The sequence below is a fragment of the Lemur catta genome, chromosome 22 (genome assembly GCF_020740605.2).
Source record: "Lemur catta isolate mLemCat1 chromosome 22, mLemCat1.pri, whole genome shotgun sequence".
Lineage (NCBI taxonomy): Eukaryota > Metazoa > Chordata > Mammalia > Primates > Lemuridae > Lemur > Lemur catta.
This window is the reverse complement of record NC_059149.1, coordinates 27,617,509-27,758,679: the sequence shown is the minus strand read 5'-3', so window position 1 is coordinate 27,758,679 and position 141,171 is coordinate 27,617,509. Positions and strand designations below refer to the sequence as shown.

The 141,171-nt window shown below is 49.6% G+C and overlaps 4 protein-coding genes across 8 annotated transcripts; 1 reads left to right on the top strand and 3 right to left on the bottom strand.

Annotated features, from left to right (window-relative positions):
- The first annotated feature begins 31,356 nt into the window (after positions 1-31,356).
- On the top strand, positions 31,357-48,777 carry CTSB (cathepsin B). 2 transcript variants are annotated; one of them, XM_045535607.1, is made up of 10 exons: positions 31,357-31,464; positions 41,653-41,803; positions 42,366-42,451; positions 43,090-43,204; positions 43,913-44,031; positions 45,197-45,282; positions 45,509-45,652; positions 46,146-46,262; positions 47,411-47,539; positions 47,890-48,777. In XM_045535607.1, exons 2-10 carry the CDS (start codon positions 41,678-41,680, stop codon positions 47,985-47,987), a joined length of 1,020 nt encoding a protein of 339 aa, XP_045391563.1. In that variant the 5' UTR covers positions 31,357-31,464; positions 41,653-41,677; the 3' UTR covers positions 47,988-48,777. The 2 variants fall into 2 exon arrangements, with proteins under 2 accessions (XP_045391563.1, XP_045391565.1); XM_045535609.1 differs by lacking the exon at positions 31,357-31,464 and adding an exon at positions 32,182-32,202.
- Positions 48,778-52,260: 3,483 nt separating this feature from the next.
- On the bottom strand, positions 52,261-73,528 carry FDFT1 (farnesyl-diphosphate farnesyltransferase 1). 2 transcript variants are annotated; one of them, XM_045535606.1, is made up of 8 exons: positions 73,275-73,528; positions 66,959-67,056; positions 65,903-66,086; positions 63,296-63,424; positions 62,749-62,940; positions 61,540-61,716; positions 60,128-60,280; positions 52,261-52,834 (listed from the first exon to the last, which is right to left on the bottom strand). In XM_045535606.1, the coding sequence occupies exons 1-8, from the start codon at positions 73,371-73,373 to the stop codon at positions 52,613-52,615; spliced, it is 1,254 nt and encodes a 417-aa protein (XP_045391562.1). In that variant the 5' UTR covers positions 73,374-73,528; the 3' UTR covers positions 52,261-52,612. The 2 variants fall into 2 exon arrangements, with proteins under 2 accessions (XP_045391562.1, XP_045391561.1); XM_045535605.1 differs by lacking the exon at positions 73,275-73,528 and having other exon boundaries at positions 66,959-67,429.
- A 3,136-nt stretch (positions 73,529-76,664) lies between these two features.
- Positions 76,665-85,372, bottom strand: NEIL2 (nei like DNA glycosylase 2). Of its 3 annotated transcripts, none has more exons than XM_045535602.1 (5): positions 85,262-85,372; positions 83,308-83,447; positions 81,707-82,065; positions 79,666-79,862; positions 76,665-77,710 (listed from the first exon to the last, which is right to left on the bottom strand). In XM_045535602.1, exons 2-5 carry the CDS (start codon positions 83,443-83,445, stop codon positions 77,409-77,411), a joined length of 996 nt encoding a protein of 331 aa, XP_045391558.1. In that variant the 5' UTR covers positions 83,446-83,447; positions 85,262-85,372; the 3' UTR covers positions 76,665-77,408. The 3 variants fall into 3 exon arrangements, with proteins under 3 accessions (XP_045391558.1, XP_045391559.1, XP_045391560.1); XM_045535603.1 differs by having other exon boundaries at positions 83,308-83,382; XM_045535604.1 differs by lacking the exon at positions 83,308-83,447.
- Positions 85,373-90,648: 5,276 nt separating this feature from the next.
- Positions 90,649-134,395, bottom strand: GATA4 (GATA binding protein 4). Its single transcript, XM_045535601.1, has 7 exons — positions 134,248-134,395; positions 129,626-130,752; positions 98,960-99,129; positions 97,484-97,609; positions 94,493-94,580; positions 93,499-93,650; positions 90,649-92,434 (listed from the first exon to the last, which is right to left on the bottom strand). The coding sequence occupies exons 2-7, from the start codon at positions 130,239-130,241 to the stop codon at positions 92,252-92,254; spliced, it is 1,335 nt and encodes a 444-aa protein (XP_045391557.1). The 5' UTR covers positions 130,242-130,752; positions 134,248-134,395; the 3' UTR covers positions 90,649-92,251.
- Positions 134,396-141,171: the final 6,776 nt, after the last annotated feature.

Here is a 141,171-nt window from a genome sequence, read left to right as displayed (position 1 = left end):
CTTGGGACCAATTTTGTCTATTATAGTAAAATATACGTAACATAAAATTTACTATTTTAAACATCTTTAAGTGTGCAGTTCATTTGTAATAAGTAATTTGCATTTTTGTATAACCATCACCACCATCCACCTCCATAACTCTTTCATCCCAAACTGAAACTCTGTATCCGTTAGACAATAGCCCCCTGTCCCACTCTTCTCTAGCCCCGGGTAACCACTACTCTACTTTCCGTCTGTGTAGATTTAACCACTTTATGTACTTCATATAAGTGAAATCATACAGTGTTTGCCCTTTTGTATCTAGCTTCTTTCACTTACCACAATGTCTTTAAGGTTCACCTATGTTGTAACAGGTATCAGAATTTCCTTCCTTTTTTGAGGCAGGATGATATTCCACTGTACGTATATGCCACATTGAGTCTGTCCATTCATCCACGGGTGGGCGTTTCGGTTGTTTGGGACCAACCGTTAACTGAATTTCCCAGCTGGGGGTTTGGTTTGTCACATGGGAGATATTTTTCCCACCTGGAGCCCCAGGCAAACAAAGTCCCTCTCCCCAGTGAGAGGCGGTTCCCATTCACTGAGCAGGCAGCTTCTCAAGGGCTCTGACTTATGCAGGGACCTCAGGCTCAGCTGCCCTCTCCTACAGAGCTAAGGCCTCATCACCTGTCCCTGTGAGTCTCGGGGTAGTAGAGCCACCCTCCCGGTCCTGTGGCCATTGCTCGGGATCTGCCCCACCTGGACTCCAGGGTGCACGGCATTGATGCTCCCACTACCGCCCGGCTATCAATTCCCACTTCATCCCTGGCACCCCAGGATTCCCCCTTCTTGGTTTGAAGATGTGGTTTTCAACCTTGGCTCATATTAGCATCAACTGGGGACTTCTGTTAAAATCCCAGGACACAATCCAGACCAATTACATTCAAGCCTCTGGCATAAAAAATGAGTTTATTTGTTTTAAAATATATTATGTATGAGGTACCTGGATATGTAAAAAATCATGAATGTGTAATCCAAATTGTCAAAATATGGTGACCCTTGTTCTAGCACTGCCACCTTTGTTAGGTGGCTTCTAGACAGTGGTCCTCTTAGGACCTTAGTGGAAGGTTGTGGTTTACAATCTTAAGGCTGCAGCCTTAATATAGAAATAGCATTGCCATTTTAGCTGCCTCCTCCAGCCTCCTGCCTGGGATCTTCCTTGCAAAGCCCAAACTCGGTGCTGTTAACATTCTGACATTCCATGCCGCGTCTTCCCACGGAGAAGGGACCATTTTTCAACAACAGCAAATAAATGGGTCTGCTCCGTGCATCTGCATCTTGCCACCTCTGTCGAAGTGTCATTGTTCTTTAGCCCACGCATGAGTCTTTGGATGCTGGACCAACTCCAGGAACCCTATTAATGATAACAGCAGCCAACGAGTATTAAGAACTTTTGCTGTTAAACTCTCCAGTATCTAAAGAGTGAAATGAAAAGAAAAAAATGAATAAACTGCCCTCCTGCCATCGGGGCCAAGAATCTGGACCACAGATTTTCCATTTTTGTTTTTTATTGCCCTTACATAAAGTATACAACATATAATGAATATAAAATGTATATGATATATTAAATATATCGTATAATAAATATGTACTACATAATTATTATATTATTATAAATTATTTTAAACAGTTTAAAAACACCAAAACAGACCCCAATATGACCACCTGAAAGATTCTACAGATGTTGGTAACACTTTGCTCCACTGGCTTCAGTTTTTCTTGAAAGAAAAACCAAGTCCTCACAGATACAGCTAAAACCCTTACCACACCCCCCATCCCTACCCAACCCAGAGGTAACTACTATCTTGAAATTATTATATTTATTATTTATAAGCATATTTTGTACTTTCTACACGTGCGTGTGTCCATTAGTAGCCCATAGGCTTGCATGCGTTTAAATGTTTTGCGTCAGTTAGACTGTGTGGGAAGGAAGGGAATGACGGAAGGGTGGCGGCGCTCTGCAGCGCCCGCGCGCTCCGGCGGATGTCACTAGAGTCCCAGCCGGCGACAGTGCGGTTTTCCCTTCCCAGACACCAATCTGGGATTCCCTCTGCGCCAGCGTGAAGGCTGCTTTGCAGTTTGACACTGTCTACCTGCGAGATACAGGAGCTTTATTTTTCAAAACTTAAAGCAACACTGGAAACAGTGATACCGCAAATGACATCCCCCTGCTCTGGGGACGCGGGCGCGGGCCGGTGAGACGTGAGAGGGTGGCAAATCCCCGCATCTCACACTCCGGCTCCCTGGAGGCTGCTCTGGGCAGAGAAAGAAAAGGGGGGATCATGGACACGCGGGAAAGGCCAGCCGGGGAGACCCGCGCCCCCCGCTAGCGCCTCCCGCAGCAAATGCGCCTCCCGCCCGTCCCCTGCGCCGCACAGGCCCCGGGCCACCTGCTTGGTTACACACAGGTGCAAAGTGTGGAGGTTTTGACAGTGGGTGTGGCTTGTTTTAAGGCCCAGGAAGGCTTTGGAGGCGTCACCTGTCAGCGCAGGGCGCTGTCTGTACCGGGAGGGGCTTCGGCTCTTCCTGCTGAAGTCGCCAAGCAGATGCCCCCCCGCCCCCGCCGGGCCCCAGAGCCACAGCAGGGCCTCAGCAGGCGTCCACTGCTTCCCCGCTCGCTAACACCTGCCGACAGACACGCGCATCGGAGGAAACAGGAGGCCAGCGAAGGCAGTGCTGCCAGTTTGACCTGGCTCCAGGCCTCAGCGGGGCCAGCGTCTTGTCCTGGTGACTGTGTGGCCTGGAGCCCCGCAGAGGCCCAGGCAAACCGCAGAGGGCCCTGGCAGCCCGGCCACAGGGCTCCTCCCCGCGGCGCCTCCCTGACCCGCCCTCTCTCCGGCCTCAGGCCCCGGGGAGCCCCGAAGAGGCCGTGGGAGTTTGGCTACCATTATCCGGCCCTTATCGCCGCCAACGCCGAGGCTGACACTGAGCCCGCTTAGTTCAACGACGAGGAGCCGACCCGGGGGTCACGCCTGTCTCCAGAGAGCCGGCGCTATCTCGGTGACCTGCGGAAACCTTGGCATGAGCTCATGTTTTCTGACGACAGAGAGGACCCCTGCCATATCTCTGCCCCGCACCCCTACCCCAGCGTCTGGCATGAGCCGGGCGAAGGCTCCACCATTACTCACTGAAATAGCAACACTGATAACTGCTGCAGACAGAATACATTGATGAATTTCCATTCAGAAAAGCTCCTCCCGCCCTCCCCTCTGCCTGCATGCGTCCCCGCTCAGAGGGGCACTCGGGCACAGGGCAGGGCCTTGCTCAGACACAGCCCAAACTGTCCCCACCCACCACCCCAGCCCCCATCTGTCTATAAGCCCTTGGAGGGTGTTATGCTACCACGTACTGTCTCCTCATTCCTCATTCTGTCTTGGGGACAGAAACTTTGTTTTATTCATGTGTATGTTACAAAATCTGACATGCCTGACCAGCAACAGGTTGCTCAATATAAATGGGCTGGGTTGAGAGTTTGAGCTATGACACCACTGGACTCCAGCCCAGGCGACAAAGCAAGACTGTTTCTAAGAAAAGAAAAAGAAAGAAAGAAAGAGAGAGAGAGAGAAAAGAAAGAAAACAAAACAAAACAAAACGAAAGAAAAAAGAAAAAGTGCTGGGTAGGTTGACAGAACACAGGACTAGGAAGCAGGTCACCTGGGTTGCTGGCCCTGACATGACTTTTGAGGGACCTTGGGCAGGTTAGGTTTCTCTCTCTGGTCCACTTACAGTTACTTTATACAGTCTTTTTTTTTTTTTTTTTAACTTTAGAAAAGTTTTTATACTTTATTATTTCTTTTTTCTTCTTTCCATATATATCAACCACCTGGTAACCTTATACAGTCTTAAAATCTTTGTCTGTTAACAGGAACATTCAGTGCATTTGCATTTAATGTCATTACTGACAGGTTTGAGTTTAAATCTACCCCTTCTTTTGTGATTTTCTATTTGTCCTGGCTGTTCTATGTTTGTTTTTCTCTCTCCTCTTGCCATTACTTGATTCAATTAATTTTATCATTCCATTTTTTCCCTCTACTAATCTGGAAATTATATGCCCTATTTTTATCACAATCACCCTAGAAAGTAAACATGCAGAGCTAACTTCTTATCAAAGTCTGAAGTTGAACACTATGTTCATCCCACTCCCAATCTAACAATCTTACAACACTTTCACTTCACTTCCCCTCTGGCTTATGAGCTATTGCTTGTATTCCAATTTTTCCCACTCTTGTTTTAAACCCCACAAAATATTTTTTTTATTATTATTGTTTTGAACAGTGTGTGTTCATTTAAACTTACGCATATATTCACCCACTTTTTAAAATCTTTATTCTTGTATCTCAGTCTTCCTTTCTGGAATTGTTTTTCTGTCTGTCTATAAAATTCCTCTATAAAGACTAATATAGGAAAATTCCTTCTGGCTTTATTTATCTGAAGATATCTTTATTTTTTTCTTATTCCTAAAAAAGAAATCTTCAATATACAGAATTTAAGTTGGCAGTTATTTTCTTTCAGCACATTAAAAGTATTTGATTACCTTCTAAATTCCATTATTACCTCTTTTTTCCTCTGGCTACTCTTAAGATTCTTTCCTTCTTTTGGGGTTTCTATAGTTTTACTAACATGTGGATGTATGTTTTATTTATTCAGGGAGGCATTTATTCTAGTAGACTTGAAACTGTGGGTCAAAATCTTTTCTCAGTTCTAGAAAGTACTTAGCTATTATTCCTTAAAATATTGCCTCTGTTCTATTCTCACCTGTCTCCTTCTGGGACTACAACTAAACTTCTTCCATCTTCTATATTTCTTATCCTTTCCTCTCCATTTTCCATTGTTTTGTCTCTTCATGTTTCATTCTGGATAATTTCTTCTGGCTAATTTCCTATTCACTAGTTCTCTCTTTAGTTGTGCCTAATTTGCTAGTGTGTTCATTCATTGAACTTCTAGTTTTTGGTTTTTGTATTTTTCATTTGTAAAAGTTTTATTTGCTCCCTTTTAAAATCTACTATGTCACTTTTGAAAGTTTCCTGCAGATATTTTCTAGCTTCTCTCTTATGTCTTTGAGCATACCAATGATGCTTTTTGTGGGTTTTATGTTTGAGGGGTGAATCTCTGTCTGATTACTCCAGTAGTCAAAGTATTTGTCGATCTGCTTCTTTTGTCTGTTCTTTCTTCTGGTTCTCCTCACGGTACTTTTGTGTTTGTGTGTGTGTGCGCGCACATCACGTTATCTTTTATCTTTCATTATGTGCTGCTCATTGTACTTGAAAAATTATTTATAGCAATAATTTCAGACTCAGAATGATACTACCTTTCTCCAAGGAGGATTTTGCTTACCTCTGTTAGGTGCCTGGGGGGTTCTCCCCCTCCAGAGCTACCTTGACCCAAGTTCAAAGCTAAATGTTCCCTGGACCACCCAGGTATTGAGAACTCTACTTGCTAACCCCCAGAAAGACTCGTGTACATCTGGTTTCCCCTTACTCTAGAGCTGGAGCCCTTTGAGACCCCAGCATATTGTGGGAGAAATTTTCTGGACTTGGGACCAGGAGTGATGGCTCACACCTGTAATCCCAGCACTCTGGGAGGCTGAGGAGGAAGGATCGCTTGAGGTCAGCAGTTCAAGACCAGCCTGAGCAAGCACAAGACCTCGTCTCTACTAAAAACAGAAAAATTAGCCAGCATGGTGGTGCATGCCTGTAGTCCCAGCTACTTGGGAGGCTGAGGCAGGAGGATTGCTGGAGCCCAGGAGTTTGAGGTTGCTGTGAGTTAGGCTGATGCCATGGCATTCTAGCCCAAGCAACAGAGTGAGACTGTCTTTAAAAAAAGAAAAAAAGAAAGAAATTTTCTGGACTTGGACTTTTATTTCTGTCCTCCATCATCCACAAGGCTGTCAAAGGTCAAGAGGCTGGCCCTGCTTGGAATACGTGAGCAACTGGGGCAGGTCAAGTCCCCTCTGTTAGCCTCAGTTTCTCCATCTGTAAATGGACAGAACGTCCTTGTCCTGCCTACCTCACAAGTGGACTGAATCTCCTACTAGACAGCAAACCTGCAACGCTTTGTCTCTAAAGCATTTTACAAACTCGAGTCTGATCCTGCCCCTCCCGCCCCTCCCTGCCAGCCACAGCAGCAGCCGCAGACCCTTCCTGGCTCCGGAGACTGGAAAATGCTGCCCAAACCAGGATCCTGCCGCAGTTTTCACCCCAGTTAGTGTCGCCTCTCACACAGCCCACTTCACCCTAGATGCAGCCACGAACATACTAAATCTTTCGGGGAGCCTTTTTTGGGGTTCACGTCCATTCATTTGTTACACTGGCAGTCTGAACCCTTCCTGTACACATCTGCCCCACGCTGGCCCCTGGGGACACGGCCTCTGCCACCGAGGGAAGAAACCCAGCTCAGCAGGGCCAGGAGGGATCAGGACAGCAAATCAGTAGAGCAGGGGGAGGGTGCCCAGAGCGGGGGACACCTGTGCCAAGTCGTAAGGATGGCCAGGGTCTGCCCGGCACAGGAGGGCAGGAAGGACACATGAGGGGAGCAGCCTGTGCCAAGGGCACAGGGGAGAGGGGAGACTCGAGCGGCTGAGCTGTCTCCAGTTCACAAAACGGAGCCACCCCTCACCCTCCCTCCCGGGGAGCCCTTCTGTCTCCAGGGACTCGGACAGAAGGTCCTCAGAACTGTGACAGAGAAGCCGAAAATCTGAGACCAGGCTCCATGTCAGGTCAAAACCTCACGACTTGTTTCCCAAAATAGGGCTTCGTTTCTTCTTATCTGTGTAAATGCCCCAACATCTTCCCGTTGGCTGAGACCTACCAGGTCAAGCCTCCAACCTCTGAATCTTTCCTTCCTCCAGCCTGAGCTTGCTGCCACCCCCCCTCCCCATCCGCCCACAGCCAGGGGCTGCAGCTGCCCCCCTAGCTGCCCCCTCTCAGCTCCGTGTCTGCAGCCACGTCCGGCCCCGGGGGTCCCTGAGGAGCTCCCAGGCCAGGGCCACCGGGGGTGCAGGCAGCCTCGTGGGGAGACCACAGGGAGCCTGAGGGTGCCGGGGAGAGGAAAACAGGAAGGTGGAGGTGATAAGGAGAGAGTCTCAAGGGAACTGGAATGTATTTTTAAAAATAGCAAGGTTTGGGGAAATCCTGGCCCGAAGAATACAGTGCCTGGTGTTCAGGATCAGAGCCCAGCTGGCCCAGAAACACCCTCGGCACAGGGCCGGGGAGCACAAGGCATCCGGGTGCCGCTGGGAGGAGCTGGCCCATTTGATCATTCGGTAAGACATGTATCGAGGGCCTGTTCCTCCTATGTTTTGCACAAACAAATCTGTCAGGTCTTCATGGGCTAAGGCACTGGGGAGCCTCCAGGTTTACTTTTCCTGAACAGGCTGGGCACAAGCTGCCTCAGGGCCTTTGCACGTGGCTCCCTCCTTGCCTGGAGTGCCTTTCCACAGATACCCATGCACATCACTCCTTTCCTTTTCCTACGCCCCCCAGTAAAATGCCACCCTCCCTGACCAGTCTATTTAAAATTGCAGTGACGTGCATCCCACCCCACCCCCAGAGTCCCTACCCTGTCTGCCCAGGACTGTCCCTCACATCTGTAGAGCCTGGAGCAAGAGTAAAAATGGTGGTCGGCCCCCAATCTCTCCTCACCTCCATTTCACGCTGCACCTGGACCCACGTGAATATCCCAGCTACATCCCCAGCAGACAGGCGCCTCCTGACCGTACCTTAGGCTTACAGGTACGTGCACCTGGTTCCATTCCACCCTGTCATTGTCAGGCGTATGGGAACCCACACAAGCCCAGACAGGGGCTCACCACCACTCAAGCAGGAACATTTGAGGTCCTGGGAAAGCAGAGTGAAGTCTAGAAACAGGTTTGGGGCTCCCAGGGGCTGCATCCCCTTGGCCTGGCAGACTCCTGGCCCTGGCGGAGCCTAGGGCAGTGTGGGGCCTAGGCAAGGGGTCCTGCCTGCCCAGGTCTAAGGATGGGATGGTCCTCTATTTTTCTCCACAGCACTTAACACCAACTAACAAACTATGTATTTTGCTTAGTTATATTGTTTACTGCCTGAATCCCTCCAGTAAAATGTAAGCCCCCCCAAAAGGCAAGACTTTTGTGTTTTATTCACTGTTACATCCTTATATTCTCTGTACTTATAACAGTATCTGGGCAAGGCACAGTGGCTCATACCTGTAATCCCAGCACTTTGGGAGACTGAGGCAGGAGGATCACTTGAGGAGTTCAAGACCAGCCTGGGAAACTAGCAAGACCTGTCTCTATATAAATTGTTTTAAAAATTAGCCAGGTGTAATGACACATGCCCATAGTTGCAGCGACTCAGCAGGCTTAGGCAAGAGGGTCACTTGAACCCAGGAGTTTGAGGCTGCAGTGAGCTGTAATCCTGCCATTGCATTCCAGCCTGGGTGACAGAGCAAGAACCTATCTAAAAAAATAAATAAATAAATAAGAAATAAAAGTATCTGGCATCTAGTAGGTGCTCAATAAATTTTTGTTGAATAAATAATGGCTTGGGGATTTGAGAGCCCAGGAGAAAAGCCAGTCTAGGGGTCCCTTATCTTCATAAAACTTCCTTGTTCTGCAGAGGGCTTCTAGCAAGAAGAATGACAAGGTCCATGTCACAAAACTTCTTTTCAGATCTACAAACCCTAGAGAGGAAACTCTAAGTCTTGCTCTTTTAGAAGAAAGCTAAATTTGGTGCTGATAGCACTCCCACAAACATGGTGAACATGTGACTTTGTTAGGAGGTGTGGCCAGCACCAACCCCACAGAGTGACACAGCAGAGGAGCTGGGATTCTCTGATGTCCCGGGGAAGCAGTGTTAGGACAGGAAGCACAGTGGCTATGGTGGGCAGACCAAGCTGGTTTTCCGGAAAAAGGCTGAAACTGCAAAGAAGATTGTCTGAGGCTTGCCTGTGTTGAGCCCAACTGCACATCTGAGCGAACCCTGGCTACCAAGGGACCCAGGCATTGGAACTGGGAGGAGACAGGAAGAGAAAGGGACAACTGATCCAGGTCTAAGCTTCATCTTTTGTTTTAGTACGAAGACAATAAACCCTTCAGGTTATGTTAAAAAAATAGAGAAGATAGTTAGAAAGATGTAGCAGTGTATTTTAATGTTCACGGTTATTTCAATGCACACACACTTCCCGAATGTTGCGTTGTGACAAAAATGCTCTCCTTGACCAAACTTCAGCCAGCCTGCCCTGAGCCCTCCCCCAGCTAGGCCTCAGCCTCGCCCCCCAGCCCCCACCCTGCTGTGTCTCTGGCCAGCCCAGCCCTGTCCTAGCACAGAACACTGTCAGTTTATGGAGCATTCCCAGCCCTTGCCTCTGCCCACCCTCCGTAGCTCATCAAGTTCATCATCCCCACCCTTGGCGTCTCACACCTGGGCCTGCCTCCAACAAGCTCGGCCCCCCACCCCCCGCCCCCGCCCTGATTATCTCCTCTTAGTACTTTTTTATCCCCTGACTCCTTCTCCCTGCTCCTGCGGGGACAGGAGGGCACCAAGACAGACCTCGCAAGGGGACTTGCCGTCCACCAGTCACAGCCCTGTCCACGTGGACGAAAAGAGGGACACGTAAGTCTTAACAGAAGTCACGGAGGCAGCCTCGGAGTGCTCCCGGGGCCTGTGTGTCCCCGTCCGGGTGGGGAGAAGGCGCCTGCCCCCACCTTGCCGCGGGTAGTCGGCCGTCGGCTCCCGGGCGGTCGCCTGGTGGCGCTGTGGGCACGCGGGCAGCCCTCGGGCCGCGCAGGTGGAAGGACCGTCCTGAGAGCCCCGCGGGGCCGCGGTGACGTGGAGCGGCCCAGCCCACCTGGGGGCCTGGGTTAGACACAAACACGACCTGGGGACCTCAACAGGAAACTGGGGGGTCCAAGCTGTCCCCAACAGGATTAGGACAAGAAAAAAGAAAAAAAGATAGACCTGAACCACGATTTCGAAGCTGGAAAACCGTGGGTGGTCGCGACCATGGGACGCTGGAGACAGCCTGGGAGGGCGCCACCTGGGTCCGCGCCCGCGGGACAGTCAAGGCCACGGACGAGTCCTGGCGCCCCGCCCCCCCCAGCCTCTCAGAGCCCGGCTTAGTGTAACTGTGAGACGCAGACACTGGCCAATGCCCGTCCCAGCTCAGAGGGGGAAAAGTATAAAATTATTGCATGCTCAGCAAAGGCAAGGATTGTTAATATCCTCATCCTAGTCGTCACGGTTGGTAAAAGACCTCTCATCCGGTGCCCCGGGGTCTACCGCACCCCTCTGAAATAGCAAAATCACCAAACCCGCACTTCCGGCCGCTGCTGTTTTACGTGGGCACCAATGTGGAGACTGGGCCTGGAGACCGAGGGGAAGGAGGGGGAGGGGAGGATTAACAAGGGCTGGAGAAAGTTTGAGGAGGTGACAAGTGTGTTCAGTGTCTTGATTGTAGAGACAGTTTCAGTGAATATACATGGGTGGAAACGTGTGGAAGTGTACACTTTAGATACCTGCAGCGTATTATATGTCAATTATACCTCAGTAAAAGCTGTTAGTTTTTTTTTATTTTTAAAAAGAAACAAACTATTGATTTTGATTGTAGTTGCTCAAAGCACAATAAATCAATGAAAATTCACAAGTCCACAATGATACTCAAAGAAGAGAAATATAAGCTATTACAAATTATCGATTGTGTTGCTATGTGAGAGGACTATAAAACCAACTCCTTACTTTGAAAATTAGTCATTTAAAGGGAAGGAATTTGAATTTATTCTACTTTTCCAATAGGAACTATATTTATGTCAATAAGGAAAAGCTGTACTTTACAGGAAAAATATACCAGCTAAATAAACATTAAAAAATTGGACACACAAGCAGCTCTAAGCAAAAAGCTTAGATGATATTAAGGAATTGTTCGTTTTTTAAGTGTGATGATGTTAGTTTGACTATACTGGGAAATGTTCTCTTTTTTAACATACACTGAATGCTTAAAATTTTTAATTCATCTCATACCCCCAAACCAAAATCCTATCTACGGTTATGTTAATATTTTCCAATGTTCGCATTATTGATGGACAAAAATCCTTAAGTCTGATTTTTATGATTAAATCAAAGAAACCTAAAAGCTTCATGCTGTCAGATCCTGGGACCCAGCGAACACTATGAAATGCTATGTCTGTGTTGAGCATTTTCAGCAAGCAACACTGACATTCCACATTGCTAGGCCACATGGGTAGGATCCCCCCAGGGCCCAGGACAGCCCGGTCATGCCGCCTCCTGGTTTCCACACCCCCGTGCAGCAACTCCCCATAGGGCGCAGGGCTGTCCTGTGCAACCAGTGGGATACTGCAGAGATGACCATGTGGCTTCTGAGACAAGGTCATAAAAGACATTGCAGCTTCTGCCTTGCTCTCTTTAGGTCACTCACTCTGGGGGAAGCCAGCGCCATGTGATGAGGACATGCAAGCAGCTCAGATGGAGAGAAACCGAGGCCTCCTGCCAGCCACGTGAGTGAGCCACGTGGGACGCAGATCACCAGCCTCAGTCACACCTTCAGTGAACCGCAGCCCCCCACAGCCGTCTTGACGGAGTCCCTGAGGGACCCTGAGCCAGAACAGCCCAGCTACGTGGCTCCCGGATCCCTGAGCCACAGAAACTGTGAGGTCTTAAGTGGTCATTGTTGTTGTACTAAACCACGAAGCTTTGCCATAAACTGTTGCTCAGCAGAAGATAACGGATGTAAGTAGTGATGGGCAAAAGCACTGAGCAGGGGACAGAAGAGCCACATTTCGGTTCCTGCCCCTCCAGTGACTCCTGGAGCCTTAGTGATCTCCTCTGAAAGAGAAAACTGAGCATGAAAATACCAGTGGCCTCACAAGTTTGTTGAAAGGATCAAACATATACAAAGCCGCTCGCACAGTGTTAGGCCCAGGGAAGATGCTTAATAAATACTTGTTCTCTTCTCTAGCCGCACCTCCCACCCCACACTCTCCCTCTCGGTGGTAGATCTTCTCAGATGGGCTTGGGGTTGCTGCGGGGGCCAGGGGAAGCCTGTCTTTGGAGACGCTCTGTGGACTCTAGAGTACTAAGCATCTGCTGCTGTTAGCATTGGAGGGCCTGTCCCAGGAGAATGTGCTTCCTCTGTTGGAGGTTAAAGTCGGGGCTGCCAGGCTCCGTTTTGGTATCGGTGTCACGTGGACGTGGCTGGAAACTGCAGAAAGACTGTTCCCTGCTGCTGACGTCAGCCCCACATGCCCTCTGTTGCCAAAGAGCTGGGCTTCAAAAAGCTCAAACTCCAAAGTAGATAAGGCATGTGATTCTACGTCAGGAGATGCTGAGGTCATCGTGAGGGCCGGGGTTCAGAGAGGAAGCAAAAATGCAAACATGAAAGATCTTTTGTAAGGACTTCTAAAGAAACAGCGGAGTTCTGCTGCGCTGCCCAGTCCCTGCCCTCCCCCTGGGTGATGGCCACGGTTCAGCAGCTGCTCCCTTCTCCATCCGTACCTGCCCTCACGGCCTCCCGGGATGGGGACTGGCTTGTGGGGCCTCAGCTGGGGCTAAGCAAGCAACCCTCTTAAATCACGCCTTGAGGCAGGCCAGGAACTAGGCAGACTGAGTTTCAGAGAAAAGAAAACAACCACCGTGACTTCGCCAAATTGTGCCTGAAAGTCCCTGTTAACAAAAGGTTTTGCTCTCTGACATGTTGCCTCGAAATCTGGATTTCTTTTGTCCCGTTTTTCCTATCATATTTTTCCATAGATGTGAATGTAAACACATTAAAAATGTTTTGGAAAATAACATGGGAGAAAATCCTTCTGAGTTCTACCATCCCATGTGGATTTTAGCTCACATGTTCCTCTTTTTCCCTAGGCAGGGGTGGTTTTTATTTATTTATTTTTAATTTTTTTTTTAATTTTTAAAATCTAATTTTTAAATTTTTCTAGAGTCGGGTCTCAAAGCCTTCCTCGAGTCTGAGAAATGCCGGCCAGCATTAGTGGGCTCGGGCCATCATAATGAAATACAGACTGAGTGGCCTCAACAGCAGGCATTTATTTTCTCACAGTTCTGGAGGCCGGAAGTCCAAGATCAAGGTGTTGGCAGAGGTGGCTTCTCCTGAGGACTCTCTCCCTGGCCTGCAGATGGTTGCTGACACTCTAGGCACAGCCCACCAGCTGCAAGAGCTCCTGGTGCACCTGCCCCACTCACGTGCCCTGGGCACTCGCCTCCCGGCTGTCCTCCTTCCTCACTGCTCCTCCTCGGTTTCCTGGTTCCTCCTTGCATGGCCAACTTTTTAACCTTGGAGCATTTGGGGCTCGCTTCCAGGATGTGTGGGCTTGAGGTTTGGTTTGGCTTGAGCTGTTCTCGCTACATTGATGAACTCTCCATCTCATGGCATTAAATGCCACTTACACCCTGGTTGGTTGCAAACCTGCATCTCTAGTTCATCTCTCCGGAAGCTCCACATTTAGCTCTGTTCCTCCTCTGGGCTTGACTGTTTAGGAAGGCGTCTTATTCTTGACATGTGCCAAACTGAGCTCCTGGTCTTCCCCTTACAAAACTTCCTTCTCTGAAGTCTTCCCCTCCTACGTTTATGGCAGCTCTATTCTTCCTGTTGCTCAGGCCAAAAAAAAAACTTGGAATCATCCTTGAATTTTCTTATTCTCTCACAGCCCACGTCCAATCCATCAGGAAGGCTTGTTGGCTCTGCCTTCAGAGCATTCCCACGTCTCACCACCTCCCTGCACCCTCCGTGGTCCCAGTCACCACCTTCTCTCCTAGCCCAGGGCAGCAGCCTCCTGAAGCCAGCCTGCCTCCGCCCCTCCCTGCCGCCGGCTCTACCCAGCACCCAGGGCTGCTCTTAGAACCTACGGCAGGACAATGACGGGAAATGTTTTATGGCAAAGAAAAAAACACAGCCTGAGTCAAATCATAGCCCTTCTCTGTTCAAAACCCACCCATGGCTCCATATATATTCAAGTAAAAGCCAAAGCCCAGGAAGTAGAGTCGGGGGGCTGGGGGCTGGGGGACTGGGAGCTGGTGTTCAATGGGTGCAAGTTTCAGCTGGGAGGATGAGAAAGTTCTGGAGATGGATGGCAGAGATGGCTGCACCACAGGGGGAGTGTACTTAATGCCACTTATACTTCAAAAACAGTGAAAAAGGTAAATTTTATGTTATGTGTATTTTACCACAATTTTTGTTAAAAGGCCCCTCATGCTCTGTTCCCTTGTATTTTCCCAGCTGTCTTCTGCCATCCCTGGTCTCAGGCACTCCACTCAGGCACGCAGGCCTCTTCACTGTTCTTCAGACACACCAGGCATTTGGGGCTTTTGCACTTGTTAAACCTTCATCCTAAACCCCCCTAAAATACCTGGATGGCTCAGCTCCTCCACGCGTCCCCACCCCACCCTGTCCAAAACTGCAAACCACCACCTCCACCCCCTCGGTACTCCCACCCACCTTCCCTGCTTTAATTCTCTCCATAGCTTATCATCATCTGACACAACATATTATTGTTTATTTGTCTCTGTTTATTGTCTGCCTTCCACCAGCTCGAGCTCCGTGGAGTGGAGATTTCTGCCTGCCCCGTGTACGGCTGCGTCCCAGCTCCTAGAAGAGTGCCCGGAACATTGCAAGTGCTCACTAAACGTCCAGATGAGTATTTATTGCAACATTGGCAATATTTTTTTACAAAAACTAAAAATATCATAAATGCATGACAAAATTATGGTCTTTCTGCACAAAATCTTCTGCCATCAGTAAAAAAAGTGGGTCATGAAAACTATTATATAGAGAAAGGGAAAGGTTTCTGAGCAGCGTGCAGGTGGTATGCGCATGACCAGGACATAAAATATGTCTTCAGCTGGTCGAGAACTTGCAGGAAAGCTACGAAATGAGAAGAGTTGTTGGGGTAGTGTGATACTTTCTTTTTCAAAACAAAATTGACATTATTATTGATTATAAATGATTAGCTATTATTACAGTTTGAATATCCGTTTCCGAAATGCTTGGGACCAGAAGTGTTTGGGATTTTGGATGTTTTTGGATTTTGGTATAATGCATAATGAGATATCTTGGGATGGGATCCAACTCTAAACACAAAATTCATTTATGTCCCAAATACGCCTTATATATATAGCCTGAAAGTAATTTTATGCAAGATTTTAAATAATTTTGTGCATGAAACAAAGTTTTGGTTTTGCGGGTTTTTTTTAGAGACACATTCTCCCTATGTTGCCCAGGCTGGTCCATCCACTCGGTGCAACCCGGAGGTGCAGGAAAGATGCAGGTGTGGCCCAGACCGGGAGAGGAGGGGGGGACAGGCTTCGGCCAGCGGAAGAAGCCCTTCCAGCTTTACTGGAGGAACGAAGAAAAGGGAGGAGGCCGTGGGGTGATTGTGGGGGCAGACCACAGAAGAAAGTACATGTGTTTGACACCTCCCTGTGTGTGACCCTCAAAGCAGAGAGCGCAAAGCGAATATCTGAGGGCGCTGAAGGCTGCGGGTCTGGAGTTGCCCCTGCCCGTCAGTACTGGCCGAGGAGCTGGGGCTCCCGGAAGCCTCCAGGGTCAGGGCATGACTGTCCCGCTGTACTTGGTCTGGTCTTGACGCTTCCGTCAGGGCAAAGAGGAAGTTCTGGACACCAAGAGCAGAGACCACACAAAATGCTTTTGCAGTCTTGCTGGTCCTTGTCCAGCATGCTGTGATCCCACGCAGTACGGGGAGCTCCCGTGCTGAGGGGCCTCTTCACCGCCCGGCTGCACAGGGTCCTTCCCACCGGCCCGCCCTAGCCGAGGGTGCACGTGTGACCGGCTGCCTGGCCCCTGCCGCCAAGCCCTGGGGGAGCCACCACACAGCGGCTTTGAGTTCCTTTTCTTCCTTCCTCTGGTACAGAAAGGGGCTCATGAAGACAGCCTGTCATACTTCTCTTGCCTCATTTGCAGGAACGAGGGGCTAGGTTTTTATTTTTTAACTGATTAATTGAAACAGGAAAAAGCAAGCATAATTTGTAGACCCAGGGGGCTTGTGCGAGGGGTTCTGCAGGCATGAGGCCTCCTGCTTTCTCTGCCTGGCATGTTTTCTGGGACAGGGGAATACAAATCTTGGTTAGGCATCTCCAGACCAGACAATAGTCCCAGTCTGGTTCCATCTGCTTCCCAGAGAATACTAAATTTATTGCATAGTGAGTGCCAAGGTATTTTGGGCCTATCGGGGGATTGGCCGAGGGGCTCCGTGGACTAATTTAGCAGGAGGGTGCTGGGGAAGGCCAGGACTGAGGTGGAGGTGGGGATGAGTGTTCAGATGCCCACATGCAGGGCCAGGAACTGGACCCGAGCCAGGCAGAGATGCACAGGGCGCCATCTCTCCCTCCCAGAGCTTTCCAGGGCAGCAGCACTTATGCCCAAGGACCAAGAAGGCTGCTGGCAAGGTGACCCCCGAGAATCAATTCTGGCAGGCTTGGGAGAGGGAGAACTCACGTCCCACCTCCGAGATCAATATCGCTGCGGGGGGCAGATGCATTTATTCTCAGCCAAGTGCCCAGGCAGAACGGAGTGAGGAGAGGGCATTTGAAGTGCAGGGAGCAGCAAAAACAAAGTCAAAGGCGTGGCTATGAGACAATGATCTTCAAACAAGAACACCACACCACATCTACTGTGGCTGGCATTCCTTCCCGGTGCTAAACCTCCCTGGCCACATCTAGCGCTCTTCCAGGCCAGGTTCTATGGTCAGAAGCTTCAGAGACAGAAATTCCTCTGTCTTTCCATCTAACTCAGAGGTCACTTTGGTAAAGCCTTCCTGATTCTCCCAGTTGGAGTTCCAATCTCTCTCCTCTCCCTCCCTAACGTAGCATTGGTGAGCGCCTGTGCGTGCATGTGCATGCGTGTGCATGTGTACATGTGTGCATGCATGTGTGTGTTCAAGCACTAACTCATCCAGCGTCCCCCGACTAGAATTCCAGCTCCTTGGGGACAGCCTCTGGAGCTCACTTTCTGCCCCACCCCTTCTTGTCCCAGCACCGGGCTCGTGAGGGGACCTGGGTCTCCCCGTTCCTGCTTTGGCCGGATTTGCTAAATCCCAGCCAACAAGCTGAGTCTGTGTGCTGACCTCACTGCTGACCAGCTCTGGGGCCTTGGGCAGGTTACCTCACTCCCTGTGCCTCAGTTTCCTCATCTGTTAAGAGGTCTTAAAGGGTTGCTGTGAGGACTAAATGACATCGTGTATGGAAAGGACATGTCAGCCATGATACCATTTATGTTTACTTGTTATGTGTATGCAAAAGATATATTTATTTTAAAATCTGTCTGAAAATTCCAGAGTCCTTTTTGTTTTGTACCGAGAGATAAGAATTGGCTTCAGTGACCACAGCAAGAGACTGGCCTGCCCTTGGGCTCACAGAAGAGACCGGGACCATTCTGGAAAGAAAAAGGAATTCCTGCCATCCTCTTTGCAGCTCAAACCACAGATGAGGCTTTTAGAAATCTATAAAATACTTAGGACGGGGCCTTTGCTACATTAGACTTGCCACAGCGAGCCAACATTTTTATAAGTAAACCAATATTATTATTCATAATAATAAAAGGGATGACCTCATTATCCCACCCGAATGTGGGGAGGGGAGAAGTCGAGTGATGTAATGACAAGTCTGAATGTTAGAGATTTGAGCAAAAAGACCCTTTTCTTTTTAGTGTCGATGATCTTATTGCTTCCTAAAAAAGCCACACCTGGATCTTTGTGGGGATGGCTGTCCCCGTTCCCCCCACCTGGTGGCAACACATTTCTGCATTATTCCAGAACAGCAAACAATTTCTCAGAACTCCTAGCCCAGAAAAAGTATCTGAGGGCAGACCCTGCATATAGAGCAACGCTAACAGGCATTTCCTGTTTTTCTTTTCCTGACAGTAGTGAGCTTGTACTATGAAACTCTGAAAAATACCACTATCTCCTGCCTTCTCCCTCTGGAGGAATTACCAACTCCCAAACCAAGGACACACTCCAGAGTCAGGAGGGAAGAAGTTCCAGGAGCTCAAGGTAACGAGCACTGTGGGGGCCGCTACGCAGTGGAAGCTCAGTGTGGGGGTACGGGCTGAGTGGTGTCCCCCCGTCAAACTCAAGTGTTGAAGCACTAACCCCCAGTCCCTCAGAATGTGACTGTATTTGGAGATGGGGTCTTTAAATAGGTGATTAAGATACACCAAGGTCACGTGTGTAGGCCCTAATGCAATATGCCTGGTGTGCCTACAAAAAGAGGAGATCGGGACACAGACACACAGAGGGTGACCACGTGAGGACACAGGGAGAAGCAGCCATCTACAAGCCAAGGAGAGAGGCCCCAGGAGAAACGAAACCTGCTGACACACCGATATTGGACTTCCAGCCGCCGGAACTAAGAGACAAGCTGCCCAGTCTGCGGCCCGAGCCAAGTAACACGCCTGGGACATTTCATTTCACCCTTGTCACTATCCTGAGTTAGTTTACTCTATTTTGCAGGAGAAATCAAGGCCCAGGGAAGTCAGTTAATGTGTCTCAGTTCTCACAGTGAATGCCAGAGCCAGGATTTGAAATCAGGTTTGTATTGGTGCAAAACCCACCTTCTTTCTACCGCATGGAGCTGCCTGGTAAAATGAATGTGTCGCTGAAAACGCTGTAGAAGTGATTCAGCCCTGGACCAGCCATCACCAGATCTCCCAATGGGAGGGATGTCTTGCTAGTACCACGGGGAGGCTGAGCGACACTCACTTAAGGCTGGCCTGGCTGAGCACCACCCACAGCAATGTCACGTGGGCCTGGAGACCTCTGGTCAGAGACGGGGACTCCAGTGAGTCCTCAGCACTTGAGTCCATCTGTGGCTTAAGTTTTAGAGCCGCAGAGTGTCGTGTCCAAGGGCACGGACAGGAGGCAGTCGGGGCTAGCGGGGGGCATTCTCGAGTTCTCTGAAGGCAGACCCTCTCCTCACGGAGGCAGAGAGTGGGGCCCGGCACCTAACGATGGTGATTACAACAGTGACCATTACCTGCAGCTTAGCCTTAGCCCCTCTGCTCTCCCACGCACCGTGCCCAGGGTGTGATGTGTGTTATTTCCAATCTTTACCTCCACTTACATCATCCCTGTGCCACAGATGACACAGAGGATGAAACTGAGGCTGGGACATCGGAGAGAGTTGTCCGAGGAGGGACCAAAGGGTTGATGGCCCTGGATTCGAGCCCACCTGTGCTGGCCCCACGGCCCCTCTCCCCTGCACCACCCTGCCGCACCCCGGGAGAAATCACAGGGCGCCAGAGACGGACCTGCACAGCTCAGGCAGCTGCTCCCAGAGACCCCCACGGAGACCCCCAGGAGGCCACGGAAGCCTCTTCAGGAGCCAGGGGCACTGCAGGGATGTCCTCCATCCAGTTAAAACAAGTGCCCAGCAGGAACGGGCCGAAGATGACTCAGGGAGAGCACAATCCTGCCAAGCCATCACCAGTCCCTAGCACCCCACCGTGCCTGTGCCCCACGCCCATGACCACCCTCCAGCAGGCAGCAGGGGCCTGGGGAAGCTGCGTCAGCACTGTGACCATGGTGTGAGGGTGGACCCCCTGGGTGAGTGCCCAGGTCAAGTTTGTTGACATCTCTACTGAGAGGTGATGTCGCTCATCTGTCTGTGCCTCTGGACAGGCAGGGGGGTAGGGGGCTCAGGGCCACGGCGTTCTAGCTCAGGTGAGCTGGTGTCCATGCTACTTCTCTGAGCTCAGTCCCCACAACTCTCTGTGAGGGGTGAGCTGTACCGGCTCTGAAGACCACGGAAGCTCCAGTCTTTGTGCGTCTGTTCCCTGGATTCCGCTGTGACTCAGAGCAGCTGTACCAGGCTTCCAGATGGGACTCAGAGTCGAACTTTATAAATCATGCATGTGTCCCTGTATCGATCTTCCAGCCGACGTCCACTAAGTGCTCCTGTGAGCCAAATGTAGGAACGGCTATGGAAAGCCCTAGGAAAAGAATGAGACAGCACTTGATAATTCAGTTTACCAGACCCCCGAAGGTCTACAGCCCCAAGATGAACACCACGGCGGCAGGCTGGGCCGGCTGATCAACGTCTGCCTCCCCACCTGGAGCCTGAGTTCCACTCCAGTCGGGCACTGCCTCGTACAGTGCCTGGCACACAGCTACAAACACTGCAAGCCTAGAGAAGGACACTGTTTTTACATTCATACAGACATGCATATATCATGGGGTGTAAGTCAAATTCCACGTGCATTTTTAGGATGAAAATTTTAGGTCACATCTGCTCTCAAGGTGGGTACGTCCTTCAAACACAGTCACTGTCCTGGGAGAGCTCGTGGGCACGCCGGGAACCAGGCAGGCTGGCGCAATGTCGGTTCCGTAGGCACGCACGACCCCACCTGCAGTCCTGCCCTAACCTCTTGGTCGGGCTGAGCAGTGTTGGCACCTCCTGAAAAGACTGTTCTAGAGAAGTGAAATTAAAAGACAGAGTACAGTCTCAGACTAGGAACTGGTGCGGGAAACGTCGCTAGCCTCGCGAAACCAGATTGGGCAGATGAGAACTCATGGTATGAGAGTCGGGGAGGACTGTGCCCGACAGAACGGGGGAGGCCGTCCTGTCGGGGACAGGGAAGAAGTGGGTTGTTTTCCCACGAAAAGGAAGGGGAGACATCTGAGAATGGGGAAGAGAAAGCACCAGAAAGACAGAGAGGTCAGGACCAGAGGAAACCCCACCCAGCGCAGTCACGGAATGACATGTTCTAAAGAGCCGCCCGCGTGCTGGGTGCAGCTGGGCAGAGCTCTCCCAGCCCCGGTGTCCACCTCCAGCCTCCAGGAAGGCCTACTCGGCTCCCCGTGATTCTGACGTGTGTGGACATCGGGCAAGAGGCTGAGTTTTTACAGCTGGATCAAAGCATGTTCGGCTGGCAGAACGTGTGGCAAGAGTGCTCCAGGCAGGAGAGGAATCCCAGCCTCCCACCGCCCCGCCCAGCCCTTCCTCTTCACCTGGAGGTTTGCAAACACCTAGGGACAGCTTTCAACAACTGAGGCCAGGCAAATGGGAGGTTTCTGTCCATTTCTCCTAGATCTAAAGAGAGGAGAGGCCCCAGCTGAAAATCTAAAAGCCAAGCAAGGAAATAGAAAAGAATAAAAGGGGTACGTTAACAGAGCCCAGATATTTTTGCCTTGATTAACTCGGGTTCATCTTAGACCTGAGTCCAGCACAGACCCTGATTCCCTTCCTGCCCTGGACTTGCGCTGACTCATCAGGAAGGCGCCGGCAGGCTCAGCCTCCTCCCTCCCCCGTCTGGCCCGTGCTACCAGAGGCTCTGACGACAGGCCAGTCCTGCAGCACCCGCCTCCGCAGCCGCCTCCTGCTGTTGGCAGCAGGCTGCACTCTTCGGAGGGTTCACTCTGCAAACCCCACCTTCCGTGAAGCCCCCGTTCCAGCTCTGAAGGGTACTTCTGGTTGAAAGGCCGTAAACCCAAGCTGCCATTGAGTACACTGAGCTGAGATTAAGGATGTGCCCTGCCCCCACGGAATGTTCAAGCCCTTCCCAGCTCTTGTTGCAAAACTCCCCGACTTCCCACGTGCTCGCTGATGACTGATCCACCACCTCCCTCCACACACACAAACCAGATGGCTAACAACAAAAAAATGCTTCGTGTGTCCCATCACAGACACACGTCAATTATGTCCTCTCACCTACACCTGCCCTGGACAAACAAACAAGGCTGGACACCCTGGGCAGGTAAACATCTGGGAAAGCAAATGGGTTCATGTGTCAACATGGATTTCTAAAATCTAAAGACATCCTTAAGCCAACAGCAGAATTTACAAATAATAAAAACAATTCTTCAAAGATCAGTGATTTTTTTTTTTTTGAGACAAAGTCTTACTTTGGTTGCCCAGGCTGAAGTGCAGTGGCGTCATCATAGCTCACATCAAACTCCTGGGCTCAAGCAATCCTCCTGTCTCAGCCTCCCAAGTAGCTGGGACTACAGGTAGGCACCACCATGCCCGGCTAATTTTCCTATTTTTTGTAGAGATGGCGTCTCACTATGTTGTTCAGGCTGGTCTCAAGCTCCTGGCTTCAAGCCACCCTCTTGCCTTGGCCTCCCAAAGTGCTAAGATTACAAGTGTGAGCCACTGCACCCAGCCAAAGACCAGTAAATCTTTGAAAATTATTTATTGGCTATCTGCAGCAAACATGCCAGTGTTTTTGAAATCTGCGGACCATTCTCCATTGCCAATCTCACTGACATCTAAATGAGCCAGAGCAGTGATGATGCATTGAAATGGGACCAGTTTTCTCTCTACCTTCCCACAGTGAAAGGAATCTTATGGGGAAACTCCTCCTGCTGGCCTGTGCTCATGAAACACTCCCATTCGGATCATGGGCTAGACCAAGGATGACTGAGGAACGCTGCCCTGGGGGACTTCCCAACTGTCACCCCACCTTAGCCACAGAAGCTGAGCTTTGCCAAGTAGCCGGTGGGCACTCACTGCTGACAGCACAGAGCTGTTTTTCACCAACAGCTAAGTCAATATATCTGTCCCTAGGGGAAATTTAGTATCTAGGACAAAAATGCTCTGAAACATTCCATGAAATCCCAAGGTATGGGACCCAAAGTAGACACTTCAATTCTTCTCTATTTCTCAGACCTTCTTTGCAAGCTTCTCAGCAGCCTTGGGGTGAGCCCGGGGATGACATTGTGCCGAAGGTGGTGACTGTGATCTCAGCAAAGAGGCAAGAAAAGTGCTGGGCTGAGTCAGGAGGTTGAGCCACAGAAGTGTCCTGTGACTTTGGCAAGTCTCCCAGCCTCTCTTCGGTGTTCTCATCTGTGAAATGTCTACCCCACAGGTTGCTAAGAAGCTCCAAGCAGAAAAGTTTATGAAGATGAGAATGCATTGTAAATGGCAATGTGAAGGCAATCCCATGTGTTTTCAGTGCCGTGATCTGGAACGGAGCGATGGCAGCTAATGTTTACCGAGTTAGCTCTGGGCTGGCCACTGAGTCCCTTATGTGTGTTAACTTTCTTAATCTCACAACAGCCGCAGGAGGCCAGCCCCATTGTCACTACCATTCTGCAGAAGAGGGAGAAGGACGCAGAGAAGTCAATGAACTTACACAAGGCACCACGTGGTGGGACCAGATCGGGAAGCCGTGGCTGAGACCAGCTAGAGCTCACCAAAACCATGTCCTTTTCCTGGGCACATAGTAAACCAACTCTGTGACATCCAGACAGTTTTCATCAATGGAACATATATACCGCTAGCAGGCTAGGGCGGTTTTGAAGACATGAGACTTTTCCCCGTTCTCTCTCCCTTCCCTTGAGCAGGGACCTTGGAGTCCACGCGTAGGACATGGCAGTGCAAGAAGGACTCATGAAGCAGCCCAAGTCCCTCAGAGCATCTGCCCCCTAACCAACCCTCATGGTCTCCAACTTGAATAAGAAATTAATTGACTGGGTGAAGTGGCTCAAGCCTGTAATCCCAGCACTTTGGGGGACCAAGGTGAGAGCATCACTTGAACCCAGGAGTAGGAGGTTGCAGTGAGCTATGATGATGCCATTGCTATCTACCCAAGGTGACAGAGTAAAACTCTGTCTCAAAAAAAAAAAAAAAAAAAAAGAGTCCTTAACGGGAACTATTGATCCCTCTTTTGACTAAAGCCAAAAGCAGCAAGTACTACCATTTAGGATGGCTTAACGGTATAAAATTAGACATTAAGTGTCAGGAAGGTAGCTAGACCAGTATTCTATGTAAAACCAATGAAGATATTGGATGGTAATATAAAAATCTGAATGAATGCTATCTCTAATTATAGCATTAGGAAACAACACAAAGATATTTTTAATGAATATAGGAAAGATTGCTTGCTATTGCACTTATCTTCAAGGAAATTTACTTTCATTACTAACAGACATGCCACCTAATCATATGCAGTTTATAGCACAGTTCCCCTCTAACTTTCAGTTCCCCGTGTCGTGCCTGTCACATGACAGATTCTCAGCTCACGATTATTAAGTACTGATCAGCCTTTGCCCCTTCGCTGTTTTGTGCGCACCACCCTGTTGAGACACAGCACTACCCTGTTGATGTAAAAATGTCTCCAGCCAGTTTTTCCTCCAGGGTCTCCAAACAGCCTGCCTGTTCTGGAAAGATCCAAAGCAGCCCTCTCTGCCGGCACAATATTACGGGCTGAATTGTTCCCCACCCCTCCAAACTTCGTATGTTGAAGCCCTAACCCCAGGACCTCAGAACGTGACTGTCTTTAGAGGCAGGGTCTTTAAAAAGGGAATTAAAGTGGGTCATTAGGGTGGGCTCTAATCTAATCAACTGGTGTCCTTCTAAGGACTGAAGATAGGACACAGACACACACAGAGGGATGACCGTGTGAGGACACAGTGTCTAAAAGCCAAGGACAGAGGCCTCAGGAGAAACCAACCCTGCCGACACCTTGATCTTGGACTTCCAGTGTCCGGAGCTGTGAGACAGCAACTGTCTGTCTTCGAAGCCGCCCAGCCTGCGGAGCTTTGTTAAGCAGCGCCAGCTAACTAGCCTGGGGTGGGGCAGAGCCTTGCTGCACGGTTCTGCTTCCGGAGCAGCTGCCCCCTCTGTACTCCGCAGTGAGCAGCTGTCCACATGCAGCATTTCCTAGAAAAACTGCTCCCCAGACCCGCCTTAGACGAAGTGTCCAAGTTGCTATGCACAGGTATGGCAGGGGCACACACCAGGGTCATGAGAACGCCGGTCCACACCCCCAGCCTCTAACCCACGGGGTTCCTCGGACTGGAAGGTGTTGCGGAACGGTCGGAGCCGATTCACAGTGGGGGTAACAGAAGCCACCGCACCCCACGATGGGGAGGACTCACTGAGGCGGAGCAGCACAGGTGCTGGTACGTGCTGGCTGCTCTCCCTCCTCCTTTCCCTGATGGCATCTTGGCTTCGATGGTATCAACAAAGAATGATGTCGACATGAAGGGAATTTTAAACTCCAGTCCTGGTCATTCCAGTAGATCGCACTGTCCACCCGATGCGGAGAAGGGATGACGTGACCGCTTGGGGCCTCCCAGGGAGTTCCTATGTCACCACCGCTGGCATCTTCATCAGTCACCCAAGATAGTGGATGTGCACCCCGTGACACACACATCCTCTGGGAGCAAAGCCAGAGCGTCAAGCCTTCCTGGGGCTACTCAACTGTTACTGTTTTTCTTGCACAAAAAGCAAACCTCATTCAGTCACTTTGTAGCCACTGGAAACAGGGGTTCCTTGGACATGGACTCACTGCCAGGGCCCCCCTCTGGGTGAGCAGGAGGTGACTCTGCAGGGCCTCGAGATGGCCCAAATAGTGCATCGGCACTGCTTCTCCTCTCCACGGCCCGGAGGCTCTGGCCCCACACCGGCCCCCCAAAAGCAACTGTGTCTACAGAACGAGGCCCCTGCTGCCTTTGGGCAAAGAACCCAGCTCTGGATTCAGGACCAGGCGCTGCAGGCAGCCCAGCCGGGAGCCTGGGAGGGTCCTCTCCAACCAGAGCCTCAACTCCTGAGCGCATCACCCCACACGCCGCTTCAGAATAGCAATTCCCAGCCCTGGACAGACGTGAGAATCACCCGAAGAGGGACTTTTTAAAAATGCAGACTCCCAGGCCTGCCTGGGGATCCATTTTTAGAAGTTCTTCAGGGCCAAATTGTCCAAAGTTGTGAAAACGAGAAATAGAGATTTGAATATTTTATTTAAAGTTTCAAGGGAAACTACTTGAAAAACTGAGTGAGGTAATGCATTTATTCTACGTGGAGGATGCTGAGTGAATAAACCCGACTTTTCCATGGTGAGGAGTCCGCGGCTGGGGTTCAGCACAAACGGCTGTGGGTGGCGGCCACAGGTAAATTGCAGGCACCTGAACCTTCCCTCTCAGCATCCATATCATTTACCCGGGTCCAGTGTTTGCTTGCGGTGATTTCTTTTTATGTAAAATGTGTCTGCAATGACAAGATGCACAGATCTGAAGTGTGTGTTCCCCGAGGGTTGGCAAGTACCCAAGCCTGTGTAACCCACGGCCCTGTCAAGATATAGAACATAATGGAAAGTTCTCTTGGGTTCTTCCCAGTCAATTCTCACCCCCACCATACCCAGAGACAACAGCTCTTACGATATTTGTTCCACCACAGATGAGTTTTGCCTATTCTAGAGCTCTAAAAGGAATCATATGGTATGCACCCTTTTATGTAAGGTTTCTTTCACTCAGCGTAATGTTTTTGAGACTGATCCGTGTGATTCTGTGTAACGGTAAGTTGACCCACTGTTGTGCTTGGCAAATATAAATATAAATATACCACGGCTAGATGAGCACCTGGTCTGTTTCCAGTTTTTGGCTATTATGAAGAAAGCTGCTATTGAACATTCTTGTACAAGTCTTTTTTATGGCCATATATTGTCATTTTTCTTGAGTAAATAAATAAAAATGAAATTGCTGGGTCATGGCATATTTAGTTTTATGTGTTTTTTTTTTTAAAGAAAACTTCCAGAATGTTTTTAAAAATGAAGTGGCTGTACCCTTTCATTTTCCACCAGCAATATTTAAGAAACCCCATTGCTCCACACCCTTGCTGACATTGGTGTTTCTTGTTAAGACCAGAACTTTCAGTAAATCTGGTCGGAGGCATTAGAGAATGGAAGGGGCTTTGTCCCATGACATGCTGTATCTGTGGGCACGTGGTTTGTGCATCACACAGACTCCGATTTAAATGTAATGCTCACAACAACCTGTCTAGAGGCTCAGAGAAGGGAAGTAGGTAACTGTGATCTAGGACTAGGATCCAAACCCAGGTTTTTCTGGCTCCATATTTTTTTTTCTCATCGTGGCTGGGGCTAGCGAAACAAGAGTGTCAAGAAGGGAGACCCTGTGCCAGGCAGTGTTGCCAGCTTTGCCCAGAGCCCCACAGGAAGTCAGGAGACTCTGGTTCAAGGTAGAATCTGATGTTTCTGGCCATGCGGGTTTGGATGACACAGGGAGTGAGACAAGGGAGGGGACATCCTCCTCCAAAGATAGATTCCTCCCACCTGGCAGAGGTCTCAGGAGATCAACCGTCAGGCTCATAAAAGGCCTCAAGGAAGATGATGTCTTCATAGGGACCTTTAAAACGTCTTTGCTGCTCCAGCCTTCTGAGCGAAGGTAACTTATGGGTCCAACAGGTGGTGGTGGAAACTCAAACCCCAAGCATAGTCCCAGTTGGCTTAACTAATATCCCCCAGATGGGCTGTGGGCCCCGTGGGAGCCAATTCTGTCCCTGGGGAGCACCCAGGTTTACTTGAGGGATTGCGTTCAGTGCTGGGATTTGGGATCCAGGAGGAAATGAAATGAATGGGGTCCCATCAATTTAACGCTTACGTGTGAATTAAACACAACCTACGAGGTAGATACAACCATCCTCACTAGCCAGATAACGAATCTGAAGAACAGAGGGGTTAAGTCACTTCACTGAAGTCACACAGCTCTACAGGGCAGGTTCCAAGCTTTGTCCACTTCCTCGTGGACAAGATTGGCACTGGGCTGGGGGAGGGACTATAGAGTCACAGACTGGGAGCTGGAGGGGTGACAGGATACTCTGTCTCACCCACCACGAGACGTGAGAATCCTCACCAAGGCTGTATTCTCAACAAGGCAGCCTCGGCTTACACTGCACCCACTGTGTCAAGACGCCATTGGTGAGACAAAACACGAAATCACGTGCGCCTGGCGGCAATGGGAGCATCTTCCCAGCAGTCTTAGGACCGAAACACGCAGGGAAGGAAGGTCCCCTGCACAGGGACTCTTGGCAAGCTGCAGGGACCAAGCGTAGGGAAAGAGAGTAATTCTTAGTAGAAAGTGTGCCAGTGGGACCCTGTGCTCCTTCTCCAGGCCACAGATTTGCATTTAACAGCAATCTCCCGAGGACAAATACCTTGGCCAGAAAAAACTCAATCTCTGTGCCTTCCTAAAATCCCATGGCAGATTCTGGCTCACAGCATTTGTGAGATGTGGCCGCTCCCACTGCCAGATGAAGCAGCAGAGAGATGGGCTTTGGATTCACTGGGTCGTGTTGTAAGTGCCTGCTGTCACTGATAAACTGTGTTAACCTAGCATTTATTAGGACTTCTCTGGGTCCCTTTTTCTTTAAAAAGTGCGCTTTCTCATGTTACACGGCTGATGAGAATTTTCTTTAAAAGATGTGTCACATAACAGAGTCTTATCACAGGTGATCAATAGTTATTCTTTTTTATTCTTCTTCCCTCCTGTCTTTGGCCAAATAGATTGCTAAAAAGAAAGCTGACTTGTTCCACTGTGTTAGATATTGTCATATTCTTGACAATGTGGTGGTGAAAACATTTCCATGTTCCCTGGGGCCCTTGCCCTTTTTTTGTCCTGTTGCTGTCATTTTAAACAGATTTGTGTGGGAAGGTTGGTCTGATCTTAAAAGATCTTGAACCCTAGGCCTGAAGGCAAATTTGTACTAATGGGTTTAGCACTAATTGGGAGGGAAGAGGATTCAGGAGCCACCCTGTAGTCCTTATCTGGGAGAAAGAACAGGCCAAAGCCCAAATCATCAGACTCCACTGGCAACTACCAAAGAATCCACTGAATATCAACAGAGACCATCAACTAAAAACCATTCCACCATCCATGCATGGTGGCTCATGCCTGTAATCCTGGCACTTTGGGAGGCTGAGATGGGAGGATCACTTGAGCCCAGGAGTTTGAGACCAGCCTGAGCAATATAACGAGATCCCGTCTCTACAAAAAAATTAAAAATTAGCCATACATGCACCTGTAGTCCCAGCTACTCGGGAGGCTGAGGCAGGAGGATTGCTTGAGACCAGGCATTTGAGGTTGCTGTGAGCTACGATGACACCACTGCACACTGGCCCAGGCGACAGAGTGACACCCTGTTTCAAATAAATAAATAAAAATCATTTCACTGTACGGTCTCACTTCTTCAGATTTAGAAACTGTCAGAAGAGGTCAAAAGCAACCAGATTTACAAGGGTAAGATGAGGAAGGATTGTTTCTACTTCTGTCTTTTTCCAGTACTTCCCTAATCGACTTTTGTTTCTGTAACAGCTTTACTGAGCTATAACTGACATACTATAACATTCACACATTTAAAGTGTACAATTCCATAGTTTTTAGTTATTCACAGGGTTGTGCAACCATCACCACAATTCTGGAACATTCTTACTACCCCCCCAAAGAAACCCCACACTGTTTAGCTACCACCTGCCAGACCTCCCGTCTCTACCCGTCAGCCTGAGACAATCACTAAACTACTCACTATCCGCCTATTCTCAATGTTTCCTGTAAATGGACTCGTACGATACCTGGCCCTTTGGGGCTGACTTATTTTACTCAGCACAATGTTTCCAAGGTTTGTCTATGTTGTAGCCTGTGTCAGTACTTCGTTCCTTTTTATAGCTGAATAATATTCCATTTGTGGATATATGACTTTTTGTTTATTCATGCATCAGCCAACAGACATCAGGGTTATTTCCACCTTTTGGCTATTGCAAACAATGCTGTGAACATTTGGTAGAAGTTTTTGTGAGGACATATGCTTTCATTTCTTTAGGTGTAAACGTAGGCCTTTTTTCCAGATGTTCAACTGGCAGAAAGCTTTTACACATACAGGTCAAGGCCCCTCTGTACGTTCTGAGAGGTAATTCCCCAAGCCCCTGAGCCCAAAACCTAGCAGGTTAAGCCAAAATTCTACTCAACCCTCAAGGCCTGTTTCATTCCTTCATGCGTTCACTCAGTGCATATGTGTTCATCTTCCACCGTGTGCCAGGCACTGTGCGCTGGGGTACAGCGGGAGCGACACGGGCAGACATTCTTGCCCTTATGGGGCTTAAGATCTAGTGAGGGCAGGAAGGGAAACAAACAAGGAAATACATGGTGTGTTACTTTCTCCACGAAGCTTTCCTGGATGCCCCAGGAAGGGTCCATTTCTACTCTGGTAGGAGTAGTAATTTGTTTTTCTTTTGTTTTATTTCAAAAGCCATTTTTACCTCTATAACGACACTGATCCCAAATGCCCTAAAATTGAAATAATGCTTGTGAAGCACTCAGCACACCCCCATCATGCTGTAAGGATGAGAGAGGTGAGAGGGAGAGAGAGTTATGTATCATGGTTCTATCTGTGCCCTCCCCATTGGTGCCAGCGTATGAGCTCTTTACGGAGTACTAACATGATGTGCTGTCCGCATGGAAGATGGCACATCTAAGCGCTGATGTGCGGGCCAGAGTCCCTGGCTCTCAGGATAGAATCGGGGTAAGCAGGCCGTTGGGACCACCTTGACCCAGAGCCGCCTTCTCCACTGGGGTCATAAGTTCCTTGGGTGTCCCACTCAATTGGGGCTTAGTAACCATGTTTGGACTCCAGAGACTTTTTTCCCCCTTCCACTCATCCTTAATTTGGTACCGTCCAGGCTGGGGTTTCGTGTGTCCAAACAGCTCCCTGATGGGCCCTGGCGGGCTCCAGGCAGCCACGGGCTGCAGCACAGAGCCAGGGGTGCTCGGAGTCTGCCAGGGCCGTACCCGCTTTGCAAGGTGAAAGGTTAGAGAGGCTCGGGGTGTTTGGAGTGGGGAGTCTTGAGCCACCCCACCAGCTCCGGCAGCCTCTCTAGGGACTCCCCCAGAGAAACTAGAAGTACTATAAAAACTGCTCGCTGCGCGTCCACTAGCGAACAGGTCCCTGGCACCGCTCTGCCAGATTCCTGCCCCTAAAGTCTTTCTCCTCCTCTACAGAAATTCCGATGCAGCCCCTAGATGGGTGCTTAGTGGTCATAATTACCCGTTTTTATCAATGCTGCGGAGCTGCAAACGTTCCCAAGAATGCTACCGCCAAAAGAGCCTTCAAAGGCTACTCTGTGGGGCCGAAAGCTCATACCCCAGCCCCAGCCACGGTCCCTGAAAGGTTGGGACGCGACGGCGAGCCCCTCCCCGCGGCAGGGATGGGGCGCTGCGTCCCGGGGTTTCTCTGGGCTGAGTGGAGGCCCTCGGGGCCACCCTGAGCGACTCCCCCACCCCTCCGACCCCAATCCGCGGGCTTTGCCCTCCCCGGAGGAGCCCCTCTTCCCCGGCAGGCGCGCGCCGGCCTCCCGTCTGCGCAGCGGGCTGGCCGGGAGCCCGGGCCGGGGCCGGGGGGCCGGGGCTGCGGGGCCGGGGGTGCGGGCGGGGAGGGGGTTCGCGGGGCCCACCGGGAGAGGGGCGGGGGCGCGCGCGGTGGGAGGCGGGAGGCGGGAGGCGCGAGGCGCTGGGCGGGGGCGCGCGGGCGCGCGGTCACGTGGGCAGCCGGCGGGCCGGGCGGGGCCGCGGGTAAATAGGGCCGGCGGGGCTCGGAGGCCGCCGCTGCTGCTGGGGCTCCGGCACCGCACCGGCACCCGCGGCGCGCTCGGAGGCTGCAGGCCCGGGTCTCGCGGCTGCGCTCGGTGAGTTCGGGCGGGCGGCGAGCCGGGGCGGGGGCGCAGCGCCAGCGCGACGGAAGTGACCTTGGCCGCGGGTGGGGAGCGGCCTGGGCGCCGGCCCCGGGACGGGCCCCTCGGCGTCTCCGGCCGGGCCCGGGCGCAGTCCCGCGGCGTCCCTGGGAGCTGGCTGGGGCGGGGGTCGCGGCCGGAGGGGAGCGGGGGACCCTCGGGCCTGTCCCTGCCCGGCGAGCCAGCGTCGCAGGGCGCGCGCTCCTTAGAGTCGCCGTGATGAGAAAAGCAAAAAACAACCAACTCCCGGGCGCCCTCCCCCGGGGCTGTGCTGGTGACCCCGGCCTGGGCGGCGGTGCCTAGGCCCGGGGACTTGGCCGGGGAGCCCCGACGGAGGGGCCTGCGAGGAATTCAGGCCCGGCCCCGCGATCTGGGGCTCACATCTCGCTCCCAGCCGCTCGGCCTCGGCGCCCCACGGCATCTGTTTTGGGTTTTTTTCTTACGCCAAAGGGTTTGTCTGGGCAACTTTCTGCACATAACCCCACACACTTCCTGGGACCCCAGAAGGCAGGTCCTGTTGAAAACAGGAACATGGGGTGGGGTGGAACCGCGGGAAGAGTTAAATCCAGAAACAGGAAGAGACGCTAGGCAGAGCGCATAGTAGGACACTGGATGGGGCTTGCCCAGTGCTCCTCCCTGGAAGTGGGGGAGGCCGCTCCCCGCACCGGCCCTTCTGTGGGAGCGAGAAGCAAGGTGAGTCCCTGGGGCAGTGCCACCCCGCTCAGTTAGTGGCCCTGGAGGCCCCATTGTGTGGGGCGGGTGGCTGAGCCGGCCTGGTGGGCCAGGGGGAAGTGAATTGCACTTGGCTTCTTAGTGGGCGTAGGTCAGCCCCTTCCCCAGGCACCACGGAGGCGACAGGCTGCAGCAGGGAAAAGGATTATAGGCCTGGCCTCACATTTACTCCACCTGCCCGGGTGGAGACCCCCACACCTGCAGGAGAAGGGGGAGGGGGTTCAAAGGGAGACCTAGCACCTTTTGGTATCCTGGAAAAACTGACCCCAGGTGCCGCCCACCAGAGGAGCGCGCAGCTGAGGCCGCTCATCCTGATGAATCCCTGGATTCCAAAGATACGGTGAGGAGGCCTGGAAGGCTGTTTGCTGGCTTGCTAAAGGCTGCTGTCCTTTGCTTCCATGATGTCCTCTCAGGATTGCTTCCTGTTGGCTCTGGTGATGATGGTGACCTAGAACCCGTGAGTTTCACAGGGAAAGGGGCCGGGCCGCCCACCCTGTGTAGCTTTCCCAAAGGAGAGCTGAAGGTGCCCTGGAGAAAAATGGCTTCCACTCTTTTAGGGTCATTTGTCCCAGAGCTGGGGGTACTGCCTGGTGGAAGGGTGCAGATCCCTCGGGCCCAGGTGGTGACACAGGCCAGACAGAGCCCTGGCTCAGGACAGCCCTGTCTCCAGACTGGTCGGGCGGCGAGGGGTGGAAGCCCTTTGGCTCCGGGTTGAAGCCGCCCGTGTGGTGCTGATTCAGCAGTTTGGGCTGAGGTCCCTCTTGTAGACGAGTTCGTTCTTTTCTTTCCCTAACCACTGGGCCTGGGAGTTGGAAGAGGAAGTTGCACTCATTTTAGGGGTAAAGGATATTTTTGTATTGCCCTTGGTGGTTGGATTGAGAAGTGAAGGGAGATCACATTTCAGAGGCGCCTTGGGTGTCTGTTGGGTGATTTTGTTTTTGTTTTTTTTAAGTGTGGTAATGTGTTGTGATTGTGTAGAATATCCCATCCTGGGAGATAAGGACTTGAAATAAATATTTAGAGGAGGAGAATTACAGGTCTGCTGCCTAATGGTCTGGCACAAGAAAAGTATTAGAAATATGTTGAACTATATGAAACAGTGATTTTTGTAGATTGGAAAGTGGAAAATGGACACTTTCCTGTGATTCATATAAAGGGGGACAGTGGGGAGTGGCCGCTGAATGCAAGTGAGGCACATTGAGGTGTGTGTTGTGCTTCCTGGGTATTGGGGTGGCAGGTGCAGCCTACACCTGGCATCTTCTCAGCATGCATCCCAGGAGCTGCCTGAGAAAGGCTGTGTGGGAGGTAAACCCTGAGTCCTTTCGTGGCTGTTAGTGTTTATATGCCCACCCTAGTGTAGGAGATGGAGGGCTCCAACCCACTACTTTTAACTAATCCTCTCATTTTTTAAACTCAAGCCTTCTCCTCCTCTTCTACAGACCTGGGACCCCAAGTCTCAGGCTCATCTGGGTTCGGGATGGGTGGTTCCCTCTCTGTGGTGCCGTTTCAGTTTCCACTCCTGTGCCTGCCTCTGCCTCTTCCAGAGGGGCCTTGGATCCCCCACCGTCTGCTGTTTCTCTCCTTAGGATTCTAAAGCTCTATCAATCTGTAAACAATGTTATTAAAATTTATACAACTCTGTTTATACTGCTTGTATCCTTTTTCACTCATGTTTGTGAGATTTCTCTAAGTTGATACATACAGATCTAATTCATTAACCTGAAATGTACAACAGTATTTATCTACTGAGGGACAGAGTATTTTTACACTGTTGCTCACACTGTTACAAGTAAATATCGTTGTATCTCTCAGACACTTCCCAGAGATTCGCTAGGGTAAAAGCAGGAGAAGTGGAATGAATTGCTGTGTCATAAGGCGTGTGCATCTTCCATTTTGCTAGATATTGGGAGAGCATTGTTCCCTGTGGTTGTATCGATTTACACCCCCAGCAGTGTGGAGAGTTCCTGTTACTCATATTTACCAATACTTGACATTACCAGACTTTACGTTTTCACCAGTCTGCTGGGTGTGAATTGGTATACCTCTTTTGGTTTTCATGACTAGAAATTCAAATTTAATTCTTTGCCCTAGGAATGCACTGATTAATGAAGTTGCTCCTGTTTTTGTTGTTGGTCAGTGAAACTTCAGAAGGTATGTGAGGTGTAAGTGCTGGCTTTACAGATGAGAATACTGAGGCTTCTGGAAGTTTGCAACGTGGTTGGGATCACCCAGATCACTGTGGTGGAATCTCACGTAGAATTTGATCTCCTGACAGTTATCTGTCCCTGCTTAGGGGCACACAGTCAGGGCTTGCGCTTGGTCTTTTCTCAAGCCTCATATTTCCTCAGTCTTCTAGAAGATTGAGGTCCTTTCCCAGCATTGTGAATGCCGCGTGCTGAGAAGGACATGTGGTTGGCAGTCGTGGCTGTGTTATCTGTCTTGACCAGGCCAATAACTCCTTTGATCTGTTCATCAGGATAATATAGTGTCACCAGCAAGCATGGATGGAGTAGGATGGGACCCGTACCACCAAGATAGGGAGCTGACCCAGCAGAGAGCACTGTCGAGACATCTAGATGTTCTGCCCTGTGAGACCCAGTGGGGCTGGGGTGCTCCATGACCCTCTGACCTGGACTTGGGCAGGATGTGTACACACACACACACACACACACACACACACACAGTCACACGGCTTCCTGCCTCTCGCAAATCTTGGGAGGGTGGTGCCAACCAAGGGCGTCTGCCATTTGAGGGTTTGAGGCTTCTGTGAAACCACATCAGAGTGCTAGGAGCCTTCTGCTGCCCATTCTCGGTCCACTTAACCCCGCTGGAGTGGGGTGTGCTTTAGCTTGGCAGTCTAGATGGCAGAACCCATCAACATTTAAGGCCTTGTCACTAATGGTATGTAATTTTTCATCCAAACTGGGATACTTTTGAGAATAAAAATAATTACTCCAGGACAGCAAGTGTTAGCTGTCCTGTGCCGTGGGAGATGTCTGTTCACCCTACCAGTGATGGGGGCAGTTTTTGCAGCCTGGTGCATGGGAGGCACTTTCAAAAGAGCGTCTCCTCCTGTCTTCCATCAGCCTCATGAGATGAGTCTCTGTTCCTGGGGCCCCAAGAGGAAAATAGGACCAAGCTGACGAGGCGAGGCCTTCCCATTGCTCACTCTCCCGTCTGCCAGGCCCTCCATGCCCAGCGTAATCTGGCCTGCGGTGGAGCTGGGCACGGCCATGCTCCTGCAGGCTGGATTAGTGCTCCTGCAGTGGGCACTAATCTCACTGAAATCCCAAAGGATCTCTAAATGCTTTTGTAAAGCAGGCCCAGGGTCCTTCAGTATCCAACAGAGACGTGGTGAAGCAGTGTCTCAGTAAGTCAGTAACAGAGCCGGGAACAAAAGCTTCCAGAACATTCCAGAATGTGGACTACCCAAATTGTTTGCCACTAGCAATTAAAAACCATTTTCAATTGCAAAAGGCCTTGGTAGTGCTCATTGTTTTAAGCCCACGGTAGTGATTTTTGCTTATGTGCAGGATGTGGGGTTGCCGCGGCTGATCTGAAGCTGCGTTCCCCTCGTGGGCGTTGCAGCAGGTGTTTTCCGGGCACATGGAGCTGGGCTGGCCCTGCTGCACCTGGTGCAAAGCAGTGACTGGCTTTGGATGGGTGACTGGCAGGTGGGCAGCGGAAGGACGCAAATGGCCTAAAGGGTATGTGGTGCAGGACCTTCCCTCTCCTTGGTTCCCCGGGAGCTTCCAGGGCTGGTCGACAGGGTTGCTGCCTCTTCTGTATCACACTGCAGTTGCATGGGGCCCATTGCTGCAGGGAGCCCTACTCAGGGGACAGAGAGGCAGCTGGTGCCTAATGGTAAGGAGACAGATGAGACCGAGGCCTGGGAGCCCTTTATTTTCTTTTTGTTCTTTTTTGAGAGAGGGTCTCTCTCTGTTGCCCAGGCTAACATGCAGTGGTGTCATCATAGCTCACTGCAACCTCAGACTCCTGGACTCAAGCGATCCTCCTGCCTCAGCCTCCCTAGTGGCTGGGACTACAGGTGTGTGCCACTACACTCAGCTAATTTTCCTATTTTTTGCAGAGACAGGGTCTCGCTCTTGCTCAGGCTGGTCTTGAACTCCTGACCTCAAGTAATCCTCCCACCTCGGCCTCCTGAAGTGCTAGGATTACAGGTGTGAGCCATCACACCCAGCCCTGGCTTGTTTTGTTCTCAATTTAAACCTAATAAACCAAGAAGCCAAGCTGTTGAACACTTTTTCATTAGGAGCAAAAACATAAAACGTGAAATACCACATCAAGGCTGTGTGTGATTCAAACTCAAAAAGGAAAGGTCTCGGGTCCTTCAGGTCTGTCCAGAGCATATTTGAGATCAACACACTCCTGCCCACCACAGGGCTGCCCTGGCGTTCGGGTGTAGCTGGCCAGTTGAAGTTGGGGGGACCGGAAGATCTGCATGGTCTTGTTTTGTGGGCGTACTGAAGTGCTCGAAAGTTGAGCAGCATCTGCCTTTAATGGCAGTGAGAGGGAAGAGAAGTTTTTATGGAAGAGAAAGAAACTCGTAAAGTTCTCTGGCAAGTCCCACCAGGTCTTGATGAAGATCCTCCCACCTTTCCACCTTCCCCCGCCCGGAGCCACTCTGCTGATCCACGAGGCACAATCTTCATTTGCTGGCTACTAGCAGAATGCAGGCGCCCAATTCTTTTTGATTCTTTAGAGCCGACTGTGAACGAGGCTAGCGGTAGGTTCACGGCACCAACGGGCTGGGGGGAAGAGACAAATACTGGATGAAAGACTATTGGAAATTCATTCACTTTTTTCTGTGTTAGCCAGGAGATTGCAATTGGCTTATTTGGAAATTTTAGGTTTATGTCTCTAGTCTCCTTAAATCCTTTACAGATTTAGAGTCCCGTCTGCCTGAGGGCTTGTTAACCATGCAAGAAAGCTTTCTTCAGCAAGCTTGGGGCAGCCAAAACCAATTCTTCAAGGATGTCAGGACTTAAAACCTCCTGTGACTTGGCATCAACTCCTCTCTTGCAATATCCATTTGCTCTCCCTCCAGAGTCCTGAGGGCTGTGTTTGTCCTGGGAATGGCTTGGGTAGTCGGGGGAACAGTTTTGCCACAAGAGGGGGGTGTGTTGGTTGATAGGATCACCTGGCCACACATTCTTTTTTTTTTGCAAATGACAGCATTCTACAGAACTTCAGTGGAACATGTTTTCATATAAACTGTTAAGTGCTCCGCAGGTTTGGAGAGGAAAGAAATGAGCATAGCCCATTGTTTTAAAGCCAGAGATTAGCTTGGAAAAGGGACAGAGAGGGGCAGTGGAACCCAAGTTTGCCCAAGCAGCCCAGCTGACTAAGGACTAGAAATGACATCTGCCTGCATGGTTCTTCCACCGGCCGCATCCTGAAGCAGGGGCGGTGGTGGGGAGTGGCATGCAAGTGTCCTCCCGTTCGGGCCCCCTTCCCTTGTGAAATAAGGACTTTCTGTTCATCATCTCCTGTAATTAGAGACACAGATCAAAAAAAAAAAAAAAACCATGGCAGAATTGAGAAATAACAGGGGAGTGTTTGCCTACCCAAGGGGAAGCGAAAGCGGGTTGCTGTTTCATGCCACGACCCCATGACTGGCGTGTCCCATGACTGGCTTGTCAACAGCACAGTTTTCACCATCTGCATTTGTCCAAAGTTTTGGGGATTTGTAGGGTTGTGGAGAGAGAGAAAGGTGTCTGGTGCTCGGTGGAGTGAGATTGTCACCGCTCTCAGGGCATCTGTGTCTGTCCTCTCTAGGAGGGGACAGTTTGGCTTCCTACTGTTTGGGCTCTCAGCAGTCAGAAGCCCTTTTGGATGTTAAATGTGGAGGTTAATAGAGGTTACAAAGCTTATTTTAATTCAGACTCTTCTTGGGGACATGGAGGTGTTGGAATGGGTTTGGAGTGAACTGAAATTACCTGGGGGCTCAAAGCGGGCACAGGGGTTGGGGAAGGGGTGAAGAGAGGGACTTTGTTACCTTGTCAGTGCACGCCAGGCACGGTGTAGGCGCTTTGGACCCCTCAGTTCATCCCCAACTTTCACCTGGAGGCGCGGTGCTCATTAGCTCCATTCTACAGGTGGTGAAAGCATGGCTGAGGGAGGGGCAGGGCCCCAGGGTGCCAGCCAGTAAGCGGCAGAGCTGAGACCAAACGCCGCCTCCTGACTAGCAGTCCAGAGCTCATCCTCGCTGCCAGCCACAGCAGCTGGCGGCCCCTTGAACCCCAGCCCAGGTGCCGCTGCAGGAGAGGAGCAGAAAAGCCCAAAGTGCCCCAGCCTCGGGCTGGGGGCTGGGCTGAAAGGTCAGCTGCTCCCAACGCTCAGCTGGTACAAATGGGCTGGGGCTGGGGCTGGGGCTGGGGCTGGGTGGCAGATGGTTGGGGTTAGGGCTGCCTCCAGCTCACAGTCCCTATCACAGGGAGCCTGGTGATGAGCAGGGAGCGTGAAGGTGACAGCAGACCTGGGCAGGACCTGCAGAACCAGAGGAAAAGAAGGGTGAGTAAGTGCAGGGATGTCCCACTGCTATGAAGTGGCAAGGGGACCCTTCGGGCCACAGGAATGGCCTTGGCACATGGTTGTACAGGAGCTGAGAGCCCTTTGCAACATGGGGAGGTGCCTGTGTTCTCTGCCAGAAACCAAAAAAATCTTTTTAAAAATTCAAGTTGCCGTGGAAACCTCCTATTCTGCACTTGGCTATTTATTTAACATCTCCACAGACGCCAAGCCCCAGGGGGGCACCCAAGGACACCCCTGTTTGATGTTTGGGAGCATCCTGACCCCTGCGGCCACGTCCCTGGAGCAGGGGTGGTGAGCCCGAGGGGTGGCGACCCGTACGGGGATTCTAGGGTCTGTCAGCTCATTAGCTTGAGCTCCCACCTGCAGGGAGTGGACAGCCCACGTTTCTGCACCAGCTCCTCTCATCTTGGAAGAAGGCCAAGTGTAAGTCAGAAGATGTCACTAAAAAGAAAAGAACCAGCTGCTTTGCTTGTCTGTCCAGGAGACACGTTTCCCTCGAGGTTTGGAGGCCACATGGGTCACTGACACATATGGCCATGTGGGACCTGCCCGCCCCCGAGTCACTGAAGGAGGGAAGGCTAAGTGTTTTGAGCAGAAAGTCAGTAGGGAGGAGGCCTCGTTGGTGCAGGGGAGATGATTGGAAATACACTCGAGGGATCGTTAGAAGAAATGTCCTTTTATCAGTTTGGTGGCTTAAGGTCTTTGGTAACACTGTTACTGTTCTTCCTAAAAGAAACAAAACTTTGAAATAACAGGAACATACTCAGTAAAAAAAAAAAAAAGCTGCAAGTACCAACATCTTGGTAAAAAGAAGAAAAGAAAAAGTAATTAAAGAAAAAGCAAAAAAAAAAAAAAAAAAGCAAAGGCAGGTAGTGAAAAACAGTCTCCGTGCTGCAGTTCTTGACCGCTCCTGCACCCTCGGTGACATTCCCCCCACGGTGGCAGGAGTACACCTGTCTGCGCGTGTGCTTGGCTTAAGAGGCTCATACGCTCACATCAGCCAATCATCTGCACCTTGCTTTTTTTCCCAGGTAACAGTGTGACTTGGGCGTTTTTACTGTATCAGTGCCGTACCATTCACTGCAACTGGTTCCTTTCCTAGTGGCTACTTTGTGTGCTGTGTAGTCATTTACCATGATTTAACAGTTATGCTCTGTTATTAGACACTTGCTTTGTTTCTGGTCTTTTGCTAAGACAGGCTAGTTAGTGAACCTCCGTGTACCTGTATCTTGGCGTTTGGGGGCCAGTATATCTGTGGGATAAATTTCTAAGTGTCAAATTGCTGAGTCAGAGGGCATGCAGATTTAGAGATTGACAGGTGTCACCCGGGTGGCCTCTCCGTGGTGGTAGCCACCCGTGTGCTCACTGATGACGCTGGCCTCTGTTTCCCCACGTCCTGAGCCCCGCCGAGAAGCACCAAACTGTCCAGCCATTGCCGACCCCGTGTGAGGTAAATACCACCTTGATTTCCTCTGCGTCTCGCTGAAGGTGTTCTGTAATTTTTTCCGTGCAGTCACTGTGTATCCCTTTGTCATTTTTCTGTTAATGCTGTTTCTGGTTTTCTGGTTTTTAAGAGCCTTTTGTACATCAAAGAAATGAAGCCTTAAGTGTAGGTTAGTACTATTTTTTTGGTCTTGTTTTAGAGAGAAACTTTTTATTGTCATGCAAACATTTCTCCTTTAAGGTGGTGGTTTATGCCAACTGTAGGCTTTCCTTTAGTATTACATTTTTAAAGTGCATTGATTTTCTTCGTAAGACTTTTAGATTGTCCTTAAGTTAGATCTTTGTTATATGTGGCCCTTTTGTGAGTAAGGAGTCAAGGGGAAAGATGCAGCCGTGCATCCCGCCAGCTGCTGTGCACCGCCCCTCGGGGTGTGTTCACTTCCTCTGGCCTCACCGGGCTGGTGGGGGGCGTTGCACACTGATTCTCGCGTGGAGGGTGTGCTTCTGAGGGGCCTGCTGGCTAGTTTGTGCTTTGCTCCTGGGCCAGCGTTGCCCCGAGGTTTAGAATACATTTTGCTGCCCCAGAGAGCTGGCTTCGGTCACAGCTCTTCCGTCTCGCCATCCTCACATGTTTATCCTGCAGACGAACTGTTGCTCAAGCTTTAAGCCCCTGGAGGTCTGGGGTGGGACCCCCCGCCCCACCTCAGCCCCACCCGACCCAGCTTTTGTTCCTGGCTCTCACAGGGCCCAGGAAATGCTTCTTGCTTTTGTTAGAGCTGCCTGCTTGGAACAGTGACTCATAGTTCGAGCTGGAAATCGCTGGTCTTCTGACTCACAGGCAGGTCCGGGATTAAAGGGCCAGGGCATTGGTGTGACCGGCTCCCTTCTTGAAAGCCTGTCTCTGAAGCCGGAAGCAGAGCCCTTGGCTGACTGGAAAAACCAGGGATCCCAGAAGGCTGGTGCCACGAGCCAAGCCAGCCGCGCGTCCTCAGTTCCCACCCGGCCGGCCGCGCTAGGCTTGTGTTTGCTGTGCCATGTCGGATGGGCCCATGGGGTTCACTTTCTCACCCATTTTTCGTGTCCCACTGGCCCTCCGCTCAGGATGTGGTCACACAGACACTTTCCTCTTTCAGATGCCTAACTCGGGGAGTCTCCTGTCAAACTTTGTCCCGCAAATCCAGGAAAAGCAGTTTAGAAATAGCTGAGAGGGGCCTGGGTGGGGTGCAGCCCAGCATAGCGCCCCGGCTTCCTCTCGCGGACGTGCACACGGTCGTGTGTGCTGTGGACGCAGCTGGGACCTGGAGGTGTCTGGGGCTCTCTGCTGGAGCCAGGACATGCCCGAGACGGTGCCCTTGTGTGGGCTGAGCACCGGGCCGCATGAAGGAGCACCCTGACGCCTCCCGTCCTTTCCAGGTGGCTCCAGGATCCAGCTTCCAGCATGTGGCAGCTCTTGGCCTCCCTCTGCTGCCTGCTGGCCCTGACCAGCGCCCGGAGCAGGCCCTATTTCCACCCGCTGTCCGACGAGCTGGTCAACTATGTCAACAAGCAGAACACCACGTGGCAGGTGCGCTGTGGGGCTGCTTCCTGCGGACGTCCCCTCTGCGGGCCGGTCTGTGCATGCCAACTCCAGGGACAGGGTGGTGGCTCCAGTTGTGGCCCACGGGACATTCTGTCCTGGACAGTTGAAGAATGAACTGACCCAGCGTCGTGGCAGCTCAGAGCCACGCCCCCTCCTCCCTGGCCCGTGCACACACCGGGCAAAGCCTGTGCGGGTGGCTCATCGGTCCCGGCCCCCTTCTGATTTCTGCCCAGCCCTGACTGGGGGGGGGCTAAGAAATGAGGAATGAGTCATGTTCAGGGCCGGGAAGGGTCTCTCGTTGTCAGCAGGTCAGAAGCGACACCCACAGGTCTGAGAGCTGTGCTGTGCCCAGATGTCACTCCAGGCTGTCCCCTAAGTCCCATCCCGGCCTGTCTGGGGAGTGCCCCAACCCTCACGTCTCCCCTGAGCTGGGCGGGACCCCTGGCCTTCCTGAGTCGGGGCTGTGTGTGGGCAGCGCGCCCACCCACCCCTCTCCTGGAAACCCCTCTGTTGGTGGGTGACCGTCTGGGGTGCGGCTCTCTTCCAGGCTGGACACAACTTCCGCAACGTGGACATGGGCTACCTGAAGAGGCTGTGTGGCACCTTCCTGGGCGGGCCCAAGCTGCCGCAGAGGTGAGTGCCTGCTCCCCCACCCCACGGTCACGTGGACAGTGGAGTTTGTTCAGTGCAGTGGGAGGGAGGAAAGAAAGCCCTCCCTGGCCTCGAAGTCTCACTTCCCCCAGAGCTGCAGAGCCTCAAGAAAAGCCATACGATCTGCCATTAGTATCTTATTTTTCTAGAAAACTCTGCAGTGGACATTTTCATGCAGTTATTACTCTTTTAACAAGCATTGGAAATGTCTGTGTGAAGATGGGATGTCTAAGTTATAGGCTCCCACCATCCGCACAGTGGTGACTTTATTACAGGTGACATGAGGAGCCCGGGAGGATGTTTATGATTGGCGGGTGGGGGGAGGAAGCCAGAAACACTATCTGGACCCTGCGGATAAAACTCTTGAAAAATATTCATTAGATAAACCAAGAAAGAAGCATGCAAAATGGTAAGTTGCATTGAGCAACAGAATTAGGTTTTGCTTTGTAAAATTCCAAGGGAAACCTCCGTGCAAGCTGCTCCCATTGTCTTGTGCTCATTCCTTTGGAGCTGAGTGTAACCTCGTCCACAGTCGGCTGCTCCTACCCAGGAGGCCTCTGCAGGGGTGGGAGAGTGAATCATAGGATGAACGCTTGTACCCAAGACCTTCCTTTCTCTAGAGTGAAGTTTGCTGAGGACATGAAGCTGCCTGAGAGCTTCGACTCGCGAGAGCAGTGGCCCAACTGTCCGACCATCAAAGAAATCCGAGACCAGGGCTCCTGTGGCTCTTGCTGGGTGAGGCCCTGCTGGCCGGGGGACACCGGCAGGGAGCAGTCCGGGGGCTTGGGGTGGGACCCACCGTGACAAGACAAGTTACATAAACTGTCCAGGTCCCAGTTGCCATTGATATAGAAGTGATGCTGCCCCCTGTGGCCAAGCGTTATTGCAGGGATTAGGCAGAGTGACAATGGTGCCGTGTCCTGCAGATCGGAAGCCCCCGTACACGCGTGGTACAGCCGTTTCCCTTCTCTGACCCGCTGTAGGGTTCCGTGACATTAAGTACATTCCTGTTGTCATGCAGCCGTCACCCCCATCCATCCACAGAACTCTTCTCAGCTCCTCAAACTCAAACTCCGTCCCCATTAACACTGACTCCCCAGTCCCCAGCCCCCGGCACCCCCGTTTTACTCTCTGTCTCTGTGAATTTGATTCCTCCAGGGACTGCGTATAAGTGGAGTCTACAGTGTTTGTCTTCTGAACAAGCTGTGTATTTATGTTTTTAAAAAAAAAAAACCCAAATGACATATTTCAGGACTGAACCGAGTTCCCACATAGGCTCAGGGTAGATTGGCCTCTTGCTGTGACCCTGAGTTGGAGCCCCAGGAGCCTGCCCTGGGGTTGGGAGAGACTAGTCTGGGGTGCGCGCTGTGGTCCTCGCAGGACGAGGGAGGGCCACAGTCCCGGAGTGGTGGCCTCCTCACCTGTGGGGGGTCGTTCCTACAGGCCTTCGGGGCTGTGGAGTCCATTTCCGACCGGATCTGCATCCACACCAATGGGCACGTCAGCGTAGAGGTGTCTGCAGAGGACATGCTCACCTGCTGCGGCGGCCAGTGCGGGGATGGGTGAGTCTGGGGTTGTGCCTCCCACCGCGGGTTTGGCACCAGGAGACCCTCAGCCCAGGCCCCTCAGGTGCAGAATGACTTGGAGGACTCCCTGGAGGAGGGGAGTGGTAGAGTCGGAAGGTGTTTCCTTTGCTGAGACAGCGTTGGGGACTTGGGGAGTCTGCAAGGGGGGCCTGGCCTGGCTGCTGCCTTCTGGGAGGTTCCTGCAACCCGGCTGGCCCCCCAGATCTGCACAGGCCACGCGGGGTCTGGGGGGACAGGAGATCCCAGGTCTGGCTTTTGTCTCACCTGCCCCCTTTCCTGCTCAGGGAAGTGTAAGCACAGTGGGGCCTGTTTCCTTGTCTGTAACCTGAGGGTCCTCAGGTTGGTTGCACAGAACTGAATCCCTCCCTCTGGTGCCTGCCAGGCCAACACCTGGCCTTGGCTCTGCGGTGGTCAACCGTGGCTGCAGATTATAGAAATACCTGGGAGCTTTAAAAAATGTGCCTGGAGGCCAGGCGCAGTGACTTGAGCCTGTAATCACAGCACTTTGGGAGGCCAAGGCAGGAGGATTGCTTGAGGCCAGGAGTTTGAGACCAGCCTCAGCAACATAGCAAGATGCCAGCTCTACAAAATATATAATACAAAAAATTAGCCGGGCGTGGTGGTGCACACGTGTAGTCCCAGCCACTCGGAAGCCTGAGGCAGGAGGATCACTGGAGCCGAGGAGTTGGAGGCTGCAGTGAGCTATGATTGTGCCACTGCGCTCCAGCCTGGGTGACATTAGTAAGATGCTGTCTCAAAAAAAAAAAAAAAAAAAAAGTGCCTGGGGCCTAAACCCAAACCAGTTTAGTGAGAGCCACTGGCATTGGTGGGGTTTTGTAAGTACCTCAGAGAATTTTAATGTGCTGCGCAGTTGAGAATCTCTGTTCTAGAAGGAAGGGCACATGTGGCCTAGTTTGGCACAGACGTGAATATGAGAGTCTGTTACCTCGAGGGCGTGGATGATCCGCTGGCAGAAGAGCATCTAGGGAAGATGAATTGGGAGGTTTGGGGCCCCGGGGGACTGTTGTGCCAGTTGTTGGAGGCAGGGGTGGATCCGGGAGTGACCCTGGGCACCTGGGTACCAGGCGGAGGTCTGGGAAGCAGCCAGAGCCTCCCTCACGGTGAGCTTGATCTCTCCTAGCTGTAACGGTGGCTATCCCTCCGAAGCTTGGAACTTCTGGACAAGAAAGGGCCTGGTTTCCGGCGGCCTCTATGACTCCCACGTAGGTGAGTGCACCCGTGGCCGCTGCCTGCCCAGGTGGGTTGTATAAGCAGTGAGTCATGATGGCTTCGTGCTCCGTTGTAAAGTGAGGGTTCGGGGCAGAGGGCTGGGCTGAGAGTGGACAGACGAGCCAGTCCTCTGTGGCAGGACCTGCAGGTGCCTAGAGGGCCTTGGTGGGAGCCGTAGGCTGACGCGCCCCCCCCCGCCCCCGCCCTGTCTCGGTCCCCTTAGGCTGCAGGCCGTACTCCATCCCTCCCTGCGAGCACCACGTCAACGGCTCCCGGCCCACGTGCACGGGGGAGGGAGACACTCCCAAGTGCAGCAAGACTTGCGAGCCCGGCTACAGCCCGACCTACAAAGAAGACAAGCACTACGGTAAGGACGCCCGGGCTGCAGCACCGGCCGGAGCCCGGGAGCCACCGGCCTTCTCCCTCACGAGAAGGCAGGAAGGGGCCAGGGCCCTGGAGTCGGAGTCCGGGAGCCCCAGGGCAGAGACGGGAAGATGCACCCCTGTCTTGCCAGAGGGAGCAGCACACCCCCCATTCTCTGCCTGTCCCACCCTGAACTCGGCCTGAGAGCTCCCAGGAAGGGAACAGACCCCTCATTGTACAAGCATGTGACACGCGCGTGAGCCCTGGGGTACCCCGGCCTCTGCCAGGGCCTCGTGCTCGCTGCTCCCTCCCTTCCTCGCTCCCAGCCCCAGCCCTGTCCTTACACCCTCAGGGACGCCTTCCTTGAGCCCCCCTGGCTGGGGATGTCCCCTAGACACACAGTCCTCCCCAGAGGCCCCCCCAAATCAGTGCCTGGGGAGGTGGAGCTGCAGGAGGCCTTGTCACTACCCCAACCCCCGCCTTGGCTCGTCTTGCAGGATACAGTTCCTACGGCGTCCCCAACAGCGAGGAGGAGATCATGGCCGAGATCTACAAAAACGGCCCGGTGGAGGGAGCTTTCTCTGTGTACTCGGACTTCCTGCTGTACAAGTCAGGTGTGTGCCCGTGTCTGAGCTCAGGTGCCAGGGCAGTGCAGGTGGCCGGCAGGGCCTGACTGGGCAGGAAGGTGAGGGGGCTGGGGAGGGCTGCAGGCCCCTTGACTCCGTGTAACTGCACCCCGCGGCCTCCCTGCCTCTCTGCACGCAGCTTTCCCAGGCCCGCTCCAGGGTCTTCTCTTTGGCTAGTTCCTTCCCATGCCTCAGAGCCAGCTCACACATCTCTGTGGAGCCTGTGCCTCCCTGGTGGCGGGTCACGCCTGCCTTTCCTGCACGGCCTTCCAGTGCTTCGTCAGCACCTTATAGCAGTCGGTCTTTTGTGTCTGGACCGAGTGACCCGTTTTATTCATCCGTGTCTTTGCAAAGCCCAGCCTTGTGCCTAACACCCGGAGGCTGGGCAGTGCTGTGGGACCCACGCCAAGGAAGTCCCATCCGCCAGTGCTCTTAGCAACCCCGGGTGCCAGGTGAACTGTCTTGCCGACTGCCCCTGTCCCACTAGCCTCCTGCTAGACTGGGAGCCCAAAGCTCTCAACCCTCATAAAACAAGGACGGGACAAAGGAAGGTGATCTGGCAGGAAACAAATGCCGTAAAGCTGGTGGTTCTCGGCACAGTCCCCACCTGTGTTAAAAGCTGCATTTCCGGTCAGGCAGTGATGCCCCCGGGAGGCCTGGTCGGCAGCCTCTGAGCAGCCAGCACAGCCCTTCCTGCCCCACCTCTGCGGGGGCTCCCAGAGCTGCAAGGTTCCAACTCCATAAGCCAAGTAACCCTTTTAACAAACCCTTAGGTAGCATCCCAGTATGTAAAACAGATCATTGGTCATTTATATTACATGTGTTTCATAAACTAGAATGTATTTATTAGAACTTTTATTTTTAAAGTAAACCAATAAGCACATTTTTTGGATTCCATTTTAATATTTACTCAACACATTTGAGTGTGTTGGGATTTCAAAAATACATTTGATTCCCCAATGTTGTGGGAGCCCCCGGAGCCTTCCTGCGGGACGCTGGGGTTCCAGCACTTCTCCGTGAGAGCCTGTTGATCCCTCATGGAACCTGCCTCTCCTGGCTTGGGGTGGCCTGGGGACTCGGTGCTGTGGGAGGGGTCTGTGGCCTGGCCGCAGTCTACCCGGATTTCCCTCCTTCAGGGGTTTACCAGCACGTGACTGGAGACATGATGGGCGGCCACGCCATCCGCATCCTGGGCTGGGGGCAGGAGAACGGCGTCCCCTACTGGCTGGTTGCCAACTCCTGGAACACTGACTGGGGGGACAACGGTGAGTGCCAACCCCCTTCCTGCCAATAAGAGGGACGTGTGAGCCAGACTCAGTGGCTGTCTCTGCCGAGGCTGGCCTGTGAGCTCTCCGCAAGGGCAGAGTCTGAGCCCCAGAAGGGGTAGTGCCTGCCGCAGCTCCCACTGCCCTGGTGCCGTGTCTCCAAGGGTGACTTGGGGTCGATGGCTGTGCTGCCTCGGGGTCCTCGTGGTGTTAGGGACAGACTACTGGGCAAACCCTAGGAGCCGCCAGGGCTTGGTGGCTTAGTCCTCGGTCTTTTAGGGATGGGTCTGAATATATTGACAAGGGTGAAACCCACGGCACACTAGAAAGCACCTTCTTTTCTTTGCCAGGCTTCTTTAAAATCCTCAGAGGACAGGACCACTGTGGAATCGAATCGGAAGTGGTGGCTGGAATCCCACGCACTGAGCAGTACTGGGGCAAGGTCTAACCTGCCGGGGCCTGTCTCGCCAGCCCTGGGGGAGATGCTCCCTAAATTTAGCCAGGGATGAGATGGGGTAGGAATATCTTTTATTCTTTGAGTTCACACAAGATACAAGAGGTTTCAGACGGGGCCTGCAGCGCTGGATTGGGCCAAACCTCGCACCTGCCCGTCGGAGCTGCCTTCCGAGGAGACGCACCCGAGTCCCAGCTGCCTCCCAGCCTGTTCAGTGGACTGATGGTCCCAGCGCACACGTCAGACCGCGGAAGCCAGGGCTGAGCCCATGGCGCGTCCTTCCCCGAGGCTCGTGCTGTAGCAGCGCCTGCGGCCCTCCCCTCCCGCCACCTCCAGGAAGCAAGGCAGACACCGTGTTCCTAAGGAGACGGCCAGTTGCCACCTCAGCACGCAGCTTTCTAGATTTGTGACAGGTTCAGAGAGGTGGTGTGGCAGCCCTTCCTGGGGCCCTGCATCTATGAAGCTGTGCAGTGTCACCAACCCTCTCTGGTCTTGTCCGTGGCATGATTCCTTTTTAATAGAAATTTTATTTTTTGTGCACCTCAGCTGATCATGTGAATGAACAAGTCTCCCAGGGGAAGAGCCATGCTGCTTTACAGATCGCCTGAGGGTGCGGCTTGCACCACGGTGCCGGTGACTCGCTTCTGACCTACCGACCTCCACTGCCACAACGGAACTGGTTTGGGAGGAGCCAGCTTTTACTGTTCTTTCAAAATCACTGCTTCACCCTGTCAATTTAACAAGGAGTGTCTATGCCAATAAAAGGTTTCTCCTTCGCCTTGAAGGCTGCTCTGATGGCTCAGAGATCATGTGTCGCTGCTTGTGGACTTGCAGCTCATCCCCAGAAAGGGGATGCAACCTCACTTTAACTTCTCACTGCCCCAACCCTGTTTTCCAGCCACGGCATCTGCCTCTTCATAGCTCCCGTCATCCTCATCAGCCCTTCTCTGTAAATCCGTCCCGAGCCCCGATGAGCTTGCCCTGCTTAGAGAGGTAAGAGCAGCGCTGTGCTCCATCTCCACAGGCGTGGCGTCGTGGGGCTCTCACGTGACCCCGATGCCACCCCACTGCAGGACCACCTCTCTCCCTAGGAGCCCTCCACTGTTGGTGTGGGCTGGAGCCGGAACCCGTGGATGGTATTCTGAGAGTTCCTAGGCCCCCAGTTGCTGTTCCAGAGCCATTCCTTGGCACGGATGGGCCTGGTTAAGAGTCACAGTGAAGTACACCAGTTCTGGAGGGAACAGGAAACTGGAAGCTTTCAGTGCCCCTTCCACTCACTGGCCGCCTGTCCAGATAGCTCAGTATTCCCTTCCCCAGCCCAGCATGGGAATTGGGCTGGCAGAGGCTTGGGAGGTTTAGCTTCTGGTGCACTCAGAAGTTAGGAGTCAAAAGCTATATCAAATAAACTCAAAACCCCTGGTGAGCACTGTAGGACAAGTTTGTAATACTTATCATAATACTTATAAAATGCTTAGGGCTACCAAAACCACAAATTCATAATCTCTTTATCCTTACAATTTCAATTAGAATATATTCATAACCTCAAAAAAGTTCTGAAATAGTTCTACCTGCTCTCAAACCGAGGTGAATAATTCCATTTCCATCCTGTCTCCCCCCTGCCCCCACACAGTGTACCCACCTGCAACTCTGTCCCTACCCCTGGCTGGAGCAAGCCAGGATGCACTAAATGAAGTGACAGAATGAACGTGGGGCATCTTCACACTCAGCTTAAGACTTAGAGAAACCTGCCTTGCAGTGTTTATGGTTGGGCTTGGGTCTCAATACTTATAATAAACCTCAAATAACCTCAAATAACTCTGTCACCAGTTCAGTTCAGTAGTTTGTTTTGAGTGCTTTCCAAGCCAGGTGACAGATGGAGGTGACAATGCCTTTCCAGTCTTCACCTAGAGAAAGGTGCCTTTCTCTGCAAAGATAGGCAGTTCAATCTTTGCCACTCTCAAACATGCCTCACAGAACCATACTCAAGAAGTGGTTCTAGGCTGGGCACAGTGGCTCAACACCTGCAATCCTAGCACTCTTCAAGGCCAAGGTGGGAGGACTGCTTGAAGTCAAGAGCTCGAGACCAGCCTGAGCAAGAGCAAGACCCCCATCTCTACTAAAAATAGAAAAAATTAGCTGGACATGGTGGCACACGCCTGCAGTCTCAGCTACTTGGGAGGCTGAGGCAGGAGGATCCCTTGAGCCCAGGACTTTGAGGTTGCTGTGAGCTAGGCTGATGCCACGGCACTCTAGCCCAGGGAACAGAGTGAGACTCTGTCCCAGCCGCCCCCACCAAAGAAAGAAAGAAATATAGGATGTCCAAATAAATTTGAATTTTGGATAAGTACATTTTTAGTATAAATGTGTCCCATGCGATACTTGGGGTATAATTCTAAAAAGTAGAATTATCTGAAATTCAAGTTTAACTGGGCATCCCGTAGTATCTGGCAATCTTAGTAGAGAAGATACTTAGAAGGAAAACAATCTTTCAAAGAGCTTGAGAATGACGAGAGCTGAGACATTTGTACAAGTCAGTGATAACAGAAAAAATGGCATAGCTTTATAGCTGGCAGAGACCTAACAGACCACCTAAGTACACACTTCAGGAAGTCCCACAGGTACTGACCGAGTCGGAAGAGAAGCTTCCAGTATGTCCACCTCAGACCAAGGCTTTTCCTACCAGGTTGTCCTGTGTCTTACATGAACTTCAAGAACACTAAATCTTAGATTTCAACACATGAATTTGTAACAACTTACCTTGAAACTTCCAAGTTTTGGGGTTTTTTTTTCCCTCAAGTTTCGATGCTTAAGTTGCTGGGAAGATACTGTTGAGTCTGGCTTACGGCTGGCTGTACCCCATGTGGCAGGCAGGTCACACTGGCTTCAGCATGGTGACAGATGTGTCTAGTGCTGAGCCGCAGATGAACCAATGAACTCAAGTCTTCCTGGGCCCAAGCTAAGCCCGCCACCTGGGGGCTGTCAGTGTCACAGGAGGGAAATCACGTTCATAACGATGCAAACCCAACACCACTGCCAGGGGAAAACTCGAATCCAATCACTGTCACCACACCCAATGGCTGCAGCAGGGGAGCAGACTGTATGCTGTGTATCTAGAGCATTAATGGCTTCTAGAAAGCATTTTAATGCCCGCGGACATGGATTACCAATCCGGGGCTGTGTCCACCCTCGCCCACGCTGGAACCTCATGAACGTCTCAGTGAGCGGGTATCACGCACCCAGCTGGGCCGGCGCAGAGGAAGGTAAAACCCTTGTGGCAGAATCAGGCTAAGTGCCATTCGGCTTTCAAGCCAATCACCTGAAAGCATCTCCTGCCTTTCTTGAGAATTCAGTGTATAAGCTGGTAATTTAAGAAAAGAAAAAAAGCTGGGGGAAAAAATTTCTCAGCGCAGATAAGAGAATCCGCCCAAGGAGAGCGAGCCGGCAGGGCTCGTGTGGTTGCCAGGCTACAGCGGTGACGCAACACCAGTCCTGTGGGGCCGGCCAGCTGTGCCCTTCCTGGCACTGTCCTCGCTGGCTTCATGGTGGCTGCAGATGGCCACTCATCCCTCAGTCACTCCATTCTTGAGCTCCGTCCAATGGCCATGTAGGCTTTCAAGTGAACTGCACTTGACAAATGCAGACTAACTTAATTCTTTCTCACAAAAATTTCCTCGGGCGAGCACTGTGGCTCTCACCTGTAATCCCAGCATCTGGGAGGCTGGGGTGGGAGGATCTCTTGAGGCCAGGAATTCAAGACCATCCTGGGCAACATAACAAGACCCGGTCTCTACAGAAAATAAAAGTAAAATGAGCGGGGCGTGGTGGCACACAACTGTAGTCCCAGCGACTTGGGAGGCTGGGGTGGGAAGATCGCTCGGCCCACGAGTACAGAGTCGCAGTGAGCTGGGATCTACCGCGCTCTGGCCCGAGCACCAGAGTGAGACCCGGGCTCTAAAAAATTAAAAAAAGAGAAAAGAAAAAGGTCTCCTCAGAAATGTCTGCCTTTACTGGGGCCAGTCTAAGACAGGGCAATCTTACTGTTTCTCTCTGAAAGCTAAACTCCCTTCAGATGAGAAAATAATGCCAAAATACCCAGAATTTCATTCCTAGCCTTCACATGCACCCTCAGCAAACACGGAAGTATCACCTAGAACTGGAAGCACATCCACTCCACTCAGACCACTTAAAGAAAACAGAATGATGAGAAAGATAGGAACCAACAGAAAGAAAATTCACTTCATTTTCTACTATGATGAATGTTCAAAGGTTGCTTTCAAATTAAATACATTTAATTATAACTCCGGCCAGGATTCACACTAAATAAGACCTCCTAACAGTCCCATATGCAGCCACTTCACCTAATCTGCAGCACAGAACACTCGGCCATCGGCACAAGCAGCAGAACTGCCACCACCCCCAGTACCAGGCAGCTGAGAGCCAGGCAGCCTTTCATCTTAGATTCTTCTCAACTGCCTCTCAGTGTTCTAAAGGTTGCAGCCACACAGAGTTCTTTTAGGGATTAAAATGGGAGGAGAAAAATAAAAGGAAGCCAATATCCATCCCTGAGGAAAAGGTAAATCCATTTCCTGGTGAACCTCAGCCCCCAGAGCAATTCCACCTCAGTGCTCCCCAGTCTGGACATAGTCTTCTGTGACCTGGGAGAGTGTGCTCAGGTACTGCCAGCTCAGGGCGGCCAAGAGCATGACAAATGACAGGTAAATGGGGGAGTAGTGGCTTCGGGAGATGAGCTGACAGCTGGGAAGATTCTGCGTCCTGATCGTGGAGATGATCTGCCTTGTTTTGCTAGAAGATGGGTCCGAGTCGGGGATTCTATGATAAATCTGTTAAAGAAAGAAGAAAAAGTGGTAAGTGCTACATATTGAGTACTAGGTGCTTTATAAATATTTTCTGCGGTTACTTCTCAAAACAACCCTCAACAGGTGGGCATTTTATGCCTGTTTTACCAAGGAGGAAACTGAGGCTCAGAGAAACGGAAGTAACTAACCCAACGCCACCCAGACGAGCCACCCTGATAAGGCAGGGACGTCAGCCCAGGCCTGCCAACCACAGAGCGTGTCCTTCCAAGCAATCAGGAGGCACAGGTGCGCTCGCTGTACTCAGGAGCTCCCGAGACCCTTGAGGGCAGTGGCTGTGCCACACCGATCCTCATGTCCCCAACACCTCAGTGCCAGGCAGGTAGGAGGTGCCCCAAAAATGTCAGCACCGTTCACTTTGGCTGGCACAGTAACATGGAGCAAGGGGAGATACTGGAAAGACTGTGCAAAAGCAACTTAGGAAAACAGGGGCCTGTGCTGGGGCCACAGCTCCATGAAGGACGGAGCACAGATGCAGGGACTCCTACCAGCCACGCTGGCATCCTCCATGAACCTCCACAAGCCTCCGACATGCAGACTCCGTGTCTTCCACATCCCAACAATTACGCCTGAGCCGGGCCCTCAGCACCCCTCATCTGACCTACCCCGGCCTCCAAAGTGAGTTCCTGTGTCTAAGCTCGGAGCCCAAAATCTGCTCGTCTGTTCTCCACACTCACCAAAGACCTAGAACCTCTGCTTGGTACCCCGTGGCTCCCAGTCACCTGCAGAAGAAAGTCCGACCTCCGTAGGGCGCAGCACGGGCAGGGCAGAGCCGGTGTGGCAAAGCTGGTGCCTCCCTCTCTACATTCCTGCCACACTGCTGCCCCAGACTCCTGCACGCCTCTGTTCCTTTCTCCTCCCACACCATCCCCTCTCTGCACTGCTCTCCCACATTCCTTCACCTGGCTCTTGCCGGTCCCCAAGTCTCAACTCCAGTGTTACACTTTCTAGAAAACTGGCCTGCACCTCCAGACTGGGCCAAGAGCCACCCTCTGGGACATACTTCCTATCTTACCACTTACATAAAAATGGTCCTTCTGCAGTTGTCGCTCCAACTAGACCACACCTGTCTCATTCCCCATTTTCTCCCCAGCCCAGCACTGCCTGCATACAGAAGGCCCTCAATAAATGTTTACTGAATGTGGCTCAGGCCTGTAATCCCAGCACTCTGGGAGGCTGAGGCAGGAGACCAGCCTGAGCAAGAGTGAGACCCCATCTCTACTAAAAATGCAAAAATTAGCCGGGCATGGTGGCACGTGCCTATAGTCCCAGCTACTGGGGAGGCTGAGGCAAGAGAATCGCTTGAACCCAGGAGTTTGAGGAGAAGTTTCAGGCCCACTGGAGGTTCTCGTGGGGGGAGGTGGTGATAACCTGAACCAGGACTGAGGCAGAGGGTGGAAAGGACAGAGCAAGTATTTTTTTAAATAAGCTTTTTACCCTAAATTTTCATGACATAATGGATTTGTCCCCCACCAACACATCCGATGTTCTTCCCACCCTCCTTCCCAGAAAACACAGCTGGGATTTAGTACAAGGAATAAAACAGCACGCTGCCAGGAGCACGCTAGTGCGACCCTCTGGGCACCCTGCTGCCAAGAGCAGCTACGGGAGGAGGCAGGTGGGGAGGACCCACCATCTCTTCAGGTTTTGAAAAAATGTTTAGATGATGCAATTCTGCTTGTAAAGACAAGTAATATAAACAAAGTAAAAAATCAAAATTCCTTCATGCTCCTCCTCCTTGGCCACAGGCTGGTGTATTTTTTGACCTTTTTCTATGTCCACATAAGCCAGCATACACAAACACATAAAATGTCATATATGAGTATATTATGTAGAATCATGTAGAAATATATGTGAATCCATATTGTGCACATAAAATTATACACAATTTTAAAATCAATTATAAACATATTTTTCTGTAATTTGACTTTATCACTGACATGTTTTTACAGACATTTTGAACACCAGAACCTACAAAATGGTGTCATTCTTTTTTTTAAACACAAGCTGCTTCGCATGAATTTATTAAATTAATAAATTCCCTGCCTATGAGGATTGAGGACAAAATGCTACGCAAACAGCCTTGCACGTTCCCTGGTTATTTCTGTAAGATCAAGCCCTGGAGCTGCACGATGCACACAGGCTTCTGACGGGTGAGAAAGAGGAAAGGCAGAACCCGCAGGACGTGAGGACGCCTACACACGGGGCCGGGGAGAAGGCAGGGGACTCGGGGATGTCCCCAGGTTGTCTGGATTCCATGATTAGGTAGATGGTGATGTCACTAACAAAACAGAAAAACAAGAAAGCACCCGAGGCGAGAGCAGAAAGCCCTGGCGCAGAAAGATCAAGTGAATCGAGACAGAAGCCCGGGAGACACCAGCTGCAGGGAGCGGGTGGCCACACAGGGGCACAGAGGTCAGAGGGCCACTGCGTGGACACTGTGCCACGGAAGCCACGGGAGGAAAGGGCTTCAAGGAGAGAAAGGGTCAAAGTGCCAAATGACACAGTGCGGTCAAGGAAGATTATTAAAAAATTGACCATCAGATTTGTCAAGTAGGAGGCCGTCATCAAATCACTCTGCTAAGAAAAGTTCTATGGTAAGGCAGGAAGAAAAGCCAGGATAAAGTCGGTTGAGACACAGGTGGAAATAAGTGACATCAAGTTCATCTACTCTTTCCGAGACGCTCGGCTGTGAAGGGGAGGCAGAGGAGGAGGGAAGAGTCCTGACGTGATCACTTTCTGAAGCGATGACCCGGGCACGTATACAGAGAGGAGCTCGGCTTTGGCTCTGGGAGAGGCAAGATCTCGGGGAGGCAGCAGGGGTACCCCAGTGCAGCAGATACGGGGGGTCAGGCCTGCACGGGAGACAAGGCAGAGGGGGGCTCCGAGGGATCTCGTCCTTCCTCTTGTAGTCAGAAGGCAAAGTCAGCTGGGATGCTCAGAAGAGGATGGGGACACACAGTGGTGCTTTCCAAACGTTGTGTTCACAGGAAATCACCTGTGGATCTTGGTAAAAGGCCGATCCTGTCAGAAGACCACAACTCAAGTTCTAGTTCCAGTATTTATTATATGTTGGGCCTTAGGCAAATTATTTGATTGCTCTGAACTTCACTGGTAACTGTAACCTCCCCCAAGGGATCATGATTAAAACGGTATTACGGGAGGTAATACATTACCCTAACACAGAAGGGAAATGATAGGGTGGCCGGGAAAGAAAGAGAAGATACAGACGAGGGCACCGTTTCTCTTTCTATAAATTGGTATGTGACAGCATAAACGTAAGGCTGCAACCTACTTACCACACAGGAGCTTCCTAACCGAATGTGTTAAGTCAGAACACTTGAAACACCCTCAACCTTCACATCATTATTTGAAAACACGTAAGATTTGTCCTCTCAGAGCAACCGTACAAGCAATGCACAAATATCAAATGATAAGATCAGCACCAAGTTGTAAATTTATGTACTAGCCCCATTCCTGGGTTATTTTGTGTCTCCTAACCTTATTTTTTCATTTTACTCTCTGACCTACTTCCAGTTTGTCATCCTGTTGTATTTCGTGTATAACCATAAGCCACCTTATGTCCTTCTGGGAAAAAGGTTTATTTGGAATCAATCCCTGGTACTCAAGTGAATAAACGCAATAAATTTAAAAAAAAAAACAAACAAAAAAAACCTTTTTGGAGAACTCCAAAAGCATTTTAATATGCCCTCCCACGAGATAAATAAGGTGAACAAATGAAGAGAAACCGTGGCTGTGATCAGTCCCTGGTAAGACAATTAGTGGCACTGTGAGCCCTCCTGACGCCTATTCTAACACACACGCAGGACAGCGCTTGTCGCTGCGAAGCCACAGCATCGCATTGGAGGTGGACTCCCTTGGGCAGAGCTGGGAGGGCCAAGTGACCTTTCAGGTGCTTCTTTGCCACGCCTCACCCCCACACCCCATTAACCTGAAAGCACGCAGTAGCTTTCACAAACTTGATTATTCAGGTCTTAATTCCCTGGTAAGCCATAAAATTATTGTTTTTCAGGGACCTGCCAGTCTCGGTCAAGGAATTAGATCTGCTTCTGAAGGGCGGGCTGTGACAGATTTTTCATCTACACACCTGGCATATCATCGAAGCCAAATAAACACCTGTTGGTTCGACAGAGGACACAAAGCTACTATAAATGTCTCCTGGGCGGGGACCAGCCCTGTGCAACACGCCCTACAGCAGCTCCTCTGAGTCCCAGCAGCACTTCCAGGCCTCAGCAGGTCACTTTCCACAGTGGAACATGCAAGCAGCCCGACAATCACCTAAAAGTCTCATGTGTGAGCACCTAAACTTCCATTACAGCAAGAATATTAAAAAACCAAAAAAACCACAGGCAGATTCTGATTCAGTAGGTCTGAGCAGGGCCTAAGATTCTAACGTGCTCCCAGGGTGTGGCAGCTGCTGCCCGAGGCGCACTTGCGCAGCTCAGAGGAAACAGGGCCTGCAGAGCCTGACCATGCTCTAGCCTAACCAGAGGGGGGGACAGGCAGCATCCAGAGACACAAACAAGACTGCCCTCGCCAAGGAATTCTCTTTGGCAGGGAGGAATGAAGGTTTCTGGCCGTCTGCCTGAGCATTTATTTCTATCCCAAAATAGCAGGTTGATCTTCTCCCAGCTGACAGGTATCCAGGCTGATTTGCAGCTAGGGACAGAGCAGCGTCCACCTGCTCAGGAGGGCTTGGGGCTGCGGACCCACTCCTCATGTAAGCTCTGGGGGTGCACAAGGAGGTCCCCTTTAAAGTCCCTTCCAGGTGCATTCTTGCTCCAGCCAGTCAGTCCAGAAACTGGACAGAGTAAGTGAGTCTTACTTTCTTACTGCAAATGACTTGGTCAGGGAGGAGAAATAGGATCAGTGTTAATATTCAGACACCTGCAAAACGCCAGACCACTTGTGACTTCATACAAAAAGTTTTTATTTGCAAAATGTCCTTAGTGCTTACATTAAAACCAGTGTCAGATTCTATTGCTTCAGACTTAGAAACCTTCAGAGAGTTTTCTGAATCAAATCAAATAAGTTTAATATTAACATTTCCTCCAAAATACCTTGAGTTTCACGAGTGTAACTTTAAACAAAACAACTGATGCCCTAAATTATCAGACATCAACGAAGTTGTTATTAAAGGGCCAAAAAATATTTTTAGCTTTACAGGCCACTCTCCATTGCAGCTACTCGACTTGGCCATTATATTGCCAAAGGAGCCACAGACAACACATAAATAAATGGCTGTGACTGTTCCAATAAAACGTATTTACATACACAGGAGGCGGGCCAATTGTGCTTTGCCCACCCTGGCCCTCAATCAAACTGTGAATCACAACTAGGATTTAATTCCAACAGTTAAGGAAAAGCCAAATACAACCTGAGTTTTAATACAGTACTGGCCACAAAATTTTTAAAAAATGGTTTTCTAAGCCTGAGCAACATAGCCAGACCTCTCTCTACCAGAAAAAAAAAAAAAAAAAAAAAAAATTAGCTGGGTGTGGTGGCACATGCCTGTAGTCCCAGCTCCTCAGGAGGCTGAGTAAGGAGGATCGCATGAGCCCAGGAGTGTGAGGCTGCAGTGAGCTACGATTGCTCCATTGCACTCCAGCCTGGGTGATAGAGTGAGACTCTGTCTCAAAAAAAAAAAAAAAAAAAATGGTTTTCTGAAACTAGTGATCAGAATAAAACTGCAAAACCAAATATTATCTGAACTACATACTATATAAAATGTTTCTAATTTATATAAGATGAAGACATAGTGCCTTGAATGGCACTATTCCATATTCAATTTAGAAAGGGTAACTGAACCCCTTGGAATAGAGGTTAACAGCACAGGCTCTGATGTCAGACAAACCAGGGTCCAAATTATGGGTCTAGTCATGAGGCTGGGGCCTCACATCTCCCCGAGATTACTGGAGCCCACCTACCTGCCACGCCAGGCACAGGAGGCTCAAAAGAAGTGCTGGCTATGCAGGGACCTGGAGAGTCTCACTGGTAGCAATTTTTTGGTCGATGGATGAATACTTTTATCTAGTTATTAAATGAATGTTAGGATTTTTCTAAAGATTTGGTCTTCTCTTAGACCTTCTGTAGGTGCCTCTGACAGAAATGCTGATGTCCACAAGTTGTCAGATAGAAAGTAGGGAAGAAATACAAGCAGAATGTGCAATATGCAAGAAAAATTAGAAGAAATAGTGGTTTTGAAGGATTATGTTCAGATGAAAACATTGTTGCAAATCATATCCCTGTAAACATATGACAAGGGGACTGGAGGGACACACAAAACCATGGAGAGCGGTCACCTCTGGGGAGGGAGCACAGGCTACCAAGGAACAAGGCCTTTTATGTTTTCACAGACTCGGTAGTGTCTAAACCCCAGCAAGGGCCTGCTCGAGGGCCACAGCCCATCCGGCCCCCACTCCCTCGATGACAGTAGCCACCATCCCTGCCAGTTATGACAATCAAAAATGTCTCCAGACATTGCCCAATGTGCTCTGCGGGGAGCGGCAAATCACTTCCATTTGGAAACCACTGCTCTAGGGCCTACAGATTAGAGAGAGCTCAAGCCTCTAAGAAATAAACTTTTTGAACCTAGTCAAACCCCTCCACATTTGGAGACTTAACTTGCACAGGTACGTTTTGTTTTATAGGGTGGCTTTGGCATTTGAAATGAAATTTTCAGAAAAAAACTTAGAAATAATTACAACTTGATGGCTTTCCTTTGCCTCAATTCCCAACTGTGGTTTCTAAATAGAAGCCTGTGTGTGGTGTGATGGAAAGTACTAGACTCGGGGTCAGGACACATGGATTGCAGTCTGAGACCCACGCGGTCATGTGCTGCCTCAGCACACATAAGCCCCAACTCCATGTTCCTCACATGTGAACGAGAAGCTCAGTTGGCCTCGAACATCATCTTCCAGCTCAAAAAACGTGATTCTATCAAGAGCTCCACCCCACAGCCCTGCTTGTCTCCACACCAGAAACCGTTCTGGGGCTACGTGCTATGCACCACACAGCTCCGAACAGTCAGCTCCGCTCCTGTGCTCACACCTTTTTCCTAATAAAGGATACCAATTCCTGTCTGTTTAGGTCATGGCATAGTCAGTTGTTAGGGTCATCTGATATCCAAATATGATATGTTTAAATATCTAATATCAAAATATGATACATTTAAATAGCGACATTCTTTAAAGAATAAAAGCAGCTACAAATTATCCAGGTAGTTAAATGAAAACCCACCTCTTCCATATACTGGTATATTATAGCTTTCACAGCTGGCATATTGGTGGCGTCCATCATTAGGGTCACTGCTTGCCCTTTCCGAATCTTCACCACCCCTCTGAACACCTGCTGGTTATTGTAACAGGCAGCCAGAGTAGCAATGGCCATTACCTACATGTAACAAGGAGAGAGTCTTAAACAATTCCATAGTTTAGCCACAAAAGTTCCATTTTATTTGAAAAGAACAAACACAAGTAGGTCCAACATTTTCCATGCTAAAGCAATGGGTGATTAGATCTGAAATATATATTTCAAAATTACATCTGGAAAGAATTTTCTATTTTAGCTGTTTTTCCATTTTCCCTATGAATTACATTGATTGTATATTAAAAAATAATGCGGGGGGGGGGGGGGGAGGCACCAGAAGGGAGGTGATTTCCTGTGTTCAAGGTAAATTATTTCTAGCATAAATGGAAACCTAAGACAGGCATACAGATTTTAGTTTCAATCACCATTCAAAATTGTTCACTAGGCCAGGCGTGGTGGCTCACGCCTGTAATCCTAGCACTCTGGGAGGCTGAGGTGGGAGGATCGCTTGAGGTCAGGAGTTCGAGACTAGCCTGAGTAAGAGTGAGACCCCTGTCTCTACTAAAAATAGAAAGAAATTATATGGACCACTAAAAACATATATATAGAAAAAATTAGCCGGGCATGGTGGCACATGCCTGTAGTCCCAGCTACTCAGGAGGCTGAAGCAGAAGGATCGCTTGAGCCAGGAGTTTGAGGTTGCTGTGAGCTAGGCTGACGCCATGGCACTCTAGCCCAGGCAACAGAGTAAGACTCTGTCTGAAAAACAAAAACAAAAAAACCCAAAATTGTTCACTAGAACAAGATTGAACCAAGTTTCCAAATCAGTTAAACCCTGTGATTCTCTTTGTTTATTTAATATCTGAGATAATTGGTAAAGGTGATTAAAAGTTAAGCTCCTAGAATATTGAGGGGCTAGGTCCACAGGATCAGGTTCTGTTACCCTGAGTCTGAGAAAAGGACAATAATAATTAGGTGCTTAGACTTTTGCAGTATAACAGCTTCACCTAAGTTTTACCCAGCGCTCCCCATAAATCTAGGCCAAAGCCCTCAACTTAATTGTGAAGATATGGATCTATGTAGTTTAGAATAGTGTGGAAAGAAGAGTAAATCGAGGAGGAAGGCTCTGGAAAGGAGCAGACTTAAGCTTAAGGCTGAAGCAGAGTGTGGTGGTTAGGAGGGAAGGGGCAGGCCCTGAAACCCCCAGCACAGGAAGATAAACTGGAATCATCTCTTTAAGGAGTCAAATCCTCAAATACAGCAGAGCAAAATCCTCCCTTACCATCACCCTGTTCCCCTAGCCCCTACCTCCCACATACACCAAGAGGAGCCCCGTGCCATACCTGTGGAATAGCACAGAAGTTAAACACGCTCTGGTTTCTGAGCCTTGAAAGGTAGGTGATGACATCTGGGATGTGGTGCAGGGCATTGGTGATAAGTTCATTCAGGCACTGGACGGCCAAGTCAATATTCTCTGGTTTAGCAAAATCCCCCAACTTCTTAACATACCTGCCCCAAACCTAGACAGATAAGGAGATTAAAGAACAAGTCAACATGTGCAGGGGGGAGAATTTATATTTTAGTCCTTTAATTTACATATTAAAGGATACTTGTGGCTAAGAACTATAATATACAGTAACATCTCTCTTAGCTGCTGACTCATTCTACACCAAGATTACATCCATTTTAAGCTCCACGCAATAGCTATTTTGACTACCAGTCAGGGTTCAATCACAACCTAGGAGTGAGTCAAGTATTTAGGGAAAGTGCCCCTTAGGGACAATTAGTGTAGCAGGTATAAGCAATACTTTGATGACCTCAGACTAAAGAGGTCTCCTGTTAGTCAACACCTGAAAAACTAGCCAGCCATATACAAAATCAGCCACCACAGTACTGCAGGTTAAATATTAAACATTCTCAAAATGGCCAGGCCTCAAAATAATTAATAATTAATATTACATCCCCAATTCTGGTAAGAATGCTGCTGAGCACCCACATCTGGGAAAATGAGCTGAGCCTGTAAGTCCATTACCTCCCTGGATCCTGGTAACACAAACATAAAATAACACCTTTGATTCCAAGAGTGGGATTTGGTTTGATGATTTTTAACGATATTATTTAGAGGATTCTCTGAAGCTTGCAAATAACTTACTTTTATTCTTGGGTAATTCTTAAGCTTCCTAAAAAATAATGCTTATTGTAACTTTACACATTCCTCAAAATAAATGACCAGGCCTAAAAGGATTCTATTGAAAGACGAATTTGTTATCCATTCTTAATTTGCACCTGAAGCCACCCAAATTGATGGTATTAGATTATTCTGCAGAACCTGGAGAAAACAGTTAACGAACCTCCACTTACTCATCCAGCTTCAACAACTGACACACGGCCGGTCTTGTTCCAGCTACACCCCACTCCCGGATTACTTGCAAATAAAGCCCTGATGTATCGTTTCATCCACAAATACTTCCTTCTGAATTCCCCAAAGATAAGGGACCTTTCTTGTACATATGTCTAAGATCATCTTTCCCCAAAGCCCCCGAATCTGTTACCTCTTGGGGCCAAAACTCTCTTCCCTCTCGCTGGTCTTCCAGGTAATCCCGAATGATGTTTGTTTTCTGCAGGAGCAGGCCCATCGAGTTGGCACGTTCTTCATCTTCACCAACTAAGGCGTCTTCGAGCTCTGAGGCCGAGAAGAGACGGGAGAGGCCAATCCCCACCAGCCCAGCAACGTAGTGGCAGTACTGTGAAGGACAGGTTTTCAAGTGCTTTAGTAATGAAATCTACTAAAATGGACACACCAGAGATCAGTAGCTACAAAAAAAGCAGGTTCCAAACAGAATGTATGAGACAAGTTCTATCTACTTTGGCCTCGTTTAGCGGTAAGCTCTCCAGGACATGAGTAATTTCATTCATGGAATATTAAATACTTTAAGTCCCTATAAAGTGTTTATGCTGAGACATTCAATCTAAATAGATGAATTGTAAAACCAGAAAACCTGGAACCGGTGGACAACTTTTCCTCATTCTAACTTCATGATGGACCATCAGCTCCACCCTACTCTCCACACTAGGACAATGTTTTACAGAGACACTAACCTTGTCCCACTCCTGTTCAGAGGTCACGTGTTTATCCAAAAACTCTGCCATCCCAATTCCCATTCTCCGGCAAATGTCAGCAATCACTGTTTGATATTTCTTAGCCAGGTTTCTAAACTCGAGGGAGATCTGAAATGGAGACCATAAAAAACAAAACTGTGCACGGCACCAAAGACCAGAAGGCAAAGCAATGGTGGAACTCATTACTTATGACTCCCAAATGGTTCACCTGCAAGCCTCATCTAGGTCATGCTAGCTTTCTGCATATTGAATAATAGGCTCAGCAAATTTTACAAATATTAAGATAGAAGGGTCTAAAAATGCCAATGTTTCTAAGACTCAAAAGAAGATTCAAAGTCTCATTATACATTCATCTTTCCAATATATAATAAATGAGATGCTTCAACATAAAGCTCAGCATAAGGGTAAGAATTTTAGGGAGAATGGCTTGTTTCAGACAAACCTCATTAAGGCAAATACTCATTTGTGCAAACATGAATTGAGTACTTCCTAGGTAACAAGCTTTGTCCTAGGCACCAGGGCTGGTACCTCAGGGCAACAGAGATGCACGCCCTTGAAGAACTTACATTCTAGTGACATCAGCCAACCAGTTTCTCCCATCAGTTCCCCAGTTTACATCCTGAAGCTATAATGTTCCCCTCACTGTAAGGCTATACTTTTTAATTTCTTAAACAACTCAATCTGAGGCATGCTGCCCAATATTTTTTTACAGCCCAAGCCCTAATGCAGAAAAGTAGTACTGAGGTTTTTAAAATTTATTGTTACTGTGCAAATATATTGTTTCAGTTCAAAATGTTATAGGTTATCAAAATACAATATAAAAACACCATGAAAAGTCTTAAAATGTTAAAACATTAAAAGAGCCTACACATTACTGAAAACAGTGAACAGACTTTGTTAAAGATCAAAAGTGTGAGATATACTTGGTTTGTGCTTACAGAAAGGTTAGAAAAACTTCCTCAGGAAACATTTAAAATTAAGGGAAACCAGCTGGTTGCAGAGCACCATAGGAATTCAGGAGCCTAATATAATTTATGACTTCTCTGATGCACACCAACTCTTAAACCCAAAAAACCCATAAAATCAATTTGGTCTTTCCAGAACTCAGTTCTTTCCAAAAGGCTGTTCTTTCTAGAACTGCTGTTCAAGCCAAAGCCAACAGGTAATTCCTACTGTGGATTTAAACAAACTAGCAACTCTACCAGGGGTTATTCTAATTCCTGTATCTCCCCAGAACTGTTCCTTCAACAGATCCTTGGCCAGACTAGTTCTATTTATAAGAGAGGAGTGGCAAATGAGGGCGGGGAGGAGGAGGAGCTTAGACTGAAAAACAAACCCTCCAAAATAAACACTTTCACTTCTGAATCTGACCTATCCCCTTCAAAAGCATTTACTACATTATTATGTAATTCAAAAAGTGAAAACAAAAATATCCAGAAAAAGGTGACAATGAATAACCTTATGTTTTCCCAGAAACCCGGGGGAAAGAAGAGCTTTGCCGACTCCACATCCTGAGCCCTGTTTCAAATGTTCTCTGGGCACAACAACAAGCTCTGCTGCGTGAAGTGAGCCAGAGCTCACCTCCCCCCTCCAGGTAACTCTGTTCCACAACCACAGTGGATTTCTAGGTTCACTTTCTGGTGATTCCAATTACAGGAAGGAAGGCTCCCATGGTCAGTCCACAGGGATGATGGAGAAATGTCAGACCCCAATGGGCAAGGGTGGTGGGGCACTTCCATTACCTTGTAAATACAAATCCCCCTAATTATTACCATATAAACCTCAGGAATATTATGATCAAAACACTGGATGAGCCTACATTCACCTATATTTAAAGTGTTTTCTGTTTGTTTGCTTTGTTATTTTTAAGCATTTTTTAAAGAGACAAGAACATTTGCCAGTGATTAAGCACAAGGATTCTGGGCCCAGACCTTCTGGATCTGAATCCTGATTCTGCCACTAAACTTTACAGGTGATCTTAGGCAAGGTACTTAATTTCTCCATGCCTCAGGTGCCTCATCTATATAAAATGTGGATAGTAATAGTATTTCACGTACCAGGTGGTTTGCCTGCTAAACTACATTATAGATCAAATAACAGTAAATTAACAATGAAATATATTTAGTAACTGATTCATAGTAAATTGCTCAATATATTCTATTATTGCTATTATCATTTAAAAATAACCCTGTGTTATTCCTTCAGCTATGTTTAGAGATAGAGCTCTAAGACTTCTAGCTTTCCACTAGTACCAGGTGAGAAAGATGTACAGTCAAGTGCCACATAATGACGTTTCAGTCAAGGACAGACTGTGCACACGATGGTGGTCCCATGAGATTCTAATACTGTATTCTTAAGGTACCTTTTCTATGTTTAGATACACAAATACTTGGCTGAGGTGCAGAGAGGCTATGGAACCGCCCACCAGGTAATAAGCGGGCAGTCTGGCTTCAGTCTTGGCTACCAGAGTTCTGAACCATCGGCCTGCTTATTTTACCTCTCTCTACAAGTCTGAGGGCCAGCTGACAACTACATTGCCAGTTAGAAACACAAGGGTATGCAGAAGAGATCTGTGATTGCACTAACCGTTGGGAAATCCTCCAGCACCTGTCGATCTTTCTCCTTGCTCTCCATGAACCGCCAGTCTGGTTCGTAAAGGAAAGAGTGAAAGTTGTGTAACAGTGGGACCTTCTTTTCCACACTGATGGTCATGTCATCTTCCAGAGTGTCCAGAGCTCGGAGAACCAGATAAAATATGCATACGGCATTCCTTTACAAAAGGAAAAGTATATTAATTTGTGTCAGGCCTAAGCCTGCCTATATACCCGTAACTCTATAGAACTATAAGGGTATCCAAAGCACTTCATGCTTAAGGAAACTTACGCTAGTAAGCTGCATTTAACTAATGTAGAACTACACAGAGACCAAAAGACCAAATGTTTAGACTGAATTAATATTTTATTATATGTGCTGCTGAAATGAGCACCCAAATTAATATTTTGCAAGTAGAAAAGAGAGTCAAAAGGCACAATAACTTCTCAGTATAAATACTACCACATATAAAGGCAATTGGACAAAGAGATGTAAAGGAAATTGGAAACCAAGAAGGGGGAAGGGTGGGGTGGGGGTGAGGGATAAAAATTTACCTATTGGCACAATGAACGCTGTTCTGGTGATGGGCACACTGAAAGCTCTGACTTAGGCACTATAAATGTATCCATGTAACAAAAACATTTGTATTCCCTTAATATTTTGGGGGGAAAAAAAAGCAAGTGTGTATAATTCATGTGCACAGAGGCAGCCTCAAAAGAGTTAACCCAATATGTTAGAAAAGCAAAGTAGTATAACGGAAGCCAAGGAAAATGCAGAACCTGCTCAGAGGCAGATTGAGCTGCCAGGACTAAAAAAAGTTAATAAACATCACCATCCCCCCATACTTCTCTGAAAGAGCCAGGCCTGCAGAGACATTATTAGGTGGCAAAGTGCCTGGAAAGGCATTCTAAAGTAAACACATGGACTTTGCAACCCCGAATATCGCTTTCACTCCACGCAAAGTGCAATGTCAAAAAAGCCGCTTGCAGCGACTCAAAGGCCCCTCAAGCGCTTCCCTCCCCCAAGCCAGAGGCGCTGCCTCCCACGCACCTCATTTCCCCATCCAGCGCCTCGATAACGGCTGCGAAACTGCGGCTGGTCTGATTCAGATACTTGTAGCAAGTTTTCAGGCTGCTGCTGAGCGAGTCCTGCGGGCAGAGAAGACACACGGCGGTGGGAGACGCCGAGGAGCAGGAGTGGGACAGGCGGCTCCACAGCCTGGGGCAGCCGCTCTCCCCGCGAGGCCGGTCTCTGCAGGGCCCGGCGGAGGGGCTCAGGGGGCAGCCCCGCGGCGGGGTGCCTGCGCCCGCGCTCCTGGGCGCCGCGGCGGGGCTCCGCACCCAGGTGCGCTTGAAGAAGGACATGGCCTTGGTGCCGCAGGCGGCTGCGGCCATAGGAGTCGCAGACCCAGCGGAGTGTTTCCTCCATAGACGCGAGCAGAGCTGGGAGGTGCCCAGAGGGGCGGGACGGGCTTCCCCCGGCTCCCACACGCGCTGGGCGGGCAGAGGGCCCCGCAGGCCACACACGTGGGGACCATCGCCGCCCGCAGCCGGCCCCGCCCCCGCCGCGGCTCGGAGCCCCTTCCCCACCTGCCTCTGGTCTGGCCGGCCCGTGTCACCTGCGCCCACAGGCTGCTGCTACCGAAGCCCAGGGCGCTTTGAGAAGCCTGCTCTTGCTCCCAGTGACAGTCTGTCCTAGACCCAGCTGCAGTCGGGCTCCGGGGAATCCTCCTCCCAACTAGGCCAGGACTCGGGTACTTAACGCGTCTGTCTTTGCATGGCCAATTTCAACAAGAGTCTTGCTGAGTTGGTTTAGCCAGACTCCCCCAACCTCAGTATCCGATCACCAGATCCCGTCCCTCTTCCCCATCACCCCCCAGGTGATGCCGTCACCCTGGCCTACCTTCAGCAGGAATCCCCCCTTCCCCACGTTTCCTCCTAATAATTTCCCAGCCACACAACCCGCCCCACCCCCTCTATAAATACCTACTTTTCCTTGTGTTTGGAATTGAGCCCAGTTCTGTACCGAGGTCTCTTCCCCCCATTGCAATAGTTTTTCTGAATAAAATCTGTTTTTACTGCTTTGACTGCTACTGTCCAGTTCTGGTTTTTAACACCTGTTAAGCCTCTACTGTCCTCTGGAAAGCCACCCATTCCTTTCTAGATTTCTTGTCTTTCCCGTTGAAATTAATGAAATGTGGTCAGCTGTTTCCTGAACTTTACTCGTCCCTAAGTCAAACAAGTAAGGACTGTGTTTTTCCAGGGGGAGAAAAAGCCTTATTTTCAATGCAAGCATATCAGAAAGAATTACTGTTTGTGTGTATTTTATATAGACTTTTTAAAGAACACTTTTAGGTTCACAGGGAAATTAAGCACAAAGTATAGAGAGTTCCCATGTACTTCCTTCTCACCCGTGCACACACAGTCTCCCCACATTCTTTTTAAGAGAGAAATGGGAAACCTTTGAAATATCTAACAGATGAGTGGTTAAAAAAATATGACATATCCACTGGTAGGAAATTCCATAAAGCCACTTCAGAATGTTAACAGTGAACCCTGGACCCTGGTGGGGGGTTCAGGTGAACTATGTTCTTTCTATTTGTATATATTTCCTTTATTTCTTACCATAGATGCACATTATTTTGTCAAAAGAATAAAGCTTTTTTAAAAATCACATAATCCTGAGAATTTCATTTGATTGCCATTTCCAATTGAAAATTATTAGTAAAAGCTAACATTAATATTTACTGAGCACCAAACATTAGCAAAATACAGTGTCTGGCATATAAATATATTCAGTAAAGAAGCTGGGTAGGATAGCACACACCTGTAATCCCAGCACTTTGCTTTGGGAGGCCAAGGTGGGAGGATCACTTGAAGCCAGGAGTTCAAGAGCGGCCTGGGCAACAAGCAAGACCCTATCTCTACAAAAAATAGAAAAATTAGCTGGACATGGGAGCTACTTGGGAGGCTGAGGTGGTAGGATGGCTTGAGCCCAGGAGTTGAATGTTGAGGTGAGCTATGATGACGCCACTGCACTCTAGCCCAGGAACAGAACAAGACCCTGTCAGAAGGAAGGAAGGAAGGAAGGGAGGGAGGGAACGGAGGGAAGAAAGGGGAAGGAAGGGAAAGGAAGGGAGAAGAGAGGAGAAGAGAAGAGAAAAAAGAAAATAACAACTGTGGACTGAGCTGCAGACCAGCTCTCCATGACAGCCACAACGCTTCCTTACGCTGCACTGCCACGTGTTTTAATCTTCAGCTCCAACTAATGGTTTTGATGTCTACCCAGAAGTTTCAATAAATGCAAAGGTACAGCCCCAGTGGCTTTGAAAAGCAATCATCTTCAAGAATACTACCCCTCCTTCCCAACACAGCCCTCCACTCAGACAGGGAGTGCGCTAAATAACTTCCCTCCCAAATCACCAAGAATAGTGCAGGAAGATGCAACTATTAAGCTATGGAAAACACTACTCACTGTAAAAATTTCCAGCATTTGATTCCCAGGAGCTGAGGGGGAGCTCAGGCTGCTGTTGCCTGTCCCCCGAGGCTCCCGATATTTTCTGTTGCTGTCTGGGATCTGGCGCACTCCCAAGAACTCTCCACCAGGAGAAAACAGGGACGAAGGGCATTTAGAGGAAGCATGTAGGGTGGCCAGAAGGACAAGACCAAACTCCCAGCACTGGGGCTCCAGCCTCATGTGAACAGCGGTTCCACAAGGGAACAGCTACCAGCCTCCCTGCAGCCTCCTCAGGAGGGAAAAAAACAAAAAACCACAAACTTGAGAACTGAACTTACATAATAACAAGATTGAAACCCCCTTCATTAGGCTCCTACTCCACGCCAAGCACAACACACTCATTGCCTTTAATCCTTACTAAGCCCTTTCAGAGAGGTCTTACAAGCCCACGATCCACCTGAAATCTTCATGGCTGGATCCGTAGCAGAATTTAGAATTTTTAGTGTTTCAGAAAACAGGCAGTAAAATGCATATACAGCCCCAGTCAGTTCAGTCGTGTTAAGTACATTCACACTGGTGCACAATCTCCAGAATTATGTCACTGAGTTTTGGGGTGGCTCATTACTCAATAAAAGCTAACTGATCACTGAGACAGCCTCAGAGCTTAGCCCAGTGCCTCAATAAATACTATCGTTATTATTATTAATTTGGTTATTCTAACTCCCAACATAATCTACACCCAATATAATCTCTTCCCACTCCTCTGCCAAGTTAATATTCCAAAAATATCACTTTCATCGTATCATTGCTCTGCTTTTGACTATCACCTACTTGACTGAATACAGCCCAGCTTTCAAAAGCAAACACATACTGACTGAGCTTTCTGCTTCTAACCTACCTTCTTCACTTCCAGCCAGGGTGGCTCCCTTATCATTCCACACACAACTCAGTCCTATCTATACAAGTTGGCTTTTTGCAGAGTATCCTTCCCACTAATCTAAACCGAATGCCTCTTCAAGGTCGTATACCTTACAAAGTACTTTTCTCATGTTTTCCGAAAACCCTTCCCTCTAAAACACTTCCACTTCACTAAAATTTCCTGCAATCAAAACTTACTTAAGATTACTCGACAGTTCCTAGATTATTTTACTTTTGTACACTGTTCTGTGAGACTGTGAACATGCTTAGGATAGGCATTTTCCACATTGTGTACCTCGCACTAAAGTGTTCAACTTCTAGCTGGATCTAGACAATCTTCTGCTTAATGTATCTCTGTGGTCCATCATCTTAATTATAAGCAGCACAGTGGGGCTCTGGAGTTAGAATGCAAGGGTTAAAACTGGCTCTGTCACTTAAAAGCTGCTGCGCCTTAGGCAATTACTTAATCTCTCTGTGCCTGTTTCCTCATCTATAAAACAGGAAAAATAATAGTACTCCCTCATAGGGTTACTGGAGGTTTAAATAATGATAAATGTAAGGTGTTTAAAATAGTGCCTAGCATATAGTAAGTGCTAAATAAATGCTGGCCATTATTATTATGATACCCTTTATGTAAAAAGTAAAAATCTAGGCTTTAAAAGTCTTTCCGCAGGGCCCCATGATGGAAGAACAGGTCCTGAACAGGTACAATAAGGGATCTGAACTGTCCCCAATCCTAAATCCACAGTGTGACTTAGTCCACAGCGAGACTGCCTGAAAAAGTCAATGATCACTGTTTGGGGGTTGGGGGGTGAGATGAGGAAAAGGGCTTTAGTTGTATCTGGATATTTTATCTCTGAAGAAAAACACAATGATGCAAATATAACAAAAATAATATATTTAACCTTGGAGATGGACACAAAGTGGTTTGATATATTATTTGTACCATTATTTGTTTGAAATATTTTGTAATTAAAAATTCATTTTTAAGGTAAAGCAACCTTGAACTATGTTAATTTGAAATAACAGCGTCCACAAGAAAGGAATTTCAAGTTCTCAAATGGCCAGATAGCACCTAAAGTACTGTGCTGTCTTGGATACTAAACTTTAAAGAAATCTAGTCTCTGGTAAATGATCTGGAAAGAGTAACATATGATGAATAACTAAAGGAAAAATACAGAACGTTTGGCTTGTATATCAATATTCTTAGAGAGAATATGAGAGTTCTCTTAAAATACTTTAAGTGTTGTATTACAAAACAAGGACTGGACTCTGTGGCTCTAGAGGGAGAACAAAGAGTAAAGTTCAGCCCACTGTAAGGTAACACTTCCTAAAATGCAGAACTATCTGGAAAACACCTGCGCAGTCACCGAAGGTAATGAATTACCTATCACTGGAAGTGTTTAGGAAACTGTACAAACTGGATTATAAAAAAGTGATTCTTAGTTTTAGGTCAGAGATCCCTGGAAGAATCTCATTAGAGACCATTTCCCCTCCAACTCCCAAAACTCACAAATGCACAATAATAAGTATTTTCAAATAATTTCAAAAGAGTCCCAAGTAAGAAATCTTAGTAAGAATCTCAGCAAAGCATGGGAGCAATTTAAAGCTGTATTTCCTTTAAGTATCCCTCAAAAGACTAAACCCCATCCCAGAAGTGATTTTGCCCCTTTCTATGATTTCTTATAGCATTTACTATATTCTGCCACATTTACTTAAGTTTACCTTGTTTAAAACCCCACACACTTCTTGAGGGCAGGGCACTCACCCTTTGTGCATTAATTCATGTTCACATGTACTGACAAACTATTATGTTTGAGGCACTAAAGACATGTCACATCAAATAAGGTTCCTATTTTTAAATAGCTTAAAATCCAGAGCCAAATACACAATCTTAAATCTGAAAAAGACTTTGGGACCATAAAATCAATACACAAATAACCACAAGACTATGGGGTGCTATAAGGTGAAACAGTACATGAGAAAATGGTTGAGGTTCACAGGTAATAAGAAAAGACGTCTTCCTAAGTATTCTATGAAAAATTTTATCACATTTTATTGCCCTGACAAGATGGTGAGCACTTCCAGTGCCTTATTTGTCTACACATACCATCCTGCCGTGCTGCACCCAATGTACTTCGTAGTGTGGGAACAGGAGTTCAATAAACATCTGCTGAATGGTCTATAGAGGTAGCACTCACTGCAGCTAGAGCTTGAAGGATGAGAAGGATTCTGAGTTTTGAGATAATGGGAAAAAATTTTTTTCTGATGGACAATTAAAGCGTTTTAATAAAGAAAACCAATTAAGAGTACAGTTAAATAAACTACAGTATTTGTGGTATTTCCATTGCAGAAAAAATTAAAACCTTTTGATATAGCTTGAATGGACGTGTCTATTCATTCAATAATTATGTAAGAACAATTTTCTTGTTGCAATAAATACCTTCCTAAGCATTCCTTTAATAAAGGGTACGGGACGGAGGCGGACGAAAGATAAATAAAACCACGTCCTAGCCTTCAGGCAACTAACAAGCTAGCTAATCCGAAGACGTACAGGTTAACTAAACAGCACTTGGAAGAGCAAGTGTGTTATTAAAAACCGCAGGGAGCACGGAGGATGAGGCAACTGACAGCACGAAGTTGAGTGGAGCTTAGGGAGGAGGTGGTGTAACCAGGAAGTGGACGGATGAGTAGGATTTCGTTCCAGAAAAGGTATTCACGTGTTATTCTCTCACTCATCCTCTCCCATTTAATTCGCCCACAGAACCTCAGTTTCGACACACCAACGCTCCCCGAGACAACGAAATGTGAAGCAAAACCCCCTGAAAACCAAGGAGCAGAAGCATTTCAAGCCCCAAGACCAACGGGGGGTGGGTGGGTGGGGAGAAGGCCCGTGGGAGAGCCAAGCCCACCCGGCCCGGCCGCCCAGGCCCCGGAGGTCGCCGCCGCGCGCAGCTCCGCGCCCGACCGGGATGCAGGATGCTCGGCCCACCTGGTCCATCTTGGGCATCACCTTGCGCCGGCCCCCGATCCGGAAGCGCAGCAGGTTGTAGAACTCCTCGGGGTGCCCCAGGCACTTCACAAACTCCATCGTTGCGCCGGTCTGCGGAGCCTCGCAGCTCACCTCTCCGGTCCCTCCGGCTCCCACCGGCCGGCGGGAGCGAGCGGGCGGGGCGGCGGGCCGGGCGGCGATGGGGGCGGGCCCGGCGCGGCCCCGCCCCGCCCCCCACCCCGCCTCCAAACGGGCCCCGGAGCTCTCGCGGCGGCTCGCGGACTCGCAGGGTGGACTGACGGGCGTCGATTGGCCAGAGCCTCTCGCCCCAGGAGACGCCGGCCAATCGGCGACTGGATGAGCCTGGTGTGATGCCACCCTAGAAGCCCATTGGAGGGCGAGAAAGAGGTGGACGAGCGGGATTGGTCCCCTAATGGGGGCCTTGGTTTCCCTGCGCTAGCTCCTGACCGGGAGCGCGCCCGCGGCGGGGTCGGGTGCGGCGGCTGGGCGCACTGAAGCACAGGGCCCGGCGTGACCCCGGCGTGGTCAGGGGCCGCTTTTCAGGGGTCCGCCGCGGTTTCGTCAACAGGCCGCCCACGTGCTCGGCTTTGTTTGCCCCTGCCGACCGGATTAGCTCTTCCCGGCGCGCTCGGCCCACGCCCGGAGCCGAAGACCTTTGACCCGCGGACCCGCCGCCGAGTTGTGTCTCGGCACCAGCTTTGCCCCAGCTCATGCCTGGCATTTTACTCTCAAGTCCTCTCGTATCATATGGGTTAAAACAATGAATTGGAACATAGATATTGAATATGCACATATACACACATATTGTTATATATTGCGTATTTGATATGTGTATATACACACACGAGTGTGCACAAATATACTCTTCTAAATATAAATAACAATCTATTAATATTTTCACATCACCTGGCCTGGAAGTGGGATTATAAGTTAATGTACGTTGTTTGTTTTTTTTAATGTAAGTTTTTTTTTTAAAGGGTCGGGAGAGATGGCCTCTGAAAAGGTGAAGATTTTCTGCAAAACTCCTTTGTAGCCTGTAACTGACTGAATTGTGTCCCCCTAAAATTCATATGTGAAGCCTTAACCCTCAATGTGACTATATTTAGAGAAAGGGCCTTTAAAGAAGTCATGAAGGTTAAATGAAGTCATAGAGACACAGTAAGATTAGTGACCCTGTAAGAAGAAGAGTCACCAGGATTGTGATTTACAGAGATAACACTATTTGAGGACACAGCAAGCAGACAGATGTCTGCGAGCCAAGGAGGGGGGCCTCAGGAGGAACCCACCCTGCCAGCACCTTCATCTTGGACTTCCAGCCTCCTTAGAACCGTGAGACAGTAACTGTTGTTGAAGACACCTAGCCTGTAGTATTTTGTTATGGCAGCCCGAGGTGACTAAAACATAGGCAAAGGTCAAAAGAATTGGCCCTTTTAACACTTAAAAGAGATATATATCTAAGGTACAAGACATATCTAATGTACATATCTAAGTGTAAGATGTGTAAATACCTGACACCTAGGAAACAGGAGGAAAGCAGGAATGAGTTAGATACAAGGAAGAGAAAAGGATTTAGGTTACACGGAGGACAATCTGTGCCGTAAGGAGTTGCTGAAGCCGGCTGGCCGCAGGATACGGTCTGAACAGACAAGAGAGAGGCACATGCGCAGTGACTGGAGCATCTGCATTCACGTGATACCTGGGGAAGTTCTGGATACAATGGGTTATAACAGTATTTTCTACACTGTGTTTCAAGGAACAGGAAAGAGACAGTGGGATTTATGGTAAAAATTAGGTTCAGAAACACCATGCACCAAGTTTGCTTTCCTGTGGGATTTTTCAGAGCTGTCATGACCTCCATGGTGCTCCAGGAGGGGTTGTCTTGGTCCACTCGTGGTGCAGCTGTTGGGCCTGACAGAGGGCATGTAAGGTAGTGGGTAAAAAGTAGGTGGTTGTTGTGGACTGAATGTCTCCCTCCAAAATTCCTATGTTGAAACCCTAACCCCCAGTGTGATGGTATTTGGAAATAGGGCCCTTGGAAGGCGATTAGCTATAGATGAGGTCATGAGGGTGAGATCATAAAATAGTCCCATAATGGGATTAGTGTCCTTAGAGGAAGGTAATGTGTCCGGAGCACTCCCTGCCACACCCCACCTGGATCTGTGAGGACACAGTGAGAAGGGGGCCCTCAGGGGGAACTGAATCAGGCAGCACTTGATCTTGGACTTCCCAGGCTCCCAAACCGTGAGAAAGAAAAGTCTGTTGTTTAAGTCACCCAGTCTATGGTATTTTATGGCAGCCCGAGCTGATTAAGGCAGCAGCTCTGGTGCTTGTTAATTGTGTGAGCTTAAGCAAGTTCCTTCACCTCTCTAGACTTCAGTTTTCTCATTTATAAAGACAGTGAGTACCTATCTTCATGGGTTGTGCTGTAGATTGTGTGCAAGACTAAGCTAAGCAGTGAGCACTCTATGCTGGGTGAACACTTAGTCCATGTTGACTATTACACAGAGGATCAGTCCACCATAAAGTGGCTTTCCTCACTGTTAGCAGCTCTCAATAATTTAAGACAGGAGAGTAAAGGAAAGCCAGAAACAGCAGCCACTGTTTTCTTTTTTTTTTCTTTTTTTGTTAGAGACAGGGTCTTACTCTGTTGCCCAGGGTGGAGTACAGTGGCACAATCATAGCTCACTGCAGCCTCAAACTCCTGGGCTCAAGTGATCCTCCTGCCCCAGCCTCCTGAGTAGCTGGGACTACAGGTGCATGCCACCATTCCTGGCTACTTTTTAAAATTATTGTGTAGAGATGGGTTCTTGCTATGTTGGCCAGGCTGGTCTCAAACTCACAGGCTCAAGCGATCTTCCCACCTCAGCCTCACAAAGCGCTGGGATGACAGGCCTGAGCCACTGCACCCAGCCAGCCACTGTTTGCAATTTCATTCTCACAGATCACTGTCTCTGTGCCAGAGGCTGTGGAACAGAAGTGAAGTTCCCGTCTGCTTACCTCAGGCCAAATCCCAGGGGCCTGCCTGGGGCAGGACAGGTGTGCAGTCACCTCCGTCCCCTGCTCTTTTGAAGTCAATTCCTCAGGCCAACCCAGCAAGCCCTGGAAGGCCACCTTCACAAACAGCTGTTATTTATAGTTTAACATATTGACGGCCACACTAGAAAAAAATTTTTTTCCCTGGGGTCGCGGTGTTTAAAACGATCCTTTCTAATTTGTTATTTTGTATTGTTTTCTGTGCATGAGTTATATGCAACACAATCCATGTTTTTAGAATTAAATTGTTGATATTAAGATTTTCACAACCAACCATAGGGTTTTGCTTCACGAGGCCCCAGGCTCAAAGCTAGCCTGAATTAAATACAACTCACATGGCAATGTGTTAAGACCCTTTAATAATAAATAAAGATGACAACAGAAAATAACAAAAATTTTTATATTCGTATGTCTGCACTAGTTTCATCTAGCAGTTGCCAACACTACGAGGAAGTGTTTCTCTACAACCCTCGATTTCTGAATTGTTCAACATATCAATAGTCACAAATATACCAGCTTAAGGACTAAACAAGTAGCTTTTCCGTAAAGGCCACTGGTCACACCAGGAGGAAGCCAGCTCCTCACCCCCCAGCCCCTTGGTGTCTCCGCCAGGGGGAAGGATCCAGGCAGGAGGCTGAACCCTTATCCCTGGATCCCTTCCGGGAAACAAAGAAAAAATCCTACTTTCCTATTTCTCAAAATGGAGGGCCTTCAAGTCAACCAAAGTTTCAGAAACAAAACACAACACCCTCAAAGCAATGCTGGGAGCACAGCCATTTCCCAGCGGCTTTCATTTTCATTGTCCTATTGTCGCTCCAGGAAGGGAGGTTTTCCCCTTACCTGGTGTGGTGGTTTTTCTCATCTTTCACAACGGTAGAATTAGATAGGAAGAATGAACTAAACTAGAAAAGGAAAAAAATCGAACCTTCTGAAAACTCTGCCTTTGACACAACTCTGATGAGATAAACATCAACAACGCTGACACCCCCAAACCACCCTGTCCTCTGCACCCAGCCCCACTCCCTGCCCACACTCTCCTCTCCAGATACTCAGGAGTCACGGTCACCAATGGGCAAGGTTTCATGCAGAGGGTCCCTCGGGGGACAACTGGGGCTGGCAGTTTGGGCACCACCAGGTGAGCCTCTGGAACCCCCTGGGTGGCCCAAGTGCCTCCTTCATGACCTGATGCCCGGCGGGGCACTGTGCTTTCTGGTAGATCTCTGTGTGCTGTTGTTTGCCCTGCAACTTGCCCTGAAGCCAGTCTGTACTGAACTCCACCACATGGTCCAGGAGGGCCTCCAGACGTGAGGGACTCAGGAGAGAACCGAGAGCCAGCGGGTGGATCCCTGCTCTGTACAAGGCTTCGTTCTTAATGATGTTCCCTGAAAGCAAGCAGGGAGAGGATAAGGGAAGGAAACCGGGCACACACCATGATGAAGCCATCCAACAAGTTAACGCAGCGCAGTCGGTGAGAGGGCAGCAGGGAGGCACAGCAGGGAGATCCAGAGTCAGCTCTGCCTCGTCCTGGAGGGTCCCAGACAAGTCAGCGATCTGCCTTCACTTCCCTGTCTGTAAAATGGGTTTGATCATTCTCCCCTTTAAGGTTGTTGTGAAGTGAAATAAAGTTCACACACGGCCCATGTCACAGCAAAGAGGTTACTGCAAAGGGCTCAGGCACCTGACTGTCTGGACTTAAACCCCAGCCCCACCAGACCTTTCCCTGTGACCCTGGCAAGCTCCTTGGCCACTTCATGCTTCCCTTTCCCTATTTATAAAATGGATACAGCTGACCCGGTTTTTATGAGCAATAAATGAGAATTCCCTAAAAATGCTGGGCACAGTGGCTGGTACATAGAGAGCTCTCGATACATACAAACTGTCATTATTTACAATGCCAAGCATAATGCCTGTCACACAGAGAGGGTTTAGAAGGTGTTATTTTATTATTTTCCTGCTGCTGCCTCATTCTGTGTGAAGCTGGCCTTGATCCCTCCCTCCAGAACCACTAACGATCTGCAACATGTACCACCAGTGCTCGCTCTCTCTGTTTAACCTCCACTGGGCATCTATCACGTTCGACTTTAACTCGCAGTGAACTGAGTCCATGCTTGCTGGGCCCTTAAATAGGGATCTCAAGGAAAGAAGGGGAGCGTCCTAGAGGGCACCTGTCCAGAATTTGCAGTGAGTGGGTGAATGAAACGATTGCTCTTTCCAAGATCACAATCATGCTCTTACACAATTTCTCTCCAAAATTCACTGGCAGAATACCTGATTCACATTCAGCTGCACCTCTTAACCTCTGAAATGTGTCCTTTGCTTTATTTTCCTCCTCTGAATAAAGGAAAAACTACTAGGTAACTACCCTACCAATAGCAGTAAGGGTGAAATCATGTGCCCGGCACTTCAGAGTCACCTGAAAAATGCTGGTGGTTACTACTATGATTACTGTGTTATTAGCTCTCACTATATGTACCCAAAAAGCCACTTCTGGAAGCCTCTTTGCTCCTGAGGGCATAAGGACTCCCATAGGTCTAACATGAAAATGCAAGGCCAATGCCTGGTGGCCCAGGGGGCCTCTTTGGACCCTCCTGAGATGAGCTAGGCCTCAGCAGAAAGTCACACCTTGGATACAGAGGTGATTCTGTCATCACTAACTTGCTCAGTTGCTTCCGCAGCCAGTTACAGGCACATGTGTTCCCCTGCTGTGTCTAACAAGAATAGTATGCTCTCGTAGTCCAGTTAATTAGCTGCTGTATTTTTCCAAATTATTTAGTTCTTCTCCCCACCTCAAAATGTCAGTTTCACTGCTTAGGCCACCTGAACAGACAGAGGGAAATTGCCTCTTCGAGAATGCCTCACAGGAACCTGACGTAGACTGAGTCATCTCTGTGCCAACAAGAAGCTCAACCTGCCCAGGAGCAGTGTTCGTTGGCAAACTCACTCCTCCGTTAGCAAACTGCACGCCGCGGAGGTCCTAGTGACAGTGGTCAAGCACCTCCCCTGTGCCTGACACTGCGCTGGGCACTGGAGAATACAAGGACGCACAAGACATGACCTCACCCTTTAGGAGATCGCACTCCAACCAGGCCCTCAGGATGCTTGCAACTGATAACACAACTAGGGTGCGAATTCTAAAGCCAGAGAGAGAAGTGAGAAACTGCCTAATCTAACTCCCTCAGTTTAAAACAAGGGAAGTAAGGCTAATGAGATTAAAGGCCCACCTCAGGACCAAGAGTACAGGCACAGCGGGGATGGGTCTCAGGTCCTGTGACTCCCAGACAAGTGATTTTTCCGTTAAGCAACTCTGTGGGGCTTCTCCCTATCCCATCGGTCGTACCTAACCCTGAGAAGTATCTCTGGTCCAACAGCGTATAGCAGACAGGCTGAGCCTGGCCCAGGGCTTCCAACGCTTGTCCTCGATGGAACTTCTCAGACAAGATGTCACAGGTGACTCTGACCACTGGGGAAGAACTCCAAGACATCTGACAATTATAAAATACCAGGAAGCCACCACCAGCAAAGTGCAGGACCAACCTGGGAAGAAAGAACAGATCACATGTACACACCGTTACCACAGCACAATCCGATCACGCACACATACAGATGGCACTCTGAAGTCGGATCACAAACGTGGCCCATGGCTTATGATGGTTCCACTTACTATTTTTTGACTTTCCAGTGGTACAAAAGTGACACGCATTCAGTAGAAACCATACTTGGAGTACTCATACAGTCATTCTGTTTTTCATTTTCAGCGCAGTATTCAATAAATTATTTGAGATATCCAACTTTATTATAAAATAGGCCTTGGGTTAGATGATTTCCCCAACGGTAGACTAATGTTAAGTGCTCTGAGCATATTTAAGGTAGGCTGGGCTAAGTGAGCCATGATGTTTGGTAGGTCAGGTGTGTTTGATGCATTTTTGATGCACGGTATTTTCAACTTACAATGGCTTCACTGGGAAATAACCCCATTGTAAGTGAAGGCGTATCTGTACCACTACCATTGTATAGGCAGGTCATATGTACACACAAACCATTTGTCATCAGACCACAAATACGTGCAGCTTCCACTGTATAGTCAGGTCAGATGCACACACAGCTAGCATTTATCACCAGGTCACACGTGTGTGCAGCTTCCACACTGCGGCCACAATTAAACTGGGGAAGCTAAGTGCCCATAAAAGAGATGGCTCTGCCAGAATCATAAACATCTCAGGACTAAATGGAGCAATTAAAACATATATATATATATATATATATATATATATATATATACACACACACACACAGACATGATTATAGCAATACGGATTCACAGAAGAAAATTTGGAAAACATAGAAAAGTCTATAGTTCAGGTGGTGTGGCTACCTGAACAAAAACAGGGCGCATCAGGAAGGAAAACAGAGAAATATAGAGGCTAAGGAGCCACCATACCCAGTCCCAGGCAACATTTATCAAGAAAGACACAACTACATATACTCCCATGGGCTTCCTGTTTGCGAAGGAAACTTAACAAACTTTGATAAAGAAACAACGGGCTATTCTGTAAGGAAAGACCATTAGACTGGAACTGGACCCCACATCCGACGGGGAAGAAACCCTAGATCTCTGTGTCTAGCCTTAGTTGTGTTCTCAAATGAAAATAAAAGGTCAACTTTAGCTGAGCGGGGACTCAGAGGAACACCTGTGCATCGGATCTGAAATGATTACTCAAGAGAAAATACACAACAGAAATTAAATCAGCAGGGATCTCCAGATGGGAGAGATGAAAAGGACAAGAGATAATGAGCAGTACTGGGTTTTATAACACCTACAATAAGATCTAAGTGGATTTTCTGATAGCGCAACTGAGAACTGTAAGGCAAGTGTTAGGAAAGAATTCTTTTGCTCCCTTTCTTTTCAAGTGAGAAGCCAGCTAAGCTAGCACTTCAGTAAGGCCATAGAAAGGTGCGGCTGTAAGAATGTTCATTCTCTTCTACCATCAATTACTTCTCTGGGAATCAACACTAAGGAAATGATCCTAAACATAGAGTTTGATGCACAAAAATATTGTTCTCAACATTCATACATTAAAAACTGGTAGAATCCTGCCCCTAAATTCAGGACACACTAAGTCAAGCCATAAAATGCTCTTCAGACACCTTCCACCCTCAAGTGCTACATTTGTTGGGAAAGTTCTCCCTTCTCCAAGCTACCCCGGGGGTGCAGACTATTCAGTCTACATTCTGTCATCGGCTGGTACAGAAGCGGCTTCTCTCTCCTAGACAAGAGGGTCCTAGGGGGCAGGTTGGATATCCTCCTGAGTGTGACCCCACAGCCTAGGGCCACACGGACAGCAGATACCCCGCAAGGACCCAGACGGCCACACCCTTACCTTGGAACAGGATCCTTCCAGTCGCCTCTCTTGTTGGCTTTCTTGGCTCTAGAGAACTCGTTCACCCAAATGCTGCCAAACAAACCAAACCTAACCTGCAGCCACCTCTCAGCTCCTCCTGCAGGGGTGTCTCCCCTCAAACACGCAGGGCCATCACTTCCTTGGGGTACAACGAGCTCTAAAGAACGAAAGGCTCCATCAGAGGTCTTGCGTCCGTGGGGCCCCGAGGCCTGCTTCTGGTCGGCGGCCCCTTTCCCCTGTGCTCCTCTACACGGACGCTCTGGCACTGGGTTGCTGTTACCAGGGGGCCCCATGTCTTCATCTGGATCAAATCTAAGAAATAATTTCTTTCCATGGACCTAGAAAAAAAATGAACATGTGGATCTAAGGCTTACAGACCCAGAAAGGGGATGTGGGGTGTGCAGACATTTATCCTATTGCAAATTTCTTCCTTCTTGCCTCTCCCATGAAGCTCTCCCAAGTTGAGTCTTCGGGCCCTGCTAACATTTTGCTCTTTTGCTCCAGTGGTGTGAGCAGTTAGTGCATGGTTTTCCAAGTGTTTGGAAGCAAGTGGAAAAATTAGTTAGCAACGAAATAGACTCTTGCTAGACAGCAGGGCCACCCTAGGGGAATTGCTCCCAACTTTTCATGGATTAGCTAAGAAATAAATACAAACTGTCATTTTTTTCATTCAATTCATAATGTTTTTCCAGGCTAGAAATAACCAGCATGTGTACCCATAAATTGGACTTGATAAAAATGGCAGCCATAAGAGAAGTCACAATTTAAACTAGAGCTAAGAGATTAAGTAACTTGCTTAAGAACACACAGCTAAGCAGCAGCAGAGCCCACTGATTTACTCTGCAAATATTTCCCAGTGCCTCCTACATGCTAGGCACTCAGCTAAGTGCTAGGGATACAATACAGCCCTGCCCTGTTCATCTGTCTCCTCCACTCAACAGGCGGGACAGTTCAGCAATAAGGGTGCAACAGCAGAATGCCCTGGAAGCACAGAGGTGGGGTCTCTCCCCCACAACCCTCCCAATGCAGGCAGGGTAGGCTTCTCAGAGGACACGATGGCTAAGCAGAGGCCAGAGGAAAGACTAGGAATTGCCGTGGTAAATCGAGGGGACAGCGATGGGGGCAGAGTTGGGAGAAAAGACCTGTCCAAGCAGGGGAGCAGCATGTCAAAACCATGGGCAGAAAGACTGTTAGATTTGGGGCAGGACAAGAAGGCTGGAGAGGGAGGCAGGGGGGTCAGACCACAAGAGCCCCTTGAAGGGGACTCTGGCTCCTGCCCAGGGCAAAAGTGAGTGGGTTTGAACCTACACCCAAAGGCTCTACTCCCTCCTTCCTTCCCTCCCAGGGGCCGGCCCTGTGGTTTGGCTCAAACATGGTTCCCAGCCAAGGTGCACATCAGATACAGCTGCAGCAAACGGAATCCCAGCTCCAGCTCACACACGTGTTCTTTATAGTCCCACAGCTGAGCTGAGAAACATCAGACTGGAAGGTGGAACTGCGCTCGGAAGTGACAGCCTGACATGTCTGGGGCAGATCCCAGGGGAGGTGCCAGCCCACTCCTGCAGGGATGATGTGCTCACCTGGGTGTCCTGGAGCCACAGTGCCTGGAAGCCATCAGGGTGAAGCTTCTTACTGCTGCCTCCTGTCCTGACTACCTGCTGGCCCACAAAGGGGGACACCAAAAGGTGAAATTTCCTCACAGACGGCCCTTCTGGCATCCCTGCAGGCAGAAATGGGCAAAGGAGGCCACACAGTCTTAGCTAGTTCCTCTCTAGTGTTTCTGATAGGTGCCAAGCTCCAAGCACACACTTTTGCCACCAACTTTGGGAGCATACATGGCCCAAAAGGGAGCGTGGCTGGGACGGGGGCAGGGTGTGTGGGGGGGTCCAGATCACAGAGAAGGACGCACTTCGGCAGAGTGTGGCCAGTTTCGCAGGAACAGGTTCCCTTTCCAAGCCCTCTGCCCTTTCTTCATGCAGCAGTTATTAAGCACCAACAGTGTGCTAGGTGTCATATCATGGGCACCGTCCACTTTGATCCTGTGACAGGCGACCAAGGTGGAGAAGGCCATAACGGACACAAAGACAGATGTGGGCAGGGCCTTCCCAGGGCGGCCGCTTGAGCAGGAGAGACGTTCATGAGATGACGTTCATGGTCTGCAACCAGCTCCCCAGGCACAGGAGCCCCCCAGCCTTAGCCAGGGCACACTGCTAACCACCTGTTCCCACACCAGCATAAGACTCTGTTATGGTGACAACTGAAAAAAAAAAAAACTAGGTACCTGGCATGGTGGTATTTCAGTGATTCTAAAAAACACATTTAGGCCAGGCGCGGTGGCTCACGCCTGTAATCCTAGTACTCTGGGAAGCCGAGGCAGGCGGATTGTTTGAGCTCAGGAGTTCGAGACCAGCCTGAGCAAGAGTGAGACCCTGTCTCTACTAAAAATAGAAAGAAATTATATGGACAGCTAAAAAATATATATAGAAAAATTAGTTGGGCATGGTGGCGCATGCCTGTAGTCCCAGCTACTCAGGAGGCTGAGGCAGGAGGATCGCTTGAGCCCAGGAGTCTGAGGTTGCTGTGAGCTAGGCTGACGCCACGGCACTCTAGCCCGGGCAACAGAGTGAGACTCTGTCTCAAAATAAATAAATAAATAAAAACACATTTAAAAATATTTTTTAAATCTCAGAAATGAGGATGCCTCTTTACCATGTATGCATTCTCACAGTTTCACTAGCAGCACATTCAAAAATGTGTACCTTACAATGGATGGTGCCTTAAATTCGATGAACTGTGGCAACATTTCCCCCAAGCACACTCTCCAGACACTTTAGAGGGAATCCCGACACCAGACACAGGTGACCTTAACCAGTACTCTGAGCCTGGATGCTCTCCTAGGGAGGAAGCTTCTGGAAACGCCTCCCTCCGGAATGCACCAGGTCCCTAAAAATCTCCCGACACGTGCACATGGTTTTTTTTAGGTATTTTAAGGGACCTGGACAGGTAGGAAACTGCCCCTACAACAGCCTTAAAAGGCGAGAAGCGGAAGACGCCTGGCGGTCGATGGGGCCGCCGTGCCGCCCCCCGCCCCTGCCCGCGTTAAAGTGGCCAGGATGGGTGGCGCGCTTGCAGGTACAGGGTCGTCGCCGCTGTCCTCTCCCAAGGTCTCCACTCCCCAGGAGCGTCTAAAATGACTGCTTTTCCCAGCGCTTCCGGGGGCGCAGAGACGCTACTGGGGGTCACTGGGGCCCCCTAGGAGCGATTGGGGAGGCCCGTGATAAACAGGCAAAAGAATAATTAGACCAAGTGTGCGGGAGCCCTTAAGAAACGCTTAATTTTTCTGTAGTTGAGTTTTCAAGCCAGAAAAACTCGTGACAAGACGCACCCGCCTGGTGCACGGGCCGAGAGGCCCCGCGGAGCGTCCGCGCACGGCCGAGCGGGTTCCGGGGGGCCTGGTCCCTCCCCGCGCCCCCTCCCTAAGCCGCCGCCGCGAGCCCGCGGGTCCACGGGGCGCGGGCGGGCAGCTGGACTCACCGGCTCGGTCTGCGGTCCCCGTCCGGCCCAGGCCCGGCACCGCGGCGCGGCGCTGCGGACGCCGCGGCGGGGAGGACTCGACACCGCCCTCGACGCCGCCGTCCGCGTGCAGCTGCGTCCCCAGACTGAGCGCAAGAGGCGGGGCCGTCCTGGTGGGTGGGGCCGTCCCGGTGGGCGGGGCTTAGAGGCTCCTCCTTCGGGTGGGCGGGCCGCGCTGTCCTGCGGACGATGCCGGGGCGCGGCCTTCGCCCCCCGGGCTGAGCGCAGGAGGCGGGGCCCGGCACCTGGGGGGCCTTACAGGGTTGGGGTTCGGCTCCCGCCGCGGGGAGGGGAGGGGTGAGCGTGGGATTCAGTCCGCCCGTGGGGCGCGGGCCCCTCCCTCGGGCGTGGGCGTGGAGCTGTGTCCCGGGGATGCAGCCTCTTCCCGCAGGGGGGCGCTGGAGGCGGGGCCGGCTCGGCAGTGAAAACTGGAGTGGAAGCAGGACAGAGGCTGCGACTAAGATTGGAGCAAGACACTCTCGGAACACTGGTTGTCTCACGGAGACGGTTTCACAGAAAAGTCGATGGGTGCCTGAATGGAGAACTTTTGGGTGGTTCAGGCAAAGGGAACTTTCAGTTGGCCCAAAGGAAATCAAAATTCTCATGAAGCTTTTTAAAAGCGGATTTTTTTTTTTGCTTTGTATTATTTGAATATTTTATTTGAATTTTTACTGTAAGCAAATTTTGCTTAAAAATGTTTGTGCATTAAGTTTTTATTTCTAAGAATAAAAGAGATAAAATAATAGGCTATTTAAAGACAAAGAATGTTCCATTGATGTTAGTTCTCCAAGGAGGATGAGGAGCCAACACTTTCCAGGAAGTCAGCAGGGAAGTTTGGGAAACTGTGGGAGCAGGTGCTCAAGAAATGTCCAGAATGGCAGTCACCATGGACCCTCGCTGAGGGGGCCCTGGGCAGGACGCGGCCAGCACAGGGAGACAAGCAGAGACGTGGCTGTGTCCTGCGGATTGGGAGGGAGTGGTACAAGTGACCTTCCCGGGTGCCCACCTACTGAAGGGGCCAGGGCAGGAGGGCATCTAGGGTCCTGCATAGAAAGGGATCCTGGAGGCAGAGGGGTGAGGTTGAGGGCATGGAGTTTGCAGGAGGGATCCCTCAGAAAGCCTCTGGTCTCCCTCTTTTTATACCTGGCCTTTCTGGAGAATAACATCCCTACCACAGGATTCTCCTGCTATGGGATCAGGTGAGCCCTGAGCTCCCCTTCCTGCAGACTGTCTGAGCTAGGAGCAAAGCCATAGCTACACTCCTTGCCTCACCTGGTGGGACGAAATGCCTGATACCTAAGAGGGCTCTTCTGAGGCCAACAGGCTATGTTATTGAGAAACCAAATGGTTCACAGCTTGGCTCTGTCATTTATAATTCTAGCTATTGTTTATTGAGCACATACTATGTGCAAGACACTGTTGTGAGCTCTTTACATGTATGATCTGATTATTTATTAGCTGTAGGAATACAAGCAAGTCGCAGTATCTCAGAATCCGTTCATTAACTGGGTATCTATTTCGTGGTATCATACAAACATTATAAAGCCACACCTCTCAAACTTTCCTGTGCATATGAATCACCTGGGAACCTTGTGTAAGTGCAGATTCTGACTGAGGTCTGTAACAGGGCCTGAGATAGTGCCCTTCCACCAAGCTCCCAGGAGATGCTTGTCCAGGAACCACACTTGGAGCAGCAAAGACATAGATCACAGTGCTTGGCAGTTGATAGGGACCCAAGAAGTATGTGTTGAATGAATGATTAAATGAGTTATTAGGAAATACACATAAACTGTAAAGTGCGGTGCAAACATATGCAATCATTGTTCTTAGACAATAAGACTGGGGAATCTGCCTGGAAAAGACAAGTAGCTGGAAGAGTAACTCTGTAGAGTAGTGGCTAGGAGAATAGTTTCCACCCCAGACTGCCTGGGTCCAAACCCCACCCGCAGCTGAGAGAGCCTCAGCTAGTAACCTAACCTTCCTGTACCTCAGTTTCTTCATCTGTAATGTGGAGTACAATGCCTAACTCGTTGGGTTACTGTGGGATTTACTGAGATGATTCACATACGTCTCTTAGCACTGGACCTCACATATAGCAATAACTATACATTTTAGTAATTATTATTTTTCTGTTCCAGGATTGGGGCAGCCCCCAAACCCAGAGAAGCCTGGGCCCCAGCACCATGTGGGTCAGTGACCAGCTTTTCTAAGGGCCGTGGAGCGAAGTGCTCCCCCTTCCTTTGTGCTCCCGGCTTCTCCAGCAGGGTTAGAGTTGTAATGCACATGGAAGTAGATTAAAATGCAGCCACCGCAAAGAAAGCAAGAAAGGGAGTGAAAGAGAAAAGCAGTAGGACTCAGGGAGGAATCAAATCGCTGCTGAAGGCTGGGGGATTCCGTAGCCCCTTGGGAGGGCTCATGTGGCTCTAGAGGCACCTCACCAACACTTTGGGCTAAGTGAGCCTCCGGGGGTCTCTCCCAGTTCCCCTGTTTTTTGGACATGTGGCCGTGGACAGCAAGCCCTATTCCCCGATGGCTCTAGGTCCTTCTTTCCTCATGTTCAAGTTAGGAGAATTTGGAACCAAGGATTCTTCTGAACTTCTAGAAAGACACTGAAAGACTCTAGACTCAGGCTGTGCAGGGCTCCCCAGTTTGTAGATTTCTGCTCTTTAGGAGAGGCAGGGGTGAGGTGTGAAAGCGCAGATTCTGGAGTCTAATAGTTGTGGTTTGAATCCTGATTTGCACTTAGCTCTCTGACCTTCGACAAGTGACTTGCAATCCCTGGGCTGTATCTTTGTGTGAAAAACATAATTGGGAGAATGTGTGAATGTTAATATTTTCTGTGACTATATGAAGCTACTAGCAGTGTCTCACATGCAGTAGTGCCCAATGTAGGTGCTTTTTGTTAGCAGAATTCCGGGTCTGATCCCAGATTGGTGGCTTGAAAACTCAGGCTACACTGGAGGCTGAAAGGGAGAGTAGGAGATCGCAGGCGCCCTCACATGGTGGGCACGTTAACTGCAAGGATGGTGCCCCCTGTCAATCTCGGGGCCTTCCTTAGTGAGTGTGGGTGGCCAATGAAGGCTCGTCTTCCTCAGCTAGCTCTGTGGCTTTGGGTAAGTTCTCTTAACAGCAGGACAAGAGAGTTTGGACCAGAGACCTCTTAGGGTTCATAAACAAGTCAGGCATGGTATCCCACCAATCCAGGCTTCCTTTTTCTTAGCAGGGTTCAGCTTTCTTTCTGGTCTATTCAATCTCCCAGACAAGGTATTAGAAACTTTAGTGATGCTAACTTCCTGCATCCTTAGCAACTGGTCTCCTGTAACCCCATTGTACTTAGACCCTCCTGGAAAGAAGGGGTTAGCAGAAATTCCCCAGCCTTGTCCTTGGACGATTGTGCAACCAGCTAGATCTTAGGCTGCAGGACCCCCCTGGAGCCAAGAGCAGCTTCAGGGGCCCTAACACCCACCCTGGGATTGTTCAATTGCTTCACTTCATAGCTAAACAGGAAGGTATACTCTGGGCCCAACTTGTCGCACCAAATGCCAGGACAACCTAGGTGGAGCTGACCGGTGACAGACAGCCTTGCAGCTCTGGACTCAACCAAAGCCTCAAAGCAAGGATTCTTAACTTGGGGTATATGGAGAAGCTTCCAGAGTTCATAAAACCCCTAAAATGAGGAGTGGGGTGCAAAATCTCAAGCTGTGTGTACCTCTCTGGGGAAAGTGAGCACAGCTTTTATACATTCTCAAGTAGGTCTGTGACGCCCGCCCCCACCAAAGTTAAAAAAAAAAAACTGCCCCAAATTGTGGAATTGACTTACTCTGAATGCTGTGTACGCAGGACCCCGTGGGAAGCCGCAGAGGTGTTCCGGTTCATAACCTGCAGCTTCTCTCAAACCTCCTCAACACAGTTGGGTAGTAAGGAGATGCCTCGAGGCCATTTGATAGATTTAAGAAAACACACTGAACTAAAGCACAGCATGCCCTGTTCTTCGGTGTAGCAGCGTGGAAGACCTGGAAATGCTCCCCACGGGGCTGCCTTTGCTGCCGGGATGCATTTGCAGAGCCTACAGGCCATTCTTCAACAGCCCTTCATTTTTATTTATTTATTTTTTTGAGACAGGGTCTCACTCTGTCACCCATGCTCGAGTGCCGTGGCGTCAGCCTAGCTCACAGCAACCTCAAACTCCTGGGCTCAAGCGATCCTCCTGCCCCAGCCTCCCAGAGTGCTAGGATTACAGGCATAAGCCACCATGCGGTTATGTTTTTTGGGGTTTTTTATAGACAGGGTCTCCCTCTGTTGCCCAAGCTGAGTGCAGTGGTGCAATCATAGCTCACTGTAGCCTTGAACTCCTGGGCTTAAGCCATCATCCTGTCTTGGCCTTCTAAGTAGCTAGGACTACAGGCACGTACCATCACACCCAACAAATTTTTCTTATTTTTTGTAGAGATGAGGTCTCACTGTATTGCCCAGGCTGTTCTCGAACTCCTGGCCTCAAGTAATCCTCCCACCTCCCCTTCCTAAAGTGCTGGGGTTACAGGCATGAGCCAGCGCACCCAGCCAGTTATGTTTTTGATCTGTGAAAAAGAAGGATAATTCAAATGATTATGCAGGTAAAACTATTTCAAAACATGGGAACTGTAGTGGAGGTGGCAGCAGGGCAAAGAGGACTTTGGCTGTGATAAGGCTGGAAGCCACTTTAAGGAAGTCTCCAAGGAAAAATGCACAGTAGACCACTCTTGGGGCTGGGCGAAGGGGGTTGATCCCTGAAAGGGTTCCCAACCCATACCACTGGGACAGCAATGCCTGTGGAATCCTTGAATACTACAGCAGCTCCTTAAAATTGGCTTGTGGCATTGCATTGTACCCACTGCTTTGCTCAGCAGAGCCCAGGCCCTAGGCCTGCTTAGGATTCTGTTATTCAGGGCCACCTGCCAAGACATACCTTAAACCAGGCGGGGCTGGAGAGAGAGCTATCTGGAGGGAAGCTCTAAAAACGCCCCATCCAACACACACACACACACACACACAGCCCGAATGACCTCTGTTGGGCCATGAGGAACTTTCCTTGGTGGTTGGTCCAACCCTCTCCCAGGAAACTAAAGCCTGAGGTGACTGAAGTCTCACAGGCGTCAGTAGTGGCACTGGGGTGAGCATTCGTTTCACCAGCCACTGCCACCTGCAGAGGACACCTTGACCAGAGGCCAAAAAATAAAGGGAGGGAGAAAACCGATGTCAGAAGCAGCCTGTGAGTGGATCAGCAGAGAGGCCTCCGTGGCTCAGGAGTCCCCGGAAAAGGACAGCAGCGTCAACCTCCCAGGAAATCCCTCTGAGGGAGGAGAGAGGAGGAGGAATACAGATAAATTTATTAGTTAAATACTGATTTTACAGCCATTTCACCTTAAGACAATGTTAACAGGTTTGTGGGGTAGGGAGGGTATATGAGGTGGCCTTCAGGAAGAAAACAATGTAAATGATGATTAAAACAGAATCTGGGCTTAAAGATATTCTCTGCTACAGCCAGTAGGATTTTGGAGTGGGGGGCTGGGTGTTTTGGGTGGGCGTGGTAATGCCACAGTCAGCCACAGCTCTGCTGAGAACAAGGACATGGGACAGTCTGCATGAGCCCCAGTGTCCTGGCAGGAACTGAGCACCGTGCGGAGGGGAAGGCGGCCAATTCCAGAAGGGGCAGCACTGGAGACCCTCCCCAGGCCCACCCTCAGCATCTCATGTCTTCTCTCGTGGTCATCTTCTTTCTTTCCGTGAGTTTTATTGCATTTGTTTGCTTTGAATTTCTGTTACAAAATCTCTGGCTTTTTGCCTCCTGGAGAAAAGATTTCTGCTGGAGAAAGGATGCAAAGTCTGAGTACTTGGGGCCTCGGGCCGCCATCTGGCCGAGAGGCCCGTCTCCGCGTAAGAACAGCAGCCATGGCAGGATCTGAGAGCACAAGAGCCAGTCCTCAAAAAGCCCCTGCCCCCAAGCAGGACGGTGTTCACAAGACACCTCTCCAGAAGGGTCTCAAGGCTTAGGAGAGTGTTTGCCAAGCTTGAGCAGCAGGACCCCTCAGTGTGTGGCGGGGTGAAGGATATTGGGGCATAGACTCGAAGGGGTGCCGTCTGCTAAACTGCCCAGCTCTGTTTCGCCAAGGGAGAGACATGTCCAAGCTGAAGGCAGAGCTGAATCGCTCAGAACAGTAGGAGGGATTTTTAGTTAAGAGGCCTTGGAAGCGGAGCGAGGACGGAGCAAAGGATGAAGCCCGCAGCAGGGGAGGAGCCTGGGGGCGAAGGTGCCAAGCTGCGTTTGGATGAAGCTCTGCAGTGTGGTGGGTGAAGTGGCCCCTCGTTCCCCAGGAAGCGTTCAGTAACATCTGTGTTACGCCCAATGTTGTGGAGTCAGATTTGGCAGAGGGGACACAGGGATGTGCCATGCCTCAAGGGGAGTGTTGGGCAAGGGCAGGGTCACCCAGAGGGCCCGTCACATCCACGCACATGTCAAACAGGTGCCCTCCTTCAGGTTGGACGGAGCAGGGGTCCCAGGCCCCTGCCCCTCCCCACCCTCAGATCCCGGGCAATGGAAACCTGACGGAGAAACCACCGTCTCAGGCCACAGCAGTGAAAGAGCAGGGGAGAAGGACATCTTGTCTCTCACCAGAGACAGGGTCGGGGGGAGAACGGGAAAGAAGTCTCCCACGCAGGGCATGGAGAGACGTCGTGTGCTCGCAGTGGAGGGTGGGCTCTTCTGTGTCAAGAGTCTGGGCTCTTCCCAGTCCGGCACCTTGAAAAGGCATCCGAGAATATACAGCACCCACTGCCCCAGCCAGATCGGAGACTTCAAGTTTCTTCCCAGTTGTTCTTCTGGAGTCATTCTCAGGCAGAGCAGCCCAAGCCTGGATCTCTGCTGTCCTCCAAGTCCCAGGTCCGTGCAGGAATTTAGGAGGGAAGAAGGGGAGATTACGCAGTGATTATGTCCCCGTGACTGTCAGCCAAGACCAGGCTGTTCCAAGAGTCCTGCTTGGAGCTGCCCTGCGGGGACTGGCTGACGGGAGACGCGTAGCCTTGTGGGGAGAGCTTCAGGGCCGAGAGGACAGGGTGGATGGAGGGCCCGTGGCCGGACATCGTGCTGACCGAGAACGTCTGAAAAGCAGAAAGTACACGATGAGGCCAATAAAGTCACCCCTGAGGGAGGTCTGGCCTGGGGAGAGGAGCCCACTATGCAGGCGGCCCAGGGATAGCTCGGACCCCAGGGCAGGGCAGGGCAAGGGAGCAAGGAGTGCTTCTCTGTGTTTCCCAACCCCTGCGATCTACGCAGAGGGCCTGGGTGACTCATCCGCTGCTTCTGAGCACGGGACACACCCAGGGCTGCGCCCCAGTGGCTTTGCAGACACTGTGGCTTCTCAGAAGGCTCTGACAGTTACACGAGACATCGTCTACAATCCCACCACCCTCACGTCTCCACTTCCAAACACAGAGCCTGCCTGCCAAGGACCGGGTTCTCCCAGGCAGTAAATAGCTTGTCAGGACACGGCCCCTCTGGAGTGCAGAGGAGAGAGCAGAGCGGAGCCTGCAAAGAGAAACCCTGATCCCAAAGGAGGGGAACTGCAGGGAAGCAGGGACGCCACCAGATCATCCACAAGAGGGAGATGGGGCCACTGCTGGGCCATCCTCCGACACATGCACCGAGCTGGGCCTCGGGAAATGGCATCCTGCCTGTGACCTCCCTGCAGGCCCCACCCGCCCACCTGCCTTTGCCCATGCCAGGGGGCCCCTCCTGGCAAAGTCCTTCACAGTCTAACTTCCTGTCTCTGACTTAGGAGACAGACTTGCCTGGAGGCACCCACCCCACCGCTCTGCCTCCCGTCAGCCCCGCATGGCAGTCTGATTCCGGCTGCAGTGGCGTGTTCTCTTCCTCCCCCTCCCCCAGCACTGTGTGTGACCCCTGGACTCCCCTCTCCTTGTCACGAAAGGTCGTGGCACAGAGTTGCTGCTAAACATTTGTGTGTCGCAGCTGTGTGTCCTAATGGCCACTTGCCGAGATGTTCTGAAATACAGCCTTGTGCAGATGTCCCTCGCCTGTGGGGTGTGGGGGGCCTGAGGGCAGGAGGCTGGGGCTTTCTGGCCTGGGGGCCGCTCCTGCCTAATGCTAGCCTGGTGGCCTGGGACGCCGCAGCCCGCCTCCCCGCAGCCACCCGTACCCGTACCTGGGACATGGAGCTGCTGTGCCCGTAGTGGGCCGGCAGGCCGGGCTCTGTCTTGATGGGGCGCATCTCTTCACTGCTGCTGCTGCTGGGGGCATTGCTGGAGTTGCTGGAGGCGCTGCTGGTGGGAGGAAGGCTCTCACTGCCCGGAGGACCTGGAACAAGGCAGAGTCAGGACACCAGACCAGGGGCAGGGACAAATGCACGGCGGCCCTCTGAGACGGCCGGGAGAGGTCCATAATAAGGGCTTTATTTACGTTTGCTGGGGAGAGAAGCAGGGGTCCTTATCAGTGAGGGGACAACAATTCTCAAAATGGGGCAGAAGTTTCAGAATTCCAAGGGGACTTTTTCAGATGACAGGCCCACATTTCCCCACCCCAGATCCCAAACACAAATTAAAAAAAAAAAAAAAATGAAAATACTGTATATTGTAGGGTATGCGCAGTGGGGTCGGGGCAACCCCCTGTAATTAAATACATGAGCATTTCTACAGTAAAACGCATGAATGTTCACACTAAGTGAGATAAACAGAGGCTATCAATGGCCTCGTGTCTGTTCAGATTAGGTTTTGCTGCCAAATCTAGTTTCCTGGCTGACAGATCAATCTTTTAGGAGTATGATTAATGGGAACCCGTCCTCCTAGATCCTGCCCCAAAGAGGATTGAAAGGAATTGAGTCTTTGAGTGGCCACAGCACCCAAGGCAAAGGGACCACATGACGTTCCTCTTAGAGCTCTGCGGCCCGTGCAGTCTTTGCAGTTGGCAGTAATCAGGCCACAGCCCAAACTGAACCTGTTCCAAAAGCTCCCAATACGCCCCCTGGCAATGTTATATTTTTACTGAGTTAATTCATTCTGTCCCGAAAAGCCAGGGATGGACGATGTTGTCGTTGCACCTCAGCAGCCTGGGCTGGCCTGTCTGACCAAGGACACGTGATTCTCACACACTCTGAGGGCTCCTGACTTATTAGTATAATTACACACAGGTCTTTTCCTCACCTGCTGGTGTCTTAGATTTATTAAGGTTCTTGGGCTTCCGTTTTCTCGTCTGAATCCCCTCTTTCCGCATCGCAAGAGGCCTGGGGACCTAGAGGGTCACAAGTCAATATAAATGGTTTTGCATTTGCACATAAGCTGCTACAGTATTGAAACACCCACTTGTGCACTGTGAAAAGGCAACATCTAAGCAACCTCTGCACAAACCTTGGGGCTGAGACGGGTGCACAGGCCCCTGGAACGCCTGCTGTGAAAAATCAATTCTATGTTAAAAATGTATCGAGCATCTGTGTTCTGTGGTGGGTGTTTTACTAGAGCCTGGAGGAGAGAATGAAAGACACAGTTCCTTCCCTCCAGAAGTTCACAGTTTAGTGGGAAAGACAGACACGTAGAAACAAGCGGACTCTGGTAGGTGATGTGGGAAAACAGAGAAGAAACACTAAACACTGTCCTGGGTTGGGGAGAAACACAAGGCTATCAAGGAAGGCTTCTCGGCGGAGGTGAGGCCCGAGTTGTAAGATGTTTTGAGTAGACAGGGGCAGACATTTCCCGCAGCAGATGTGCAAAAGCCTTTATCATCCACACTCAAACACTGAAAATAAAAAGGGAGTGCAATTAACAATTATGATGGGGAAACAGGCCTGAGCGGTGACAGTCCCAGGGAGCCAAGGTGTAAAGTCACTCTACTTAGAGCAAGCAGCTCTGCACTACGTTGGGCCTGGCTGGAGCCCGCGGTGGGGTTTCCATGGGAGGTGGGGAGCAGCAAGAGATTATGGCAAAGAGGCTGCCCTGTGGCCAGGTCCTGGGACAAACTATCTGTGGACAATGTTCTTACGACAGGTCATCTTTCTAGTGTTTTTAGATATTGTGCGTTCCCCACATCTGGTTTCTCTTAGGCCAGGCCAAATCTTTTAGCCCTGGTCTGGTCCATGCTGGTCTACCATGTGGGATTAATAAAGACTACACCTGCAAGTATGGAAAGAGAAGCAATTATTGCTTCAGAGACACAAACATGGAATGGTTGAGAGAGAAATGCAGCAGGGTACATGAACTTGAACTTGCCTCCTACCCAACCGCAGAGGAGGCGGCATTCCCACCTGCACCCGCCCGTCATCTGCCTGTGGCTCCAGCCATTCCACATCCTTTCCCACCCCCGGAGGAGGGCATCTTCCCAACCTCTGTCATTTTAAAGCCCATCCTCAGCTCAGAAGAATTTGCCCTCATGTTTACCCCCGCTCACTTACTTAGGTACATTTTTTTTTTAATACACGCAACATAACCTTACCATTTGGTTACCACTTTAACCATTTTTAAGTGTGCTGCTCAGTTGTATTAAGCACCTTTACATCGTTCTGCAACCATCACCACCATCCATCCCCACAACTGTTTCCATCATGCAAAACTGAAGCTCTGTGCCCAGTAAAATCCCTGGGGCCCTGGCAATCCCAGCTCTGCTTTCTGTCTCTATGGTTTGACTATTCTAGGGACCTCAAATAAGTGGACTTATACACTGTGTTTTCATGACTGGCTGATTTCACTTAGTATAATGCCTTCAAGGTTCATCCATGCTGTGACATGGCCAGATGTCCTTCCTCTTTAGGGCTGAATAATATCCCACAGTGTGTACATACCACATTGTGTTTATCCATTCATTCATCCCCGGACACTGAAGTTGCTTACACCTTTTGGCAATTGTAAATAATGCTGCTATGAATGTACAAATATCTCTTTGAGGCCCTACTTTCAATTCTTTTGTATATATTCCCAGAAGTAGTATGCTGGGTCATACAGTAATGGTAATTTTAGGGTTGTTTTCTGTTTGTTTTGTGGGTTTTTTTTTTTTTTTTTTTTTGAGGATACTTACTACTTTACTTACTTATTTACATACAGACAGGGTCTCACTCTGTCACCCAGACTGGAGTGCAGTGGAGCCATCATAGCTCACTGCAGCCTCAAATTCCTGGGCTTAAGTGATCCTTCTGCTTCAGCCTACAAGCCTGGCTATTTATTATTTTTTAATTTTTATTTTTTTACAGACAGTGTCTCGCTCTGTTGCCCAGACTGGTCTCAAACTCCTGGCCTCAGGCGATCCTCCTGCCTCAGCCTCCCAAGTAGCTGGGACTACAGGCATGCACCGCCATGCCCAGCTAAATTATTTCTATCTGTAATAGAGACGGGGGTCTCACTCTTGCTCAGGCAAGAGCTGCCTTTTAAAATAAAAAGTACTATATGATAGAGATTGTTCTATATCAGAATGTAAAGACTCTTTGTATTCTGAAAATATTAACTCTTTTTCTGATGCCGTGCACACTGGCTTTTACTTTCTTTGGGTGTCATTTCCAAACAGTAATATTACATGTTTATACAGTCAAATATATCCAACTTTTATTACGTGGCTTAAGAGCTTAAAGAACTTAAGAAGTTCTCCTCCTATCCCCAAGGTTAAACAAATACTTCCCCTTACATATCCTTCTAGTATATATATTGCTTGGTATTTTTATTGCGTTTAATTAATTTCCCAGTTAATATTTTATCGTCTAATACTTTATTTTATTTCAAAGAAGTTTTACATTTAATATCTTTAATTCACCTGTTTACTTTTGTTTAAGGTAGGAGGTGGAGGGCATGCTTTGCTATTTTCCAGATGAATAGCCAGTTATGTCAATGCAATTATTCTTAAACAAGCTATCCTTTTATGCACTGAGTCGAAATGTTACCTTTGTCACATATCATGCTACTATATACCATACGTGTACATATACATGGGCTCCTCATCTGTAAAACGAGAATTAGAAGTATGCAATGTTAAAGAAAGAAAAGACCAGCAAAGTTGCGAAGATTCCCTTGCAAATCTAAGTATCGTTGTTAAGAAGGAAGAAAGAATTCTAGTCTGAAGAGAAGACAAGTGAGAATGGAGAAAGGGGAGTGACGGCGTGGCCGCCCTGCCCGGCGGAGCCAGGCGATGTGTGGCGGGTGGGGTCCAGGGCCACTTACCCCGTGGAGCTTCATGTAGAGGCCGCAGGCATTGCACACGGGCTCGCCCTCCGCGTTGCGGCGCCACAGCGTGGTGGTGGTCGTCTGGCAGTTGGCACAGGAGAGGCCCACTCGGCGGGAGGCGGACTGCAACACAGCAAACAAACCCTTCACGCCCAGGGAAGAGGTGGGCACTGCCCTTCTACTTCACGTGGAGCCTCGGGGCTGGGCCACTCTAGTGGGTGAGGCCATGATGGCCCCGTGTGAGATCTGTGACCGGTGACGGGGTGACAGCACCTGACTCTCCCACTACCTAAGCCACTCCTAGGAGTGCATGCGAACGAGACTTCCTTTCTTTTCTTTTCCTTTTTTTTTTTTTTTTTGAGACAGAGTCTCACTCTATCACCCTGTCTAGAGTGCCCCGGCATCAGCCTGGCTCACAGCAACCTCAGACTCCTGGGCTCAAGCGATCCTTCTGCCTCAGTCTCCTGAGTGGCTGGGACTACAGGCATGTGCCACCATGCCCAGCTAATTCTTTCTTTCTATTTATTTATTTATTTTTTAAGAGACATGGGATCTTGCTCTTGCTCAGGCTGGTCTTGAACTCCTGACCTCAAATGATCCTCCTGCCTTGGCCTCCCAGAGTGCTAGGATTACAGGTGTGAGCCACCGCACCAGGCCAAAAACAAGATTTCTGCTGCCCGAGGAGAGTGAATTCGGGCACTGAAGACCTGGTTTCTAGTCCTAGCTGTCATTCAACATCACACGAATAACCCGACTAACACTGGGCAATGTGGGCAGAAAATCTTCTTCCAGAAGGAGAACTAGCATTGGCTCCAGGTGCCGGGTGCAGGTGGTGGGTGAGGAACTACTGTACCCAAATGGTATGGCTTCGGGACCTCAAGAGAGGGAAGCACAGGGCTGGTTCCCTCTGCTCCTCCCTCCCTAATATTCACAGAAATCAGCTGATGTTGTTCAAAATCAAATTACATTAATAAAGAGTACGAAACCAGGGGCCCAAAGTCTGCGTCCCAGGCCCCAACTTCCCTGCCATGGGGCCAAGACAAGCCGTTTAACCTTTCTGGGCTTTGGGTTTTATCACCTGATCGGCTGAACAGGGTAAATAAAGAACAGCCTCTGTTGAGGTTGCTCATAGGGGTGATGAGAATGGAGGAGACATTCAGGACAACACTGGATTGGGAACCAGGGGGCCTGGATCCTGGGCGGAGACAGGAGACTCAGTAGCTGTGTGCCGGGGAGTGGGGCTGTTAGCTTCTCTGAGCCTCCCTTTCCACATCTGCATATTTACGGGGTTGAACTAGACAGTCTGGAACCTCCTTGTAGCTCCAGCTAACCCTAATGGTGTGAGGCGTTACGATGGTGTTCCCACCCACCTAACCTCACGACCCACACCCTTGAATTGCAAAATTCAAAACCACGGGATTTCCCACCACGGAGGGAGTCCTGCCGCTGGGGGCCCGTGAGGTCCCTGCTTACCAGGCGGCGCTGGGGTTTGATGAGTGGCCGGTTGATGCCATTCATCTTGTGGTAGAGGCCGCAGGCGTTGCACAGGTAGTGTCCGGTCCCGTCTCGCCTCCAGAGCGGGGTGGACATGGCCCCGCAGTTGACGCACTCTCTGCCTTCCGAGAAGTCGTCAAACATATCTACTGGGTGGGCAGGAAACAGACAAGAAAGACACAGAGGATTAATTCTTTGTTTATGCCCAAGCACTCTTACATCTGGGAATCTAGAGCTCACAGAAATAATGTCCTTTCCTTAGAAGGAGGGAAAGGCCACCTGTCCCCACGCTGACCCCAAGCCCTGGGGCAGCAGCTCAGAGGACGTCCATGGGAAGTGGACACTTTCACTCTGGCTGTCCCAGACACAACTCCTCCAAGCATGAGAAAGGAAGAGCCCATCACAGGGCTCACCAGAGGCTGGGCTGGGAGATGGGGTGCCCGGACTTCAGCCCAGATCTTGCATCCAGAACCTCCAGCCCCTGGCTCTCACCTAACACTGAGGTCCATTCAGACCTTTCTCTCTCTTTTTTTTTTAACCTTTCAAAATTAAGATTACTTTTCCCTTTGGATAAAATTATAATAAATATTTACTTTAGGAAAATCAGACAGTACCAAAATGTGTAAAGAAAATACAAATCATCACCAATGTCATGAACATTTTATTGTATTATATCCTTTGCAAGTCTTTATACGTTGGCATATTTTTGCCTAGTTGAGGTCAAGCTATAATTTTGAGCCTGTTTTGGAGTTTTTTTTTTTTTTTTTTTTTTTGTTGTTTGCTTAATACCAAAGCATTTTCCCACTTGAGAAATTCTTTATAAACTCATTTTAGCTTTGTGTAATATTCTATCACGTAAATGTACCATCATTGAACTTGTCGTTCAACTATTAAACCTTATCCAGTTTTGTTCTGTAAATACTGCATGTTTTGTACATAAATCTGTGAGTTTCTGGTTATCCTTAGAATACTCTCCTAAAAGTAGAATTTCTGAGTCAAAGGGACTAGATTTGTAAGTTCTCGGAATTTTCAAAACTGTCCTGCAAAAAAAAAAAGTCTTCACTAGTTCATCATTCCTACTGTAATATACATGTATGACTGCTGTATGATAGTTTGACACTTTTTCTTGCTTATTGGTACATAAAATATAGGTGCATATTATTAATATAAGCAAGGCCCCTTTAGAGCTGCTCCCATGAGCGCAGTGTTTCCCCTCCCTCCAGAGGCTGCCAAGGTTCCCCACTCTCCTTCACTCCCCGCTCCCTGTCACCTTTACCTTCCATGTCTGCAGAATGTCACAACTGACAAATTCCACTTGTGTCCATTCTCTTTGCCCTGGTCAGACAGGCTGGGCCAGTTTTCTCATTCCCTGTGATCTATTGTATAGAAAGCCTGACTCAGAACTTCCACAAGTCTCTGACTCCCTGCTATCCTAATTTTCTGTCCCTAAACACAATCTACCTTGGTCTCCAGACCATTCTTGTCCTACTGCCAGAGGAAAGGTAGATTCTTCTCCAGTGACGGTGCGGGGGAGCTCGGATGGGGGGTGGCCTGAGCATTAAAGAGCTCTCCCTCCATGAGGACGCAGCTCCGGGGTTTACGGTGGCACATTTTGCTAGTTCTGTGGCCCAGCTACCTGCTCTAAGGGAATGAGGGCCGGAGAAGAGGATGGTGGGGAGCCCTGCCCTCGGCTCTGGGTACACAAACAGTCATCTGCACCTGCAAACAGGCGCACCGAGTAAACAATGTGCAGGTGTGAGGGGCTGTTTGCTCAGGCCAGGGCGACAGCCGTCGCAGGATCGAAGGAGAGGCTATTTTTACACCAGGGTCACACTGAGGGCCCTACACCAAGGTCACCTGCCTTCAGAGCGGCACATGAAACTGCCTGCCATCCCCGGCTTGCTCCCACCTGGACCACGTCAACACCGCCATCGCCACCTCCACAGGCAATGCGGCCCGTGAGGCTGCTCCCTGGTCCGGACCCGCCCGCGGGGAAGGAGAGGCCGCGAGCCCGCGGGACCGAGCCCCCCGCACCGGAGCAGAGCGCCGGCGAGGCGGTCATTTGCTGGGTGTCGGGATGAACGCTAGATGGCGCTGCAGTCCCAAAGTCGAACCAAGACGCTGCAGTCCAGCCTCAAACACGCTTGGAGATGGAGGACTTTTCAGATCTTTCCAGGCCAAACCTAGTGCAACCCTCTTATTCTACTTTTCTTTATTACCAAAGGGAAAAAAAAATCAAAAACTTTCAGAAGTGGATAGAATATTTAAATGAACTCTTATTTAACCATCATCCAGCTTCCAAGAATTTGTATTCAATCTTGTCTTACCTACACCTCGGCCCACTTTCTCCCATAGTGTATTTTTTTAAGAAAATCCCAGACATTCTATTGTTTTATTCATAAATACCTTAGTACGTTGCTCTGACAGATAAAGACTCACACTCTTTCTTTTTTTTTTTTTCTTTTTGGGACAGAGTGTCACTTTGTTGCCCTGACTAGAGTGAGTGCCGTAGCGTCAGCCTAGCTCACAGCAACCTCAAACTCCTGGGCTCAAGCAATCCTCCTGCCTCAGCCTCCCGAGGAGCTGGGACTACAGGCATGCGCCACCATGCCCAGCTAATTTTTTCTATATATATTTTAGTTGGCCAGATAATTTCTATTTTTAGTAGAGACGGGGGTCTCGCTCTTGCTCAGGCTGGTCTCGAACTCCTGACCTCGAGCGAGCCACCCGCCTCGGCCTCCCAGAGTGCTAGGATTACAGGTGTGAGCCACTGCGCCAGGCCCACACTCTTCTTTTAAAAATAAGTAAACCAGCTTCCTTCCTATGTTCTAGTTCATTTAAATCCCACAGTTAGAAATCTCAGAAATCTCATACGTTGTTCCTCTTTTTTGAAAGGGAGATTCCTTTTCTCTTTACAGTCATTGTTTTATACGCAGGGACAGAATCTTATTAAAGGACCCAGCAGGTCTCCTCTCTGCTGATCACTCACCTTCCACTGCTGCACGGAAGTTTGCCTGGGGACTCCCACAGGCTGGCCTCAGAGCCAGGATACACATTCAAGCCACTATCTTACCAGCCAGGTAAAGTCCCTGGAGGTTGGCAAACATGTATTTGTCACCTACAAATATTTACTGAGCATCTGGTATTTAATCACTCCGATAGATGTCACAGGGGCTAAGAGAGAGCCTTGCTCTCCGAATGCTAATGATCTAGTCTGTGCATTGGACCTGCCTGTCTGTAGTGAGCAATGCTACTCAACTCATTTCTGGAACATACCCTCAACTGAGTTAGCGACTGGTGGCAGACACTTGTCTGGGGTAGGAAGTGTAGATGCCCCACCCGTCCCACCTGCAGGGAGTCCCACTGCCACAGAAGGGCCAGGTGTCAGGACAGCAGCGGAGGGAAAGTCAGACAACCCTTTACACCTCCAAATTTGCATAAGTTTCCTTATTTTCCACCACAAAATCTTGCCATCCAACCTGCTCAATGAAATGTTACATAAATTTTTAAATGATTATTATATAGACAATGCATTTGTAGAGGAAAATGCTTTCCCCGTGATGTCAAATGAAAAATACAGCACATAAAACCACAGACACTGTGATGGCAGCTAAGACTACCAGGTGGCAGCTTTTGAGTCTAGTTAAACTGTGTAGACTTTTCTTTTTTAGAAACACCATTCCATAGTGTCATAATTGACTATGTTAAAAAATCTGATTAAGAAATAGAAACAAAAGTCTGTGCATTTGTACCCCTTAAATTTATACAAAATAAAAATTCTGATCACCCCAAATAGCTCCTGATCTATACAGCAGAGGGTACTATTTTTCCCTCTTACATCTGATGAGTATATATTTTTTTCCTGGGCTGGGGAATGGAGAGACTGAAGCTCCAACCTTGCTCCTTAGCACCTGCTCTGGGGGAGGTGGGGGTGGCAGGCTGTGAGCCCCAGACCAGCACCACCATCTGGTGTGAACCTTGGTAACAACTGCTGCTCATTCCTCCCTAGGAAAGGCACTGGGTGGGACTTCCCCCAGGGCAAGTGTGATTCCTCTGGGGGGGGGGCACAGCGGAGGCCTCTGACCTCAGCCCCACCCAGCGATGCTGGGCATCTGGGCACTGGTTCAGTCTCCTGGGAGGCAGTGGGAGTCCGGGCTGGAAGTGGGCGGCATCACCCCACGTTTGGAGGGCAGACTTGTAATAATAGTTGTAAAGTGCTTTGCAAATGAGAGGAAAAACTTACAACAATGGCCATAAAGAGCTTTGCAAACATCACATGAGATAACAGTGATGGATTGTTGGGAGGCTGGGGGTTGGGAGGGAGGGCGTTAGGCCAGGTACAATCCTTGGTGCCTGGTTATTGGGGAGGAGGGAGGACAAACAAAAGAGCCAGGAGATTCGGGAATCTGACCTTTCTCAAGCCACTGGGGCCAGGCTCAGCACTGCCTACGGCTCAGACTCCACCAAGTTTGCCACTGCGGGCCAGGAACCAAGGGACAAGGTTGACTGTGTGTGCATAAGAGGTCTCCAAGTCCTGCTCGTGGGATGTATTCATTAATGATTATTTTAGCAATCAAAAGCACAAAATGAATTGTGTCCTAACCCCAAGCATGGGGAATAAACTCCTCACTTCCATCCATGTCCTGCTTAAAAATTAAAAAAAAAAAAATTTTTTTTTAAAGGAGGACACAAACTGCGCCGTATTTCTTAGACATCCAGTACAGTATGGATATGCTAGGAGTCAAGGCCAACTACTCCTGTCCAAGTGCCTGAAAGAAAAATGTGGGGCAGGAGGTTGAAGGACCCCACCCCCGACTTCCTACAGTTGACGCAAAGGCTCCGACCTCATCCCTGACCTGCTCTGCCCATCTTGGGGACCCACCCGCCCCGCTCGAGAGGGGTTAGCAAATCAGGGACAGGGAAGGAAAGGCAGAGGAGGAAGGGAGGGAGAAGAAGGGAGAGAAGCCAGAGGCCGGGGCGGGTGGGCAACACCCTCTGGGCACTGCACTAACACTGGGTTTGTCTCCTGCCTGCTGGGGGGGAGCTCAGGCTGCCGCTTGTGTGCCAACCACCCCACGGGTGCCACGGAGCCCAGTCTGTGCGTGTCCCTCAGCTCAGGTTGGAGAGACCCTCGCCTGCAGCCCAGAGGCAGAGGTGATACGCTCTTAGCTCCACCACTGTTCTGTCGAAGGCATTGGAGCTCAAACAGTTGCCATGTGTCATGTTAGAAAAATTGGGGCTAAATCCCTGCTCGGAGTTGGAGTCATTTTGGTATAGCTGGGGATACACAACTCAAAACCAGTAATTACATTAAACGTGCCAAATGCATCGGGCCTGGGCCTCCTCCCTGGCCCCCAGCCCTCCACTTCCAGCTTCAGATCTTCAGACATTCAGGAAAGGAAGATGCAGAAACACAAGGGAAAGTGCCCATGCCCAGCGCGGCTGGTCACTGCTACAAACAGAGGCTGGAGGGAATTCAGGGAACCCAAGTGGGGGGGCTTCCTGGAAAAAGCCAGACCCAGCCTGAGGCTGCCTGCCCGGAGACCTTCCCCCCAGGAACCAAGTCCCAGCCCCACCCAGATGTCCCTTGCTGAACCCCAGCCCCAAGTCCCAACCAAAGTTCACCAGAGACTGAGCCTGGATTTCCTGACAGGCCCAGATCTGTCCTTGCAGCTGGCGCCAAGGTCTGGGGTGCGAGGAGCAGACAGCACCGAGATTTTCCTGGCAGCTCTTGAGCCTCAGGTCTTCTGGGCTCTGTCAGGCGCAGGCAGACGCCTGTGATGGGGCCGTCGCCTGTGATGGGGCTGTTGCCTGTGATGGGGCCATCGCAGGGCCCGCAGGCCCCAGCCGCAAGATGAAAGCACCTCACTGGGAAGCTCCCGCAGCCCCTGAACTGAAGCGGGGTACAAGTTCCGGTGAGCCCTGCAGAGCCTGGGGCCATCTCCAACCCCAGCATTCACCCAGGGGCTGGCTGCAGGCCTGAGGTCAGAGTGACAGAATGTGACTCAGGCTTTTAAAAAAAATCACAAACAAGCAAGGACATTATGAAAGGAAGGAAAAAACACCAACAACAAGAGAAGGAGGGAGGGAGGGACAGACAGAGGGAGGAGGATGGGTTGAAAAGTAAATGATAGACTAGAGGAAGATAAACCCCCCGATATGCAAATTTTACAAATCACAAAGAGAAGAAGAGCTTGAAGGCCCCGACTCAGCGGGAAGAGTCGAGCATCTGTCTGGCCTCTGTGTACCCGAGGCTACTCCTGGAAGGTCTAAGAACTTCCAACTATGGACCTCCCCTCCCCCCAGGTCTGTGTTCACAGTAGGGCCTGCGTGGGGGGCTGGCGCGGGAGAGGGAGGGCAAGGAGGCATGTGCACGTGGTATAGAAACCATGTCTGCCCCGGGCCACAGCGCTAGTCAACAGCAGAGCTGGGATGGAACCCAGGCGACTAGCCAATCTCTTAGCCACAGGCCCCACCAGCTCCTGCCCACAGATGCCTTGACCATGCTCGGGCCCACCCTTTCCCCTGCGGCGGCTGCTGGCAGTTGTTGAGAAGATACGACACGCTAACAGGGAGGGGCTCACAGGGAGGGCTGTAGGGCCGTAGGGCCCGTGCATGCTGTTTTCCCAGCTCGTCTGATCTCAGAAACTGCTCAAGGCACATCTGTGTCAAGGTTCCCTAGCTCACCCATTTGGGAAATGCTTCCTCACCTTCATCATTGTCGAGATTAGGTTTTGAGACCCTCAATGAACCCTCACACATGGGGATATAACTACAGCATGAAGATTTCCCCATAAAATGCAGGGTCATGCCTGTGATCCCAACACTTTGGGAGGCTGAGGTGGGAGGATCACCTGAGGCCAGGAGTTCAAGGCTGCAGTGAGCTATGACAATACCACTGCACTCCAGCCTAGGGGACAGAGTGAGACCCTGTCTCAAAAAAATAAATAAATAAAATGCAGGGTCGGTCACTAGCTCCCGGAGAAGTATCTCAATGCACCTGGGCAATGCGCCGTGCAGGGCTGAGTCTGTGAAGGACACAGGCTGCTACCTTGCTCTTGTAGGCACTATGGTGTCAGTCACCAAGAATGTGACTTCCGTAGGCTCCCGGAAGATCATCACAGTGGTGGCCCCTTCCCGCCTGAGAGCCATGGGCTGGGACACCGTTTTAAAAGTAGGCAAAGGAGCAAACAAAAAGAAGGCAGTGCTCAAAGATTGTATTGAGCTTTAAATTTGTATTTTTGAAACTTTCCCTAATGCTGGTATTTTTTCCCTATACTACTACATTTTTCCAAATACCGTTTCGCCTCATTGTCACCCTCACCCTTTCCCCGTGGGGCCTCTGAGAGGGAGCTAAGACCAGTCCCCATGCGGAGGAGCCTGGGTCTCTCTGGCTGCTGTGTCTACAGACAGCTCACCCCACCGTCCCCGCCCCTGACACCTGGGACAAGGCTCTCCTTTCCTGCCACCCCTCAGGGATGACCAGGGAGCCATGTGACTCATCATCCAAAAGAGGACACTTCCGAGGGGTGGGGAGCACATTGCTAATTATTCTGGAGCAGGCTTAAACTCAGGATGCGCAGCTGCCCTGCTCGGACCTCTGAGTGTGAGGCCTACATTCCTGGCAAACGGACCCCTCCACTCCGGCTTCCCCCCCATGTCACCAAGCTGAAACACGGGGGCCTGCAGAATGCCAGGAAAGAGGTGTGCAAAATCGCACTGGGTCCCCACAGTTCCCTGGGCTTCAGGCTGGGGGTCTAGGGCTCAGCCCCCAGAGCCCTGGCTGAGGGTCAGTGACCGAGCATGTCTGCCACTCGCTGGCCTGTGTGGACCGTGCCGAGGGCAACCTCCCTCCCTCCCTCCGCTGGACCTGCTTTGTGGAGAGGGCCAGCTCTGGGCATCCAATCCTCGTGCGTGGGGCGTCGGGAGGCTCTGGAAGGGCAAGTGGCGCACAGACTTTGAGCCTTCAAGTGGTGTCTGGGCAAGAGGAGGAAAGCGAGGTCCAGAGAGGGCGAGGGTCTCACCCAAGCTCCCGTAAGGTTTTGGTGACCCAAGCCTGGCCCTCCCAGAGCATCACTGCTCTCTGCTGGCTGTCACCATCGGCAGTGCTCCGTACGCATCAGAAACGCAACGCACACTGACCCGTGGACAAACACCCAGCGCCCTAGAGCCTCTCTCGAGGCAGCAGAAATGCCAGTGGGGTGGCAAGGATCCCAGGGCTCTGCTCCTGGTCTGCCCGGCTGCCCGGCCATGAGACACCACGTTCCCGGACACACGTGGTAATTCAGCTGTGAGAGTTATCTATGCATTGCCAGATGTTTCCTCACATGCTCACATGTGTGTATCGTGTGTGCACATAAAATTATATTATATATAATGGATGGATGTGTATAGGGAAAATTATACCACATTGCACTAGAAACCAGCCCACTACTGGTAGCAATAAAACTGCTCTAGTAATTCATTGGAATAAATATTTTAAAACGGGAAATGTCTGTTTTTAAGATGTTCCTGGCAAATACTGGAAACAACCAAAATGCTCAATGATAGGGAACTAGTAAGAAAACAAAGTTGCAGTAAAGAAATATGGAAATTTGAGTTGATTTTTTAAATGGACCGTGATTTTAAGATTTTTTTTCTCTTCCTTTAACCGTATTTAAATTAGTCAAGTAAGCAGTTAATTCAACAAGCATCTCTGCCTAAGAGTTGGAGGATTGGAGATGCCTGCTTTATTTTCTTTAGTTTCCTGGGATCCTTCCAAGCCCAAAACAAAAGAACACTTTCTCCTTCTTGGGCCCAGGTGCCTCCTCTCCCAGAGCGGCAGCCCCACCTGGGCTCGGGCATCACTACGGCACTGACCATGGCTCCCACCTGCAGAAGGAAAGGGAGAGCCCTCGCCACGGGGCACGGTCCCAGCAAGTGTGGGGTGTTCCTGCAAAGCTTAGCGAGAGCTACCTGCAGTCGCGCTGTGGACAAAGTCCGCACAGGTCCTGGCTCCTCCGAGTCCCTTGGTGGTGAGGGTATCCCCCTCCAGGCCTCCTCCCAGCCTGCCTCTGTCGTCCCAGGGTGCCCTGGGAGTGGGGGAGGGGCGAAGCAGGCGCTCCAGGCATTGATGCGGAGTGTGACCTTGTCCGCCATGGGCAGGCAATTTGGCAATATCTTATCGAAAGTGTCAGTGCCTATGTCATTTGATCCAGAAATTCCCCTTCTAGGAATTTGTCCTCCAGATGTACTGGCACTTGTGTAAACGGGCTTACATACGAGGATATTCGCTGTGGCATTTTTTGCCCTAGCAGAGGACTAGAAAAACAGCTTATACGTTCACCAGTAGGAGACTGGTTAATACAATTACAGTATACTGCGCAGCCGTAAAGAATGAACATCGTTATGTACTGATGTAGAATTCTTTCCAACATATGCTGTGAGATATTAATATTAGAAGCAAGCTATGTAACAGCACATATGACATTCTCTTACAGAAAGAAGGGGAGAAGAATCTATATGTGGATGTGTTTATATATACAATAATACCTCTAGGATGGACTAGACTAGACGCTGATGACACTGGTTGCTTTCAGGGAGGCATCATGGTGGCTCGGGGTATCCTTTCATGGACCAAAGTTTAGATACTGAACTGTGCAAAAGTGTTTCTTATTTGTGATAATTATTTTATATGTGAACTAAAGTAAATAAATATGCCACAGATTAGCATCATCACTGTTTCATGTCATAAGATTTTTAATTTAAAGTCAGGCAGGTTCTAGTTTCTGATTTTTCCATAAGAGCATCTTATCTCCCAAACGGGGAAATAGAACCCATTTTCCAAGGGGCCCTCAGCTTCGCTCTGCTCCCCCGGCTGCCAGCCCACCGGCGTCTCCCGCAGCGCCCCAGCTCCTGTCCCGGGGAGCCCCAGCCCCAGCCCTGGCCTCTCTGGCTGGACTCTGATGCTCGTGATGGACACACACACGGTGCTGTTCCTTTATTTACTAGGAAGACTGGAGGGAGATTTGGCCATGGGGGACTTGAACTAGGCCAGTCTGGGCCAGCGGACTTTGCAACCAGCTTGCTGCAAGCTGGCAGAATGGAAAGGAAATAGGAACAAATTGCCAGGGCAGCTCCCTCTGGGACCCAGACAATGGGTCTGCGGGAAAGGCTTTTCCTTCCAGGCCTGCGGCCGCCAGGAGAAAACAACTTCCCCTTCACCTCGGGAATGGCAGCGGCAGCAGCCAGCCAGGGAGATTTATGGAGATATAATGTGACCTCTTTATTGCCCTGAATGCCAGGGAGGCATTTCAGGGGAGATTTACGCCTTTCAGAAGGGGAGGGGAGCAAGGGTGTAGAAATCCATACACGGGGACTGTTCTCCCCTCTGGGGGGTTTCTGAGGGATTACTTAATCAAACCAAGGTTAAGCTCCAATCGCCAGCACTTTATGTCTCCTTCTCCTGCTAATCCACCAAGTTGCCCAGCCACCCTGCAGGCTTTTGCGCGAAATGTGGAGTCTAGGGCTGAGCTGGGAGGGCTCCGTTTAGCTCTGAGTTCAGTTAACACAACACAACACAAAACATAAAGATGGAGAAAACACTCAGCCACGCAGGGAGACTGTGCCCCCCTGTAACCACGGATGCTGGGCAGCACACGCAGTGCCTGTCTAGGCCTAGGCTTTTCTTTGCAAAATGAAGACGTTAGACCAGATGACTTAGATCCACCCTAGTTTGAAAACTATCCAGATTACTATCAGATCAAATGCTAAACCTATAAATTGTTCTGCATCAGTGATTCTTCTGCCATTTAAAAATATATATATATTTTTAGAGAAGGGGTCTTGCTATGTTGCCCAGGCTGGTCTTGAACTCCTGGCCTCCCAAAGTGCCAGGATTACAAGAATGAGCCGCCATGCCTGGCTATCTTCCAATTCATTCTTATATTTTTACACACACGTAAATATCCCTCTGAACAGCGTAAGTATTGTTTTGTGTGCTTTTAAAAATTTACATGAATGCCTTCACACTATACCTCATGTTTACAAACTTGCTTTTTAAAGAATATGAAATATTTCTGTCACTGAGAAAAAAATATATAACACTCTTGAACCCATAACCCAGCTTTGTCAAATCTTAACATTTTGTCATATTTGCTTCAGGTATTTTTAAAGAAATAAAATACTGCAGATAACAGTCAATTGCTCTGGGTACCAATCATTGTAGTCCTCTTTTCTTTTTCTTTTTTGCCTATTATTATGTTTCCCAGTTTTAACCATGTTGATACATGTGGATCCACTTTATTTGTATGGATTTCTAGTATTCCATTATATTAATACATCATATTTTATTTATTCATTTCCTTATTGTGTGGACTGAATTTTTGTGCCCCGTTCCCCCAAATTTGTATCTTGAATTCTTAACCCCAACATGATATTTGGAGGTGGGGCCTTTGGGAGGTGATTAAGACATGGGGGTGGAGCCTCACGAATGGGATTAGTGCCCCTGTAAGAGACAAAGGGGGTACCTCCTCCCAACCCCGGCCCCCACGTGAGGATACAGAGGATGGCCTTCTGTAACCAGGTAGTGGGCCCTCACTAGACACCCAATCTGCCACTGCCCTGATCTTGGACTTCCTGGCTTCCAGAACTGTGAGAAATAAATGTTTGTTCTTTAAGCCGCCAGTCTATGGTATTCTGTTATAGCAAGCCGAACTAAAACACTCACTGCCGTATATTCAGGTTGCTGTAATAGCAATGCTTCAACAGGCATCCTTGTGTGTATCTCTTAATACACATGATAAAAGTTTCTCTAGGATATACTAGACCTGTGATAGCTATGTTCAAAAGTATGGGCCTAAAACACTTAGGCTTGGTTTTGGTGCTGTTTAACAATGTATCGGTCAGCTGTTACATTGTATCGAACAACCCCAAATCTCAGTGGCTTACAATGTTAAAGATTTGTTTGCTGTTCTCATTACATGTCAGCTGCTGTTCTATTATGTGTGTTTCACTCTGGGATTCAGGTTGAAGCAGAACCTCTATTTGGGTTATGCCAGCCTCCCCGCAGGGGGCAAAAAGTAATGGCAGAACCCCGCCATGGCTCTTCATCCCTCGGTGTGGAAGTAGCACAGTGACTGCGAGTCACATGCAATTGATCAAAGCAAGTGTCACGGCCAAGCCTGTATCGTCAGAGTGGTAGATGCAATCCCAGGAAGGGGCTCCCCCAGTAAGGGGAAGATCAGAGTGACATATGCTGAACACAGTGGGATCGTACCACACATACTCTTTGGCAGCTTTGCTTCTTCATGGAAGCATGTGTGTTTGGACATTTTTCCATATTGGCACAGATCTATTAATATTTCACTCTTTTAAGAGGGTTTATTAGTTTTACATTGTAAAGCTACATAACATGTACATTCTACTCCACAAATCCCACAGTTATTTAGCTGTACTCAATATGTGAAAGGATCCAATGCTAACAAGTCTTTCCACACCACAGCTTCGCCATTTCCAGCGTCTGGGCTGCACTTCGGCAAGTAATTCCTCACTGCCGCGCTCAACAGGACTGCAGCGGACACTGCTGCATTCAATTCTGTGCCAGTATCTCTTTCGTTTGTTTTGATTTCTTGTATGGCAAGTTCCCCTTTCTTTAGTCTTCCTTTAAAAAAAAATTAGCTCAGCTGTTCTTGTACAATAACTCATCCACATACATTTTATAATCTGCTTGACAAACTGCATTTAAGAAATGCTGTTGAGATGTTTCCAAGGACCATGTGAAATTTATAGATTTGTTTGGGGGAGTTGGAATAAAGAACACTGCTAAGTTTTCCAATCCAAGAATATAGTATCTTTTTCCATTTATGCTTGTCTCCTTTTATGCCCTTCAGTAAAGTTTTATAGCTTTCTCCATAGAGATCTTACATATTTGTTTACTGAAGTCGACCACTCTTTCCTCTGCTCACAATGAAAACATCACCGCTTCCTTTCCAATTTCATTTATTTTATTATTAAAGAAATGTACTCCCGGCTGGAGATCTTAGAGGTATGGACCAGCTCTTAAAGTCTTTCCCTTATTGTGGTCTTAATTCCTCTTATATTGGGCAGTATTTCCACAGCTGAGGGTATGAGTTGTCTCCTAATTTCATGGGAAATGAAATTTTTACTTTATTCTGGGGGTTCTTTCATATGATGTGGTGGTCTTCGGGAAGGAAGGGGAGAAAGCCTACCTTTCTTCTGTCTTTCCCAGAAGTCTCCAACTGTTCTTCAGACTATATGCTCTTCTAAAATTCTTCCACCTGCTCTTCCTCTGCAGCCTTCCTGCTTAGACTAAACCAATGTTTCCATGAATTTTTATGACAATCAATCACATCTATCTTGAATTACCTACTTTATCCTTGTCTTGCAATAGCGTTTAGATCTTTTGCTGTTATTTCACTCTTTTCTCTCAAACCACATTTTGGCTCTAAACCAAATTATAAGCATATAGATATATGGGTATATTTTTATTTCATACTTTTTCATTGGATTAGTTTTCTTTTCTCTCTCTCTCTTTTTTCTTTTTTTGCTCTAGCCTTAGAACTCTTTAGCCCAGCAAATATTCACAAATCAAATATAAAGCAGCTGAAGTGGAGCTTCCCTGCAACGGGGGCGGGGGGGGGGGGGGCACACAGAGCTGGGCTCTCAGCTTCTCCTCCCCTCACCGGAGGTACCTCAGCTGAATGCTGCTGCTCCCCCAGCATAGTCTGATGACAAAAGGTCTAGTAGCCCATCCATTCTTTTACAAATAACTTTCACCTACTTGGCAGGCATCTTAGGCAAAGTGCGAAGCTAATACAGAAAGGCAATCATTTTTCACGTGTGTGTACAATTTTTAGTCCAATTTGATTTGCATGCCAAAGGAAATTATAAAGTGTATTCGCTTCTGTATTTTAAATGTGTGCCTTAAAATTTTAATGCCAATTATAAAACATGATAAATTTGCAGGTCAAAACTGGGGTAGTTGCTTGCAGTCACGAGTTTTTAAATCGCCATTTTCTACATCCACACCAAGGATGATCTCACTATTCTTGATCAGCCATGCTGATTCTTGAGCAAACAGAAACACTGAAGAGCCAGAAAGGCAATGTTACAGAACAAATGCTGTAGGGATAACTCTGTCAACTCCCACAGTAATACTGCTGACACATTTGGCCGAGGGAGGAAATAGAATGGGGAATCAGGAGAGAGGATTTTACAGTTTACTCTCTATCTGCTAAGTTTTGTGCGGTCTCTCTTTTTCTACTCTTTATTTTGAACTGCAGTAAACTGCATGTAACAAAATTTATCATCTTAACCATTTTAAGTGTACAGCTCTGTGGTATGAAATGCAGGCACACGGTGGTGCATCCAATCTCCAGAACTCTTTTCACCTGGCAAAACTGAAACCCTGCACCCATTAAACACTAACTCCACATCCCCCCGACCTCCAGCCCGGTAACCCCCACTCTACTTCCTGTCTCTGAGTTTGATTCCTCTAGGGACCTCATATAAGTGCAATCATATAATATTTGTCCCTTTCTGACTGGCCTATGTCGCCTAGCATGAAGTCCTCAAAGTTCATCCATGTTGTAGCAAGTGTCTAAATTCCCTTCCTTTGTGGCTGAATGCTATTCCATGTACGTACAGACCACACTTGGTTTATCTATTCATCTGTCCATGGACACTGGGGCTGCCTCCACCTTTTGGCTATTGTGTCTCTTTTAAATCAGTAACATATTCATCTTTACAAAAAAACCAAAAATTAAGAGCCGGGTGTGGTGGGGCATGCCTGTAGCCCCAGCTACTCAGGAGGCTGAGGCAGGAGGATTGCTTGAGGCCAGGAGTTTGAGACCAGCCTGGGCAACATAGCAAGACCCTGTCTCTAAGTAAGTAAATAAATAAATAAATAAGGAATAAACATAGTGGCCAAATCTATTCATCAGATCTTGATCACTGAGGCTCCCCCCTTTTGCTGATCCAGCTGGGGAGACTCCTCAAAGGAGGGTCATCATAAGACTCATTCTTCTGGAAAGAAACTCAGAGGTAGCGGTAGCTGCAGTGTTATTCTCTTGCTGACCAAGAATGAAAAGATTAGAGGTAATGAAAAACACAAACAAAAAAGGACCAAAGGAAAGTCCCGCGGCAGCAAGATCTAGAGGGAGGACAGGCTGCCCTCGCAGCCCGGCCTGTGTCTGCCGCGTCCTACGTGGCACTCGGTCACAGTGCCCTGGCGTGGGAGGACGCGTGTCTGCTCCCAGTGCAGCTGATGCCAGGGGATGGGAAGGGCGCTGGCCCAGGAAGCCAGGCTGCCCTGGCTCTCGCTGGCCTCAGCCCCTCTGTGGCCTTGGGCAGGTCCCTGTAACCTGAGTGTCTTCACCTGCCAAAGGACATTGCAGCTTCCGCCCACAGGGCAGTCGCTGGGGCTCTATACTAAAACAACGCCCGAGGAGAGCAGGGAATGCCATCGGGCCTTGACACCCCCGTCAAATGTCGAAACTTTCCCCAAAGCCACTTGGCGGGTTGGGCCTGCCCCGGCCTGGGGACCCGGCTCCATCCGGTGCTTCCGTCCCTCCATGGGTCACTGTCCTCAGCCCCTGCACAGGGCCCAGACAAACCCCCTGCTTCCAATAGAAACAGCACAACTAGTCCTCCCTCGCTCTTTCCTATTTTTCACATTCTAGTCTTATTTTTAGTAAAATCACTAGAAGGTCCCCACACACGTTTTTACCATCACTGGCTCCCACAGAGCTCGGAGGTGTCTGGTTTCAGTTTGTTCACTTTCACAAAGAACAGAAAGTCCAGGCGGAAGGGGGTCTCACGCATTCCCGGAGTCCCCAGGAGCAGCCTGTGAGGGCGCTCTCAGGACACACCCCTCCACGGGCACCACGGTCCTCCCGCCTTTCTGAGCTCAACCCAAATAGCTTCTGCAATTTTTCTTTTTGTTCATACCTCGCCAGAGGCAGTCAACTGGTCTGGACTCCCTCAGAATGATCTTTAAAATAGTCTAAAGCTACGATAAAAGCCACTCTTCTGGCATCTACAACCCCAGTTAGTCTCTGTTTATATAAACGTGCCTTCCTACATAGAAGAAATTATAGTCAATAAGTTGGATATGAGGTCTATGGCCCTAAATGTGGCTTCATACTGAGAGAGAAGACAACTTCTAACTAATAGACAATCCTAGTTAATCCACCTTGGCAGACTCCTATGCATCCTAACCACTATATTAGTGAAACCAAAAAGATCCTATTTTAAATAAGGTTGCCTTTAGTGATAGCATTTTAACGGTTGACTTACGTGGCTAACACTGGTAGATACAGTATTTACTGCCTGTCAAGTACTGCGCTTTATGAACAGTATTTCCTAGCCTTACAAAGTAGCTTCTCTTCCAATTCTATTGGCATGAAAACTGGGGAGCACTATAAGAGGTAAACTGGAATTTTTTTCTTTTTTGAGACAGGGTCTCACTGTGTCACCCAGGCTGGAGTACAGTGGTGCAATCATAGCTCACTGCAACCTCCAACTTCCAGGCTCAAAGGATCCTCCAGCCTCAGCCTCCCAAGTAGCTGGTACTACAGGCACAAGCCACCACACCCAACCAATTTTTCTATTTTTTGTAGAGGTGAGGTCTCACTGTGATGCCCACACTGGTCTCGAACTCCTGGGCTCAAGCGACCCTCCTGCCTCGGCCTCCCAGAGTGCTAGGATTACAGGCATGCGTCACTGAGCCCGGCCAAAGCTGGAATTCTGAATGAGGTGTCTGACTGCAGACTGGCTCCCTTAACCACAAGACTCCACTGCTCCTCCTTTCTCAGCTGCCAAATAATATAAAGCTGGAAGTCCCAACAAGGAATATAAGCAAAAGTTCTGAAAACAAAGGAAAAAGGTCCGACTAATGTGCCCCCCCTTTGCCACAAACAGCTGGTCTTAAGGTCCACTTGGGCAGCTCTCCCCTTCCTGCAGATGTGTCCTCCCCTTCCTCCCTGCCCCCGCCCTGCTCTGTCCTAGGGAAAGGGTCCTCCTTATTAATGCCATTCCTGGAGATGTGTTTACACAGGGGAGGAAACTTAATATCAACATTCCCCAAAGGAAAGTGTCTTGTCACTTCTCTGAAGCACTTCAGGCATGGAGTGACCACCCTCCAAAATCAACAGGCACTTACCCCCTTTAAACAGAGTCTGATTGGGAGAGTTTGTTTCTACAAGGGACTTTGTGTCGCGCAGCCCGTTTGTTATGATCGGGCTGAGAGGCAAACACACAGCTCCCCACGCCTTGAGAGGCTCTCTGGGAATCTGTTCAAAATGCGGAGGACGGGCAGGTTTGGTGGTTCATGCCTGTAATCCCAGCACTTTGGGAGGCTGAGGCGGGAGGATCACTTGAGGTCAGGAGGCTTAGATCAGCCTGAACAAGATGAGTGAGGCCCAGTCTCTACGAAAAATAGAAAAATTTGGACATGGTGATGTGCACCTGTAGTCCCAGCTACTTAGGGGGCCGAGGCAGGAGGATTGCTTGATCCCAAGAGTTTGAGGTTGCAGTGAGCTATGATGATGCCATTGTACTCTAACCCAGGTGACAGAGCAAGACCCTGACAAAAAAAAGAAAGAAAGGAGGAAGGAAGGAAGGAAGGAAGGAAGGAAGGAAGGAAGGAAGGAAGGAAGGAAGGAAGGAAGGAAGGAAGAAAGAAAGAAGAAAGAAAGAAAGAAAGAAAGAAAGAAAGAAAGAAAGAAAGAAAGAAAGAAGAAGAAAGAAAAGAAAGAAAGAAAAGAAAGAAAGAAAGGAAAGAAAGAAAGAAAGAAAGAAAGAAAGAAAGAAAGAAAGAAAGAAAGAAAGAAAGAAAGAAAGAAAGAGAAAGAAGAGAAGAAAGAAAGGAAAGAAGAAAGAAGGAAGGAAGGAAGGAAGGAAGGGAAGGAAGGAAGGAAGGAAGGAAGGAAGGAAGGAAGGAAGGAAGGAAGGAAGGAAGGAAGGAGAAGGAAGGAAGGAAGAAAGGAAAGAAACCTCCCTGGGGTTAGGGAGAAGGAGGTGTGGAGATTTACTGTTTAATAAAACAATTTCAGTTGGGGAAGACGAAAAGTTTTTGGAGACAGATGGTGGAGATGGTTGCACAACAACGTGGATGTACTTAATGCCACAGAACTGTATGCTTAAATATGGTTAAAGTGGCAAATTTTGTTATGTATATTTTACCACTTTTTAAAAAAATGCATGAAGCAAAGTAAAACCTTTTAGTCCAAAATTTGAATTGAAAGCACTGATACCAACACGATGTGTTTTATCTTATCTTTGGGATGGGAGGGGAAGTAGTTCCTAACTCTGCATGTTGAGTGACTAACCCAGTAGCAATAAGCACAACTCAACTCCGAGACCATTCCTCACTCAAAGGAGCCAGGTTTCTTGGGGAAATGGCCAAATCCAGGCCTAGGAGGAGAAAATGCATAAGAAGAATGTGGAATGTTTTGCAGATGGACAGCAAGAAACTATCAAACTAACATTTTGATAGGAGCTCAGGAGCCAATTTGAACACGTTCCCACTGGCAAAGATATGATAATCTGAGCATCACTCAGGGCACATGGACAAAAAACACATCTCTTATGTTTAAATCCTTGAGTTCTTAATGATACTGAACAAAGTTTCATTTCATTGGTAATCTTGAAAGGATGCTAGGGAACTAATTCGCTATTTTGGACAGTGAGAAAGTAAAGTGAAAGAAGCAAGCATTTATCCTGCCTTTCCTAGACAAACTGTGACTTGGGGAAACCAGATATTCCATCAGCTGAAATTTTGCTTGTTGTTATAGAAGAATTCCAGCTAATGAATGACAAAGGAATGATGGCATTTGAATATCACCATTAGCAAAGAAATAATGGATCCAGGCAATGACCAGCAGTGGCTGCTGCTGTCACAGATTTACATGAAAAACAGGGGGACCGAGGAACATGTTCAATGTCATGAAGAGAATGCAGTCAACAACATCCAGTCCACGGAAGTGCTACAGAAGCAGCCTTGTTTCTTTAACAAACGTAATGCCAGAAAAACAAGAGGCAGTGAAAGGGGAACGTGCAAATTAAAAGAAACTTAAGAGATGTATCCACAGAGGCAGCACCGATTAATTAGATACTGATTTGAACAAATTGTTAAAGAAAATTGAACCAGGAAATTTGAACCCTGACTGGATATTTAACGATATTAAGGAAGGACAGTTAATTTGTTAGTTTGTTTCAGAGTGATAATATGGCACCCGGGGCTATATTTTTTTTAAAAGGGTCCTCCTACCTTTCAGAAATACAAAGTATTTACAGAAGTAATGACATGTTGTCTGGAATTTGCTTCAAAATAACATGGCATGGAGGAAACAGTGGGGTTGTAGATGACACAGCTGGTCACGAGGGATGAATATTCTACTCCCTACTTTTTTCTTATGTTCAAAATTTTCCCTACTAAAAACTTGTTCAAAAGGCAATAACTGAACTTGAAGAAAGAGGGGATGGGTCAAAGCGAGAGAGGTTGGAAGTAAGAGCACAAGGCAGGTTCCTCTGCAGCTCACCTTGGCCTCTAAGCCTCCTGGGAGGTGGAGGCCCTGGTGAATCCAGGGCTGGTGGTGGCTCCTGGCAGAACAGCATATGGTCTATACTGTATTCCCTATTCGAGGCCACTCCCACCACCTACCTCACCTTTAGAGAAAGAACCTGGTGGAATTACGGAAGGCTGGGCCTCTGGGTCACACTAACCATGCCCTCTTCCTTCCCAGGGGCAGAGACCCAGATTTGGGGACTAGAATTGGCCTGGGTTTTTGTCCCCTCTTCCCCCTCAGCAGCCTCCGTCCCCTGCTGCTGAAGCACATACACAAAAATACTCTTCGAGAGCGTGCTTTCATGTGAATCAGAGATCTTTCCCTGATAGGGAGCAGTGCGCAGCCCCGCCTGAGTGAGGCAAAACAAAACCGAAAGCTGCAACTTTGAGCCTTTCTGCAACATAACCAAGGCGATGTGTCCAAAGTGGTCCTGGAATTCTGCTCACTTTTCAAGTCTTCTAGCATCCCCCAAGGTCAAGGCTGAATTCTTGGAGTCTCTCTGCTCCTTTCTCATCCTGGCTGCAGACTGCATCCCTCAGAATGCCCTTCCCCACATGCAGCAAATTCCTACTCATCCTTTAGGACACAACAGGGTCCCCTTCCCCAGGAAGCCTGGCCTTGGCTTGCAGTGCCAAGGCCAGTTTTGGATGCTAAGGGCTCCGTGGAACCCAGGTATACCCCGAGGCTCTTCATACACTGCCCCTGAAACTGCACATCCACGTTTGTACCCTCCTCTACCAGACTGGAAGCTGCTGGGATTTGGAGGACAGCTTGTTCATTTTGTAGCTCAGAGCCTGACAAGAGCCCAGCTTACAGGGATATGGGCAGAAATATTTCTTGGCTGGTTGACGGATGAAGCGAACGCTGTGTGTGGTACTGGCGTTCATAAGGGAGCTCGACCCTCTAGGAACCTCCACGGCCTCCTAGAACTTCAGACACTGAGTGTTTATTAATAGCAGCAAAACAAAAGCCAAAGGAGCAATAAACTAAGACCACACTGCGGTCACGGAAACCATGGTTTCCCAAAGTTGATTTTACATTTCAGTGGGTAAGTATTTTATTATGTGTAAGAAAGAAAAACATGATTCCATCAAACCCAAGATCAAAACCAAGATACCGTTGCTTAAAATGAGGCAAGTAGCCCTGAAAACCTACTTGGCACGGGACAGCATGAGTTCGAGTGTGATGTCCAGGCAAGCCCGCGGAGGCTTAGTGTTAACACGGGTATCTGCGGCACAGAGAGAGACAAAGTCACCTCTAACGATTATCACGAAGGAAGCCAGAAGATGCTGAATTTTACATATTTTCAAAGGGCCCTGGAGTAGCGCTTCTCATCGCTTCTGCACCTGGCCTGGCTTCTTCACCTTACAAATGTGGATATGCAAGCCAAGAGAGGCACAGTGAGGTGCCCAGAGTCACACAGCAGGAAAATGAAGGCCCTGGACAAGATCCCAGGGTTCCTCAGTGCCAGACAGATGTGCTTTCACCTCCCTGTGGCTGCTGGGATCGCGGGTGCCCCTTAAGTAGTAGGCTGAGAGTGAGTCGGAGCCCCATAAATCAACACATCCTACAACGGGTTGCCTCATTCCAAGGGGCACCAATTTAAAACTTACAAATATGCTCTAGCTTTAAACTCGCTATAAATTATATACTATAAGATCGAAAAAAATGTTTCCAGACACAACCCTCACATTTGACCAGCTATCTATTATTGACAGTTCCTTCAGTCAATTGCCCGTTTTTGCTCTATTTAAGGGATCACTATTTAAGTAGCCTGTCTGGGTCACTAATCTTACAGAAACTGCCCTCAGTGCTGAAGCGACTTTAAACAGTAACTTTTATGACTATTTAATAGCAGAGATATACACATGCCTGCATATGTATGATAACTAAAAATCAAGGATTAATGTCTAACAGTGGTTACCTTTGGATGGTAAGATTACCAATTATTTGTACATTGGTTTATCTGAGTTTTTTGTTTTTCTATATTAAACATACACTGAGTTCAATAAAAGAAAGATAATTAAAGTTTTACTGATACTATTTGAATAAAAATACTACTTGTTTTTTTTTTTTTTTTTTTTAAGCCATCTTTGTCATGGAAACCATTTTCTTTTTTCCAATAACCAGTATTTTCCTGTCACTGTGCACTTCGTGGGAACCACATTCTTTATTTAGGGTCAAGTTAAGTTCTCCCTAAATGCTAGGGAAAGGTTTTATTTGTTGTTTGTTTTTCCCCCCACCTACTCAATTTTGAGGGGTAACTAGTATTATTGCCTCTCTTTACCTGGTTTGATTTATGATCTTGGCAGTCAGGTCATTCTTTCCTGGGTCAAAGAAAGAAAGAAAGAAAATGTTCTCCCCCATCTAATACCTGATAAAATATCTGAAAAGGTCACTGCGGACCTTGACAGAGACACATACAATTTCAACTCAATCTGATAAAACAACAACTAGAAAACTTTTATCAGAAGAAAACGTAGCTTGCCATTTCCCAGCTCAATTGATGAACTCTTTTTATTTTTTTTTATCTGAAATGACAGACACCATAAGATAGGGAAAGCTGCAGATAAGAAACCAAATTGAGTTGTTGGAATCAGCTTCCGATTGTCTGCCCCGGGTTCAAACTCCCACACCTGCTCCGAACGGGTCAATGGGGTGCCTCTTGGCAGGGTCCCGCGGGGTTTGGAAACATTGCAAAAGTGGTGAACTTTGAGACTTCAGCGTTTATTCTGTGATTATAATTAACCTGCTCACCAGTTGCTATTGATCGATTCTAAATGGAGGTGATAAAGTTTGACTGGATTTCTCAAAGTAGAAATGGAGATTTAAACTGAGGGGTGGCAGTGGCAGGGGAAGATTTAAAAAATAACTTGGGACTGAATTCAATTTTAAGAAGCAAAACTAGATTTGCCATTGGGGGACTCCAAAGCCCATAGCTTAATAATCCTCAAAATTTCCTACCAAATAATATGGAGGGGGGTAACTTCTTGATTTCTCACGCTGCAAAATAAAGTATATCTGTGACTATTCAATGCAGGGTGAAAGGCAGCCTCAAATCCCACTCACAGAGGCTTTTTGATGACTTCAAACACATGGAATGGCTTACCTGTCTGGGATTACACTCCTCCTCTGGGGGAAAAAAGATATTTAAAAACATCTAGTTAAGTCTTGGCCTCCTACAAAATTCGGAAGACCAGAAAACCAAATCCCTTCATTTGGATAGAAAGCTTGGGGAAAAAAAGAAGAAACTTGAATACCCTGTTTCAATTCTGATTACAGAGCAGAAATAGATAAAACCGTCGGCCACCTGCCAGAAACAAGAAATAAGACAGCATCCACTGGTCGGCCGCTTGTGTTCAGCTCAGACCGATTCCGTGGGGGCTCACTCCCTGTCTCCATCCATGGCCTTGTTCTCATCTTTCCTTAAAATCAGGATTGTTGTGCCTTTCTCGCCTACTTTCTCTGCTCCTACCGCAAACACATCCAAAATCTTTGGAGGAAAAGGGAAAGACGGAGAAGATGGCTACAGATTTCTTTTAGGAAGAGATTTTTGAAAAAGCCATATGGTTTTGCTCTTCTTACGCGGCCAACAGTCCCCCCAGAGTTAGGAGAATCATCTAGCTTGGAGGGTCTGAATTCCAGGAAATCTCTCTTTAATTCTCTGCACATCAGAATCGGGAGGCCGAAAAGGAGGTTCGTGCAAGGCTAGGATTCCTAACGTGGCATCCCCCTAACTGGGAGTTCTGCGGTACAGAATGAGACCAGAAGGAATGACTCAGGAAGACAGCGGGCCTGGAAAGACACTAGTGGGAAGAAGGAAATACAGACAAGACATTATATTGGGGATGACGGGGGAACAGATTGGAGGGGCAGGTAATGAGAAATCCTAAGGTCTGAGAGTCCTTCAACTGCCAGGTACCTTCTGCCTTCCTTTCAACTCCGGCAGATGCAAACTCGGGGAGATGGGGAAACACAATCCTGGATGCCGGACTTACCTGGGTCTACGCCAGGGCTGTTGTCTGAGTCCTGTGGGAACTTGAGCAGGTGATTGCATCTTTCTGAGCATCAGTTTCCTTTCCAGCAAAGTGGAGACCACAAGATCTACCTCTGGGGAGGACTTAAAAGTCCCTGTTGTCTGACAACTTCCTCACTGACCCGTGACAAAGGAACCAGCTTACTATTTACAAAGGTATATTGTCCAAGTTGCAGGCTACTATCCCTAAAAAGTTCTTAGCTAGTATCCAAACATTAATGTAGCAAAACGTATTAGCTTATTTTATAGAAATTAAAACAGATTCAAAGCTATGCTGGTTATCTTCCCTGTCTTCTTTAGAAAATGACAAGGGATTAGCTCTACAGACAGCCAAGAAAATCTGAGTAATTCATTCCTGGAGTATGTTACCTGAGGCCAGGTCATGGGCAATAAAGCAAAGCGATATTCATTCCCAAGAGAGCACCATCAACAAGGCAAGGAAAAACCATCCTCCTTCCTTCTTCTTATGCAAACAGAAGCAGCAACATTTGCTACTGGCTTCACCTCTAAATTCAGTACAACTCAATTGTCTGAAAAGGACAGGCTTAAAAGAATGTTTTAAAAGAATCACCTTGCCCTGGAGGAAGGTAACTTGCTCTACACACAATCCTATCGTTGCCCCGGAAAGGTCACCACCACCAGGGGACCTTAAGAAGCCAAATCAGTGTAGGGGTTCCTGGCTGACCTAGATGTACTACAAGTACTAGACTAGGATGAAGGCTTTTCCCCCTTGGTAAAGCAACCTCCTGTGGGATAAGCAAAATCAAAAGCTAAATTCAGGATTTCAACTAAGGATAGTGTTGATCTGCCCCGCAGAATCTTGAGAACGAAGGAAAACCCCAAGTTGTTTAGAAAAGAATAGTTAAAAGCCTAATTCAATAGACAAATTATATCTTGAAGCATTTTCTTGTGCATCCATAAACACTAAATATAGAATCCTTAAAAAAAAAAAAGAAGAAAATACTTTCAGGAAGTTTGTGAATACTGTATTGTCTGTTTTTAAGAACTTCATTGGTTAAGTAGGTTTTTAAAAATTGTTAATACAGTCACATCGCTCAAAATTTCAAAGGTTTATTCCTATACCCGTGCATAGCAGCATTACTCACAATAGCCAAGAGCGGAGTGGAAGCAACTCAAGTGTCTACCCATGGATGAATGGATAAACAAAATGTGGTCTATGCATACAATGGAATATTATTCAGACTTAAAAAGGAATGAAATTTTGGCCCATGCTACAACATGAATAAACCTAAAAAAAAAAATCATGCTAAGTGAAATAAGCCAGACACAAAAAGACAAATACTGTATGATTGCACTTCTATGAGGTCCCTACGGTAGTCAAATTCACAGAGACAGATGGGAGAATGAGGGTTGCCAGGGCCTGGAGGTGGGGTGGAGGAGGACTGGGAAGCTGTTTTTTAATGGGTACAGAATTTTGGTTTTACAAAGTGAAAAAGTTCTGAAGATTTGTCACACAGCAATGTAAATATACTTAACACTACTCAACTGCATACTTAAAAATGGCTAAGATGATAAAAAAAGTTTTTCAAAATCAAACTTAACATTAACTTCCCTGTATTTTAAAGGTATCTTCTTATTTAGTATATTAATAACAAAGCACAGACTGACTATAAAAAAACAGCTAAGATGGTTTTAAAAAGTTCAAAAAATTCCAAGGCATACATGGTGAAAGTCCTTTTCCTGCCTTTACCCCTCACCCACACATCATCCTCCTCACAGGCCCCCAATGTTATAAATTCCTTGTGAGAATTTGCGTTTACAAATCCTTTACAAATTTGTTCCAGAGACAATTTTCATATTTTCAAGTGAATATAATATTTTCTTCCTTTTTTTTTACACAAAGAGTATAGTGCTACATACACCTCCTGCATTTACAAATGTCTTAGAGAGGATTCTATACATTATGTAAAGAACATTATCATTTTTTATGCCTGCATGATATCTTATAGTCAGTACGTGCCATATGTATATAAACAGTCCCCTAATAATGCACATTTAGGTTATTTCCAATTTTGTTATTATGAGCAGTGCTGCAATTAACATGTGCTGGTGTATTTGTAGAATCAGTTCCTAGAGATCAAAATTCCTGGGTCAAATCTATCTACTTTGTAACTTGACAGTTGTTACCAAGGACTGTTCATAAAGATTGTACCAATTTACACTCCCACGCACAGGTATCAGAGTTCCTGTTTCCCCACACCCCTCAGAGTATGTTTGTTTTCTTAGTGCACTCAAGTAAGAAAAAAAAAGGGGGAGGGATGCAGAAGAAAGTGTTATCTAGAACTGCCTCCTGTGCATCATTCTACCTGAGTGCTTAGAAAGCACCTAGCAAATGTGGCCTGACCTTCTGATGGGACACAATTGGGCAAGTGACAGGTCTCACTAGAGGTAGTGACACACCCATGACCACCCTAACACACCTTCCTCATTCAACTGGTTCTCAGCTAAGCACGGCGGACCAGCCCCAACTCTGATTGACCTGTGCAGGGTGGTAACCGGAAAGTTAAACAACTTTGGTTTTCCTGAAGACTGACAAATTGTTCTCCAGCCAAACAAGCTACTTCAGAGTTGGTCTCACAGAGTTCTCTATACACATGAGCTGGCTCAGAAAGCAGCAGGCTTCCTTGATAAGCAGTTCCCAAAATATCCAGAGAACACTTCAGAGTTTTCCACTGACCTACGCCATCAGCAAACTCTTAGAACACCGTGAATGAGTGCCCCGCACTCCAAACCTAATGGGTCAAAACCTCTTGTAAAGAATTCGTTTGGGTAACATTGAGTGAACTACATGGAATTCATTGTATTGTTATTTTCATAAACTTAAAGTGATGCAAAACCTTTGAGATCCTTTGAGAATATCATAATTGCTTGTTTCTCCATTACACAAAATAATTGTTATTTCATAGTAAAATATATCTTCCTAACCACTCCAGCAACCTCTACTACCATGTTATATCCTTCAAAGCATTTTTACATATGATTTCCATTTGTCTTTTGTTCAGCCTTAAGTATTCCCAAGCATTAACTGATACAAAAATCAACTTCATTGTGGCATAATGCACATATAACAAACAAATCCCATTTAACTCATTTCCATGAGTTTTGCCACATGTATACACCTACGTAACCACAGTGATAGAGTTCTTTAAAAGGAGATAGCTATGCTGGTGCTGTGGCTCACACCTGTAATCCTAACACTCTAGGAGGCCAAGACGGGAGGATCACTTGAGCTTAGGAGTTCGAGACCAGCCTGAGCGAGAGTGAGACCCTGTCTTTATTAAAAATAGAATTTAAACAATTTTTTTAAAAAAGGAGACAGCTGTATCATCCTGCTACAGCTGTTTCACAGGCACACACAGATCCCAGCCCTTGAAGTGCAAGAACTGTCTGCACAGCTCCCCTGGCAGGTGGCGAGGCCTCCTCTCTTGTGGGGCTTCCAGCGCCCAGGAGTTTGTGACGAAGACGAGCATATTCCATATGGCATTTCCAAACAACTACAGTCATCGATGAGAGTTCTCCTTGAAACTAATATCTGCTCACCTCAAGCAATACAAAGTTAAAAGGCCATAGGCCTTTTTTTTTTTTTTTTTGGCTTTTAGGTATTTGTACACAGTCACCCTCTGTCCTGCTCTTAGTCACCCCCAGCCCAAAAGCCCTACTTCCTCCAATGGTTCCCCAAAGTTTCCAGAACCCTCTCCCATCCTGCCCACCCCTCCCTGAGACTCTCCAGTTTGCTTCTTAAGGGACTCAAGCAGCCCTTCTGTGTGGTTTGGCCAAGGCAGGGCAGAGTCCTGGGGCAATTTCCTCCAAGATCTCTACTCAAATATTTGCTAAGTGCCCAGCATGTGCCAGGCACTTAAATATGAGTAAGACTCTGTACCTGCCCTCAGTAAGATCTCATAATTCCATGAATGCAGCTTAATGAACAATTTCAACAGTTGTTTGTTTCAGGGTCATGGCTCATATTGAACTTGGAATTAATTGAAGTTCACCTACATTGCAGTAAGGGCAGAATAATTTCTTCCAACCTAGTTCAGGGCTTTACAGATGTTCCTGTTAGCTTTTATTATTTTGATTTGTGCCTTATTCTAATAACCAGCATAAGAACTCTAGCAAAGTATTAACTATTATTAATACAATAGCAGTTAATACTACATAGAAAAATAAAGATGTTCTCTTATTTCTCCTCATTGAAATTAAAAACAGTTTCTGAGTTAAGGGTGAATTAGTCTGTATGTTCAACCTATGGTGATAAATATATTATTTAAAGAAAAGGCAGGCTGTGTTGTATTATTTCATGGCACTACACAATGTATCAGTAAATGAGGGCATATCTTCTCTTTTTCTTTTTTGAATTGCTGGTTCTTTTCCTGGAAAACTCCCACTCACCCTTCAAAACCAAATGCAGATGGCACCACTTAGGTGAAGACTTCCTGTCACACAGAGGAAGGAACTCTCTCTACTTTCTCTCCTTCACTCTCAGCTCATTACCAAACCACAAGGATGATGAGACATTTACCCATTTTCACGTTGGGTGTTCCACCATCTCTGTTTATTGGGGACAGTCCCAGGTTTAGCACTAAAAATCCCAAGCCCTTGGAAACACCTCAGTTCTTGACAAACCGGAAAAAAAATGGTCACTCTACATGACAGTGAGTGACTTTAATAAAATAGCCATCATTTATGAAGGGTCAAAGCCAAAATCTCACAAATAATTTTTCAAATTTAAGACAACACTAAAAGTAGTTATGATGATCCCATTTTACAGAAAAAGAGGTGACCCAAGATCACACGGGGCACCTGCAATTGAATCGACGTTTGCCCAGCCCTGAAAGCCTGTGCTCTGACCGCCACGCTGCTGTCTGGCCGTTTTCAGGCTCAGTGGTTAGTCCACACAGAGAACTGGGGCCAGTTATCATTTCTGCACCACTCAGTCACACAGTATGTGGGGCTGGTCCTTGCTAAGGCTATGGGACATTTACAGGGGCCCACGTGATGGGAAGAACATATAAGAAGCACATTTAAGTGTCACTCGGAGAACATGCAGAAGATCTGAATGCCAACAAATTCAACATGCCTCCTGTTCCCTCACAGAGATGACGTGGCCCCTCTCATGGCTTGACCATTTAAAACTCTTGACCCTGTGCAGAAGAGAAAATTCATCCACTAGGTCAGACCCCAAGGCTGTCTCCAGGTGGGACTTCACAAACTGCTGGGGCCTGGGTCAGCTTGCCGTTTGTCCTCACTGGAGTTTGGGAAACCTTCCCTACTTCAGCACCCACCTGCACGGTATGGGTTACACTTTAGAATCTAAGTTCTCACTGTGTGCACGCACACGGCATTATTGTTTTGGTATTTTGTACACTGCTGTGGTTGTTAACTCTGACCACCAGAAAGTACCCTCCATCTTCGGGTACTTGAACCTCTCTCTTTTCCTTAACCAAACACCGAATTCTCAATCCAGGATTGTAGGCATTGCAAACTCCACCCCACCCCACCCCCAGTTAAAAAAAAAGGGGGAACTATGGGGACCCTTCCTCCCTATTTTAAATCTGAGGCCTCAGAGAGAGTTCTGGAGAGGACTCAGAGACTGATTTTAAGAACGTGGGGCCAAAGCGCCCCACCCCAGCGCTTCCGCCTCAGGCGCCCATTGTATGGAGATGCCGCCTATCTCGCAAGATCGGCGCTGGGCTGGGTGCTGCGGGCTGGGTGCCGGTGGCACCTCCGCCCCTGGGGGCTGCCGTCTGGCTCCCCCGTGAGGGGGAGGGAGACACTAGGAGCCAGAGCCACAGACCCAGCCCCGGCGCCACTTCCACGGTTAATCAGTTTACCCGGGATGTGTATTTGGCTGGACCCCGCTGGGGACCTTCCCTGGCCACCCAGGGCCAGGGGATAATTTAAAAGCTCTTCAAAGCCTGGACCCTTCTGGGATCCAGCCCAAGACTGGAACCTGGGAGGGACAGGCTTTACTCTTCAAAGTGACGACAAATGCAAAAGGATTTAGCACTTAGTAGGTAGTCAATAAACATTAACTTTGTTTCTCAAGTCCGGGCTTCCCCTCCCCCACAAGAGCCAGCTCAATCCAAACCCGATCTTCCGTCCTTTCCTGCAATACCACAAGACCAGAAGTCGTTTGCATTTTGAACTAGTGGTTGCCACTTCCCTTTCAGTACAGAGGCCCCTTCTCAGACCTCGTTGGTTCATTTGTAAGTTGCGGGAAGTGGGACGCGTTTGCCCTCCGTCTCGGGTCCCACATACGATGGAAATATTCAATCGCGCCCATCACGACTGTTATTTCTAACCCCGGCCCTCGGGAGAAGAGGCTCAACGCGTGGAAGCGACTCCGGCATTGCAAGAAGCCCTGCTGGCTTTGCTGGGTTCCCGGACACTGGAGGTGCAACTCTGCCTGTCGCCTGCCAGCACTACCAAGGTGCCAGTTCCAGGTCAACCCGTCTCCCTCGCGTCTCCTTTGCTCCCTCCCCCCTTTGTTCCTGGTGAGACCCCCGACTGGGAGATCATCTGCCACCCAGGATCCTCCAACTGCGCTGCCAAATGGCGCAGATTTCAGGTCCAAGCCCGTGTAATCAGTCCCCCGCGGAGGGCTCCAGGGAGGGCGAGGCGCAAATGGGCGCAGAAACCCGGAGATCGCCAGCGTCCGCCAGGATCCTGGGGTTGCCTATCTCGGCTCCCGTGGAGCCTGCCCCGCGGTCACCTACTGCCCGGGGCGGCCCACACAGACCTCACGTCGGGGCTGAGCTCCGGCCGCGCCACGCTCTTTGCAAAGAGGATCTGGCGGGCAGGCCGGGCCTCACTCAGCAGAACCTGGTGTCCTCGGACTGTGACCTTCACTGCCACCACGCCTCCAGTCCCACCAGTTTGCCTTCCCTGGAAACTTGATGTCATCAAGCAACTTCCCCAGTCCCAACACACATTTGTGAAAACTTAAACGCCCCAAACAGGACAAAGGACAGTCTCTGTTCCTGTCCCCCACCGACCCCAGAACTCGCGGTCAGTACTCACCGAGATTGGGGTGTCGTCCGGCGGGGTTGGTCCGGCCGGGCAGGCTGTGCAGGACCGGGCTGTCGAAGGGGCCGGCGGAGGCGGCGGCGGCCGCGGCCCAGGACGCGCCCACGTCGGCCATGTAGGCCGGGTAGGGGCTGGAGTAGGAGCCCGCGAAGCCGGCGCGCCCGTACTGCTCGCGTCCCGCCAGGCCCGCGCCCGCCGCCCCGCCGCCACTGCTGTAGGCTGCGGCTTCCCGGGCCGCGGCGGCGGCTGCGGCGGCCGCCAGGGACCCGGTGGTCCCCGGGAAGGAGAAGCGCGGCGACACCGGCGGTGGGGTGTAGGCAGCTCCCTCGGCTCCCGCCTGGCTCCAGCCCGGGCTGCCCTGCTGGGTCCCGGGCCCCGCACCCGACGGGGCCGCGCCGGAGCTGCCTCCCGAGGCTGCTCCGGACGCGGCGCCCCCGCCTCCGCCCTGGAGGTAGGACAGACCCAGCACGGAGGAGGGCACCCGCGGCGTGGGCACGTAGACCGGCGAGGACGCGGCGCCCGCGCTGTGCATGAAGGCGCCGGGGCCGCCCGTCTCGTAGGCCCCGGGCGGGGGGCCGTGGTTGGCGGCCATGGCCAGGCTCTGGTACATCGCCCCGCGAGCTCCTGGCTTCGGAGTCCTCCCTCTCCCTCGCAGGTCAAGGAGCAACGCGGGGAGAGAAAGTGACAATAATGTACGTGGGGAGGGACTGTCACGAAAACGAAGATCAAAAATCAAAGAGGGAAAAACCCAAATCGCTCAAAAATATATAGGTATTAAATCCAGCATTGAGCAAAAAGATTCTAGGCTCCTGATTAGTCAGGAAAATCCCAAATTGAAATTTTGGTTGTTCCGGAAGCGGGTAGAGGATCAGCCGAATCCGCCTGGGGCTGGAGGTCTGGAGCGCCTGCGAGAGGCAGAAGACGCGGGGGTAGAGCCTCGCAGCTGCGGGTGTGAGGCACGGGCCTTCGGGTCCCCTACTCGTCACGCCGGGAGGCCTTGGTCCCGCGCCAGTCGCTGCGCTTCGCCTTCGGGACACCCGCGACCACAGGCGCAGTCCGGCAGGCTGGCTCCAACTCCGAGGGACCCACGGGCGCCTTCCCGCCTCGTTGCAGCCGCGGTCCTAAAGGAGGAACGACAGAAAGGAAGAAAGGGGTTCATCCCGGAGCTTTCAGAGCCCACTTTCCCCCTGCGTGGTGCCTTCTGCAGCACTGCAAACGACATCGCCACCGGGGAAGGGGCAGCTTCCCAGGGCCGAGCCGCGCGGGAAGCAGCGGCCTTTGTTTGGCCCAAGCTGCAGGGAAACTTGGGGTTTCCCGGTTCTTGGGCATGTACTTATTGGTTGTGATCTATGTCAATTATTTTCGTATTGCTTGTCAGGAAGGACTTTAATTTTACCTTATTCTTCAAGCATTTTTTTTTTTTTGCCACTAAGTCCAAGAGTTCTGGGGTTCTGCGGAGTGCCTGGGACCCAAGAAATCGCCCTCCTTTCTGTTCCCTCACCTCTCCCCAAGCATTCCTGACCAAGACAGAACTTTAGATTAGGGTGGGGGAGGCAAGGACAAACTTTATACCGAACAGCAACCTAACGAAGTTTTGTTCCTAATCTGAAAAAAAAAAAAACAACCTGGAGTCTAAATGTTTATAAATGAGCAACAGTATCTGCTAAATCTCACGAAAAGGATTGTGAAACACCTTATGTATACTCTATACCATGCAGTTGTCAAATCAGACCAGCTACAAGTTTCTTGCAAATAGTTATATTTTAGATATTTAGAAGATTGCCTGTGGGAACCAGAAAAGTGAGAGGGATATACAAGTTCACTTTTCAGAACCGATTACATTGGACCATTCTAATTCATTGACTGGGGTTTTCATGTAGAATCACGAGTGCACCCATATGCAGAATCGGAACACCAATGAGGATGCCTAGAAGAAGTTTGTAGGACTGGATTATAAGCTTCTGTGTTCTGATGTTGCCAGACAATTTTCTGATAAAATAAGAGCTCCACTTTCTGAATCACCTGCTGTGCTCCAGGGCCTTTTCTCCACAACTCCACTAGTAAAGGTGTCTCTTCTCATTTTACAAGAGGGAACTAGAGCATTGGAAAGTTTTGAAACGTGTCTAAGATCAAAGTACAATTAGAGAGGGGTGGGGGAGGGGACAGGATCTGTAGGGCTCCAGCGGTTTGAGGCTGTCCACTACACTCCCACTTTTCTCCTTAAGAAGAGGCAGCTACTCCTGACAATGGTTTATTTTTTATTGTAATAGTAGACTTACAAGAAATCCGGGCTCTGCAACTTAAGGAATAAATTTAGACAAATTACTTAACCTCTCTGTGCCTCAGTTTCCTCATCTGCAAAATGCAAATATTAAAGGTACCTATCTTGTAAAGTTATTTTCAGGAGTATAAATTAATACATATAAAAGTACTTATAAAACTGTTATAACAGGGACAAAGAAAGTTCAAAGTAACAGTTGGCTGTATTTCTAATGCACCATAAAAAGTACCTCAGATGCAGTATGTACCATAATAAATGATCATCTTTAGGATTGTAAAAATTCTGGAAATAGAATCTTTAATACACACTATATAATGCTTTTCACCATTTGTGTAACATCACTAGTAATGATAATGGAATTAATGGTATTGTATTATATAGCCAAATTGTTAGTCCTAAATGCTTTATTGCTTGCTTTCAAAATATACAATAAAAATTATTGGTTTGATGGTTATTTCCATCAATTAGGTTAAATTAGGTTAAAGGATGGATCCAAAATAGCTGACCTAAGGTCACCAACTTTTCCCTTTGAAAATAAAGGCAAAAAATTAATACCTCCTGGTAATCTCTGGGCTTCAATAAGTAAATATATACGTTTACCTTAATAAAATATCCACTATTGAACTTTTAAATTAGGTAATTGATCTATTTCATTGTATATATTTTTTGTAATACTCAATTCTTGCAGTTCTAAAAGATAATTTTTTCTTCTTCATGTAACTTCAGGAAAGGAGATTCAGAATTTTGTAATCCGTCTTCCAGTATACATACAGTTGCTAACTTGCAGGCTTTAAAATGTAAATGCTAAAAATGTTATAAATCCAACAGTTGTCTTTATTATATTCTCTGCCTTTTCGAATGGCAGATACATTACCTCGCAGTTGGATCGCTGGAACCAAGGAGGTGGAGAAAATACCCGTCTATACCTTTCTAAAAAGGCAGGAAATTATTCTCTTAGAGCGACTCTGGCTGGTTTCTGCCTGGCCCTGCAGTCCGCAAAGGGAGCCCAGCAGCTTCTGAGCCTGGCAGAAGTCTGGCCTGCGCCCTAGTTTTTCTCCTTCTCAATACTCATCCCAGCTCACCCCAAAATCGCAGGCCCACAGGAAATGCTCTCTGCTTTCATGAGTTAGCCAACAGCCTTTTCCCGATCTACTTTGAAGAGGGGGAGTGTTGAAAGCGCCCAAATGTTCGCGTCCGTTTACGGGACGTTGCTTCTCCGTCGACTGGCCCAGCGCCTCGGCTCTCGGCCTGCTACACGGAATCCTGTCACACCAGCCGGCAGCAGTGGAGCTGGCCGCAGCCCGGGGGGAGACAGGGAAGTGGGGGAGCATCACCCCAGTGAAACTTTTCTTTCTTTAGAAGCTCGAAATCTGCTCTTGGTTGCCTTCCTTTCGGAGAAGCACAGGAAATACTTCCCCGCGGCCGGTGCCCAACCTTCCCGGCAGCGCAGGCCCTGCTGCCCGGGACTTCCACCAGCCGCCGGTCACTCGCCACCCTCTTCCCCAACCCCAAAGCCCTCTCTTCCCTCTTCCTGGTGGCGGTTCACCACCTGGGCATCCCACGCTCCCCAGAGTGACCCCTCAGCCCAAAGCCAAGAGACATAACACCGTGGATCGGGGCGCTAGCCTTGGCCGGCGGACGGATGTTCCGGCTCCCGGCCGGTTCCCGCTCTTGGCCGGTTTCACCCAGAGACAGGGTGGGTGGCTGGGGCTGTTAGCTTCGTTAGGGGCGTTTGGCTGCCTGGACCCGAGTCAGGAAGGCGAGGAGGCGCCAGAAAAGGCAGAAACAGGCCGCTCAATGGCCGCCCCGGACCTCGAAGCGCCTCCAGGCCCCCAAAGCCCTGGGGTGCTGCCCCTCACTGCACTTGGAGTCCGCTGAGTCGCTGGGGCGCGACACCCCTGCGTCTACGTCGCTCCGTCTATGTCCCTCCCTGTGCGAGCTGCCGTGCGGCCTTTCCCGGGTCAGTCGGTCAGGGTGACTTCACACGGCCACCACCACCACCCAGGCCCAGGCCTGCGAGGTGCAAACCCGGGCTGGAGAATCTGCGCCCTGGGGCAGCGGTTAAAGCGTTCAGATGCACACACACGAAAAGAATCCAAGCGCGTTTCGAACATCCCTTTCTGCTTGGCCCCCAGATCTTACTTGGATTTAAAGAATGTGCTAAGGCCAAAATCAAAGGCAGACTGTCTTTGGCCAATTTGGGGAGAGGAGGAGTGGCCGATGTCTCTTTCCAGCTTCCCAACTACCTCTCTACCCCAGGGCAAACCAGCGCCGAGGAGCTCCGTGTTTCGGGGATCGCAGGAATGAGCAAGGAGAGGGAAGAACAAAGCCCTACCTGCCGAGACTGGAGCTTCCTGGAGAACCGGCGCGCGCTTCCCTGGGCGTCCCCAGAGCTGCCGCGGCCACTAAGCTTCTCGCGGCCACAGCGCCGACCGCCTCCGAGTCCCCAGCTCGCCGCCGCGTCCCCGGCCCTGTGCTCGGCTCGCGGGCGCTGACTGGCCCGTGCAGGTCACGTGCAAGGGCGGGGGCGGGGGTGCGCTGCACCGGCAGCACCTCTGCGGGGCGCCGGGCTGCGGGGCTGTTCCAAAAGCTCCCCCAGCAGGCAAAGTCCAGGCTCCGGGACCTCCTGGGAAAACGCCTGGCTGTTCACCCACCGCCCAGCCTGAGGGCGATTGGGTTTGCGATTTCGCCCAGGCTCGGCTTTACTGAGTTCCCTCTCTCCTTCCCCGCCCCCCACGGCCCCCACCCCGCGGTTCCCGTCCAGGCGCGGTGGGCGAGGGGCGGAGCTAATATTGGGGAATGTGACCTCTCGGGCTCCACTCCCGATCGTGTGCGGGGCACTGGGTCACCCGGGGTCCCCGGCTGGCCGCAGGTTTCCGGGCGAGAGTAGTGGGGATCCCCGACTCCGGGCAGGTTCAGGAGACGCCCAGACCGGGTGCTAAAATCCGAGCCAGGAGACCGAAGCCGGCCTATTGCCTTCCCAGCACCCAGGGAGCCGTCAAGGCGCCAAGAGCCCCGGCTTCAGCCCTCAATTTTTATGTATTTGGGCAAAACGTGCACCTCTTCCTGGCGTTGCTTCCCATCTCCAGAGGCCGCTTCCCCTCTAATCTTTCCCTGTTTGCTCCGCAGCCTGCGGCGGCCGCCGCAGGAACCCACGGGACGCGGCGGAGGCTGGGGAGCCCGCAGCCCAGGGGGGCTTCTCCGCGGAGAGGGCTCTTCCGGGGGCTGCAGTCCCCTCCCTGCAGTGAGGGCGGGAGGGCGTCCGGCCTGAGCTGGGAGTCTGGCGTCAGTGCCTGGAGGCCCCAGCGCGGCGGGGCTGCGAGCCGGAGAGCACCTCCGACAGGTCTAAAGGTTAATAGAGCAATCACAGGGCCCTATTACCGCGTAAAAATAACCCATCGATTACCGCAGCCTTCAGCCCCAGATAACAGCCGGCGGGTGGCTCTCGCGCTCTCGGTTAAACTTTTTTTTTTTTTAAGGCCGCGTTTGTCTCTTGAGTACAGGTTTCTCATACCAGATTAGAGGGATGGGGAGGGGGCTGGGATACCACCCTGGGAGAAACCCAGGCCTCTCGGAAAGAAGGGAGGGACACCCGCTTCCGCGGTTGGAAACCAGTCGTGGATTCCCGGGCTGAGCGAGGGCAACCCGGGCGCGAAGGACGAGGCTGGGACGCGGGGCCGATTGGAAGGAAACCCCCCATGGGATCGTGGCCAACTCCTGGGGATTCTCAGGAAAATCCCGGAGGAAGAACTGAGCGCGGCTGCGCGGGGAATTCTCTTCCCCGAACGAGGGGTGCGGAGGTCCAGAGGGCCCCAAGCATAGGAGAGAAAACAGGCGGCGCGGGGCGCGGAGAGACTAGAGCCCTGCGTGCCCGCTGGACGCACCGAAGCCGCCCCAGACTGCCGCCGGCTTTCGCCCCTCGACGCCCGGAAGCTGGGGGCGGCGTGATTAGGGTTCCCTTTCCCGCCTCCCCCAAATCCTAGCCTGCGCCTCAGCAGAATTTGGGGCGGCGGACCTAAAGCCGGGGAGTTTAAGAGCGAGGGGTTCCTGGGGATCCCAGAGGCCGGCTCTGGGGAAAAACACCCTCCAATCCTAGCACCTTCAGACGCAGCGGGGAAGGATGCGACCCCTGCGCTGTTTAAAACCGGTCCTGGTCCACACTGGGGAGAGCGAGAGAGGCACAAAGCCAAGGCCTGCGTCAGGGGCCCGCAGGGCTTTCTGGAGACTTGAAAGTCTGGGCTTGGGCGAGGGGGAAGATGCCCATGCCCCGGCCTCCCTTTCCCCGCGGGGATTTGTGCCAGCGTTGCCGGGGTCCCAGAGCTGCCTCCCACTCGCGACCCTCAGAGGACGAAAAGGGCTGAGTCTGGAGACCAGGCACTGGATTTCTCCGCAACAAGCCAGGAGATTGGGGCTTCGCGTCTGGCGAGGCGGCCATCTGAGAGTCCTCCCCACAGCCAAGGCCGCAGGCCGCTCCCACGCGGGCTCCTTCCAGCAGTGCGCCTGGGCCGCCGCGCGAGGTGCGGTACCCTGCGGCGAGCCTGCACTCCCCACACGCCCCGCCTCCCTGAACCTCAGTCTCCTCCTCTGTACACTGGCGGGGGCCATATCAGGCTCTGCTCTATGTAGGCTGTTTTGAGCTCCCCAGGGTGGAAGAGCCTGCTTGTGCTTGGGGCTTGCTCGTGAGGAACCTGGGATTCCTGGGCCGCTGCTCCAGCCAGGCCCGCAAGGGAAGTCCTTTTTTCCCAGGCCTCCCGCCTGCGCTCTCCGGGTGGGCTGAAGCCTGTCTGGGTATATTCACTCCCTCTGGAAGGCGCCTGGGTCAGAGAAAAGTGTGTTTCTTGTGGCTTATTTCTCAGGGCCTAGCGCCCCAACTTTCTCCCCAAAGGCCTAGGCTCAAGGACGGACCAAGGGTTGTTGGCAAACAGCCTGCTCTTTTGGGGAGTTTTCTTTTCCCTCGCTCTTTCCCTCCCTCCCTCCCTCCTAGCCGCCTGGGCGAGGCGGGAGCCAGACTGCCCCGCGTTGCCGGGAGCGGGGAGCATTTCAAGGCCTCGCTGGCCGCCGGCGGGAGGTTTATCCGCCGCCTCTCCGGGTTCCCAGGCTTCTCCCTCGCTCGGGAGGCCGGGGAAGGGGCAGTGGGTGGGTGCTCCGCGGTCCAGACTCTTGGCTATTTTAAAGGAGGATGTCCCTGGGCTGGCCTGGGGAGGGTGACCCAACCCCATTCACGTCCTCTTTCGGCTTTCCATTCCCATAATATACGGGGAGAATTTAACACTGTGAACGTCTGTGACTGCTTGGACTAAGGGCCTGTGTCTAAGGACCCTGCGTCAAGTCGTGAGATTTTAGACAAATAAGAATTACTCAAACGTACTATACTCTTTTAAAAAAAAAAAAAATCTCCAGGACACGAGAATAAATTGCGCTTCCCTGTTCCTTTAAGGCTCCTGGGACTTGAGCCGGCCCATCCCCAGCAGTGAAAAGTTGTAGGCTGCCTGTGGGATACAGAGGGATCCGAACTCCGGTTCCTCCAAAAATAAATATAAATAAGTAAACGGCGGATACCGGAATTCACAGAGAAACCAGCGCGGGGTTCCCGCGATTTTCCGGTGGGACGCAGGCGGGTTCGCTTTCAACCAGGCGCAAGACCTGGGGCCACAGTCTTGGCCGCCGCACCAGAAACAAAAACAATGCCTGAAAAAATCTAGGGCCCCAAGGTCGCCAGAGTCTTATAATCGGAAACCAAAAACCCCAGAGAGAAAAAAGGAACAGAGAGGGGACTACAGAAGTCAACCCGCGTCCTGTGGAAAGAACCACCCCGGGATGTAGATGGTCTCTGCGGAGCTGTGTGCAAAGGCTGCAGGACAGACGTGCACAGCGACCCGCGCTGAACGAATGCCCCGTCCTTTCCCGCGCGGCCTTGTGACTGCCCCTCTGGGCCCGGGCGCGGGTGGCACGATTCTCCTTCGTTCTGCGACCCGCACCCACGTGGCCCGCCCTGCCCCCTGCACAAGCCCCGCGGGCGGGACTGAGACACCCCCGAGGTGCGCAGCCGCCGTGTCCCCGTCCCCACTGATGGAAAAATGGAGAACGAATTAAGCTGCAAGGCCAAGTAGACCTACCTTCCTTCACTTCTCCAGGTCGGTACGTCGGACACCCGGAATTCTTGGGGGGAGGGAGTGGACGTAGAGACCCCGCCCTGTCCCACCCGGAACCGAGCTTTGCACCCCGGTTCGACCTTTGGCCTCCCTCCACTAGACGCGGGGAGACGAGAGAGCTATGCTTTTTAATCGTCTTGCTTTCAAAAACACTATTCGGTGTCGCAGAGCGAAGCCACTCTCCCCCACGGACCCCCGCAAATGCTTCCTGAAGATTCCAGCCCTGTTGCTGGCAGTTTGTGGCACAAGCCCTCATATTTTATAGTCGCTTCCAGATTACAGGACGCTCTCAAATTCCATTTTTCCGTAGGGACAACAACATTGCTACACAAAAGGGAGGGAGAGAAGGTGCCTCCATCCTCACCTGCAAACGGGCTCACCGGACAGGAGAGGTCAGGGTGCTTGACAGAGGTGGCAAAGCCTGCCAAGGCAGTTCTAGAATCTAGATTCCTGAGTCTTAGTTCTTTTTTTCCATTTTATTTACTATTTGCTTTTTACCGTGAAATATTTTTAACTGTTGTCTCTTTTTAATTTTCTAAATTTCCTTTAATGAGCATGTGTGACATTTAAAAATTAAAATCGTTTTTTTAAAAAAAAAAAACAGTTCATGTCTTATCATCTAAGAGCCCTTGGGAAGGGAAAGAAAAATGAAAAGGAGTCTCTAAACATTTTTGCTAGGTTCGGGAAGGATGCCAGGCCCTTCTTGAATAGGGAGGGCAAGCTCTTCGGGGTCCCAGGGCAGCTGAGGCCAGGGCCCAAACCGGTCCTGGCGCCCACAAGTCGGGGCACTGCTGCCAGAGGACTGGTGAGCCCTGAGCACCGGCTCGGCTGTGGCTGTGATGACGCTGTAGCCACCGTGTACGCCTCTCTTCCCGCTGCCAACCTGCTTCCTTCCCCCCTTCTCAGCCAAGGACCTCAGCAAAACAGCAGCAAGCAGGAACTACTGACACTCACAGCATCTAGTTCCCAGCCTGCAGGCTCTTGGAGGGACTGTAAGGGGCTCTTCTCTGTGGGACCAAAGCTTGGGGATATCTCTTGGTGACATGGGCCCCAATTCTTTCACTTGTGGCCCCCCCCCCTTGTCCCCAGTTAGAGACTTCTGAAGTCACAGTGCTAGCAGCCCTGAGCCCAGAGCAGGGGCACCATTTACATTCTTGGACTAAGTAAAATGTTCATTTACAGCTGGTCCGAAGGTAGTGAGTTATCTCACTTGATTGTTCACAGTCGGTTACGGATCAAACTCCTTGTTCTACAATTTCCCCCTTCTCACTACTGCACTTAACTAGTCTTTTTTAAAAAAATGTTCATTTACTTTGTTAGTAGGTCTTTTGTTTCCTGGAGTTAAACACTCATTTATCTGTGGTTGGTTGTCCACACACACCCAACTCACCTCCCATGTCTCCCCCCACTTACCCCGAAAGGTAAGCTCTGCGAGGGCAGCATCTGTGGCTGGCACATAGTAGGTGCTCAATAAATGTTTGTTGAAACTACATAAAGCATGCTAGTAGTGTTCCTCAAAGTTGCTGGGAGACAGAGAATGAGATGTTTCCCCAAAAGGGCCCAGCACGCAGGTGTGCACCATTGCCGCCATTTCTCAGAGTAGGACACTGAGGCCCAGGCCAGAAGCAGAGGGAGTGGCCCAGTCTGGGTGGTGCAAATCCCCACTGTGGGTTCATTGCCTGCTCAGCCCTGCCACCACCACCTACAAACTAGCCGCCAAAGTCTAGGATGTCCCAAGGAAACCCCCAAGATGCCTGGGTCCTGAGGTCTACAGGAAGAAGGGATTTCCTGGAGCCCAGTCATGACTGTGGAAGTTCCGCTGGGGGACCTGGCTAGATGCTGAGGCTGCAGGATTGGCAAGGGAGGCGGCAGGGCACTGGGGAGGAAGACTGACAGCAAGCCAGGTGCCCAGTCTTTGATGTTGCAGAGAGCCCAGACCCATGGATCCTGGAAGGACTGAGGGAGCAAGTCAGAAGTTGGGACAGAGAAAACTTCGGAGATGGAGGAGAAGCAGAAACAAGAAGAAGGAGAGAAAGGGGGGGTGGGGGAGACAGAGGAAGGCAGGCAGAGACCAAGACGGAGAGAAAAAAGACTGGAGAGCAGGGGAGAGTAAGACACCCAAGGAAGCCAGGGGAGACCAGGATTCACTCACTCATCATTCATTCATTCTACATTTATCGAGCACCTACTCTGTGCCAGGAACATTATCGGCATGGGTACTCAGCATGGAACAAAAGAGAAAAATTCTGTCCTGGAGCTTACCTTTGAAAAGAGGAAGATGGACAATAAATAAGTCAAATTACATGGAGTATTAAATGGCGAAAAGTGTTATGGAAAAAACAAAGCTGGGAGTGGACAGGCAGAGAGACCAGAGAGGACCAAAGAGACCAGAGACAGAGAAGGGAGAGATGCACAGACCCTGCGAGAGACAGAGAGAAAGGGGCATCCCCAAGTAGACAAGCCAGAAGGGGTCCCAGCTGGGTGGGAGGAGGAGGAGCCAAACAGAGATGAAGTCAACCCCGACTTGAGGCCCCCCCCCCTTGCCTGGCTCCTAGGGAAGGCAGTAGTGATGGGGACCCCGCTGCTGAAGTGCTACCAATGGTACAACCAACACCCATATCAGGGGCATGGTGGGACCCCCAGAGACCTGGTGTTTCCTGCGTCAGACCGTTCTGCACAAGTCACCCCTGTCCCAACTGCAGTGGTGGCCGGAACCTTCCCCTTGCCCCAGAGCCCGAGCTGACCCAGAGTTGGGGAAGACGCCCAGTCAGGCGCCAGGACCTGGCACGGGTGAGCAAGAGACAGGAAAGTGTCAAGGAAGCGCAAAGCCAAAGTGCGAAAACAGCATCTCACCCTGCAAGCCTCGAGATCCAGGGTCCGCTGACAGGGGGTGTGTGCTGGGGCTGGGGGCCCCGGGCGCCATGAGGACCCACTCCAGACAGATCCCAGCCTCCCACGACCACCCCTCCCACCCAACAGCAGCAGGTGCCGGCAGGGAGCAGCCGCTCTCTCCCTACCACTCACTGGCTCCAGCTTGGACGTAGTTATTGTTTGGAAATAATTAGTTTCTTAAAAGAACAGAAGGAAGAAAAAGGAGGCATGGAGCT

Bases quoted from the DNA above. Each gene is read 5' to 3' on its own strand.
- CTSB (XM_045535607.1), top strand. From the start codon at position 41,678: ATGTGGCAGCTCTTGGCCTCCCTCTGCTGCCTGCTGGCCCTGACCAGC. The intron at 41,804-42,365 runs GTGCGCTGTGGG...GCTCTCTTCCAG, and splicing joins AGCAGAACACCACGTGGCAG to GCTGGACACAACTTCCGCAA. The intron at 46,263-47,410 runs GTGTGTGCCCGT...TCCCTCCTTCAG, and splicing joins CTTCCTGCTGTACAAGTCAG to GGGTTTACCAGCACGTGACT.
- NEIL2 (XM_045535602.1), bottom strand. From the start codon at position 83,445: ATGCCAGAAGGGCCGTCTGTGAGGAAATTTCACCTTTTGGTGTCCCCC. The intron at 82,066-83,307 runs GTGAGCACATCA...TTTTTTTTCTAG, and splicing joins TGTGGCTCCAGGACACCCAG to GTCCATGGAAAGAAATTATT. The intron at 77,711-79,665 runs GTACGACCGATG...GCTTGCTTTCAG, and splicing joins GAGATACTTCTCAGGGTTAG to GGAACATCATTAAGAACGAA.
- FDFT1 (XM_045535605.1), bottom strand. From the start codon at position 67,302: ATGGCCGCAGCCGCCTGCGGCACCAAGGCCATGTCCTTCTTCAAGCGC. The intron at 61,717-62,748 runs GTAACAGATTCG...TTATCTGTCTAG, and splicing joins GAGAGTTTTGGCCCCAAGAG to GTTTGGGGCAGGTATGTTAA. The intron at 60,281-61,539 runs GTATGGCACGGG...TGTTACATGTAG, and splicing joins ACTTCTGTGCTATTCCACAG to GTAATGGCCATTGCTACTCT.
- GATA4 (XM_045535601.1), bottom strand. From the start codon at position 130,241: ATGTACCAGAGCCTGGCCATGGCCGCCAACCACGGCCCCCCGCCCGGG. The intron at 97,610-98,959 runs GTAAGCAGGGAC...GCTGTGTTGCAG, and splicing joins TCAAACCCCAGCGCCGCCTG to TCCGCCTCCCGCCGAGTGGG. The intron at 93,651-94,492 runs GTGAGGAAAAGA...GCCTTGTTCCAG, and splicing joins TAAATCTAAGACACCAGCAG to GTCCTCCGGGCAGTGAGAGC.